This window comes from Clytia hemisphaerica, unplaced genomic scaffold, assembly GCF_902728285.1.
Source record: "Clytia hemisphaerica strain Z4C2 unplaced genomic scaffold, Clytia hemisphaerica genome assembly, whole genome shotgun sequence".
Classification (NCBI taxonomy): Eukaryota; Metazoa; Cnidaria; class Hydrozoa; order Leptothecata; family Clytiidae; genus Clytia; species Clytia hemisphaerica.
In genome coordinates this window covers 1,176,947-1,320,156 of record NW_027103974.1, presented here as the reverse complement: position 1 = coordinate 1,320,156, position 143,210 = coordinate 1,176,947, and the positions used below count along the sequence as shown (strand labels likewise).

Below are 143,210 nucleotides of genomic sequence, written 5' to 3'. Positions count from 1 at the left end.
TGCGACGATTTTTAGCTTCTTATACGCATCAAGGAAAAGAAAAAGTTTCTTAATAAACATTGAGTTTCATGTATGAAATAAAGGTCCGAACCAAACGATTTGAATTCGAAATTTTCTTCAACCGAGGGGGGGGGGGGGGTTTGGATGAAAAGTACGTACTTACCAGGGGGTATAGCCATTTGCGTACGCTTGCGTACAGAGGGGGGAGGGGGTATCCGATTTTCGACATTTTAGTGTGTACGTACTATGTGGACGGCCCCATGGTTTAAATATTGAAAATTGATTTTTTGTCTTTTTTAAAAAAGTAGGGGAAAAGTGCTTTCATAAAACTTAAAATTTGAATATCAAGCTACCTTAAAAATGGAGATCTAGACCCCGAAACATAACAAAACATACCATTTTTGGATACTTCTAGGTCCGGCCTATCCATCCAGCTGTGGGAATGATTTTTCTGAAAATGTTCCCAATAAATGAAAATGCTGACGTTGTCCAAAAATGCCCAAAAAGATTTTTTTGCTATAAAATTAGGAGCACAATAGTAAAAATTTGCCTTGATCTAAGGGGTGCCCCTACAAAAACCTGTTTTAAGGGCTGTTCTGAATCTCGGACACTGGCCTACTTTGTTAAAATACGCAATATCAGCGCTTCTTTGATGCCAGTAAACATTTGAAAAGTTGTTTATTTGATATTTTTAAGTTTTGTTTAAAAATATTTCGATGATAATGCCTTCCCAAAATTCTATTGGGACTTACGTTATTTATTAACAAAGAGATTCGGTTGAGGAATGTATTGTCAGATAGTTGATAATAGAATGTCTTTAGTAGGGAAAAGCCGAAATGCCGTAAAAAGACAAAGACCCTTTATCGATTTTAGATTATACCTCTCTAGATATTCCCTCGTATTCACCATGCCTTGAAGAGTTTGAAAGGTTTGTTCATACATTTTTTAAACCATTTATTTATCTGATGATCGCATAAGCGTGAAGCAATCAGTATGTTTTAATTTTTGAGAAAATAATAATTTGGATATTTGGCCCTATTAATCGGATTAACTTTCGCGAGATTAAATTTCGCGATTTCGCGAATTTTTGCCATTTTCGCGAAATTACAACTCGCAAAATCGCGTGAGATTCCTGACTCGCGAAATTAAGTCCACCAGAAAACTTTTAAAATCGTATTTTCGGCGGAGAAACTAGTTCCAAGTCTCCATTTATGGCAAAAAATGGCTATTTTTCAGCTGTTTTCTGGCTTATTCGCGAAATTAAATCCACACGAAATTTTTCAAAACTCTGACTCGCGAAATTAAATCCAGAAAATTTGCGATTTTTTTAGCACGCGAAATTTAATCCGGTTAAAGTATGTGATAGTTTTGGCTCTTTTATTTCCTTCAGTAAGTGAAAAGATCCCTGAGGAAAAGATGTTCTTTAATAAATGTCGAGGAATCAATTGTATAGCATTTCTTGTAATATAAATGGAATGATTATAGGTAACACAGGCTTGTAAATGATTCAATCTCAAATTTAAGTTCATATCGTTTGGTAAACCCAATGCTCAAAGGCTCATGAAAAATATTCGTCGGCTCATTAACACTCGCTGTTGACTCATACTACTCATAGTAGTAGGGTCAAAATATCGGTAGTCCTTCAAAGAGCCATAGCTTTTGATACAGAAACTTCTATTGCATTTTTGGAATTTATGCGAAATTCTACGTCGATTGGTATGCGGTGATCGTGTTAAGTTAAGTTATTATTGAATTTCACACATATCAGTCAATGGAAATCAAAGTAGGTCGAAATACAACGAACACAAAATATTTCGTCTCTTAAATCGTTTGAAAATCGTTTGTTACTAAACAGAATAAAGCTTAAGACCCCGGGGGGGGGGGGGGGTACTAGGGCAAGATGGGTTACGGGGATGCTCCGCTGGTCAGGGTACCTTTTTTGACCTCCACGAGTCCCAGGTAGGGTCGCAAAAACACCAAAATAGAAAAATCAGTCCCCCGTAGGGTGCCTATTTTTGGAAAATTTGGGGAAAAAGTAGAAAATTTGAGAAAATTTTGGAATTTCAGTCCCATTCAGGGTCACTTTTTTCGCAAATTTCGAGTCCCACGTAGGGTCCATTTTTCGAACGTCAGCGGAGCACCCCCGTCGGTCGACAAGGGTAGTACCCCCCCCCCGGGCTTAAGACCGTGTAAAAGACGCGAAACTTTAAGTTACGTGGCATTCTAGTTTTTTCTTAACTTTCATACGTTTGTTTACTCTTTTTTTTGTGTACGTTTTATAAGAGCATTGCTCAAAATCATCAAAAAGTCGAAAATGACGAAATTAAAGATCAATAATCTCATATTCAGAGGCACTTTCATCACTTTTTATTATACTGATGGACTTGGGATTTCAGGCCAAGTCAGGGCCAAAGTATTGAAAATAGAATATGAAACCTAAAATACCTCAATTATGCTGCCCAAAAAAGAGCGTACACGAGACGTTGTAATTGAGTATAAACCATGTAGCGATTTTTGAAATAAGAAAGTTCCTTATCAAAAGTTTAAGTCGACCAAAAAAACCACCACAATTTTTATTGGATCTTGAACTCTTTATATTTATTATCAAATCTCCTGAATAAAAAATCTACATGATAAAGTGTCTATTAAACATAAATAATAAACATATATGTACGATTAATTCAATGTGTCAATCAATTTATGATAAAATGACAGAATTTCCATCCAATTTTCAGTCTGATATAACGTAGCATCGTCTTTCATGGATTTCAGGCAACAATTTTTCAAAGGTGACAACTTTAAATCAAATGTTTCAGAAACTTCTAATACTTTCTTGTTTTGTCCAAATAAGATACCATAGTCAGCTTCAAGCAAGGCTCCAATGTCAGTAAGGGAATCACCAACATAAATACACTTCTGATGATTCCCTTCGTTTTTCCATTTCATTATCCAACCTCTCTTTTCTTGAGATGTTGACACAGGCCCGAAATCTATTTCTCCATTCATTAAAATGGGAGTAGATGAGCTTATAATTTTTTCTGGCAAGACCCAAGCCTTTAGAGATTCCTCCAACAGGGGTTTAAACCAATTAACTGATAGTATTTTTGTCTCAACATTGTTGTCTTCTTTTAACAGTTGAAGGACCTCTTTAGCATTGTCTTGAAACACAACCTCTTTTACAAGGTTTGAAATGTTCTTTGTGCTAATGTCATCAAGAAGATGTTTATTTGCAATGTCTACTCTAGAGCGTACATTGTATTCATCTAGTGACTTGAGAAAATTTAAAAGTCTATTCTCATTAGAGCTCCCTCTAAATAATTTTAAATTGTCTTCGTATGCTTTAGAATATCCAGCCAAATAATCTTTTGAGCGTTCATTCCAGGCTTCTTTGATTTCTTTTCTCTGTTCTTCGGTGCCTTCATTAACTCTAGTACATGCATGCAACGATAAAAAAGTGGTATCAAATTTGGTCAAAGTTGCATCAAAATCAGAAACAAGAAGAATTTTTCCTGTCATTATTCTTTTCTGTTTACGAAAAATAACATGCATTATCTAATGGAAAACTAAAAAAAATTAACAACAGTCGTCTTTGCATACAATTCTTTAGTATATATACAGTACATGAAATTAGTCCTTGTAAAGAAACTTTTGCTATTATACTTTCTTTCTGTGTATCAAATAAACATTTATTTATCACTATTTATCCCTGCAATGAATCCGCTCATTCCTTAAAAAACTAAAGCATATACATAGTCAAAGAATTACTTATTTTAACAACATTATCCTAGACTGCTAGATTCTGATCTGATGAAGAAAGTCTTTTTCTACAAACTGACTCAGTATCACCCCATTCCCCTCTATTTATAGTCCATTGTAAAAATTCAATAACTAAGTAATAAAATCAAAACAGATTAACCGCAACAAAGCCAACATCTCGGTCTTCTCGAAGCAGGAATATGAATTTGCTGGGCAACTAACACAGTGGGACACAAGGAAAGCACAAAGCACATTTTGACAGATTGACCTTTGGATTTGTTTACGTAGTTTTGAGGCATGGTATTTAACTTTTCGTTATCAAAAACGATATAAAAAATGGAAATTCAAAAACTTTTCACTAAAAATCAAATTTAATATATTTTTCTACCAAAAGATTTTCAATGAAACTCACGTGTAAATTTTAAGTTTAAAATATAGTTCTGATGGGTTTCATAGTCATCCATGACTGATTAAGATTGAAACTATATGTCACCTTTGATCCCGCAAACCGAGAGAGCATCATTGCTCAACTTGCTGATCTGGTCCGCCTTTTCTTTTCTGTTGACAGGTTGAGGTCAGCTGGTCCTTGGACACGTTTGCTGCTGGTACTTGCCCTCACCCCCTGTAGAAATGTCATTCTAAGATCGGTAAGTAATGTTTCTTTCACAGGAGGTGTTTTCCACAACCCTGACGCTTTTTTTGCTAATAGGTCACTGAAATCTGAAATTTTTATTGACACTTTGTTTGAAAGTTTTTGACTTTTATTATATGGATTATAATAATGCAATGATGGGCAGTTCCAGTTGGCTACAGGACAGGCTTGGCTAGTTGGCTAGTTGGCTGAGTGTGGTTAGATTGGCTAGGGTTGGTTTTAGTGAGGCTAGTTGTTGGAAGACTAGTTGGTTGGTGTTACATTTGGTGATGATGTTTTAGTACTCTCAGGTTCCAAATAAACGGGCCCCCCCCCCCGCTTGTTAATTTTTCGAAAATTTTCCAACCCCCCCGGACCTTATTAGGACCCCCCCGTTTATTAATCTCTAAGAATATTTTCAGCTGTCAAAGAGAAGGCCCCTTATTTTGCTCTAAATAGCCTGATTGTAGGCTATTTTTACCTTATTTTTGGGTTTCAGAAGTACAATTCCCAACCCCCCGGCAATTAGGTCCCCCCCGTTTATTAAAATCTAGAAAATTTTCCAACCCCCCCGTTTTCATTCGACCCCCCCCCCCGTTTATTTGGAACCTAAGAGTAGTTGTCTAATTGGTTTTGGCTGTTGTGTTGGCAGGTGTTGCAAGAAGGTGCAAGCCTAAGTGCAGAGGTAGTTTTTGCTGGTTGGCTAGCTCCATTCTAGCATTGTTTAGTTTTATTATATCATTGGTCATAAAGCTTTGTATCATATTTACTGGATGGATGGTACAATCATGAAAAATAAAATACTACTATACTACTACTACCAACTGTTCAAAATATTTCTTGCAGGGATTATTCAATAGTCGCCCTAAGATACTTATACTTACTTATTATATTATTTGGTCATCCTTATACACTTGCCAAATTCCGGACAGTTTTCAAAGGGGGTATAGACAAAACGCTGAACGGCAGAACGACGGAATGCCAGAACCGGAATAGCTGTTCCGGCCGGAATAGCTATTCCGCGGAATAATGATTTTTTTTTATATTTTGTATTCCGCGGAATATGATTTTTTTTATTCCGCTGAATATGATTTTATATTTTCAAGTATTTTTTTCCATAATCACCTCAATCGGCTACCTTTAATACACCTATCCCGGGGTGTTGTTTGGGATTTTATGTTTGAATGTTTCCCTTACATATATAACTAAGATATAATTACATGAAAACGAGGCCTGGCTGTATATGGAGGGCTGTAGGTAGATAGAGGCCTCAAGTGGGACGTTTATACAACTCGTGAACCACTTGGTGCTGACGTACACCTTCAGCCAAGTCTAAAAAAATACTCTGAGGGGTCCCTATTGGAGCTCTGGGCCAAGTCAAGCTAGCGAAGGTATGACATCGCTGAAAAATTTCAGTAAAGAACGGCTAGAAGTTGGTTCAGTGGTTTAAAGCGTTGGTTTCACGCACTAGGATCCCCGGATCGAAGCGGGTCAAAGCCACCTTTAAAATTTTTATCCAGGTTTTGATGTTTCATGTTTTTTTGGGTGTAGATTAGATTCCGAAAAAATAGGTCTGAAGTCCTGAAAAGTTGACGGAAGGGCGCTATGAGACCATAAAGGACCCGTACGGGACCGTGAATGACCCCCTCCCCTAGCGCCGGACTGGGTAGGTCTCACGACTTGAAACCTTTTGGAGACGTCAAGCATATCGAAGGGGAGGAGCATGCCAAATTTCATCACTCCACTGTTACCGGTCGCCGGGCTATGGGCCGCGCAAGGTACGCTGCAGGACGTCCCCGTACGGACAATTGCCGGGTCGTACGGCGTTTTTAGCTGGTCAAATTTTCCGTGACGTATAATTAATCTAGTTCTATCTTAGTTATATCTAAGGGAAACACTCAAAGATAAAATCCCAAACAACACCCCGGGAAAGGTGTATTAGAATGACTTCACAAGCGAGTGCACGAGTGCATTCCTTTATATACGAAAAACAGCCAATGAGGGAATGAGGTAGCCGATTGCTGATTATAGGTGATTATGGGTGGTAATGGGTGATTATGGATGATTGTGTACATAGATATACCCTCAGGGGTGATAAATGAGAAAGATTATTATTATAATAAAAAATCATATTCCGCGGAATAGCTATTACAAAAAATAAAAAAAAATAAAATAAATCATATTCCGCGGAATAGCTATTCCGGCCGGAACAGCTATTCCGGTTCCGGCATTCCGGCATTCCGCTGTTCTGCGTTTTGTCTCCACCCTTTCAAAGGACCCTCCCGGCGCTCCGGAAACTTTTGGAATTTTCCAGAGCAGCTAAAAAAACACTATTTTTATCTCCGGAAAGTTCCAGAGCTCTTCTAGAGCAAGTGATTCTTAACACAGCTCCAGAGTTCCGGTGCAGATCACACCGGAAGTGCTCCGGAATCTTTTTTTTTTTTTGTCTTTGTTAAGTTTCTTTGCTTGTTCGTGCATCTCCTCTATGTTTATTCCGTTCATTGATTGTGAAATCTTCAGTGATACTAATATACCTGAAAGAAACGTTTCTTTCAGGTACCGAATTATGTCATATTTTCTTCTTCCTTATCTGGGCCTGAATATTCGAGAAACCCGTGAACGATGATATTCAGTTTTCTAGAGTCAATTTCTCTCTTTTCACTTTCTTCCTTCCGTTTTTGTTCCTCGGCAGATCTTAAGTCTCCTTTTTGCTTCTTAGTAATTTCTTTAATGTCTCATTATTTCTGCTGTGTGCTTTATTTCCTCCTTTATCATGCTTCTTGTCTTTTCCTCCATTTCTTGTAGTTTTCCTGCCAGAAGAGTTTTGAGATCATTTTTGATGGAATCACGGGTTTAACAGTGTTGGTGTGGACCTTGTTGTTCAGTTTTTGTATGACGTCGTCTTTTTTTCCAAGTTCATTTTGCATCATATATTGAGTGTTTTTTCCCACTGTATTTCTCAGGTTCTTCGTTATTCGGACATAGTTTGAACATAAGTAATGATCGTTATAGGATGTCACGAATATTTGTAGTTGATACAAAGGTAGCTGCGTGCACTCATAATGAACTGATCTTTTACATTTTTTGCATTCTAAGCGATTCAGGTCTTCGTCATTGGTACATCTTGACAGGGTGCAGCTTGAGATGGTGAAGCTGCTTCGAAAGGCTGATTTTTATCCATTTTGATGTTATTTTCATGAATTTCGATGTTTTTATTTGTTTTCAGCCATTTTTTCGAAGAGCATTGCAAAAGCATCTTATCTAAATGACGTCAAATAAAAACTGGTACTTGTCACTTTTCAGCAGTAATCGTGAAACTTTGTGATGCCAGCATCACCTTACTTACCTTTAAGTACCTTTTGGTCTCTATTAGACGCTGCCCTACTTTTCCAGAATTTGGGCTGTTGTGGGTACTAACTGCTGTAAGGGGTGGTGTACTAAAAGATTTCACCTCAATCAAATGCAAGTAATAGGGTACTAACTGTTCAAGGCTGGTCTTATTTAGATCAATAATTTACAGCTTTTTACCATTTAGTAGAGGCTTTTTGAAGCTTTACTGAGGCTTTATCAAATCAGGTCAAATCTTAAATCCCATGTAGTCAAAGATAGCTTGTTTCTGCTTGTTGGACAAACTTTACTTAACATGTTTAGCCCTATAGCTTTTACCATATATGTTGGCTTTTTATATAAGTCAAGTAAAGAAAAATTACCAAGTTCAGTTTCAACCCGAGGGCTGCCTAGGGTATTAACAGGTTTCAAATAGTGCTTAGCTTGAGTGTCGGCCACTTAGTACTACGGGGTACTATTAACAGGGCCCACGCCATTTTTTATTGATTGATAATCGATACAAAATACCAATAGATTAATAATTGATGACATCGATAACTAATTGATTGCATCTATTGGATCGATAACAATTGATAGTTAATCAAGGTAAAAAAATTGTGAATATAGATTCCTTATCGATTATCAATTTTAGTTGATGACTAATGGATCGAATAATATAGATTATTTATTGTTTTAAATCGATGATTTATTTTATCGATTACGTCAGCCTTTGTTCATTCGTTCATCCTTTCATTTGCTTTTCTCAGGATTTCTAGGGATTAGTCCATTATTTCTGATTTTTAGCATAGTGACACAAAATGACAGTACCTAAAAAGTGACGGGGCCCGATTTTCGAGAAAAAAAATTTGAAGTTCCTTATTGACATTATTTACTTTATCCAGTTTTTAATTTAAGGAGTTTGGATTACAAAAATCCCTTTCACCCCTTGAAGCTCCCTTAAGAAAGCTACCCTTGCATTGCTCCACTCAGGGCCAAAATGAATATTTTGTATTCAATTCTCTAATTTTAATAAAAGTTATTTTTTTTATTTTTCAGGATGGAGAACTGCATGAAAGAGTGTCGCGTGCCACTCCTGTGGAATGCCAATGGAAGCATTGAGGTCATCCAACAAGATGATTACTCTGCTGAAGAAGCTGAAAAAATACTGAAGATCCTAGAAGGAGGGTACAGTGATGACAAACCTCTTCCTAAATCATGTGCTCCATCACCCAGTCCATCCATAGATTTAAGCAATGATCGAGACTATCATGAAAGAATGTTATCCTTAGACGAAACTTCAAAGAACCATCATCCTCACAATCACCTTACTTCTTCATTATGTTTGGACGAAATTAACTATCACATCAACAAAAGAAATCTTGTACCAGCAGCAATCACATCTCGTACATTTCGTCAAAATTTTAGTCATTTAAAACAACATGAATCGCGTCGTCTTCCTCAACAACAACAACAACATCAAACACAACAGCATGTTCAAGGCTCTCCTATCGATCGTGTCTACAGCTGTCCCATATGCGCCAAGAAATTTAGTCGAAAATTTAACTTGAATACACATATCAAATGTGTTCACAGCGATGACAAAGATTATATATGTCAATTTTGCCAGCGTGCTTTCAACCACAGCAGTAACCTTAGAAAGCACATAAAAACGGTACACGGGGAAGAAAAAAGGCTTCCATGTCCTGAATGTAAGAAACCATTCAAACACAGTGAAGCCTTGAAGAGTCATCTTAGAGTGATTCATGGGAAAAATTCTTTTTAAAGGACTTTCTTTCTTATTTTTCTACTATGCTACAAATGAAACATAGTAATATGGAATTTAACTACACATATATACAATACGTGATTTTAAATCGGATATATCTTTTTACTAATTTTGATAGCATTTTCTTAAACTATAAAAAGAAAAATTTAGTTTAGTTCTTGTTATACTTTTTTCCGAATTTAACGAAATCAATTATTTTTTTATATGATTTTACTTTTCTATTTTTAGAATTTTTAGGTGATGTATCCCAAATCTTTTTTAACTATTATTTTTTATAATATTATTTACCAACTTATTAAAAAAAACATTAAACAGAAAATGCTAGGTACAAAGTGGGCTTTACCTTGGCCTTTTTGCCTGAAATATTCATCAGTGACTTGATGAATGAACTGATTAAATTCAGACAAGAAGAAAATTAAGAAAGGCTAAGGTAGGGTCCACTAGATTATTATTTACGAAAAAATTATAAATTGAAAAACCAAAAGTGATATTTTAATAGAATTTTTTTGTTGTCATTTTTTACAACAACAATTTTTGAGATTTTAGGTTTTATTATTTTGTAAGGCTCCTTTTTTGGTGCAAAGCATTTAGTTTTTGATTCAGACTACTAAAATAGAAAGAAATTTAGAGGCAATAATGGATTATTCTTTGTTTGTTTGGCACTTTAGATTAACGAAATTTGAAAATATTCTAATTTTTGTTCCCTATTGTTCTCTATCGATTTTTGAGCCGAATAAAAAGCCTTGTTTTTTACAAAATTTGAGAATTAACATTTTTGTGAGCAAAAATCTTGAAAATTTATAAAATGGGTGTACTAACTGGGAGTTATCAGTGTTGTAACATCTGTTCATTTGAGATGCCCAACCCTCTGTCCAAATTTTGCAAAACCTTGCTACATTTTTTTACACCAAAACGCATCAAATCTCGAGTCGCTAATCTGAATGAAATCTGAAGTTACTTAGTCTTTCTTGTGTAAAATGCCTAAATACAACAAATTTACCTTCGCTTGATCCGAGTAATCTTGTTTTGCTTTCTTTTGTATTTCAGCATAATAAACTAAAATATCATTTTTGACATGGGTCAGGAGATTTGGAGTAAGATTTCTTGATTGGAACGATTGAGTATGGAATCCATCCAATAGAGGATGAAATGCATTTCACAGTCAAAGCTGAACAATGTAAGTCCTTGACTTTATCTACTGAAATCTGTGCTATAAAATGGCAGGCTGTACTTTTTTCACCATTACTTTCAATGATATAGATATAATTAAAAATGATAAGTAGTTAGAAAGATAACTTTGATCCAACTGATGTAAGTGTTGAAGAAATTCCAGTTCGAATATACTCCCTTGCAGAAAGATCATGATCCAGTGTGGTTTATTTATTTATTTATTTATCTTTTGGATTGTTAACCATTGCTACGGCGTGGCATCAGTACCAAAAACAAGAAATTTAAAAAAAGATGTGAGAAACAAATCAAATTTAAGGCTTGGTGACACGAGAAGTTTTTTTCGCGTTGGTGCAATGCAACATGCTCCATCCATTTCCTAAGTGGCTGTACTGCAGCACAATCCGAATTTTTGTCATTTTAGCGTATTTGATTGATGAGAGAATCTTTTTTATCATCAACATGAAAATACGAGCAATCTGATTGGCTGAAAATAGGTTCATAAAACCTGTATTTCATATTTTACGCGTAAAAAAAGATACCGTGTTCAAACGAAGGGGTCTGGTAAGCAAAAGATCATATTTAGTACAACTTCAAGTCGACGATAAATCAGTTATCACACTTTGGCAATATTCACTCGTAAAATATTGGATATATTTTTCTCGTTCAGAGTTTTCTATACTCTGTTGTACTTGTTACCATGCAATAATTATTACCTTAAGTTGATTAATTTTCGCGGAGACTGTTTTTTGTGAATCGAAAATTCACCTAATTTCTTTCATTTACCTAGGGGTGTTTGCAAAAGAGCTGATTTTTATTTTTTTTGCAAGAACTGAATTTCTTTAAAGTACTAAATTAATGGGGCCTGGAATTTCCGAGTTATTTTTTCCCGAGTTATTCTGCATGTGACGTGATAACTTCAGTTTTGATGACGTCACCACAAAAATTATAACTCGAGTTTTTTTCGAGCTTTTAACTTTTCGAGTTATTTGACAAATTTTAACTCAGCTTTTTTTCGTGCCTTTAATTTTTCGAGTTATTTGGTATTTTTTAACCTTTTCATTCATGTATAAAACATCAAATTTGGTCAATTTGATCCAAAATTACGAGGTTTTTAAGTTTTGCCTGAAAAGGCTTGTGATGACGTCATCACAAAACTTTCAACCTTCATAACTTTTAATAGGAAGATTTTCAAGGCATGTTTTGTAACTCAATTTTCATCAGCATTTCATGCTCTTTCCGCTGAAACCATCAGATTTTGAATATTTTCAAAAAAACAATTTCTTGCCCAGCCACCTGATAACGTCATCTGGAAGGTGGCCAGGTGGAAAATTTGGTGTTACTGTTTGAAATTAAGTTTAGACCCTCTAAGGATCATCTGTGCCAAATTTGATGCTTTTATCACCATCTGAAGTATTCTTACGTTTTTATGTGCTACCAGACCTCACTAATAATATTTAACACAAATCTGCCCCTTCAGGTAACAAGCTTATATATAAACAAGTCAAATTTTCCATAAATCGAATATCTACTACAAAAATATAATGTAAATAACTCGAAAACTTTGAGGCACGAAATAAACCAGAGTTAGAATTTATAAAATATCTCGAAAAGTTAAAGGCACGAAAAAAAACCCGAGTTAAATTTTTTCAAATGATATACATAAAATTTCAATTAACTTTTTAAGGTGCATATTATAAATACCCACATATTATTCATCAGAAACACACAAAACTATTTCCTTCAAAAATACATCCATATCCATACACCTTATCGGTCCTTCTTACGCCGGCCCTTAAATTGGCGGTATTTTTAGGGTAATAAAGCGTAATTTAGCGTAATAAAGGCCGGCGTTAAAAGGGCCAAAATGTTGCAAATTTTACTTTAAAAGTTGCGTTAATTTTTGACCATTTTCTCTATTTAAAGGATTTTGAGTATATAATTCGAAGACGAAAATTATCCATTGATATACTCCATATCTAAAACTTCGCAAAAATCTGTGATTTTCAATGGAATTTTCAACAGTTTACTACTGAAAAATGATATTTTAATGTAAATTGACGCATAAATAGGCATTCTAACAAATTTTGGCGTTATTTACGGCCCTAATTGGCGTAAGCCCGAAATCAGGCTGTGGCGTAATAAGGGCCGGCGTAAAAAGGGCTGATAAGGTAGATATTTTGCTTCGATTTTCTTTTCAAAAGACACTGATATATTGCTTGAAAAAATGCACTGATATTTTCTTTTTAAAAATTCACAGACATTTCTCATCAAAAATACACAACACTTTGTTCCAAAGAACAAAAATAATATAATACAAAAAAATACGCATTTTCCAAAATCCACAAATATTTTCCTTTAGAAATACACAATACTTTGTATTTTGAAAGCATCCTTTTAGTTCCTGTATGCCAACTTTATTACCCTTGGTGAGCTTGGCTCAATGTTTTTGCAACTTTTTGTTTCGACTGCTGAATCATTTCAGCTCTAAAATACTGTTTTGTATTTTTCTCAGGTTCAAAAAACACGGAATAAACACGCAAGGAGTACATGATCAATAGATGAAGTGCGTTTAAAATGGAAACAACATAAAAGTCAACCAGCGACCGGTGTAGCTTTGTTTTTTGGCCAAAAGAAACAGGAAAACGAACACATACCACAATCACCGTGATGAACAAACAATATGTTGCTGTTTTCGTCTCATTGAACTGTTTCGGTAACTTTCGAGCACGAAACGCTTGGACAGATGCAAAAACAGTAATCAGAAGCACAAAAACGAACACAACCATCATTTGACTCATATTGTCACAGTAAAGTTCTCTAGTAAGTTCTTCATGATACATTTTTGCTATAACTCCAATAGGATTCTCGATTGATGAAATGAATAAAGCAACAGCCAGAATTAAGAGAAAGATAATAATAGTGAAGGCTTCAACACTTTTTGAGACTGTAATCATCCGTTTAGATAGTCGAACTTTCGATTGAAAGGCGATCAACATTTTATGTGTCTTAGTGAGTGTTATTGTGTAGATAATAATCAATAATGTACCAACAGTTATTGGCTGGAAATGACATAAGGTGAGTGTTGGATTAAGGAGATAAAACAAAGGCATCAGAATGGTCAATAAAGCATGACAGATTAATGAAACAATCGAACTTTTCAAATCGGACGACAGAATGATCGGTGTTTCTCTGTATCTGACAAAGGTGTATAAGACGAGCAAAATGTATACTCCCTGGATTGTCAACAATACCAACGATGTGATAATTGCTGGAGAGTTCAATTTGACCCCAATATTTCGGTAAGGATCAATACAGTGTGTTTTATTCAATGACGATTCGGTAAATTCTGGACAGGGATGACACCTGGACGTCGAGTAATTATTCTTATAGTAATTGGTTGGGCATTTTACGCAACGCCAGGCATATATTAATTGATTCGGGCCTTTCTTAAACTCCTCTTTCTTCGGCTCAAATCCTCCTGGACATTTAGAAGGACCACATGGGAATGTTTGATTCAAATCAACCGAAATTCTTTTCAAAACGTTTTCTGACATTTCACGGTACCACACAAAGCTTCGTCGATCAATGTTAAAATGTAACGTTTTCAATAATGCTTCATCAGATATTTGTCCCCTTATATATCCAACTTCGTTAGTGTATATTAGCAGAGCTGGATTAACCAACCAGATCGGTAGCATAACAGCCTCAATCATCTCGTCTAGAAGGGTCTCTTTGTTGTCAAACTCCTCAATCATTTTATCAACATTTGTATAATTTATTTTTGAGAAAAATGCTTGAATCAAAGAGTCGTCTGTAATCTTCTTATAATATTTCTTTCCTGGTCTTTCCAATTGAGTTTGGATATCTGAGTATTTGTACCGAATGTCGTTGTACTTTTGCATAGATAACATAGGGTGTTTTCTGAATAAGTGTTTTTCTATTTGGGATGTATCTTTGGCTTTGACTGTGAAACCAAAGGACATATCAGAATACCAAATCCAAAGACGATGCTTGATGTCCATGACATTATCGATGAGCTGTGAACGAACTTCAGAGCTGCACCATACAATGATTAATTGAATATGTGGGTTACCGACAACGAAATCTCTAATGTGGGTCAAAGTTGTTTCATTAATTTCAGTGATGATTAATTTCTGTACGCAGATATTGTTGTCTTCTCGGATTCTTTTCCAGACTATATCACTGTGTAGCTGTGTTAATTGCTGATTGATGTTGGGTAGAATTAAGAGGAGGATATTTGATGTATTTGTGAGTTCTATTTCTCGTTGAATACTATCTATATCAACAGTTACTTGATCGAAACTCGGAAAATAATACTTCAAAAAGTTTGGATGAGTGTTTGGGTGACTTTCCTCGGTCACGGCAAACAAAGGGATATTATAGCTTGACAATAAATCAGCCACGACTTTGTTGTAGTGGTATGGAAGAAACGAAACGACTGCTAAAGTCCTTGTGGAATCGTATTGGAAACATGTACAAATCTGACACCCGTTGCAATTCTTTCCTTTAGTGATGATCTTTTGCAGCGGGTTAAACGGTTTTTGTTTCAGGAAGATTTCTAGTACCGCACTTACCAATCGATCAAGGCTACCACAAGCATTCACTAACTTAAAACCAATCGTTTTTCTTGAATTTGTTTTTGCCAATTGTTGACCGATGATGTATCTCAGCTTCAAATGAAATCGGACAATGTTTCGATCCAAAGTTGTCTCATTGAAAGACACCAATGAGAATATGTTGACATATTTGACGTAATTGATCTTGTCCACGTGACACTGTGTCACATTCACATTACCAATCTGCCCATGGATACCTTGAAAGCAACAGATAATGGATAGGAATCTAAACAGCTTCCATAATTTCATTTTTCTTCTAGAATTTTTAAATGTCCAGCTTGAAAACAAGTTCACTCTACCTTGTGAAATTTAAACTGTGAAAAATTTTCCAATCAAAATGTGGTCTGAGAAATTGCAGGACTTTTTTATAAGTTTCGATTAAAATTGGAAAAAAATCATGTTTCCATTACATAGTGGTTACCCCCTGCCAATGAGAAATTAATGGCATAGGTTCTTTGATCTCTCTTTTTCCCTACTGAATAATATGCTTAATCTTGGCTTATCATGGATTAGGGCCAACACATCAAGAGTTGATGATTTGATAATGTACACAGTGTTGTGAAAACGCCAGGTGTTTCTAGTTCAAACCAAACAGATATTTGTGATGAAATTTAATTAAAAATTCCCCCAAAAACAAGGCCAATGCTTCATACTGTTTCATAGTTAAATAGATTCCCATTAATTATCAAATCAATGATATATGAACGAGACAAAATATTTCTTTGCTATTTACATAATAAAATGCTTGATACCATTTTAGTTCCAGACATAATATATCATCCCGTACATAGAAGTATTTTTTCAGCTTTTTCTTATCTCACGGCATCAATTTTCCTTTCTTGGTTCGCTTGGTTCTTCTTGGTTGAAACCCTGAAATTGAATCACTATCACCAATTCTTAGCTTTCTAAAACTAAATTTAATCAGCTTTTTTTTCAATTCACATCGTATATAATTTGGCTTGAACTTTTTCCCTATTACTTTTTAGCAGAAGTTTCCGACTAGAAATTGTAATTGGATATTTCTTTTTTAAGCTCTCAAATTAAATTACTGATCATTTCATCTTAGAGTCCCAAAGTAAGATCCATATTTTAAAAGGTTTAAAATTTCATACAGAGCAAAGCATGCGTTACCCTTTTTTCTTTTCATAAGACAATTTTCAAAATTTCAATGAGGCTCATAGAGATAAAAAGCAGAAAATTAAAAACAAAGGTAAACCCGCAATGGCTGAATTTTAGGGCGTACTAGGACCTGGACCGGACCTTTGAAAACCTGGACCACGGACCTTTACGAAAACCCGGACTCCCTCGTAAATTTCGAGAAAACGCAGACAACCCTCAAATTTTTGTGAAAACACAGACCCTCTCAAACTTTCGAGAAAGCACGGACCCCCTCAAATTCCATTTACCTGATGAACGTGTAAGCGTGAAACAGACTGTAGTATGTTTAAATTTTTGAAGAAAACTTTGTGGCTTAAAATGAAAAAAAATCGAAAAATCCGAGCTTTAACCGAAATTCACTGGTTCTAGAAACGCTTGTATTCTCGAAAATTTTTATTCTTCGAAAAATGATATCGTGCGAATTATTGAAGAAAAAAACTCATTTCGCTGAACAAAGAAAACTCGTCTCTCTCGATTCCAGTCGTTTTGGGTAAAATTTGAGTTGTTTAACATCCCTACGACAAATTCTCTTCGCCCAATGATCTGTGTCAGTGACACAGGGTTGTTTCCATGCTTGAGCCAACTAAGGGTGTGGAATATCCGCGTTCAATAAAAAAACGAGTCTTTTGGGATTCGGAAAATCTATTTTCATGAGTTTTGATTAATTTTTTGACTTTAACTCTAACAGTGATGATTGTAGCCTGAGAATCCAAGCTCATAATCTTAGAAAACACAAAAAATCGCTGAAATCGCTCAAAGTTCTGAAATTATAGAGCAGGTAGATTAGTCTGGAACAGAATGTTCGAAACAGTCTGTGTGTGAACCCTTGTTGATCGACCTCATAAACTTTGGAAACCCAGGCAGACATTCATAATCAACTTGCCATAAAAACCCTTTAACAAGCTCTAAAAACTTTGAAAACTGCTAAAAACCACATCAAAACATCAGCTACATAGTAAGGGGCCAAGCCTGGGATTCCGTGACATCTTTTTTACGACCTAGCCATTTTAAGTCTATCCCAAAAAACAGTATATTACAAGATATTTTTGAGAGGGAGGACGCGGATTAGGCCCGGGAAAACTTTTTGTGACCAAAATAGTGACGTCATAGGCAAAACTGCAAGGGAAAGTAAGGGGTAGAGAAATAGCAGATTTCCAAAAGTCAAAATAAACGAAAATGATTGGTACCATCTCATAGAGCATGAAATTCTAAGCAAAAAATTGTATAATAACAACTCTCTGAATAAAATACACAAAGAAATACAGCCGCTTTAAGACCAACTAACTGTCAGTCTCTACTGTGATTTGACGATGTGATTTGAATCTTGTCTTGATCGTGCTGACGTCGGTATGTTTTTGAATTGTTTTGGTCACAAAACGTTTTCCCGTGCCTAATCCGTGTCCTCCCTCTCAAAAATATCTTGTAATATACTGTTCTTTGGAATAGACTAAAAATGGTTAGGTTGTAAAAAAGATGTCACGGAAGCCCAGGCTTGGCCCCCTACTAACATGTATTTTAAACTTCCAGTTAAAAATGAATCTATGTTTTCATTTTCATTTGTTTTCCTTTTTCTGCCGAGTCAGCTTTTTGCCATAAATTATGCGCGCGAAAGTACTGTTAGTAGTACGCCAAAATCAGGCCAATCAAGCCGAATCTCCATTGCAGCCATTGCAGGGAAAAATCTCCCTGCAGGCGAATTAGCTGCGTCAAGCGTTAAACAAGCATCAAAAATATCATAAACTAGACAGTGAACAAAGTATTGTATTGCCTATGATGATTGTAAATATGATTTCAAGATTTACTTTTTGATTATAGATTACTTACTTGTACTTGCTGGTCTAGTCCGTTTGACAATGTTTGCGGCTCGTCTGGGATGAACATGTTCCTTGCGTTTCAGTGCCTCTTTGTTGAAATTGTCTTTCATCAACCCAGTAGATTTCATCACTTTGTCTTCTAGTGTCTCAGCTGGTCCACCAATTCCCGTACGTTTGTTTGTGATGAACAAGAGTCTTTTAGTTAAACATTGGTTTGATTGTCGTGCCAAGTGTGCGAGATAGCTTTATTGTTGTTTTGATATGACAGTTGCCCGTCGATGGTTCGTCATATTTTATCTCGTCTCCGAGATATCGAAAAACTTTAACGTTTTCGATCGGCAGATTCCGAGGTTCAGCAATATATTCAGGGTACACCTCTCTTCTCGGGTGGTTGCAGTTGTACGTATACGATATTTCAGTTTTAGAAAATTTATTTGTGGAGTTAGACATAACATAGTCAATGTATAAATTATATAAAAGCGGGGATTCAGGACCACCTTGACGTTCACCAGATTTCAAATGAGTCATTGGGAGTTTCAGACAAGAGTTGTATTATAGGAGTCAACAGCTTGAAGAACATCAAAAAGTTTGGTTGGTCGATTGGGTTTGAAGCGTTCGGATATTGATTCCAACAACCATTCTCTGATAATGTGGCCTAGCGCTGAGGTCGACAAATAAGACGTATACCGGCTTTCTAATAAAGTCAGTGATTTGTTGGATTCGTTTAGTTATGTAGATACCATCAAATGTTTCTTTCCCCGAACGAAATCCTTGTTGCTGGTCCATTAGCGTTTTATTGTTCCACCACTTGATTCTGTTTATAATCATGATGGTGAGAATCTTGCACAGGACTTAGTCGACTTGTAACGCTCTATAGGTTTTAGGGTCGGATAGCCTTCCCTTTGAGGTTCCTTTTCATAACGCAACTAGTTTGGAGTGTGTCAAAGAATTTGGAATTGCCTGTGATTCCAAAATATCTTTGAGAAGGTAATGGGCTTAGGAGTTCGACAGAGTCTGTGGTGTATTTAAGAAATTCGGAAGGAGCAACTGTTGACGCCGTTCATTTTTTCATCGATTTCAACACTTTCTTCATTTGCTCGAGTGTCGGTAGATTTTGATTGATATCGTCTTCATTGTCCTGAAGCATTTCAATGAAGGATGGGACATAATAGAGTTCATTCGGAGTTTCAGCCTGATCGTTAAGCTTCGTGGTGAAGTGGTCATAAAAATAGTTTCTGAGTTTTTCGGAGTTATTCCTTCGAACATTTTTGAACGAATGACTAACATTTTTCACCTTTCAGAACAGTTCGTCAGTCTCTTTACGAGTTTTGTGCTGGTTTATCGTCTCAGTTTCGCGTCTTAGCTTTTCGTTACGTAGGTATTTCACACGATTCTTTATCTTCCTGGTAGCTTTCTTGAAATCTTGAGTTCCTTTCAAAAAGGTCATTCTGTTTTCAAGAAGTCTATTCAAGTAATCGTCGTCTTTTAAGTCCTCTTTGGATTAATTAAGGAAGGAAAATTAGCTTCTTAAATGCAAGGAGAAGGTTTTGAAATGTATTTGAATCGCAGTTTTTCAAAATATCTAATATAGATATCTTTATCTAACATCTTCGGCTAATATATTTCGAGTCATTCATCGGCCTTTAGCTATAGCGAGGCCCTCCGAGGTAGAGGCTTATTCTATTATCATTCAACAAGGAGAAAAATCAGAGCAACCATCGAAATCCCACTTATATTATAACAGATGCATGTGGAAATATCATTCTTATTTTTCCAGTTTTAATGATAATTCAAGGATTTTTTCTGATGGGACAGCACTTACCTTTTTTAGACAAGAAGAGGAAACTGACTTATCTGAATTTAATGAGTTAATCTCGTACACCATACTTTTCTAGCGCTGATTCCCTAGAGGAAAATACTAAGTTTGACGCAGGCACGACGCAACGGGTACGGCAGGTACGGCGGCCGCCGTACCAGATTTTCACAAAAATACCCGAAGTTTTCCTCTTCGTCGGTAAAATCGCTATAAAATCGCTTAAATTTCCTCCTTCGCCGTACCAGATATAAAAAACTTCCGTCGTGCCTGTGACGGACGATTGTTTAGTACCACCCGATTTTTTAAAATTCATAATCTTTTGGATCAAGAATCGGAACAAACAGCCGAAAATTGAGGAATTTTGGAAACCTTACCGTGATTTTTTCCTGAAGTTTATCTGATTTTGATTTTTTCTTTCAAGTGTAAGCCTTTTATGTCGGTGTTTTTTTTTTAGATTGTACCAAATTGTCTTTTTGGGTAGCTCCAATTTGAGACAACTATTCCGATTTATTGTGAGAAAAGGTGATAGGATGAAATATTACTATATTATTTTTTTTAGTCCGGCTTTAATTGGATGAGTTGAACAGCTACAATTTAAGTAGTCCCTGTCCCTGTCGAAACACGTTACATTTACTTTGCTTTCTTTACAGTGATGGTTTAACCGTCCGTCACCTTGTCATATTCATGATATTCACGACGTAATGTCTTATATGCGGCACTCAAAACTGCCCGTGCATTTGCCACTAGTATTGTTGTTTAACTTCAAAATTACTGGCAAACTTCCGGTCTTTTTTGGGTGCTTCTGAGCGAGCATCACGCCTAAAATCGGGATACTTCATTTCGTTTCTTTGCGTAGAAAAAACGTGGGTGACGTCTAGTATAGACCAGGTGCTACCGTATAAAACATTCCGTCAAAAATAAGCTCAAGGCTATTACGATCCTTAAAAGTGGGGGGCGTACGGTATTTCGGAATAGCGGAAATCGACCTTTTTTTTTCGGAATTTCAGAAATCGGGCAAAAATCCTTCGGTGTTTCGGATTTCTGAAATTGTTTCGGTATCGGAAATCCAAGAATTTTTGCTTCGAAATTTCGGTATTATAAAGCTTTTATTCCCCTTCTCAGAATTCATACATGAAAAATCAAATTTGATGAAAAATTAGTCAAAACGAGGAAAAATACCCAGAAAATCGATATCGGAATTGCAATTATTTTTTCACAGAATTTCGGAAATTTTGGCAAAATGATTCGGTATTTAGGAAATCGCAAACCTCGCACGCCCCTCACTTAAAACGGGAGTATGAGTATGCACCCTTAAGAGCGGCACATACACATACCCCACACATACCCTCTATTTGCCTAACCCCGCCCGAGTCCGACTGACCAATAACTTATGCACAAATCTGGTAATTCGCCAAAGAATAGTAAAGTAAGGATCAAATTCATTTCTCGTCGATTCAAAGGAAAAAATTTCGAATCTTATCTTTGAAGTGAAATAATTCATAGCATACCAAATTATTTTTGGAATGTGAGTGTTCGTGTTAGAGAAGTAAGTTTGCATGATTCACTGAATAAAGTTGCGGTTTTCGTTCAAATTTTCAAGAAATACGAGGATAAGCATTTTTGATGCATTTGCAAAAAAGAAACATAACAACACCATGACAATATTCTATAGTACGTGAGATCAAATGATGCCTTCTAAGCAATTTATAAACGACATTTTTGTTGATTTTCTTAGAATATTGATGATGAGTCGGTTAAGTAAAATCTTTATTTCAGCAAAATCTTAAAAGAAAATTATTGATCTTCTGGTCTTCATTAGTTGTTTGAGATGAGGTTTAGCCTATATCTTCATGCTTGACAATAAGATATAATGTCTTCTACCACGCTGTATAATTTGGTTAATTAAGTTGAATACGATGCTTGATTTATAATCATGATAATTATAATTTTTCATTTCGTTGATTTTCTTTGATGAATTGAGAGCATTGAGAGTGTATTTTTTACTTGTTTCACATTCTTTTCAGTTGACAAAACAGCTCATAAAAGACACACACAAACTCACCAGTGACCTCATACCTTATACGTACATCAGCATCTTTCAAGTAATTATGTCTGTAAGTGACCATGGTACTAAATACAGCTCGAATGGACAAAATTATTCCGATGATGGTAAGTTTCAAGACAATATTTCACATTATATTTGTAGGGTTCGGTATTTAAATAATCGTGACATCTTTCACCAGTCATGGAACACAGTATTCTGTACCAGAGTGTATTTCACGTTTATCGTTTCGTTTCTACGGCAATGAATTTTGAAATTAGCCGTAGATATCGGGTCTGTGCACAGACTAGGAACACACCCACACGAGGGTGTTCTATTCGAAGGTAATACGTATTCTAACTCATTTTAGAGAGCGGTTCAAGAACATCACAACGGCCCCCACAATTTAGCGATTGTTTCAATATTCTTGTCTACTATGCATACCTATGATATCTATTTCAAGGTGGTGACACAGAACTATCAAACCTTTTTGATGATGTTGGACGCAACATACAGCAAATTATTCGAAAGAGTAAGCCCTTAAATGAATAACGGGAATTTTCTTTATCAATCGCGTGAATGATAATACTGCCTTTACTCAAATCAAGACAGAGGCATTGAACAACTGTGAAAGGGTTTTCAAAGGGTTATTTAGCGATCGCAGTGTAGTGTTCGAGCATTTGGCTACGGTGCGCAAGGTTTTGGGTTCAACCCCCAGCTGGGCCATACCAAAGATTCTCATAAAGGTACTTGATACCCTCTGTTTGATTCTCAGCAATTAAGAGAGTGATTAAGAGTAAGTGGATCATCAATCCAGGTAGAGAGAGTGGCGCCCTCCCCTACCTTCTGGTAGATAACTATCGGATAAGGAGCCTTCGGGTCTCTCCCGACTGTGGTCGCAAACTTACTTAATTATCAACCTTTAGATTTTTTCAAATCTATTATTCTTTTCTTTAGCTGGTTTGATGCAGAAACTAATCAATCAAAGAACGACACTTGAAAATGAAACTTTCGAAAGGTTGTAAGTTCTAATTCGAAAAAGGGTATCTCAACTATTATAGGTAAACCTTCCAACGATCTTGTGGCTGGGTAGCTCAGTCGGTAGAACATTCGCCTTTCAATTAAAGAATTGTGGGTTCGATCCCCGGTCACCGCCAACTCTTCGAATGAGTAGCTTAGATTGGATAACCTGATCTATGTGATAAGTTACTGGGAGCTGTTAGTAGGTGTGGCGCTCCACCGCGGAATTCTGACTAGATCTTGCGCAAATAGAAAAGGGAATAGTTTTCCTTACTCCCGGCCCTGCCGCCGACAGTCAGATGGATATAACGATCACTAAACGATCGGCAATGGACTACAACATTTATATCTTTAAATTTTTAGACAAAGCGAGCAAAAAAATGCAAACAAACTGATCAAGGATACTTCTCTTCAATTTCAAATATTGGACAATCTTCAAACTACAGACTTTGAAACCGCGGTAAGTTTATTTATATTAGCTCCTGCTGTGGAACAACTTTTTCACAGTATTTTTTGAAGCTACCTCACTAGCTCTTACCATTTTTCAACGTTTTTCGATTCTTTCTTGTGATGGAACTGACTGAGTGAGCTTAATCGGAACTGTTTTTTTTAAGGGTGATATTTAATACGTATGTACTCTTGCAAAGCAAGTTGTATATAACCTACATATCCTACGATGGAAACAGCATGGAAACAGTTAGCTTTTTCCTGTCTTATATCCTGACTGCTATTCATGTTCTTTTCTTTAGAGACAGAAAAGTATTCAACAAGAAAAATTAAAGCAGAACTTTTCTGACGCATTGAGGAATTTTCAAAAGGTGCAAAAAGTAAGATAGATGCATTACTACTTAATTGTGACAACACCCCTGTTTTGCAGCCCCGGTGGAACTTTTTCCCTCAGTGGGGATAAAAATTTCTATTGAAATCCCAATGGGGATAAAAATTCTTTTGTTCCAATGTTAAAAAACGCAGTGGGGATGGTTTTGGAGTACAATTTTTAAACATGGAATTTCGAGTGGGGATGAAATTCAACGGTATTTCCCCACCGGAGACGAAATTTTTGCTTCATTTTCCAGTGGGGCTGGGGTCCCAGTGGGTCTATGACACAGGGGTGACAGCTTTATTCGAGAAAAAAATCGTTAATACCCATCGTTGTCATAAGGAGTCAAGCTGGAGGTTTGGTTGTTTCAGTGCTCGCCTGTGTTTTTGCCGCTTTAGAATTTTGTGAAAATCCCTGTCTTTGTGCTCGAGTAGGGTCCAATCCACAGGATGGTCGATTGTCACTGGATAACGAAGACAGAAGTGTTTTTAAGGCTGTCTTTTTGGTTTTTGTCTTATCTTTCACCCTCCCGAAAGAACATATTTATTTCCCCTTGTATACAGCTTGTCGCAGAGAAAGAAAAAACAGAAGTACAAAGAGCTCGAGCCTTACCAATCGACGGAAGTCACCATTTAAGGTAATGTCTCACACAACTCAAATGCTAAATTTATCGCGATACTCTCACTTCACGCCAACCCTCGATGAAAAGAAGTGTAAAAAATGTTTCAATCAAGATGTGTTGTTTACTGTTGTTTTAGAATTAAATAAAAATGTGAATTTCAGAGAAGACTCTAATCTGAGGGTATTTTCCCAGCCAAGGAAACCATTATTTTTAAGTTCCAATTACAGAAGGGTTCGAGTTATAAAGCTTGACTTTTATTCTCAAGTCCCGTCAAGAAGAATCAGTCATAATCTAAACCTTTCTGAGGCCTTGACAAATTCAGATTCCCCTCTTCGATTTCGAACCAGGGAATGTCAACTGTATACCTTTCTACCCATCTTTTCAGGATGACAATTCTCGAATGTATGACAACCAACCACAATTACAAAGACAAACAGAAGCTGAACTTAGCCTGGATGAAATTAGGGAACGCGAAGCTGCTATCCAACAGTTAGAGGTGATAGAGATACTTCTCTTTATTGTGAGGAGAGCACAGATATCATATTCTTTTACACATTTAAGCTAACTGTTCACAGATTTCGAAGTCAAAGAGAATATCTACTTGGAATTGTATGAAAAATACCTGTATTGATTTAACTTCCAATGTTTTCCACTTCCCTTAAAATGAAGAATATTGACTTGCCACTGATATCATCGTTATTTTATCTTCTTTCTCTTTCAGTCTGATATTGCAGATGTAAATGAGATTTTCAAAGATTTGACCATCATGGTTCACGAACAAGGAGAAACTCTTGGTAAGGTTTTGTGTACTATAAACGCTCTGTGTATATTGAAAATATGAAGTGCATACATTTCCACTAGTAAGGATATAATATATCCCAAACGGCTAATCCGGTCATGGTAGAAAAGCGAAGCCGGGATGGTTTTTGAGTGCATTTTTTTCCATTTGATTTTTAATTTCCTAATTGGGCTAAAAGTGTTGGGTATTTTTCCCACCGGGGACGTTTTGGCCAGATTTTCATATAGATGGGTATCGCACGGGTTGTTTTTTTACAGATATCTCTGCTTTGACCTATTTTTTATTCAATAATTTAATGGTACATCCACATTTCGGATGAGTCTCAAACCAAATGCCAATCTATCGCTATTTTTCTAGACAGCATCGAAGCAAACGTTGGAACTGCTCTCACACATGTCCAAGATGGAAATGGTATTATAGCAAAAGCTGTTCGATACCAAAACAAAGCTCGGAAAAGGAAACTTATTCTTGCTATAATTCTTTTGATTTTGGTGATTGCATTAATCCTTATCATATACTTGACTGCTAAATGAGCCAGATTTGATGAAAAGATTCGCGGTGGATATGCCAAACATACCGCCAACTTGTTATGCATCAAGACTTTATGAAATAATATAGTTCAACTATCAACTGCTTTGCCGTGATTTTCTAGATCAGCATCCCTGTCAACGTGGCTTTGACTCTTGAAAAATGTTTCTAGGAGCTAGGTTTGTTATATTACCGATTAAATAGCTGAAGAAGTATGGAAGAAAACCAAAAGTAATATTCAAAGAATTCGACAACCACCACGATACTGTTGTCATTACATCTTCACGTATATTTTTTTATGAATTGATTTATGAAACAGTGAAAGCATCAAATTAACAAAAGTATTTATTGTGACCACAAAGCGGAACGAAGGTCATTTTGTGGCATAATTATCTCTTCATTACATCTCATTATGGATATCTCTTCATTTTGCAATAGATTTCATATAAATTGATTAACACAAGTGATTGAGAGTCGATGTTGTGGTGGTGGTTTAACTTGTTGTGCACTGACAAAATATAATATGGACAAATTTAAGTGCTGATGTAATTATAGCGATAATATCTGAATCTCAAACTCTGAGCATTTTACCTCATTGGTATACTGATATAAGTTATGAAACATATACTACACAATGAAAAAAAACTTTTACAAGTTTGAAATGAATTTCGAGTTTACTACTATATTTATCATCGACATTTTATATCATAATTTGTTACTGCGTTCTTATTTTTATTTAGATAAAATATATAAATATTTATCATGGTTGGATTCAATGATCACTAAGTATCTTGTATTTATGTACCCAGTGAGAGAGCGAGTAAGTGGAGCGAATGAATGAGCTAATAGCCCTAATATGGATTAATGGAGAACGAATGAATGATAGAATAAAGAACGAGAGTTAAGAAGTATCTTAAAATTTTAAAAATTTGAGACTTGTGATTCTTATAAAAAGAATTATTCGAATAAGAAAACTGTTCAGGAGAGATTCTTTGATCTTAGGAGGTCATGACTGTGAAGAAATTTCATTAAAATATTTATTCAATATAAAGTTATGATACAAAGTTAATAAGTGATTGACCCCAAAAAACAGCAAAAAACTGCAGAAGACAGCGTTTTTAGACGTCAATCAGCTTATAACTTTGTTTGATATCTTTTGACTGAATGATTATTTTTGAGAATTTCTTTCTCAGTGACAACGTTCGATGATCAAGGACACTTCAGTGAAAATGATAGTTATAGCACTTTTCTACAAGATCTTCATATTTTTCTTCTTCATTTTCATCTTCATTTTTAGAATTTTTTTAAAGATTTTTTTATTTCAAATTGTTCTACTCACTAATATCTTTCCAATGATACCAATTTTTTAAAGATTGAAGAATTCCTTCAAAAGTTATAGGTAAAAGAAAAAAGAGTACACACTTATCGTGAATAGACTTTAATCTCTTCTCTTCTAGATTGTGCTTGATCAACACTTTTCTTCTTTGGTTAGATGACGGATGACTTAAGTAGCAAGGCATGCTTACTCATGGCCACACCTGATGCCAGACTTTGGTCTCCATCTATCCGCACTCCATTAACTTCTCAACTTTCTTTATATTCACTTACCGCTTTCTCTACGCTAAATTTATATTTTTGTTGGTTGTCAATTTGTCTATTTATCGTTTTGGTTTAGTTTTATAAAAAAATTTTCATTCTTCTTGAGTTTGTTTTGTTGCTGTGCTGATTTGTCGGTTTTTGTCTTTGTCACGTTGAGTTGGTGATATGATTTCTTTTTTGGTTTAAATGTTTTTGACTTTTAGCTTAACATGCGTTGTTTATGAATTTTAATTAGCTTTTTCAGATATAATAAGAATCGCTCAAATACGCATATAATTTTGGTGATTTTTGGTGATTTGCTGAGCTTGAAAAAAAAATTCTTTTTCCAGTTCGAATTTTTCTGGATTTCGTTTTTTACAGGCTCAACCGTTTTCGAGCGTTCCAAGACAATGCTTAATTAATTTCAAAAAATCTCCTTGCTTTTTTAAATTAAGAATCATTAAAAATATGTATTCGATTTATGTAATTCTTATACAAATGTAATTCTATGAAAATGTGTATAAGACCATTTTAGGCCAATTTTTCCGGGCGGGAGGAGATTCCATGAGATTTTTCATGGCCCCCGTCACCGGGAGGGGGGCCAGGGGGCCATGCCCCCCCCCCCAATATTTTGCAAAGTAATATTTTTTACTTTAAAAAATCTTATATATACCGTTTAGAGGGATGAAATAAGGGTGAAAAGTCGAAAATTTTCTTTGTCACCCAACCATGGTAGGCGACATATTTTTTTGGCCCCCTCAATTCGATTAGCACCATGTTTTTGATACGATGTTGTTTTTTATATTATTAGGGGCCTTTAGCATCTAGGACGGCAGATTTGAAAAAGTACGACATGATTGAACAAAAAAAAGCCCTTACCATCTTTACTAGGGATTCATATCTGGATCACAACTAGATTCTATTCTTTTCATATCAATTTTCTCATGAGAATAGTGAATTCTAATAGGGTAATTTTAATGGACGTTTTTCAAATCTCAAGATGACTGCATTTAAAATTTTTCCATGTGATATTAAATCTAGATAAAATCGGATAAAATTTGCCATTTGATTTTAAGATTTACTTTACATTCTCATTCAAGTTGCCGTCCTAGATGCCAAAGTTCCATATTATCTTTTCCTTCAATCCAGGGAATAACATATTTATGATTTATAAGATAATATTTTTCTTCTTTCTCGTTACATCTTCATCTTCTCTCTTAATCATCTTCTTTTTTCAATAATGTGCTGCCGTTATCTCCTGTTATTGCTATGGTTACCAAAAATATTGTTTCAATTTTTTTGTGTTTTCTAAATTTTCTTTTGTGTCTTAAAGTTTCTTTATTATTTTGTGCTTTATCGGTTTTTCACAATCTCTCTTTGCGATATACTCTCCCTAGCTATGTTTCTTTTAGTTAAAATATAATATACACAGACACAGAACAGTTATCAATTCTTATGATTCGAAGTTAGACTCAGCTGTACCCTGTAGCTTCCTTTCATCAGATAAATAATGTAAAAAGGGAAGTCTATTTGTATTATACGCTTCTGATGTGTACAGTTTTGATCTCCTTCTTTTCTTCGTACTAACTAACCAGTAGCACAAATAGTTTTTTCAGGGGCGGACCAAAAACTTGTAAACTGAAAAAGGAACCCTAAGGTTTTTAAGTTGTTATAATTATGTTGTTTTTTCTTCTTCTATCAAAGCAAAATTTTTCTTTCAATCTCATAGATTCATTCAAAGAGAGGTTTTGAGGAAGATTTTAAGGCGAAATGGTGGATATGTGTAAAACCAAAGTCCACGATTTTGAGAAAAAATATGTGCACGATGTTTACGATCGCTTATCCGTAGAAGAATCAAGTATCGACAAAAGCAAGTGTAATTTACAGACCAGACGTGGGAAATGCTGGAGAAGAGTAATTCGCTTTTTGCAATCATTCCCGATGGATTCACTTATCGGCGATATTGGTAAGAACAATCAATTTTTCAATGAATTTTCTTAGAAGGGTAACACGCCCAGCTAGCACACAGCATTTTTTCGACGTTTATCTAACGTTTACAACGTCCACATAACGTTAGATGAGCGTTGAAACAACGTTGTGTGTCATCTGGGCGGTAAAGGGAGATTGCTAAAACACAGTTCTGTTTTGGTGTCTCTTTTTTACCATACATGCTTAGACTTTGGTAATATCATAACACCCCTGTGTCACAGATCCGGTAGTACCCCCTATACCAACTGGAAGATTTGGCTACAATTCGTCCCGGCGGGAAAAGTATCCTACAATTTCAGCCTCACTGGAAGATTGACTTTGTTTTTATCCCCATTTGAAATTGAATGGAAGAATTGCACTCTAAAACCATCCCTAATGGATTTTTTGACAAAAACAATAGAATTTCTGTCCCCATCGGGATTTCAGCAGAAATTTTAATCTCAACTGTGGCCAAGGCTGTGAGACAAGGGTATTCATTCTGCGCACATCACGCTCTGGGATTTCGCGAATGTGTCACTCTAACCTGGTTTGGCTGAACGCCAAAACAATCCAAAACCGCGTTGTTTTATATTTAAAATGAGAGTGATTTTGGTCTGATTGATTTGCTTTAGCGCCAATCACTGTGCTCAAAAGTTCATTTGATATTCATCCAAAATCTAGATGAAATAAAAATACAAAAATGCACTGCCAAAGTGGGCAGATTTTCACACGGAACCACGGCCTTTAGAGTGCATACGTGCCATGCACGGGGTCAAGATTTTGATTACTTTTCTGCCCTTTTCTGGTATTGATAAAATTTGAATGGTTAGCACCAAGTCGCACTTTAAGCTGAAAAACATGACGTGTTGGACTAAGTCTGAGTGAGTCTTTTTAACCAGGTAAGGTAATGTGGAAGAGCTAAATGTCTTTTTTTATTGGTTTAAATAATCTCCTTATTAGGGGTTTCGAAATCTATTTTGATAACGGAGTAGAGATAGCGATTCAGTATAAAATTCATTTTCTTACAAATGAGTTTGAGAGTTCCATTTACTTTTGAAAATTTTGCAGAGATGATTTTTTGACAGGTCGTTTCCCCGTCGTTTCAGTGGGGAAAGAATTCGCAACTGGTCCTATGACCCCCTATGACACCAAAAAATGCTATACGACAGAGTAAGAAGTAGAAAACCAAGGTCAATCTGTAACGTTTTCAGAGTTAACTTACCAAAAATATACTTCTTTGTGTAATAAGGTGTTTTATCATTTAGCATTTTAACATTTAGATGTATGGTTGGTTCTTTTAAAATACTTGGTTACAAAAATAGAACTAAACTATCAATGGGCTACACTGTGTAAACTCAATGTTGCAAAATATTTTCGCAGTTCATTGACACAGTAGACCACTGTTCCAATAAAAACTCAAGTGTAGCAAATAAAAGCTATTTTATGGTAAACGTTTTGATTTTCTTCTCTAATTCTTTTCGCAGTATAGGACTACACTTTTTATCTTTTATAAGAACAATGAGGCTTAAAATCGCCAAAAAGTAAGAACCGTTTAAGAAAAATGCTGATCCTGAAGTAGCGCAATTTCAGACAATTTAAGGGTCAAAGTAGTAGAAATTGGGTAAAAAGCCTAAAATACCTCAAATTCACCCCATTGTTAATAAGAACAGGATAAGAACAACTTGAGGCTCAAAGTGTCAAAAAATAAGAACAGCCGAGCCTCAGCAAAATTTTACTGGTTCTTGTAAAAAGAAAAGAGTGATTTTATTTGGTATCTTCAAAATCACGGTTTTTAGATAGAAACATAGATAGAGATAGGTGATAAAATCTTATCTGCTAACTTGCAATAAAATTTCTTCCCTAAAACCTCGTTTTCATTTTATGCTTTTCCCACTTTATTCAGTTTAAAAACTTAAAAGATAGCTTGTTTCGAAATCATTGCAATGTTTATTATCAATTTTGTTCCGTTTTATTATTTTTCATACTTCTCTATATCTATTGCATTCGTCAGAATATATTGGATTCTTGAGGATAAGCATAAGGTGTTTGAATTGTATTCCAAGTAATTTGTATTTTCATTACAGATATCTTATATAAAACACTAGATCAAGCTACTCTGTATTTCCCAAGCAACGGCAGTTGAAGCAAAATAATCCACCATCTTTGCTGAAAGTCATCCATAACAGACCATAATAGGCAATTTGTTCAGTCTACTTATTAAAGATGGTGGATTGTTAGCTTTGGCTAGAGACGAAGAAGCTACATTTAGTGTTTTAAATAAACTATCTGTGATTTTCATCTTTACCTTGATTGAGAATTTATTAAACCCTAAGATAGACTCCCCTGTGAAAAATCCAAATTATTCACCCAAACATAATTTGTCACTTAGTCAGTCGAAGACTTTTTCTTTGGGTTGGCAGGATAAAAACAACACCAGCAAAAGAATTAGAAATTTGATGCTGACTACGAGTCTACTCGTAGTAGAGGGCGCTCAAAATACCATTAGTACATAAAAGGGCTATAACTTTTGATTCAATAACCTTAAAGGCATTTGGAGACAACTGGAGCCCCTGAAAGTCAAACTTTCGATGAAAATCCAAGAGATCAATATTTCAATTTCTGAAAAAGGCTCGGCAGTGAACTTGTATTTGCTCTAAAGGCCATGGTCCCGTTAGGGGATCCGTCCAGGTTAGTGCACCGTTTTGACTTTTTCATCCAGATTTGAGATGAATATTAATTGAGCTTTTAATTTCGGAGATTGGCTAAGCCAAACAAGAACCGCACCAAAATCAAGCGATCATAAGACCATGTTCGCACGTTACAATTCTGTTTCGCTCCGAAACGAAATGAAGCCATCCTATTGGTTAGAGGTGACATAAAACTTGAATGTAACCAATAGAATGGATTCATCTTGTTTCGGAGCGAAACGGAATCGTTACACGTGCGAGCATGGTCTAAGACAGCGTTGGACATTTAAACATTCACGTTTATGTGTCGGGTTGTAGGGGTTTCTTGTAGTCACTTTAGGATTTGATTGATTTTAGATGTGTATTCAAATTCAAATTCTACTAGGCTTTGGAGATGGAAGATTTCTTGACGAATCACAAGCCAACATTTTCGGAATCGAAAGGTGTATCCATTTATGTGAAGAAGCGAAAAAATCTAACGACAATATTGAAACAATAGGCAGTGACGTCACACAGTTACCATTTCGTTCGAATCTTTTTGACGGTTTGATATGCGTCGCTGTTTTGCATCACCTTGCTACTAAGAGACGAAGAATAAACGCGTTCAAAGAATTGGGCCGTGTGATGAGGGTCGGTGGACAGCTTTTGTTTACTGTATGTGCTATGGGTGACTACCAAGATCAGGTATTTTTTAACAAACGAAGTTGTTTGATTGCTTGATATTGTTTTTCGTTTGCGTGAGAAAATTGATGATAAGTCCTCTGCTTTTACTCTTAAACCTTTTAAATTAATCTAAAAGTTTTCTAGATAAGAGGGTTCTAGATAACCACTGGGTCACAAAGATTGCGCCATCCCTACTGGATTTTTTTGACCTGAGAACAATAAAATTCTATCTACATTGGGATGTTTCTATAAAAATTCTCATTCCCTGTGGAAATTTCCACCAGGGCTGTGAGACAGAGGTGTATCCTCAAAGATAAAGTATTTTGAACCATTTGCTCATTTTCCAGTACCGGTTTGTACTAAAGTCTGTCTCTGTCTGAGAAATTATTTAAAAGTAAACCACATAATTTAGCAAGGCCATCAATTGCTTCAAAATGACTTAAACTTTCTTAAATTTTAGTACGGTGGATGTGACGTTTTGATTCCTACTTCTCGAGTTCACCAAGAAGACTGCACCAAAGAAAGTGAAGTCGAATTCGCTTTATTTTTCTTCAATTCACATCTTCTCCTATAAGCTATTACGACGATTCTTTAACAGACTTCTTTCTGGGTTTTATCAGGTCTTATGTCACAGATCTACAGGGACCCCAGCCACATTAGAAAATTTGACAAAAATTTCGTCCCAAGTAGGAAAATACCCTGAGCTTTTGCCCCACTGGGGAAATAGGGATTTCTCTTCCACTTTGTAATTTAAATTCTCTTTTTCACAGCCAACAAAAACAATACATCTCCGAACACAGATGCTATTCTCAAGAAAAATACACCAATAGGATCGCTAATCAGTGAAACAAAAGAAAAACTTTGTTCCAACATCTTCCCAGAAATACAATCATGGTTGAAAAATAGAGGAAAAGATAAAATAACACATAACTTGGGAATTAACCGGAAAACTGACATTGAGGAAGAGCAGAAATATTACCATATTTTTACTCAGAAAGAAATAACGGATATTCTAGAATCAGTTGGAAATCTCGAAGTGACAGAGACACAGCATTATAAAGGTAGCTGGGTTTATATAGTGACTAAAACATCTTAACTCACATTGTTCAGAGTTTTTAAAAGCTCGGTTCATTATACAGTGTGTCTGGAAAACAGAAATTATAATCCATATACTTTATAAATCGGGGATTTCACTCGGGGGGGGGGGCACTGACCTTGACGGCGGACGGGGACGTGCCGCGGGAGTTTGAAAAGTTGGCACTGTCAGATATGAATGTTTGGTAAATTTGGGACCCTGTCGGAAAGAAAATCGAAAAAAAATGACTAAATGTAGACAAAAGATGGAAAAACTTTCTAATTTCCACCCTGAAAATTGTCCAAAATAACCAAAAGACGACCCTGTCAGGTACAAATGTTAAAAATTAGTAAATTTGGGACCCTGTCAGATCCCAGCTGGCACATAACGTTGTTTCAACGTTTATCTAACGTTCACAACGTCCATTTAACGTTATTTAAACGTTAAAACAACGTTGTGTGCCAGCTGGGATATCTTCAGAGCCTAAAAAAGGGGCCCTGACCAGTGGCACGTCACCGTTCCCAATATCGCCCGAGTGCCCCGACCAGGGATTTTCAATACCTAATCATCCAAATTGTTTTTCATAAAGTAATTTCATTAAGTTTGAGAATAGAAAATATATTGATTTTTAAACATAAGGAATTCCATTTTATTTCAACCGTTCTAAGCTCTAGCGATATTACAAGAATTTTAAACCACCCAAAATCTATTTCCGTTTATTTTCTCGACACACTAAAATCCTCCGAACCATGTCCATTGTAGATTTGATTTAAATCCGTATTTGCAATTTTGGAGATAGTAATCTTCATCCATAACGTTGAAACTAAATTATCAGATCAGATTGGTTCTCCTTCAGGTCTTTCTTCTTTAATATTTTGATTTAGGTCGTGTTCAGACCAAGGTTTAAAGCAATTAGGTCTACATGTTTCTTTTATATTCCTTTTGTATTTAACGGCACGCTTCTCATTAGTTAAACCAAAGTTTAAAAAGGAATCACCCTCTGGTTTAAAAAAAAGGTTTTTACGATTTCGTTACAGTTTTCTGAATAGACGAAATCAGAATTCGCTAGTGAAAAACATGCTCCTATTCTAAATGAAGAAAAAAGAACGTGAAATTTATGACTTAGAGACGCTCGGAGCATCTCTAGCAGTAATGACTTCAACGAACACGAATTAGTGTTTTGCAGAGGGATTCCCTGAGATTTTTTTTGTTTCAAAGTATCTCAAGAGAGAAGATGACATGATTTCAAGTTAGGAAAGGAGATTCCTCCAGATCGCCAATCGATGATGACAAAAGAAAAGTGATTATAATTGAATTCCCATATAAAAAAGTATTACTTAAACCTTAGACTTAAACTTTCAGGTCTGAACACGACCTTAGTCATGGACCATTAGAAGGTATTGCTAATTATGCTCACTACTAAATTGTATTATAATTTTTTAACAAAACAATTTGTAAATCAATTTTAATTTTTTAACCAATTTATTGTAACAATGATTTTTTTTAATTGTATTTTTGTACATTAATCGGTAATCACTAGAATTTTTAATATTTTTTAACCCCAATCAGAATAAGCAGTTGTTTTTTTCGATCCCTTCCAAAACTTGAAGATAACCTGGGTAACGATGTGACAGTAAGTTTCGATTTATCCTGAGTATATATTATTTTCAAAATACGATCAACGCTTTCAAAGAAAAAAATAATATGATAATCACATGAAATAAATTCAAAAGATTATAGAAATTTAACAAACAAAAAATATAAGACTATTATAACGTGTGTCCAGTAGCATTTCCAGTTCCAAGGTTTCATTACGTTATCCTTTCGGATTTACCAGTCTTTCGCAACAGCTCTTCTGACACAAACAGAAAATTTGTTGTTGAAATATTGATGTGAAGGACATTGTCTGCAGTAAGCGATTCCATTCGAACATTGAACGTAATATTGCGGTTTGTCATTTCTCAAGCGGAATAAAACGCCGTTTGGCTTCCATTTGCACAAGTAGGAGGGGCCTAGTAGAAATAACGTAATATTTTCGTTATTAACTAAATTGAGAAACTAACTTTGCAAAACAACCCCGTATCATTTTGTAGTAAAACATCTCATTAAGTGAAATATAAAAGACCCTCTACCTCTACTCAACACCAAAGATTATCATGCTGTTGCCATATAAGCAAAAAAGTTCTACTTACAGTGAATATCATGAGGAAGTTGTTCGATTTTCTCAGTTGTTGTGGAGGTGGTCGCAGTAGGGGTCGTTGTCGTCGTTGTCGTGTCTTTGTTGAAATGGTGAACTTCATCTCCATGGTGACCATGCTTGTTAAAGTGTCCGAATTTCTTGCTGCCACGTTGATCTCGGACACAAACATTATGTTGATTGTTAAAGATGGTACCATGTGGACAGTTCAAACAAATAGCGTTGCCATGACTGCATTGTACGAAAACAGGCGCCAATTTATCGCTCAATCTGAAGGTTGCACCGTGTGGTTTCCATTTGCAAAGACTTGATGGACAATCGTTGTAAGGTTCGTAAAATGAGGAGGCTGAACAAACTGAAAAATGAAAACAAATCTCATGCTTAGAAAATTTACATCGAACTGTCTGTACACTTAAGACTGTTTGTACAGTAGCAGATCAAAAGTTTTCTTGCAAGAGGGTAGAAAAATAAAGAAAACAAGTCTTAGAAGGTGTTTTAGATAAAAATCCAGAATTTCTCGAAGAACCACTCACCAGCGAAAAGAGCCATTGTGAGAACAATCATTGTCTTCATTTTGAGTTATTTTTCACTTGTTGAAGTTTGCTTCAGAAGTAACTTTGGATTGTGAATGATTTTCCACTGAATCTACACCAGTATTTATACAGTTTCAATTGATTACGCAATCATTGTGGTACCCAACATAAATAATTAGACGCGGTGAACTTTTAGATTGCTCGCAACACATTGATAAATTATGAAAGTGGGCGCCCGTACTTAATTGGCCTAAAATGCTTCCCAAGCAACAAAGTCATTTAACTTCCTATTGTTTTTTTAATGGTGGTGCTTAACTGTCTTACTGACCCCATACCCAAGATTTTGAATCTCATTAGAGGTCATGGATTTGGTTGTAAATGTCTCTCTACAAGATGACTGGAAACCCCTGCTTTTTGCATTTTTTTAACCTTAGGTTCGTTTCTAGGGGGTATAACGTTGCTTGACGCAATAAACCCCCCTTCTCATAGACACAGTAGGATTTTTTGAGTAAGTAGGGATAAAAAGAACGGAGTGATGAGGATTGATATTCTCATATTTTTTTATGGCTGGGGATTTCAATTCTTTTGTTTCTAAGTCAGAAAATTCATTGGGGATGGGAAAAATATAAATTTTCCACCGGGGGGATGATATTTTGGCCAATTTCTCTAGTGGGAAGGGGTCCCAGAGGGTCTGTGAGAAGGGGGTGTAATAATGCTATGGGAAGATTTTGAACCAGCAAGGTTCACAGTATTGCCTAAAGACAAGAAATTCATTATTTTCTTCCTTATTTTTTCATATCTACTTATTTTTCAAAATTTTCGAAGTTTATTCAAAAGGTGCATTATTTGCCGAGATTATTTGAGAAACAAACAGAAAATTAAAGTTACTGTTATAAATTTCGTTAATTCGAACTCGAAGTCAAACGTGAAGTCCAATCTGTTGAAATTAAAGAGAGATTAGATTTCTAAGAAAATGCTTAAGTGGGTTTCTCTCGACGGGAACTGGGAGTAAGTTTGAAGAATCCGCTATAAGAGCACATTCAATTCGAGTAGTACATGCTTTTTTTAAGAAACACACTTTTAAGAAACCTGAGGCTCAGGATGCTTAAAAACTAAAAAACATCTAAGAAACATGCCGAGGCTGAGAATGAGAAAATAACAAATTTTTTTAATTCGTTTTTTAAGAACCTTCCAATCAAAACTGACTATGGCTGATTATTTCAAAAAGTTTAGAAACATTTAAGGCTCAAAAGGCTGGATTTCTTAAGAAACATTGAGGCTGCTTGGTAAAACTAATTTATCAAAAAGAAAAACGTGTACATTCATCCAATCAACATATTTTTCAATTGAACACGAGGCGAGTAATGCAGAAAAGAACTGGAAAATGTCTTTAAATTGCACACGTGTATTAAATCTGATAATTTATTAGGTTGAATAATCACACTATACAGGTAAATTGTATAAATTAGACCACAAATTACTAACATATGGTGATATATAGGGTGTCATTAAATATTGCATTTCTTCAAACATTACTTCCTTTGGCTGCATCAAAGTCGTAGTCCGGGGTATCAAGCTTTCGGAAGTAAAAGCGCAAACTAAACAAACTAAGTGTAAAATTGTAAAATATTAAGTCTTTAAACTCTTTTCAGTTTTCAATTTTCTTATTGAAATCTTTACCGGTTGAATTACTACTTGAATTAAATAGTTTGGTCCTGTTCGTCCTGCTTCTTAGAAAAAGTAAATCAAGGTCATTGGCAGTTAGTCATTTTTTCATCGTGGAGCAAACTCTACCTTGCTGATAACAAACGCATTAAAGTCATACTTCTTATATTGATGTTGACAGTTTCTTGCATTCATGGTAAATCTCCCGGTGTTTGTGATTTTGATATTGTTGAGATCACTTTTGATCTCGGATGCAATTGGTAAACATACCTTTTGGATAAGAACATCCAAAATTGAATCTAAAGTTTTTGACTTTTTAAATTTTAAGCCTAAAAATATTCTTAAAATGTTCTTATTTTTCATCACCTTGTGGATATTTTTTTTCCATTTTTGTAGAAACGGGCTGTTTTTAACTTATTCTTGATTTTTTGGCAATGGAAGGTATAGTTTTATTTTATAAAAAACGTGCAATTTACAGATGGTTTGTCGTTCGTATTTTCTATAACTGTAGTTCGGTTGTGTTTGTTGAACGTACTGCCATTCTTTCGTTGACTCTTTCTCTCATTTCGAGCATTCTTTGCTCTTGAAAATACTTCTTAGTGTTTAACTTAGGGTACAGTAACATACGGATAGCTTTTTGTCCATAAATCATAAACCAAAAAACCAAAGTATTGATTACAATCGTTAAATTCTGATACAGTTCCTTCTCGACTGGTTGCTGAAAATTTCCAATGGCAAACATTACAATCAGCATAATGATAGATGCAAAGGAAGCATACACCAAAGACATTCCATCGTTCATGACACTCGGTAAATGTCGTCCACGAAACGCTTGAATGAAACAAGCGAACTGTATCACCATGATGAAACCAAGAACAACATTAACATGGAAGCTTGTATCACAAAAATGCATTCTTTCCATCAACACCATGTCTAATTGAGAGGTTAATGGACTTTTCACTACATGACCAACGATAAGCAATGCAACTACAATAAGCGCTGACGACAAAACTGTACAAATTTGTAATGTCACTGTCTTTTTCGCCTCTTTTAAAGTGATAGGGACTTTACTCAAAAATGCTTGTAGCAATTTTTGTGATTTGACAAACATGAAGCTCATGTTAAGAGAATTAATGACGGTCGCCAAAGAAACTCGAATGATGCATATCGCCTCTGATGGAACAAACAATTGAGGAAAAACAGATGAAATAAATGCCATGGCAATTATAATCAAATGGATTGTAGATGTTGTAAAGTCAGAGCTGGCAACGACCGGAGTTTCCTTTTTTTTTATAAATACACCAAGTGTAAACATTGAGGTAATGAACCCAAAAACTGATAAGGCGACTGTCGCTTGAAATAAAACCATATTCATGATTCCGGGATAGACATCTCGATAAGGGTCAATACATTCAGTGCGGTATCCATTATCGATGCTGAACTTCCCACTACATGGTATACATCCATCATCACCAACAGTTGACTTGTAGTGATTGATGGGACATAAAACACATCGATATCCATAACCTCCGGCTACTTCTCCATAATTCTTGTATTTTCCTGGTCCACAATTTACAACAGGGCATTTATTGCCTGGTGATTTAATATCTTCAATTGAGCCATCAACAAAGCGACCGTCATCAGTTCTGTTAAGGCTAAAAGCGCCATTAGAATCTGATCTATCCGATTTGTAGTTGTTGGAAACCTGTTTAAAAACCCCTGATGCGTAAAAAAACATTTGAATTGATTCTGATTTAAATCTAATAAGTAGATTTAAAATACGGTAAAATGCAAAACGATTTAGATAACTTTGCCAAATAGTTTCGTAATATATATAGTCATCTGAATTCATTAGCTCTGTGTTTTTAAATGCCATTTCTGGATCAGAAGCTAAAAGTTCCCAATGGTGTCTCTGCACGTTATTGATAACAATGAAATCGTCCGGTAATTGTTCAATATCCCCGTAAAATTCCAAGTGAGCAAAATAGTTAAAAAAGTCATGTACAAGAATTCTCATCCCAGAAATATTGTTTTGAATACCTTTTAAACACCTTAAGGCTAAATGTGAAATAACATTATCTCCAAATAATATGATGTTTGGATTTTTATGGCCTTGAAAAATAGAAATATTGAAGATATTGACCCCTACAATATCATCTATTTCGATATGAAGGAATCGTACACATTTCTTTTGGCTGGCAAAGAAGTTGATACTTTCCTGGTAGTATGCCCGATACAAGTTCCTTTGTATCTCTTCAAATTTGTAAGTCACTAAAACTAAGAATATCTCTTTTAACTCCAATGTTTCTATAACCTCTGATAGATAATTTGTATATTTGGAAAACATATCTGATGAAAATGCTCCTTGCGGAAGATCATTAAATCCAATATCATGAACATATGTCTTTGTGAATGAAAATGCGTTTTTGACAAATGATGTCATTTGAGGTGATAAAAAGGTATAAATGACAAATACTAAAGATTCATCCAGATGCCGAACAGGAATGAAATAGTCTACTGACTTTGTTGAGTTCACCGATAAGATTAAATCAATAACGGTTGATGTTAGCTGGTCAAAATCATTACATATATCAATCGGTATATATTCAATAGCACCATGTATCTCATTTTCTAGAAAATAAGTAAGGTTGAAAGTTGCCCTATTTTGATATACCATTTCTTCGTAATGTCTTTTTTTTGTTCTTAATAAATCTTGCTCTACCAGCTTCTCCAATACATTGCTATAGCTTTGCGCATCTTGATATCTTTGCAATGTCGTGTTCACCGAACTATCATTTTTGCAAATAGAGAAAATTCCAACTTGGTAGAAATTTATTGCAACTATTTCTATTGGTAAAACTGCAAATAAGACCAACCAAACAAACTGCATATTTTAATCGCTTTTATAAGAGAAATGATTATTTTTCATATATACCAAACCCGTGACCCAGACATTACATGTTTCAATCAAACTTTATTTTCCAATGTGTCACACTAGGTAAAGAAAAGAATTTATTTTCAATTTTTATTACATTAATCTCTCAGTCGAGGGGACTGATAATCGATTCATTTTGGAAATTCTTTCTTTGTGAGCGCCATATTTTGGGTGGTAACTAAGACAAAACCTAAACATAAGCCTATTCCATTTTTATTACCCCGGACTTAGTTTGAACAGATCAACTTTAAAAAACCTCAGGAGGAGCAGCATTGTAAGGGTAGGCTGCTGGCATCCACTAACAGATTCGTGCTCCTTATAGATACTACCTGGGGTTTTGTAGAGGTCTGCGATTTAGACTATTGTAAGGGTTGAAAAATCAGAAAATTAAGTCTCACTTACATTAAGGGTTGGAAAATTAGAAACATTTCAACTTTTGCCCCTAGTACCCCCCTCCCCCCTGGATTCCGATGAAATGAAGGATTCAACCGATGCGTGAGAAGTCAGCCGAGGGATTTTCCACTGGAATAGCCCCTAGGGTTGATATATTGCTGGATCACAGAGGTGATGGTGTTAGATAGCTGAATATTTTTTTCAAAAAGACCCATGTTAGATAACTGACTACTTCTTGTACTCTCCTCCAAATTTAAACGAGTTTAAAACTTTACATTATATTGATAACTGACTACTCTGTACTTTATGACTATTTTTCTCAAAATAATCGTATTTAAATAACTGACTACTTTGTGGATACTCCCTCTAATTTATTCGAAATATCAGCCTTGAGTTGTTTTGATTTAACTTTCAGCGGGTTCCATCAAGATGTCCTAAAGGTTTTGTAGTTATCATTAGGCCATTTATTTGCATGAAAGACTACCATTGACCTTCAAATAATAGTTTATTAAACTTTAATATTGGGCACTGAAAAAGACCTAAGTAGGAATATGTTAATTAAAGTGTAAAATAAGGCGAAATTTTAAAGGCGTCATATAGCCCTAAAGTATAAACAAAATCTAAACAATATCTTCCATCATTTACCCAATAGGAACTTTTCCTAGGATCACATAAACATTTTTTCTAGCACCTGGGGGGAGGGTTAGTAGTACCCCTAGTAGTTTGCGAGGTGACGGGCATGTTCGAGCCTAAGTTCAAAAATGGACCCTTTGAATTTCATAGTTATTGTGAACCTTTGAGAAACTATTTTTCCAATTTTAAGCTCACATTTACCAGATTATATGACACTTTGAGGGATTTGATTTTTGATATTTCGAGACTCATTTGCTAATTTATCGTTTTTGTACCCCTTTGAGAGACTTTCGAGGGTTTAAAAACGGGACCCTTATGGCTCGCACATACACGACACCCATTTCACCCCCTTGTTTCTAGAACACTATTATATTGTAATTAAATCTATTGCGGTCGACCAAAAATTTAAATGTGCAGGATCATTAAAAATTGCAAGACATCGCAATTTGGGGTCATAAATTTTGTTTGGGGTTTACAAGGAAGTCATTTCATTTGGCTCGGTCCATTAAATTGACACCCACTTTTATCAATTGTCCGTATGTTGGATATAATTTTTAAAACCACATCTAATTAAATTCATTAGGGTTCTAAAAGGATTTAAGGCCAATTAAGTACGTGTGTCCACTTTCATAATTTATCAATGTGTTGCGAGCAATCTAAAAGTTCACCGCGTCTAATTATTTATGTTGGGTACCACAATGATTGCGTAATCAATTGAAACTGTATAAATACTGAGGTAAATTCAGTGGAAAATCATTCAAAATCCAAAGTTACTTCTGAAGCAAACTTCAACAAGTGAAAAACAACTCAAAATGAAGACAATGATTGTTCTCACAATGGCCCTTTTCGCTGGCAAGTTTTTCAATTTTTAATTTTAAGTTAAACCTTTGAAACTTGTTCTTCTTTATTTTTTACACTCTTACGAGATAACTTTTAGTCTGCCATTTTACAGTGTTTAGTGTGGATTTTCTATGAATGAGATTTGTTTTCATTTTTCAGTTTGTTCAGCCTCCTCATTTTACGAACCTTACAACGATTGTCCATCAAGTCTTTGCAAATGGAAACCACACGGTGCAACCTTCAGATTGAGCGATAAATTGGCGCCTGTTTTCGTACAATGCAGTCATGGCAACGCTATTTGTTTGAACTGTCCACATGGTACCATCTTTAACAATCAACATAATGTTTGTGTCCGAGATCAACGTGGCAGCAAGAAATTCGGACACTTTAACAAGCATGGTCACCATGGAGATGAAGTTCACCATTTCAACAAAGACACGACAACGATGACAACGACCCCTACTGCGACCACCTCCACAACAACTGAGAAAATCGAACAACTTCCTCACGATATTCACTGTAAGTAGAACGTCTTTCTGTTTATGACCATTGAAGAAACATTAAAGGTTGTGTTTTGAATAATAAGACTGAGCTCATATGCTAACTCATCAATTTTAAATCAAAAATCTTTTTCACATCGAATTGACACGGATGTGGAGCAATACTGGTTGGAAAGAAGGAAATAAAATCAATTTTGTTTATTCAGCAAGAAATCGAACAAATTGTAGCAATAGGAGACACCGGTCTAATATAAAACATGTGCCTGACATGAAACGAAAACATTTTGAGAAAGCATTTCTATAATTTGACTTTATTTCGATTTCTTTGGTTATTTCATATACAAAAATAATCCTTCATCTGATCCGATAGAGTGCAAGCACTGTTTAATCATTGTTTTAAAATGGTTCACATTCTTTTGAAAATATTTCGTCATTTCTACCAGGTCCCTCCTACTTGTGCAAATGGAAGCCAAACGGCGCTTTATTCCGCTTGAGAAATGACAAACCACAATATTACGTTCAATGTTCGAATGGAATCGCTTACTGTAGACAATGTCCTTCACATCAATATTTCAACAACAAATTTTCTGTTTGTGTCAGAAGAACTGTCGCTAAAGACTGGTAAATTGGAAAACACGGAGCTGAAAATGCGACCGGACACATTTCTTTCAACTTTGTACTTTATATTTTTTAAGTTTCCATAGCCTTTTGAATTTATTCATAATTCTTCAACTTCTTTACGTAGACTGTACTTTAATGGTATGAAATAATTATACTATCGCAAACTAAAAGTTAGCACATTAGCAGGTTATTCTTAGTGGGTTTATAATAAAGGGAGGGGGAAACCTAACACAAACATATGCAAAAGAGAGTGCAGGGGGCACTTTCGTCGGTGAAAATTCCTATCCTATAATCGTTTTCTCGCTTAAAAAAAGACGGAATAAGATTGTCTGGGTAAAGTCGTTGAAAAGTTCGGTCGGGGAAACGTTCTTCAGAGATTCGTTTATCGGGGAAATTCAACGGGAAAAAATTCGTCGAAAAACAATCCGGCTGCCAGAAATGTCCCTTTTAGGATACCGAACAGATGCATCTTAAAGAATCGGTTGGTTCCTTGGGTGCAGAAACAGATGGAGGATCAATTTTTCCAAAGTTTTCACAACAATTTTCGAAAACTGTGTCACGTGTAGGATCCAATTTGTAACATTACACTATCTGTAATTGACGCCCTTTTGTGCAAGATTATGGATTCAAGCACTACAAGATAGAAGCGAAGGATCAGTTTGTTCAGTGACCGAAAATGTCACTTTTAAAGGTTTTATTTTTACATAAATGTTCCCGTTTCATATCAGACACATATTTCATATCAGGACCAGTGTCTTCCTATTGTTATACTAGCCATAATTTTCATTAAAGTGCCACCGCAAAAGAACGATCAAATAAGTTGTTGAATTTGGAAAGAAATGTTACTTACTTCTGTTAGAATGGCATCTCATCTGAAGCAAAATTTAGTCTACAAATATTAGCAATTTGTGTCCATCTCATACATATCTTTTTACAGAGATAAAATAATGTTATTTATATCTGTTTTTTTGTCATCTCCTCTTTTATTACCAAAATAATGGTTTGTTTATATCATACTAAACGCTACTTTACTAAACAGCCATTTTACTGTAATAGTCAAACGACAAGTTTTTGAAAGGATAAAAATTTCTAATTTACGTTGCTCAGAGCGGTTAATAACTACTTGTGGTTTAAATAGGGAATTTCCCAACAAAAAAAGGAATTTCCCTTAATTCGACTCCCTGAGGTAATAAAAAATAACATATAGAGCTTTGAAAATGGTTAATCAGATCAAAACAAATCCGGAAAGGTGTTTTTAATGATGATAAAACAATAGAAATACAGTCAAGCTAAGAATGTTACCGGTACACTATTTAACCGGAACTAAAATACTGAAAAACGCGCGCAAAATTATGAGATGTTTGCCCAACTTCCTTATGCGTGAAGCTATGAATGCCATCCTCGGAAGCTTTAGGCTTCCTGCGGTGGCAACTATTACAAGTACCCTGAATTACAAAACTTGTTTCAAAAACATGTCTCTCTTCTTCTGATAATTCTTTGAAAATATTACTTCCAAAAATCTCTTGAAACTCTGTGTCGCTATTTCTTCTCACAAAGGTACCACAATTTTCAATAATCTTAGACCATACCGGTTCCCTAATTTCATCCAGCAGTCGAAAAGCATTACTTTTCATATCGTAATCTTCAAGTGAAATTTCCATTGATCCACTTAATTGAAGCAGCTTAAAAAATCACTTGATTTTTCATATGATACTTTAGCTTTCATTTCTGGAAGAAGCAAGCGGTAACATATTTCAAGAAAGCAATCAACAGCGCAAGAATAGGTACGACTGCCAGTTGTCCTGCTTGAATTTCGGAAATGTGCAACATTCAATGCAGTGTCTAGATTAATCGCAAAGTCTTCCTCTGCCATACTGTGAAAAATCTTCAAATTATTTTAGGAGCAAAAAGCAAAAAATGTAATTACAGTTGACACTGTCTAATTTGACGTTCTACTATTTGATAAGCCCGTTTTGGATAAAATTTGAAGTCACTTTAAAGGTTTTGAAAAACCACTCTCTTATTTTGATTTCTAGTAACAAAAAAAATGCCAGATATTTTGAAATTCAAATGTTCGATTTTGTTGCGTTCAAATTAGAAACTCAAAATTTGACTCCTCAAATATTGCAAATATCAAAGATTTCTTCCAAAAACTTATATAAATTTTCAGCAAGATCTTCGGTTATTGTACTGATTCGACGTTCAAAAACCAATCGCAATAATCAACCTTCGCTTCGCCTTCTTCTTCCCGTGTTACTCTATAATTCAATATTTACTTTAGGGATTTGGGAGACTTTCTCAATATTCAATATGCTGTGGTATTCGATGAGAATCCCTTGAAATTTGAATTAGAGAGTGTCAACTACTGTATATATAGATTTTTGCAAAATGCAAACTTTCCTTTATGGAATTTCCCTTTTATAGGGCGCCTTGTTTTATACTTTAGTTCAGTTTCAAAAATTCTTTTAATTGTCAGCTGTGTGCTGTTCTGTATCAATAGTGTTAGAACGATGATGGAAAAAACTATATAAATAACTGTCAGACTGTTGTTCTGTCAGTCTGTGTTCTGTTTCGCTGGAAAATATAAATCAATCTCAATGTCTAAAAAGGATTCAAATTGTTTAGTTTTCCTTTCAGCAAACTCACACTGGATTGTTGGGTTTATAGAAAAGTAGTGCGATTGGACTACTGGACTGTGCTAATAACTGGAATAAAACAGATTTAAAGAAACAGGGAGAAATTCAAGATGTCTGCCACCATCACATCAGGTCCACCAACTTTCCTTTTTTATCGCTGACATTACCTTATACCTAAAGCCAGAGCCATCGGCTGATCGTTTGAAACATAGTCAATAGAAGAAATACCAGATAATTCAATTGACATTGTTTGAAAGCTCCGACACGATAGGAAGAAACAAACGTCCGCCGCGCAAGCTAAAAAAGAGCTATCCTGTAAAACACGGCTTATCGCTCTTCATTCCGGGAAATCAAATAACCGTTAATTGATAATGTTCCGCTAAGCGGAACTAAAATACTGAAACGCGCGCGCAAAATTATGAGATGTTTTCCCAACTTTCCCTCACGAGTGAAGCTATGAATGCCATCCTCGGAAGCTTTAGGCTTCCTGCGGTGGCAATTATGCTGGTATAAGCAAAAAATGTTTTTCTTTTCCTCTTGCTGACCAATCTAGCTCCACATCTGTGTCAATCTTGTGAATTAAAAGTGACGAGGAAGCAAACGATATCACTCTTATTTAAAAACAAAACCTTTAACAGACATCCTACTGTAAATTTTTAGAAATAATCACAATTCAAAATTAGGTTAAAGCCCAGTTAACTTTTAGAAGCGTGACAATGTTATCTTTGTTGATAACTGTCTCTCATTTTCAATAACAACCAGTAGGAGGGGGGCGTACGGGGGTCGCAGACACCGAAATACCGACGCATATTTCTTGGATTACCGTCAACATCGACAGCAAAATTTGGTAAAATCGTTATTTTCGTCACCACATGGCATGTTTGACACCGAAATACCGTCAATTTTTTCTTCAAACACCGAAACACCGACAGAAAAAAGGGTTAATACAGTCACACAGTCAAACCCGTACGCCCCCCCCCCAGTAGAAATGAATGGACGCCCCCTCTAGGGGAGGGGCGTTTATTAGAAACTTATGACTTTAATACTTCAATATCAGTGTTGATTGGGTTTGAAAAGGAAGATTTTAGTCATTTCTTGTAACCAAAGCAGTTTTCGATGCAATTTTAATCGTTGAACCAAAGAAATTTTGCACTAAAATCCTGATAAAGAACTAAAACAAAGGGTATATTTGTTCTAAATATTCGACTTTAGACTAAAATAATTCAATAAACGCCCCCTTCTTTTAAACGCCCCCTTCGAATAAACGCCCCTCCTAAAATCGAAAAAATTTAATAAACGCCCCGGGCGTTCATTCGAAGTAATACGGTATTGGTAGTCATTCAAAATATTAAAATTGAATAAATGAAGATTTGTACTTCATTTAAAATTTGACAAGGCTATGACAATTGTGACCATTTTTTATTTTTCAGAATTGAGTCGGGAGAATGCAGTAAAAGGAAAATTTTCCACCGGGGTAATATTTTGAATAATTTTTCAAGTGGGAAGGGTTCCAGTAGGTCTGTGAGAAGGGGTGTAGTAAATATTGGAAACAATGTTTTATTTTACAGCTTGAAGTATTGGTAAATATATTTGGGTAAAAGGACATTTTGCTTGATACCTGTTTGGTATGGACGAAATTTGTTATCCCTGTTGAATAATGCAAAAAGTGTCAATATGGAATTTGGTTGGTTGGTCTTATTTGTAATTTTACCAACAGAAATAGTTGCAATAAATTTCTACCAAGTTGGACTTTTCTCTATTTGCAAAAATGATAGTTCGGTGAACACGACATTGCAAAGATATCGAGATGCGCAAAACTAAAGTGATGTATTGCCAAGAATCTTAGAAGATAGTTTATCAGCAGCAAGATTGTCCATGCACAACGATAAAAGAAGTGGTGTTATTGAATATATACTGATTGATGTATGTAATGATTTTGACCAGCTAACATCAACCGTTATTGATTGTATCTTATCCATTAACTACACAAATCATGTTTATGACCCATTACGTGACCAATATTTGAACGAATCTTCTGTTTTTGTCATTTATACTTTTTTACCACCTACAATGACATCTTTTGTCAAGAGCTTTTTTACATTTACCAATATTTATGTAAACTGCATCGAATTTTCTTATCTTCAAAATAACGAATCAATTCACTCGGATATATACTCAGGATACACAAACTACTTATCAAATGTTGTAGATATATTGGAATTGGAGGATCTTTTCTTGGTTTTGACAACAAACAAGACACAGGAAATTCAAAGGAACTTGTATCGCACATACTTCCAGAAAAGCATCAACCTCTTTGCCAGCCAAAAGAAATGTATTCAATTCCTTCATATCAAAATATCAGATTCTAACAGTTATCATTTCAACACCTCTGTGTTTGAAGGGCATGAAAATCTTGCAATTATAATATTTGGCAACAATTATGACACTTACTTAACCTTAAAGAAGTTAAAAGGTATCCAAAAAAGTATTCCTGGTTTAAAAATGCTGGTACACGACTTTAGCGGCAACATTTTTTCTTTGAAAATGTTTGGTGGTTTAGAAGACTTGCCAGGTCAACTGATTGATGTTAACAACGAGCATAGACATCATACGGAATCTTCTTCAGCAGAATATATGAAAGACAATCCCGAAGACAATCTTAGTACAGCCATTGAAAATTTGATTAATCTTGATGATTATATGTACTACAACCTTGTTTGGCTTCATGGTCTAAATATTTTGGCTTTTAAAAGACTTTTAGTAGTACTCTTTTGGAAAGAGACGTCGCAGATGTACATTTTCGAGCTTTTGGAAAAAAGGAATATTTTTGAAAACTATGATTCAGTTAATGGATTGGAAGAATCAAATCGTGTTATTAATTACACGATCACCGCCGACGGTAATTTCATTGATGGTTCTATCAACCATGATGAACATCAAGGCAACAAATGTCCTGTTGTAATTTGCGGACCAGGAAAATACAAGATTTACGGAGAAGTAGCCGGAGGTTATGGATATCGATGTGTTTTATGTCCCATCAATCACTACAAGTCAACTGTTGGTGATGATGGATGTATACCATGTAGTGGGAAGTTCTGCATCGATAATGGATACCGCACTGAATGTATTGACCCTTATCGAGATGTCTATCCCGAAATCATAAATATGGTTTTATTTCAATCGACAGTCGCCTTATCAGTTTTGGGGTTCATTACCTCAATGTTTACACTTGGTGTATTTATTAAAAAAAAGGGAACTCCGGTCGTTGCCAGCTCTGACTTTACAACATCTACAATCCATTTGATTATAATTGCCATAGCATTTATTTCATCTGTTTTTCCTCAATTGTTTGTTCCATCAGTGGCGATATGCATCATTCGAGTTTCTTTGGCGACCGTCATTAATTCTCTTAACATGAGTTTCATGTTTGTCAAATCACAAAAATTGCTACAAGCATTTTTGAGTAAAGTCCCAATCACTTTAAAAGAGGCGAAAAAGACAGTGACATTACAAATTTGTGCAGTTCTGTCGTCTGCGCTTATTGTAGTTGCATTGCTTATCGTTGGTCATGTAGTGAAAAGTCCATTAACCTCTCAATTAAACACGGTCTTGATGGAAAGAATGCATTTTTGTGATACAAGCTTCCATGTTAATGTTGTTCTTGGTTTCATCATGGTGATACAGTTCGCTTGTTTCATTCAAGCGTTTCGTGGACGACATTTACCGAGTGTCATGAACGACGGAATGTCTTTGGTGTATGCTTTCTTTGCATCTATCATTATGCTGATTGTAATGTTTGCCATTGGAAATTTTCAGCAACCAGTCGAGAAGGAACTGTATCAGAATTTAACGATTGTGATCAATACTTTGGTTGTTTGGTTTATGATTTATGGACAAAAAGCTATCCGTATGTTACTGTACCCTAAACTAAACACCAAGAAGTATTTTCAAGAGCAAAGAATGCTTGAAATGAGAGAAAGAGTCAACGAAAGAATGGCAGTACGTTCAACAAACACAACTGAACTGCAGTTATAGAAAATGGCTCAACTAAAGCCTGTCTCAAAAGTGTGGACACTTTAATTTTTGAGCATTTTATCAGCATCTATTTATGCTATATTAGAAAGTTATACACCGTTGGAAAGATATTTCAAAGGAAAATAGTCTAAAGTATAAAAATGTTTTGAAAAAATTGAAAAATTAAGAAGAAAACTGAAGATGAAAAAATGAAGATTCTTTCTACTTGTTCAAAAATCGTGACATCAGGCTAATTAGAAAATTGAAACCTTGCTGATTTTAATTCTGCGTTCAAATTCTTCGTATCCTTCTTAGAAAAGAAGTTATAGCACGCTGAAGTTGCTCATTCTTGCTGTTTATGGTCTTTTTTGCCGTTTTAAGCCTACTTCAAAGGGATGTAACTTTTGAGACAGACTTTAATATAAGGCAATAGTTTAGGAATGGCCAGAGAAATGAAATACCAGCAAACGTCATTTTAAATCTTTATTCATATTGATATCGTTCGTTCAAAAGAAAATTCAAAAGAGGTTGCCGGTTTGAATTTAAGCTGATAATACCAGTGTTTTGAAAAATGCACTTCAGAATATTTTTTCAAAATGGAATGAATTGAAACGAACAAAGATCTACAAGGAAACAGTCAACATCCTCGATATAATTGTGAGGAAATATTAAAATTTCAAAATTAAGAGAACAAAATTTTGAAAAACGATGAAAAAAATAATATTATTTTCTCAGCTCGTTTAGACAGTCAGAGCACCTATCCGAGCTTTTTTTGGATCTGAGGCATTTTCAAACCTTATCAAGAATAACATTACGAATCAATAATCCGGGGGGGGCAGTCGGATTTTGGACTGATGGTATGTGCAGGCTAAAAATTGCGGAGCAAAATCGCACCCTTACAGTGCAGTGGTTTTTCCCGAAAAATACACCCTTACAGTATTTTTCGCCAAGTTGAATACCCTTACAGTGCAGTATAGTTTTTTCCCTGAAGTGATTGAAATGGGTCAAACAAAGATTTCGTTTGTTCAAAATTTTTGTGAATTTAGGTTTGAAAATAGTATTGTATTATATCAATTAATTAAACATCATTCAATGTTACTCATTAGCTTTACAATATTGAAATTATAAAATTGATTGTTAGTGTATTACTATTGGGTAATACTAAAATACGCAATCAGCCACAATCAGCCACAATCAGCCACAACCAGCCACAACCAGCCACAATCAGCCACAACCAGCCACTACCAGCCACAATCAGCCACAATCAGCCACAACCAGCCACAATCAGCCACAACCAGCCACAACCACCCAGAAAAAGGTACAACCACCCACAACCAGCCACAAACACCCAGAAAAAGGTACAACCACCCAGTAAAAAGGTACAACCAGCCACAACCACCCAGAAAAATATACAACCACCCACGAAAAAAGGTACAACCACCCACAACAATCCCCAACCACCCACAACCAGCCAGAAAAATGTACAACCAGCCAGAAAAAGGTACAACCACCCAGGAAAAAAGGTACAACCACCCACAATCAGCCACAACCACCCAAAATCAGCCACAACCAGACATAATCAGCCACAATCAGCCGCAACCAGCCACAACCAGCCACAATTAGCCACAACCACCCACAATCAGCCACAACCAGCCACAACCACCCAGAAAAAGGTACAACCACCAGGGAAAAAGGTACAAGTAGCCACAACCACCCGGAAAAAGATTAAAACACCCACAAAAAATAGTCCATCCACCCACAGCCAGCCACAACCAGCCAGGTGGTTACCCAGAAAAAGGTGTGGTTGTGGCTGGTTGTGGCTGATTGTACCTTTTTTTCTGGCTGGCTGTACCTTTTTCTGGCTGGTTGTGGGTGGTTGTACCTTTCCTGTGGCTGATTGTGGGTAGTTGTGGCTGATTGTGGGTGGTTATGGGTGGTTGTGGCTGATTGTGGCTGGTTGTGGCTGGTTGTGGCTGATTGTGACTGGTTGTGGCTGATTGTGGCTGGTTGTGGGTGGTTGTGGGTGGTTGTGGCTGATTAAGGCTGGTTGTGGCTGGTTGCGGCTGGTTTTGCCTTTTTTCCTGGGAGGTTGTACCTTTTTCTGGGTGGTTGTGGCTGGTTTTGGCTGATTGTGGCTGGTTGTGGCTGATTGTGGCTGGTAGTGGCTGGTTGTGGCTGATTGTGGCTGGTTGTGGCTGGTTGTGGCTGATTGTGGCTGATTGTGGCTGGTTGCGTATTTTAGTATTACCCATTATATTACTATTTGATTAAAACTGAAAAAAATAAACATGGTCAAGGGTAACAATAACTAAAGAAAATCAAAACTTTTTTGGGAAATACCTAGGATGAAAAGGCACTGTCTATTTGTATTTGGTATTCATGATTTTGAATAACGAGTAACTCTGTTTGGTTTGATTTTGATTTTAGAAACTATTAAAATTGGAATTCTTCGAAGTAGTTTCATAAAGAAACGACGACACTCCTATGTTCTAGAAAGTTAGAAAGAAAGAAACTGCCCCATTAAAAACTACACTTCCTCACAGGAAAACCAGGAAAATTTGGCCCCTGTCAGAAAATATGCTAAAGTTTCGCCCCAATGAAAAATTATAAAACTATACTTCAAACAAAAACTAAAATAATTTTTCAAAAAGCTTCCTTCCAAGACTAAAACTTTTTCCCTTTATATGACAAGAAAAATAATTTTAACCAAAAATTTTTTGAAGATTCGAATTAAATAAAAACATTCGAAACATTCCCAAGCATTATAATGCCTTCTTTTTATGGTGTGGAAGCACTGGGAAGCACAATACAGAGATCCAGTGGGAAATAATAATAATACCCCACTGGCCCTTAGATTTCCACTGGTGCACAGAGAAAGGGTTGTTCTGATTATACTGAAATTCTATCAAACTGGCTTAGCTTATGCAAATTAAAACAATAGCTGGTTCCCCATAACATTCAACCATGCATGCTGCCACTCTTATATTATTATCCACGCAATCTCCGCTTTTCTTTCCTTGTAAAATGTCTCGCGTGTCAGCGTTCGTTTCTTTTTCTATCAAGATCAGATTGGCTCCTCCATCGTTTAAGTTTTGACTCAGCTTCTGAATATCCTCGAAGTATTGCGCGGTACTGTATTGCTTTAAAAAGGTTTCGTTTCGCAACGCAAAGAACTCAGAGATCTGCTGAGGAGAGCGAATTGGTCATACTCTTCTCTTCTTCTCTAGCTGGCAAGTTTGCAATGTATGTAGACCTGAAATCGTCGGGTTTTCACTACCGTCAAATTCGAAATTGACGGACTTTCACGTCCAACATCTCCGAAGCGTCTGACGTGTATGCATTGTTAGATCTAAACAATTCGTCAAAGTCTTCAGTGTGGTAAATGTTGATTCTTATCAAAAAAATGCTTATAATAAAGATAAATATGCTCATCTTTTTCGCCATCCTTTGTTTACTTTTTAATAACTAATTACCGAAAGATATATTGCCTTAAATCAAGAGTTATTGAATTGATTCTTATAAAGTAGATGCTTATAATAAAAATAAATATGCTCATCTTTTTCGCCATCCTTTGTTTACTTTGTAAGAACTGATTACCGAAAGGCATATTGCCTTCAATCAAGAGTTATTGATTTTGATTCTTATAAAGTAGATGCTTATAATAAAAATAAATATGCTCATCTTTTTCGCCATCCTTTGTTTACTTTGTAAGAACTATAATAAAAACAAATATGCTCATCTTTTTATCCATCCTTTGTTTACTTTCTAATAACTAATTACCGAAAGGGATATTGCCTTCAATCAAGAGTTATTGATTTGATTCTTATAAAGAATGCTGATAATAAAAATAATATGGCTCATCTTTTTATCCATCCTTTGTTTACTTTCTAATAACTAATTACCGAAAGGGATATTGCCTTCAATCAAGAGTTATTGATTTGATTCTTATAAAGTAGATGCTGATAATAAAAATAAATATGCTCATCTTTTTATCCATCCTTTGTTTACTTTCTAATAACTAATTACCGAAAGGGATATTGCCTTCAATCAAGAGTTATTGATTTGATTCTTATAAAGTAGATGCTTATAATAAAAATGAATATGCTCATCTTTTTTGCCATCCTTTGTTTACTTTGTAAGAACTAATTACCGAAAGGCATATTGCCTTCAATCAAGAGATATTGATTTGATTCTTATAAAGTAAACTTTCATTAGGCGCTAAAACGGGCGTCAGTCAGGGCGTACGGAAGGCGTTTTGACACTGGAAATGGAGAAAGCCCGTTTTAACAAATATTTCCCTTTTGGAAAACGGGAAATATTTAACGAATAAAAAATTGACACGCTGGGTGTGATTCTTCTATACAGTATGTATTTATGTAATTTTGCATCTAAAAAGGGATACAATACGTACTTGATCCAATATTTGAAAAGAATTAGGTAAAGGGGATTGAATCCCTTAAAAAAACTTTGACTGGACAATTTCATTTTTTTCATTTCAGTTTTCCAATCAATTAATAAAATTGAGATTTTTAATTTGAAATTGAAAATTGAAAATCGAATTTGAATAGATTTTTTAATTTTTAATTGAAAATTGAAAAATATCAATCATCAAATTTCAGTTTCAAAAATTGCTTTAAAAATATTTTGGACGCTAGGTACACGGACAAATCTTTCTCTGTAACTTCAAACTACGGGAGCCCATTTTTGATCCATTGGGTTTTCAAAATATCTGAATATTGGTAGTCATTCAAATATTAAAATTGAATAAATGAAGATTTGTACTTTATTTAAAATTTGACAAGGCTGTGACAATTGTGACCATTTTTCAGAATCGAGTCGGGAGAATGCAGTAAAACACCCCCTTTTCAGAGACCCCGTAGCGGGGGTAAAAATTACGGACTGAAACTCGATGGGGATTGATATTCCCATACTTTTATGGCAAGGGATTTTGTTTTCAAGTCAGAAAAGTGGGGACAAAAAATGGAGGAAAATTTTCCACCGGGGATGATATTTTGGATAATTTTTCCAGTGGGAAGGGATTCCAGTAGGTCTGTGAGAAGGGGTGTAGTAAATATAGGAAAACATGTTTTATTTTACAGCTTGAAGTATGGGTATATTTGGGTAAAAGGACATTTTGCTTGATACCTGTTTGGTATGGAAGAAATTTGTTATCCCTGTTGAATAATGCAAAAAGTGTCAATATGGAATTTGGTTGGTTGGTCTTATTTGTAATTTTGCCAACAGAAATAGTTGCAATAAATTTCTACCAAGTTGGGATTTTCTCTATTTGCAAAAATGATAGTTCGGTGAACACAACATTAAAAATATATCGAGATGCGCAAAGCTATAGTGATGTATTGCCAATAATCTTGGAAGATAGTTTATTATTAGCACATTTGTCTTTGGACAACGATAAAAGAAGTGGTGCTATTGAATATATACCGATTGATGTATGTAATGATTTTGACCAACTGGTATCAACCGTTATTGATTGTATCTTATCCATTAACTACACGAATCCTGTTGATGACCCATTACGTGACCAATATTTGAACGAATCTTCTGTTTTCGTCATTTATACTTTTTTACCACCTAAAATGACATCTTTTGTCAAGAGCTTTTTTACATTTACCAATATTCATGTAAACTGCATCGAATTTTCTCATCTTCAAAATAACGTATCAATTCACTCGGATATATACTCAGGATACACAAACTACTTATCAAATGTTGTAGATATATTGGAATTAGAGGATCTTTTCTTGGTTTTGAAAACAAACAAGAGACAGAAAATTCAAAGGAACTTATATCGCACATACTTCCAGAAAAGCATCAACCTCTTTGCCAGCCAAAAGAAATGCATTCAATTCCTTCATATCAAAATATCAGATTCTAACAGTTATCATTTTAACACCTCTATGTTTGAAGGGCATAAAAATCCTGCAATTATAATATTTGGCAACAATTATGACACTTACTTAACCTTAAAGAAGTTAAAAGGTATCCAAAAAAGTATTTCTGGTTTAAAAATACTGGTACACGACTTTACCGACAACATTTTTTCTTTGAAAATGTTTGGTGGTTTAGAAGACTTGCCTGGTCAACTGATTGATGTTAACAACAAGCATAGACATCATACGGAATCATTACGGAAAAACAATTATATTACATCCATTAAAAATTTGAATAATCTTGACGATTATATGTACTACAACCTTGTTTGGCTTCATGGTCTAAATATTTTGGCTTTCAAAAGACTTTTAATAGTACTTTCTTTGAAAGTGACGATACAAATGTACATTTACGAAGTTTTGGAAAAAAGGGATTTTTTTGGAAACTATGATTCAGTTAATGGATTGGAAGAATCAAATCGTGTTATTAATTACATGATCACCTCTGACGGTATTTTCATTGGTGGTACTATCAACAATGATGAACATGAAGGCAACAAATGCCCTGTTGTAAATTGTGGACCAGGTAAATACAACATTTACGGAGAAGTAGAAGGTGGTTATAGATATCGATGTGTTTTATGTCCAATCAATCACTACAAGTCAACTGTTGGTGATGATGGATGTATACCATGTATTGGGAAGTTAAGCATCGATAATGGATACCGCACTAAATGTATTGACCCTTATCGAGATGTCTATCCCGAAATCATGAATATGGTTTTATTTCAAGCGACAATCGCCTTATCATCTTTCGGTTTAATCGTCTCTTTATTTACCCTTGCTGTATTTATAAAGAAAAAGAAAACTCCGGTCGTTGCCAGCTCTGACTTTACAACATCTACAATCCATTTGATTATAATTGCCATAGCATTTATTTCATCTGTTTTTCCTCAATTGTTTCTTCCATCAGAAGCGATATGCATCATTCGAGTTTCTTTGGCGACTGTCATTAATTCTCTTAACATGAGTTTCATGTCTGTCAAATCACAAAAATTGCTACAAGCATTTTTGAGTAAAGTTCCTATCACTTTAAAAGAGGCAAAAAAGACAGTGACATTACAAATTTGTGCAGTTTTGTCGTCTGCGCTTATTGTAGTTGCATTACTTATCGTTGGTCATGTAGTGAAAAGTCCATCAACCTCTCAATTAGACATGGTCTTGATGGAACGAATGCATTTTTGTGATACAAGCTTCCATGTTAATGTTGTTCTTGGTTTCATCATGGTGATACAGTTCGCTTGTTTCATTCAAGCGTTTCGTGGACGACATTTACCGAGTGTCATGAACGATGGAATGTCTTTGGTGTATGCTTCCTTTGCATCTATCATTATGCTGATTGTAATGTTTGCCATTGGAAATTTTCAGCAACCAGTCGAGAAGGAACTGTATCAGAATTTAACGATTGTAATCAATACTTTGGTAGTTTGGTTTATGATTTATGGACAAAAAGCTTTCCGTATGTTACTGTACCCTAAACTAAACACCAAGAAGTATTTTCAAGAGCAAAGAATGCTCGAAATGAGAGAAAGAGTCAACGAAAAAATGGCAGTACATTCAACAAACACAACTGAACTACAGTTATAGAAAATGGCTCAACTAAAGCCTGTCTCAAAAGTGTGGACACTTTAATTTTTGAGCATTTTATCAGCATCTATATATGCTATATTAGAAAGTTATACACCGTTTAAAGATATTTCAAAGGAAAATAGTCTAAAGCATAAAATTTTTTTTGAAAAATGAAGAAAGAAAAATGAAGATAAAAAAATGAAGATTCTTTCTACTTGTTCAAAAATTGTGATCATAGGCTATTTAGAAAATTTAAACCTCGCTGATTTTAATTCTGCGTTCAAATTCTTCGTATCCTTCTTATAAAAGAAAAGTTATAGCACGCTGATGTTGGTCATTCTTGCTGTTTTATGGTCTTTTTTGGCCGTTTTAAGCCTACTTCAAAGGGCTGTAACTTCTGAGACAACAGTTTAGAAATGACCAGAGAAATGAAACGCCAGCAAACGTCATTTAAATCTTTGATCATATTGATATCGTTGGTTCAAAAGAAAATTCAAAAGAGGTTACCGGTTTGAATTTAGGCTGATAATACCAGTGGTTTTGAGAAATGCGTTTCAGAACATTTTTTCAAAATAGAATGAATTGAAAGAACCAAAGATCTACAAGGAAACATTCAACATCCTCGATAGAATTGTGAGGAAATATTAAATTTTCTAAATTAAGAGAACAAAAAGATGAAAGAAATAATATTATCTTCTGAACCTGTTTAGGTAGCCATGATTTTAAGGGGTAACTTTCTCATATAGGAACTGCATTAGCCGACTTAAGTTGCAGGAATACCATCCGCTCATGAACGTGAATGAATCCTAACTATGCGGATATTTTATCCTAAAGAAACGCTGTTTACTATGCTTGAAATGTTTAAACCAAGGAACTTATACCGGTAGACACTTTGGTAAAAGTTTCCGTAAAAACAAGAAAAATTCAATATACTACGAGCAAAAGTCTATAGATAAAGATCAGTTAAATCGCGGCATGTACTTTTAGGAGAAGAAAATATTAGACAATTAACACAGTTGGGTTTGCGTAAATGTCTTTCTACACTAACAGCATGCCAAAAAATAAAATAAAAACGTTGTGATTATATGAAATGGCGATAAAACCCAGATAACCCAAACCACAGTTAATCAAATCAACATTTATTGTGAACGAGTTGTCGTATTTGGTTTAATTGGGAAATTAGTTAGTTCGATTCAGTAGTATTCTTGGCTTTTTTGATAAATAGTGTGAATGGAGAAGTGATGCTTGTGGTAGAATAATAGCAAGTACCCAATAGCGAGGTTAAGCAAGCACTTATTTAGTACGTAAGGTGCCATTCCGCGGCCCTGTACATAATTCTTCCAAATAAAACATGTAAGTAAAATTTTAAGTACAGGGCCACGGAATGGCACCTTACGTACTAAATAAGTGCTTGCTTAACCTTGCTAATAATGACCAGCCATTTCCTGAAGGTGTTTTAATTTGTAAGAATTTGGACTAATTAGTATCTCAAAAACGAGTATAAAAGTCTCAACTTGTCTTTATGTGACCTTGCCAAAGAGTTGACTGCGATGATGACACAAGGCTAGCACCGTTTTTTTCACTAGCTTGCATCGCAAAAAAGACGGTACCATGTACAAAGATATCTTATGGATTATGCACCAGTCTTATTTTAATTGATTTGGATCTAAATTTTCTACACCACTCTGTCTCAATGACGCTAGAATGAGCTGCAAATATTTACTACAAGGGCGGTTTTGAGGCGGTTTCAATGGCGGTAGGGTTCCATCCATTGTTTGACAGAAAGATTGATGATTTGAATAATACTAGTTATACAATCAAATAGGATAAGGGAGAAAAATCACGTTTTAATCGTTTTAATATGAAAATACTTTTTGTCCAAATTTTTCTTTTACTTATAATCTGATTTTTGTAGCTTTAACTTTTTGATATATTTGTCGTTCCATCGAGATCTCTTTCTTGAAAGAAGTATTTTCGATGGAATTGATCGTCATCTTAGTAGATATGTGCTAGACATACAATTGTCTGATGAAGGTAAAAGTAGTTCATATAGTTGCGATCATCAAGCGAGACAACGCAGTTTACTATTCGTCAAAGTATTCGATTTCCCGTAATCGGGGAACATGAAGCTCGAAAAGATGCATTTGCTTTTGAATTTATTCATATAGCTCCGATAATGCTTTGGATATTCCAAGATCTTTTATTTTGGACAGATAACAGATGAAAGATAGTTTTTGTTTGTCAGCCAATGCAATAAAGTTAATGAGTTGTTGATGAGGGTGGGTTGGGACTTTCCACCTACATAATAGAACTGTTACTATAAAGCTTTGTAAATATACTTGAGAAAGAGGAAAATTATACAGTACTGTAAGTTTCGTTTCTTTCTGAGTTATGATAATAAGTAGTGATGATAGCTGCTAGATTGACACGGTCTTTATCCAAGACCCTGGATTATCATGGCTACTTTTGTATTCGGCGAACGCACACTGGATAGAATTGTTGTTTGTCGTCACATTGTCATATTCATATGATACTCGCGGCGGTACAGTTTTCTAGTTTTCTTTACGTCAATTTATATCATTTTGAGAGAAAGTTGTAGTTTTAAAAGCAAATACTATTTTTGCAAAAGCCATTTATGAGCTGGTAAGAGTTTGTCGATGGTTATAAAGGTTTTAGTTTGTGGTAGGAAAGGCTTTGAAACAGAACACGTACTTTGAAACACTTGTCAAGAGGATGGTCACTTCTCGCTTTGTCAATGTATGGAAAAGGTTTTAGGTTTGTGGAATATGGAAATTACACCCCTGTCTCGATGCCCTGTTGTAAATGGTGTTAGAAGCTTACATGCCAATGGTGATGAATTTCACGGATAGTGATTTTGAATTCAGTTGGAATTCTCAAAATAAAAGTGTCTTTCTTCAATGTAGTTTTCAAATAGGCTCAGATTTAAAGACATTTTTTAAAGGTTGGTTATGATTTCTCCACAGTGTTTCTTCAATGATATATTTGGATAAAGAGAAGCCTTGACAATAAAATAACAGTTTAATCTCAACATTGATTTTTTCTTTTTGTTCTTCTCGCAAAAATAATTGGCAATTCTAATTAGGCCCTAATTAATGAGCACTTTCCACTCCTCCATATCAAATATGAGAGCGGTTTCATCTACACATAGTCTATCAATGTCTGATTTGGACGGTTTGTCAAACTTAAGCTTCCCTACACTCACTCGCCGTCTTCCTGCGTCTATTGCTAAAATCTAATTCTTAAACGTTGTAGACGATTAGATTGGTGGCTCTAAATTCGTATATCAAATAAAAACAAATTGCTCTATTTTCTCTGTATGATTTTCTGTCTAGTGATTCGGTAAATTTCAAAACAGAAATTCATTGCAATATGAAAAAAACGACGGTATCAAGATAAACGGTTTAATCAGCAGACATATCAGCTTTGCAAAATTCAATTACTTTCTTTTCGATTTTATTAAATTTTAATAATACCTTACAATGCTTCCTAAATCCTCTTAATCGATATTACCTAACTTTTCTTCGGAGAGAAATAGGAATAGGTATTAGCAAAGCAAACAAAATTACTACATAAATTTTCTCTTGTTTGTGACTGCAATCTGCTGTTTTGAGGGTAGAAACTGGCTTAAAAAGCATATAGAGTAATTTTTTTGCACTGGGTCAGAGTAATGGGTCTATTTCGACAAGTTTCGTTAGATTATTTGATATCAAGAGAATTTCATTGATTACTTCCCGTGGGGGGGGGGGGAGGGTACTAGGTTTACGAGGTGACGGGTATGTCCGAGCCAAAAATCGAAAATCCGCGACGTTTTTGGGACTCTTAGAGAGACTTTTCCCAAAATATTTCTCCAATTTCACTCGTATTTTTGAAAATCACGACCCTTTGAGAGAAGTAATCTCGATTTTGGTGAATTTTGGACCCTTACAGAGACTCAATTAACTTTTTAATGGTTTTTGTACCCCTTTGAGAGACTTTCGAGAGTAATAATAATAAATAATTTACAAACCTGAGCAAAGCGAATTATTAAAGGTCTTGAACTGACCATTTACACCCGACCTCGATCACAGGCCTGGGTTTTGAAGATTATGTTCCTATGTGTAACGTGGAAATAAATCTAAACTAAGTCAGGGACCTAAGTCAGGCATGATACTAGTAATATTAGCTTTTTGTAATTTTTTCTAGAAGAGGTCATTTCAAACATTAATCATCAGATAAATTCCTTTTCGATTAAATCTACCGATATGCCTTCTAGACTGATGAATTCGAAAGATAACCGTAGTAAAGGGTTGTTCTTTATTGACATAAATCAAACCTTCGCTCTAAAAGAGACAATAAAGAATTCGGTAAGAAGTCTGTTCACTATTTCTCTTAATCGCACATGGGTTATTTTTTCTTATTTGGCACGCCCTCAAAGAGAGCAATTAATCGTTAATTGCATCCTGTAGAGAGCAATTAATCGTTAATCACACTCTCCAATGCCGCGCCAATGTTTACAAAATTGATTTTAATGATTTTTCTTACATCTTTTTTGCATCGAACGTTTTAATTGCCTTCGAAATTTATTTTGTGAGAAAGAAAATCAATAAACAACAATAAAATAGAAGAGAAAAATATAAAACTCTCAGTGTAATTTCTGTGATTTACTTTCCTAACTGGGAAAAAGTAGTGAAAGCGATTGTGCGATTAGCCCGTAATCACATAATAACTTGTACAATTCGAAAATTGCACTCGTGATTTTTTTTGTTTCGAATTTTCCTCGTCCTTTCGGACTCGGAAAATTAATAACAAAAAAATCAATCGTGCAATTATATTCGAATTGCACTCGTTATCATGTGATTACATATACTAATTGTGAATCATGAATGATATTTTGTGGCTCAGATGCATTAGAATTTAAATAGATCGCCAGTCAGGGTACTGACGAGTCCCAGGGATGTACAAAAATTCATGAAAATTACATTCAATTATAGTTAAAAAAGAAATTAACTTTTGCTAACAATGGGTGATGCAATTGAGATCAAAACTAATTGGAAAAAGAAATATAGCTTGGATTTAGAAAGCTCTCTTCTTTCTTGGATACAAGGTAAGCTAGTATTATGGAACTTTCAAAACATCAAGTGTGTCACATGTGAATATAACTGTTATGACCTTGTCTTAGTAGGCCATGGCTAGATGTACGGGCTCGAAAACCGCAAACTACCAACTAACCTGAAAAAGATTATTTTCGCCCGACCAGTCTGCTTAGTCTGCGGGGAGGGAGGGGGTGCCAAGGTTGCGACAAGTATGTATTGCGTTGCTCGACTTTTTACCCTCTTCATGAATTTTACGACCCTTATTGAGACTAATTCATGATCTTCTGATTGAAATCTTCCTATTGAAACCGACCCTTAGAGGGACTGAAAATTAATTTTGTGATTTTCCACATCTGTACGATTCATTCACTTTCCTAGGCACCCCTTCCCTGGGCTCAGGCTGAAAGTTAACATAAAAATACAGTTTTCTTCTTCATTTGTTCCTTTTTAGACGTGACTGGTGAAGATTTATCCGAAATCAAAGGCCACGATCAATTCCGTCAAAAATTCAAAACAGGTGTCACACTTTGTCAACTGATGAATAAAATCAATCCAGGATGCATCAAAACTTATAACAAGAATCCGAAATTACCATTTCAACAAATGGAAAATATAGGATTTGTCAACCAAGCTATGAGAGAGTATGGCGTTCAGAGTGAATACATTTTCGTTACCGCTGATTTACACCAAGGCAAGAATCTAGTCACTGTACAATTGGGATTAAGAAATCTTGGTGATAAAGCAACCGCAAATGGATTTCAACCAGCTTTCAAATTATGAAATTGTGAAATTTTCAACAACAATTCCTCATTTGTGATTTTTTTTCTCAATATTTTAGTATCCTTAACATATTTTTAGAATTTAAATGAAATTTTATATTATATTTTACTCATATATTTTTTTCTGCTTTGTAATTGTTGAAACTTTAGAATTTTATAGTAAATTTAACCTTTTGTTTGTGAGGCTGGTAAATAGATGGTGATAATTGAAACTTAAACTAGAATCGGTACCGTTTATTAGGGTTCAATTTTGCACCCTTCTTCATTCGTGGAGCTAAGATACTTTGCATCATCATCATCATCACTGTGCCTAACATTCTGCTAATCGGTAGTCTGATGGTGATCCAGACATCACTTCATTTATTTGAAGATGTTCATTTTTATTCTTCTGTTATATTTATTCTTTTAGATTTGTTTCTCTTACGGACATGAAAGGAGTTTCCCCCCAAAAAAGGGGTAATATCCAGACTCACTAGAGGGTCGAGAGTCTTGACTTCCTGTTGCTTTTATCTCTTAGAGAAACTTGACCCTCGGTCTTTCCACCAAATCTTGTCTAGCTTCCCCAATAGAGGTTTTTCATGTTTTGTTTAAGTCACGCAATTTCCGCCATTGTGGAAGCAAAAGTTCTATTTGCGTAAGATTCGAACGTGTGCTTCCATAATGGCGGAAGTTTCCAACGTTTCACTATTTCCAAGGTAACCAAAAACTAACGAAAACTAAGTAAGTAAGTTATTGCGACCGCAGTCGAGGGCGACCCGAAGGCTCCCTTTTCGTATAGCTGTCTACCCGAAGGTAGGGGAGGGCGCCACTCCTTTCCCTAGATTTCTCCACTTACCCTTGATCCGTCTCTTTAGTTGCTGAGCATCAAGCAGAGAGGCATCAAGTACCATTTTGGGAATCTTTGGTATGACCCGGCTGGGGATCGAACCCACAACCTTGCGCACCGCAGCTGGATGCTCTACCTTTGTGCTACGGTCGCTTTAATGAAAACTAGAAAAGCATCCAAGAGATGGAACGGTAATGTAATGTTCTGCAATGTGAAAACCACGTCAGCATATTTATAGTGCTTCTCTTGAGAGTGGTTTCCATACGATAGCTAATCAGAGTGCACACTTAAAGCGAATCGACTTGAGATGGTTGAAGTACCTGATTTTCTTGTACTCAACTTTTCATCAAGTAGAAGTATGAGAGGGTGGTGTATATCATTTTCCTTAAACAAGGGTCAAAGAAGTTATTATATACTCAAGACAGAGTTTTGTTTGTGGCACCTGCGAGATACTTCTGTTTAAGAAATTGTCTATGAAACATAGTTTCGAACATTCAAACAGTCTAAACTAAAACTCAAAACAAAGAAAACAAAAGTAAATGAAGTCTCCAATAAACAAGGCTCTATTTGAGCATTTCATGTTTCGCCTTCATGCTTCACGGCATATCACAGTGTACCGAACAGTAGAACTGAAACAATAACAAAAGTAATTAAAGAGTAATTAAAAAAGCTTTGAATTTGGGATCAAAATATTAACCGAATATTAAAACACCTAATCAATCCAAGAAGGAAATAAAGATGATAAAAATGAAGAAACTTCTATTGATTTACCACTTGTGGTTTGTTTTCGCACATGCACAGGAGATGAACGCAAAGCTGAACTCATACAATCTGCAAGTCACATCCAATACTGATGGTTCAATGTTCAAATTTATTAGCCCTCAAACTGACGTTCAAAACACGTTATTGAAGGAACCACCGAAGGTTCAAGTTAAGGATCTTAACTTACCCACAGCTTTGGTTATGAAAGACTTAGCATTAACATTGACAGTAAACCCAAGTATGGATGTCGAAGGTGATTTACCAGAGTATAAATATACACCAGCTAAAGAACATCCGAAAATTTATAATGTGGTGAAAGTGTTGCATACTCACCACGATGTTGAGCCTATTGTTAAGGAGTTTGCCAAAAGCTCTGGTGATGACAATGGTAGTGGCTTGAGTGATGAAAACACACATAGTACCAAGAGTGAAATCTCTGGTAAAAAGCAAGTTAATGTTCAGAGTCAAAAGGAAAATGACTTGTTTGATGAAGATCAGGATTCCTCCAGTGGTGAAGAAGAGAGTGATGCTGTTGAAAATTTCCCGCCAAAAGCACCCGAAATCCCAATCGAACTCGGAAACAAAAATAAGAAGGTTCAACAACAAAACAGTCGATTGAATAAAGAAGGCATGTCTACTATAGATGAAAAAAAGAAAAAGCCATGTTCTGAAACCACATGTGTTGAGCAGTCTAAAGGAGGAGGCAGTGATGAAAATCAAAGTGATGACTCGGAGCCTAAACCTGATATACCGATCGAGTTAGGACTCACAGAGAAGGATTCAGAGGAAGATTATAAAACTGTTGATATTGACCAAAAAACTCCTGAAAGCTTTATAATGGTTTTGAATGAAGACGAGTCTGGTAATAAACGTAAAAGGCGGTCTGCTATGGAAGCTTTCCACCAACATCGGCACCGCTCGATTAAACGTAAAACACATCAAAAACGACAACGTAAACGACAATTGAGGAAACGGCAACGGAAGAACGGGAAAAGTAACAGGAAGACTTACGTAAACCGTAATGGATCAAAACGCAGTGAAATAAACATTGTGAAGGGAAAAATGAAGAGTATTGAACATTTCAAACAATCAAATCCGAAACGGAAACATATTATCCCAGTTGAGAAACCGATTCAAATATACGTGAGAACACTAGCAAAAGATGTACAAAACGTCATGGCAGAGGCAAAGAAAGTCTTACAAAATACAAACCAAGTTGAACATGGGTTAAAACGAATCGTAGGTGGAGCCTCTCTTCTATCAAGCGTTGCCACAGATGCTATGAAATATTCTAAATATTTTCATGCTGATACTCGCAATTCAAGTCTGGAATATCTACAAGAGAAGGCTATAGTTGCTCTCATCTCAGCTCAGCAAGCAGCCCAAGAGGCTATTGAATCTGCTCAGCTTGCCAGAGAAGCATCCAATAAAGCAACTGACATTGCCAGACGTATGGATATTGCTAAAACACCAGCGAAAAGTTTGCTTGATACAGCGTTGAAAGAGACAGTTCAAACCGAGAAAGCAGCAAAGTTTGCAGCTTTCCAAAATGAGAAAGTACGAAATATCTCAAAATTCCTGAATACAACATTCAAACGCATGACTGTCATGATGAGAGAGAAGCCAACTATTATTAACAAACAACTACCTCGGCAGAATCAATCATCGTTAGTTTCCAATAACACAGCTCCGGTCAAACCTATAGATTTAGATTACAAAGATTTTGGTGAAGACTCTAAACCTGTTTCTTCATCCATTCATAAAGAGAAACCTTTAGAGACTGTTGCTAAAAAGAAGAAAGATATCCTGAAGCCAATCCATTTGGTACCAGGTCAATTCACTGGATTCAAGAGAAGCCGAATCCATCCAATACCTGTTGCAACAAAGAGTAATGAGGTTTCTGGTGAATCTAAAGGTGGCAACATTCAGAATGCGAGAAGCATAATCGTTAATAAAGTTAATGACAAACGAAATCAGATTAAGAATATTTTATCGAATGTGATACCTCAAGATCTAAGCTCACCAATAATTCAACAAAGTCAGATATCCAACAACAAACGAAGTGAGATTATAAATACACCGATAGAGGAAAACACAATAGCTATCAAACGGTTCAAAAGCATTGGAAGCCAACAGCTTGTCGAAGGAGATTCTGAACCAGAAATAACTCTGGATAACACTGGGGCGTCGATAACCAACAACGGTGGAAATCAAGAACTACTTCGTCAATCACCTAAGTTTACATCAGCACCCAACAACCAAGAGTATATAGAATCTATTAATGATGCACCATTGACATCTGGTTTTAAAGTTGAGGCAACAATCCTTCCTGGAAAACCAGCAATGATGATTCCAAACAGTTCTAACAAAAATATAGAATCTCAACCAATGCAAAACAAATCACCCAGCAAACGCAACTCTACCGCCAGCACCACATTTGACTCCAATGCATCTGGTTCAGGAGCTGATGCCACCGAAGATGACGGTGATGATATTGATTTGAGTAAAATCCTCAAAGCTCCAATCTCAGTAGATGTCCATGTATCATCCATTAAAGACCATGGGAACGTAGAATCGACACCAGATGCAGAATCTGAAAATCAAAATGATCAAGAAGCTGGGAACAACAAAAGTGAAGCTTTAGATCCATTTGGATTCACCAAAGACAATAGTTTAACCACATCAAAACACGAAGAAGTTGTGGATCCGTTCGGATTTAATGACTTCCAAATAAGTGATCGGAAAGTGAATCATAGAGACGAAATTTCTATGGATGATTCAGATGTTAAAATGTCGACTCCTAAAAGAGTGGCTAATTTGCTGGATTGGGATCGCTAAGAGCGTTTCAATAAAGATATTCCAGATATTGTGCTGTTAAAAACAAGGTTGTGTGCAAAGCTGTTTTGTTAGACTCAAACTGATAGCTAGAATAGGCTATGTACTATATTCGTAACTTCTCTACTAAGAAGCTTGTTCACTATTATCGTTCAATGGTAGGAATTGGAAAGTGTCAATATTGTTTTATTGTTGTTGTTGTTGTTGTTGTTATTTGGACAAAACAGAATTGTGAAATGTTATGTAATTGAATTTGAATGATAATCTATTGTCAATTGAACATACCTAGCATAATATATCGTATATACAAAAACAAAGTCTAAAGGTAAATTGGACTAAAATATACTTAAAATTGACCTGCAATTTCTAATTTGTTAATACATTACAAAAATTTATTTATATAATTCTTATTCGAAGAGTAAATATAGTATTATTAGCGAGGAATCAGTAAACGCTATTGAGGAAAGTCATACCTGCGATTGAAAAAAGTGTTTTGGTTGGGGTGTTTTGATTTTTTGCATAGATTGTATTATATGGAAAATTCGCTGATGTCCACAGGTTGGTCAGTGTATCTTCCGTTGACTAATGCGTTTAAGAATGGTCCAACCTAGAATTTAAAATGAGAAAATTTCCACATTAAATTCCACTAGGTAGCTTTACATTTTGGGAATCACAGAAAAAAAATTAAACTTCGGGAGTAACCTTAACCGAAGCCTTCTCTAATCTGTAGAGATAAAAGGTTATACCAAGTCAGAATGAATACTTCTAGCCTGAGTTTCTAGACTCAAAATGAAATAGAAACTACAATCAATGTCATTAAGTGATTTAACTTATATGGTTAAAACTCTGTAATTCGGGTTACCAAAAGTCTGCATCTAAATCTTTAAACCCAGGGTTGACTAATTTTGTTGCGTTGTTGCGTTGTCGAGTGGACGAATTATTCGTACATTGTATTCTGAATTGGTTGCAAGCGCTCTAGGCCCAGGGGGTACAAGGTTTGCAAGGTAACGTGTATGTCCAAGCCAAAGTTCGAAAATCGACCCTTCGGGAGACTGAATATCGAAATATTTTTAGAACTCTTTTATCTCCATGTTCAGCCAAAACTTTCGAAGTTTAATCCAAATAACGAGAATTTATGACCCTGTAAGGTAGTCGATTCATCTTATTTTGTAATTTTTTTCAGAAACTCAATCGCTAATTCGCATTTTTAATTCGAGGTTGTGAAAAAGTCACTCTTTTGGCTCACACATCCCGACAGCCATTTTACCTAAGGGGCTCTAAGTAAACCAGACTGTAAAATGAACTAATAGCATCAGAATTCAAGAAAAGAGTTTGCGGTCTGGGTACCCAAGAAAGAAAATTTGTGTCTATTTAACCCGTTAAATTGTAATTTAGCTAATAACCAACTCAACGCCAAGTCCTGGCGAATAAGCGGCCACCTTCCACCCTTTCTGGCTAAATGTCATTGCTAAGTTTACTAACAGAAACGCAAAAAAAAAGAGCTCACCTCTGATGGATCACCCAGTGCTTCACCTAACATTTTCTCAATATTTCTTGAGACCGTTAACTTCTGCTGCCATTTCAAAGGAAATCTCAAATCACTCAAAGTCATTGATTGGTGCTGAAATATAGTCGGGTAGAATTAAGCCTTGAAAAACCTTTGAAATGTGTCTGAATGAACAATAAAAAGTGCAATCGATTGGAAAAAAAATAGGCCAATTTCGGTGATGCCATTTTTCTGCACAAGGCCCTGAAAAAAAGTTTTCTAAATGTTGATCTATACAATAAAGGGGTATCGTTTGTAAAATTTCATTAGCTAGATCCTAAAGATGCATCTGAGTGGTCAAGAATCTTTTTCATATTTCTTGACAATGTCATCAGTTATCGAATACTTTCTAGCTTTACGATTAAATCTTTCATCCTTATTAGTAGGTATCAAAAGTTTCTTCCAAACATCAGCTAGTTTTGATGATCTCTCATCTACGCTGACCTTTACAAACCATTGACACATTTTTTCGATCCCGGCAAAGCTAAATCTTTGATCTGATATTTTTTGAAAATGGTACCTTAATGGTAGCACTACTGAGTGTGGGTGAAAAAACTTTTAAACGGAAAATTATAAATCGACCAACATCGAGTAGTGCTACCATTAGGGTACCACCTTTCTAAAAACTCCGATCAAAAATAACGGATATAGCTTGGCCCAGGGAATATAAAGGTTAGTGTGAACAACTCATGATTAACTTTCAAAGTTTGGATACGTACCTTATACCAGAAATTGATGGAAGTGGTGATTTGGGAATCCATTGTCGATTCAATATAATGCCACCTGTTTGATAGAAGCAAATATGAAATAATCAATAGTCACTCAAGAACGATTAAGTTCTTGGATGAAGCTAAAGTTTCATATCTATCAGCCCTTAACTGTTCAGTTGGTTTCTAAGGGGACTGGTAATAAGTTTACAAGAAAATGACGTCAAAAATCGAATCCGTTGTCTTTGAGAATGATAATGCAGCGACTTCAGATATTTTGATGTAATCCCTTCCTGGTAGACTCCAACCTCCTCACGCATTGAAGATTGATAGATATATTATTTCATGACGGGCTTCAAACTTGACTTTCGTAACTCGTAAGACTTCTGAAATGACTTTCGACAAACAGCCTCGAGAACTTAGAATCCCTCTTCTTAGAAACGTACATAGTAAGGGACCTAGACTTACCAACACATAGGGATATAGAGAACGTCACCAGGACCAACGACTCCTTCGTATCCAGCCAAATGTTTTGCCAAAGGGAATCTCTCATAATCAGGATTTTCAAAATCTACCTAAATACAAAGAAAGGTTATAAATTAGTCAAAGAAAATCTGAAACAACGAAGTTTAATAAGTAAGTACAAAGACTTTATGGGTTTAAGAGCACGGTCTTCTGTGTAAGACAAACTTCAAAGGTTTTCTTTTTACATAAGTGTTCCCGTTTCATATCAGACACATATTTCATACCAGGACAATGTCTCCCTATTGTTATACTGTGCTGATATATAAACAAAAAATTGATTTTTATTTCCTCTTTCTGACCAATCTTGCTCCACATCCGTGTCAATTCAATGTGAAAAAGCTTGTGAATTAAAATTGATGAGTAAGCAAACGATATCACTCTTATTTAAAAACAAAACCTTTAAATCATAATACCAGGTAATCATTAAAATGGAGTATCAAAAAAAGTTTTTCGGACCTTTAGGCTATTGAGAATTATTACAGAGATTGTTGATTTTATTGTAAGAGATGAAAGAAAATGCTCAATAAGTTTAGACCTCCTCTCCTAGAATTAGGTTAATAGAAGTAAGGTTTTAAATTTGAAACCAAAGATCAAAGAGGACAAAAGAAAACTGAAGAGTAAGAAGAAAGATATTCTCACCTGACTTTGTCGGTCACATGGATGATGAAAGGGGTATGGGTACAAGCATTGAAAGAATTTGGGGTCGAACAATAACACACGTTTATAACCATGAACTTGTGCAAAGAAGTTCTGTTGCTCGTCATAATGAACGGGGGTAACATTCCCTGGTTGACCAATCAATAATAAATTTGACGTCAAATCACCCCAATTAAATCTCTCTTTTTTAGAATTCAACCAACTCCATTTGAAATTACGAAAATCATTATAAATGCATGACCCAACTGTATCAGTGAGTATTTGTTGGAAGTAAATCCGATGTTCACCCGGTTTCCAAGTCCGATATTTTCGGATGAATTCTGTCATTGTCATATTATGCTGTTCGTTAGGTGGGATGAAGTCAGGGTAGACTGCACACCGACTCGCATTATAATACATAAATTTGTGTGTTTTTGAAACGTAAACTGACTTTTCTTCATTTCCTATATTTTCGTGGAGGTACTCCAAATCCCATTTTGTTGCTGAATCAACGAGTCCAAGATTCTCAATGATTACTGGCTCCTGTAAAAAAAGTTTCATGCTAAAATCAAAACATCTCTTTAAGCCCGCAAGTATAAGCTCTTAAAACCACAAAAGCTCGTCACCGCTCATAGATTTTTCAAAAAAAAAAGGTATTCAATTGTAATTTGTGATTCATAACATCTTTTCAGAATTTTAATAACCATAATGCAACAGGATTTTTCATACAACTCAGTATACAGGGTGTTTTACAAAAAATTATACTCAAAAAAGTAAACTAGATTTACAAAAAAAATTAATTCTTAAACTTAAATTTTGGATTAACTGAAGGCACATTTATTAAAGGTTTTGTTTTTAAATAAGAGTGATATCGTTTGCTTACTTATCAATTTTAACTTACAAGCTTTTTCACATGGAATTGAACAAGATTGGGCAGAAAGAGGAAAAAGAAAAACAATTTCTTGTTTATTCAGAACAATAGAACAATAGGGAGGCATTGTCCTGATATGAAACATGTGTCTGATATGTAACGGGAACACTTATGTAAAACTAAAACCTTTAAGCCTTCTACGGTGAGAATTTCATTCCGAAAGCAGTCTTTGCTTTGGAAATATGAAGTTTCAGGTACACCAGGTTGGAGATTAAAATAATTTTCAAAGCAAAAAAATTAATTAAATTTTGATTGACAGTTTTTTTTTGTCACTTTGATGAAATTTTCCATTGTTATGTTCAAACCTTGCAGCTTCTAACCCTTCTAAGTCAAATTTCTCGTTAATGAAAGACTCTTTTCATAACATCATGAAAGTGATTTTTATAATCAATATCATTGAAATTGATAAAAATTAAGAGATTGTGAAGAAGTAAAAATGGTTCCTGGTTATGAGAGTACAAAATGAAACATTATCATTCTACGTATATCTCCAACCATTTGCTTCTACAACAACAATTGAAATAGTAAACACGAAAATATCAAAGAAGAGAAGGGTTTTGATGATGATTTATTACCTGTTTTTTGATGAACCTGTTGATTTCTCTACTATCATAATTCAGCCGTTGTATGGGCTTCGTCTTTATGTCGTCATATCTTCGATATATCCGCCCATCACTATCCGTCATAAATCGTTCGTCGTCCATCATTGTCGGTTAATTGTCGTCAATTGGTTATTTTTCTTACTCAGTGGTCGTCAGGTGCAATAGCTTCCATTTTCAAAAAATTGATTCTTTGTATCAATTTTCGAACTTCTTCTTTTTTCTTTTTTCTTAATTCCCTGAAAATGAAGCACCGTGTGAAATATTAGCATCGAGAATATAGACGACTTCGACTTCGATAAATTCCCCGATCCAATCCACCTAGGAGAAAACACTAGAAGATGCTATTCTGGAAAAAATTTGAATAATTTTAGGAGAAAAACACGAGAAATCTAATTGCACAGAGCACTTTATACTTTATAATACAAAAAAATTCACTTTTATATATACAAACATTTTGAAAGTTGTTGAATATACTGTAATATAAAAATCTTATCGGAATAATATATAGATTTGTAAAATATTTTAAAATTTACTGAAAATACTGTGTTATTTATGATGCCAGTAAGAGAGCTTTTTGTCATTATTCTTCTGTCATGATAGAACTGAAATTCTAAGACAGTCCTGAAGCATAGATTAGTCCATTGACAAAACATTGAGTATAATGTCTCGAAAAGTCAAGAACTACAGCTAAATGATAATTAAACTAGAAATCAAATTGAGATTTGAAAAATAAAATGTACAAAGTATGAACTAACCAGCGTTTTGCATTTTTTGACGAGGACAATAGTCACTTTTACGCAATGACATTTTTTACATGAGACAATCTTAAAAATTTAAAAGAGTTTCTATTTTTGCATACCCTTAAATAAACAAGAATGATAGATTATAGGTTCATGAAAAAAGTCTCTGCACGGGAGGGCTTTTTTTGAGACTTCTATGAAGGGCACACCTCCATTGAGCTCTCAAGCCAGATAAATAAAAATTAATTACCAGGAATTTGTTACCCATACTCAACCTATTTTTGGATTCAAAATATATGCTTGAATCGTAAAACTTTTAAATATATAAGAAAATGATCATTTCAAATTATTCTCTTAAAATGTAAAAGTAAGTTTAAATTTAGCTTTTAAATAATAATATTATTTTGTACACATTTATGACAGATCTAAGATACTACCCTCAAACTAATCACTTGATTGGCTCATTATTGAGTTCTTTTGAACCTAGCGCTGCATTTACAACCCTTCCACATGTGAAAGCTTTCGACAGGACAAAATAATAGGATTAACAAGACTGAACAGAAATTTATCAAAACTATCAAAAAAGAATGCAAAAGCACAATCAAAATACAGAGTGTGTATCCACCATTAACTCAATTACATCTTCTTTTAAAGGTCCATCTACACTACCTTCTCCTCCGAGCGCTGTTACATCATCATTATCATTTTTGTCTCTATTATTCAAAACATTACCATTTTGCCTCGCTGAACCAGTATCATCCTCTGTATTATCCCCATCTTGAGATTGGGTAATCAAGTCTTTAATATGATCAGGCAAGTCATCAGCTTGTTTCAGTTGTAAAACTATGGATTCTGCTCTCGATAACACAAAACTGACATCCATCTGACAACTCAATTTGTTAGTATGCTAAAAACGATATTTGAATTTTATAAGTGACAAAAAAAATGGGGCAATTTGTTGTTTTGATTACCCCAAAGGACAACATATTAAAATAACATTGCATTAGAATTGAAATTTACCACATTCAAAAAATAATCAGATTGGACATATCTGAAAATAGAACTTGGGTTGAGAGGGTCGAGTTTGAATTTGACCTATCTTAAGTGTATACATTTTCGAGTTTTAAGTCAAAATTTCGCGAAATTTAGTAGTACTGGTTAAATTGTTCAAAATCACCAAATCGCGAAATTGAATACATAGGAAAATTTTCAGAATAGGTCGAAATCGCAACATTTTTGAAAATAGAAGAGAGAATGAATTTATTAAGGGATCAGTAATATTTTGTTTCAATTTTGATACTTTTACACCTAATACGTAATGTTTCATGCAAAATCAAAAAGTCTTTTTCTTGTTTTAACCCTTTTCTTAAGAAACATCAAATTTAATGAACCGCAAAATTCCAGAAAGTGGCAATCGCGAAATTTATTACTCGCGAAACACGGTTTTTCAGAAAAATTTCGCGATTGGCGAAAATCTAGTAGCCGAGAAAATATATACACTTCAGGTACCCGATCTATAATTGTGAGAATTTTTTAACTCGTAAGGAATAACATGAAGTAACTAAATACCAATGGAGATAAAAAATCCCTTTTTCCTATGGGTGAGGATTTCAAATGCTATTGTTATCAGCTCAAAAATCCCTTGGGAGGTATGAAAGATTTTTCCAGCGGAGGATGTATTCTAGAACAGTTTTCCAATGGGGGTGGATTTTCTGCGTATTTCGATCACTGAGTATAATCTCAGGGCCGGCTTTTTTGAGTGTGTCCAGGGGTGCACCAGGCCTGGAAACAGGGTACATAAAATAGCTAGATCTGTGTAATTTAGCATTGAATTTTAACTCGTACTTATATTAATGGTAGGTTTTAAAAAAATGCCTCGCCCACCGGATATCAATAAAAGCTGACTCTAGGCCTCTAGGTACTCCCGAGTGGCTTAAGGATATCTGATATCCTACACTGATACAGTTGTATTAAACCAGTCTCCATAAATTGAGTATCTATAGTTCATATATCTACTTAACCTGAACAAGGTCCCTGGTTCCTTTAGTGATTTCAGGTAACTAACCCTTATAAACAACCTTCTATAACTCGAATAACACATATAGCTGCTTTCGTTATAAAAATGTAAGCCCAGCTGGCACACAACGTCGTTTCAACTTTCATCTAACGTTTTATGGACATTGTGAACATTAAATGAACGTTGAAACAACGTTGCGTGCCAGTTGGGAGCCGTTAACCTCGACCATTACACACTAAACATATACTTTCAGGGCCCACGCCATGAAATTGAAATTGGGGGAAATGAATATAGAGTCTAAGGTGGCGCAACCAAAATTTTTTACTATGCCCCCTCCGGTGGTGTGGGCCCTGACTTTCAAACATACCTTTAGAATATCGTTGAAATCGAAATTCTTTTTCATCATTTCGTCTTTTTCATGTTCCAAGATGGCGCAACAGATAAACAACTTGAAGTTCATACTGTATTCTTGTGTCCAAAGTGCCTATGGTTACAAACAAAGTTCCACATCAAAATTCTATAATGGTATAACTTTTATTTTGATGAAAAAACTACTAGATTCTGTAGAAAGTTATAGCCGTTGTTTTGTCTTTTATAATTTCTAAGCGTCCTCAGAAATGGCGGCCAGATACATTTGGGAAATCGAGTTTTTAAACGAATTTCAACATCAAATTCATAACGGTAAAACTTTTATTTTGAAGAAAAACCTGCCAGATTCTGTTTTGACTTATCATTTAATTCTGACTTAAAAAGAGTTTCTACTCTTCACCCAAAAATATTGGTCATGACTCCCAGATAAATCCGAGTTTTGTGTCACTTTACGGCTTCGCAGATTGAAAAAAATTCTTAGGGAATCAGACAAAAAGTTACTGAAAATACGAACAGTTTTAGAAGAAGGTTATATAGACCACACGAGCAAAAAGCAGCAAGTAAAAATTCCCTTTGCAAGGTTGTTTTCTGTTCTTTCTGTTCTGAAAATAGCTCTAAGAGATTTCAAAATTCTCCTCTTTCGCAAACCCATAGTCCATCCACATTTCGAGTAAATTCCATGTAAAAAAATCAACCCTCCCATCCAAAATCAAAGCCTCAACAATGAGGAAATTTTTAGCTCGTATTCAATAAAAAGAGGAAAATTCTACTTGAAAATAGAAATTGGGTGTGTGACAGAGACATGAGACAACAGGTTTATTTCGGTAACTCTGCGTCATGACATTAGCATTTTCCAAAAATATCAAGGAGGGTGTATTTTTTTTATATAGACCAAAAAAAAAGCAGATCCTTAACAGTTACACTTTATTAACCAGGAAAAAATCCCAACTGTCGTTTATATGTTCAGCGTAAAAAAGACATTTCAGCCAAATCAGACAATTTTTAAGTCTCACAATAAAGATTTTAGTCACATTTAGACCCTAACAATTGTCACCAGGCCCCAAATATTAAGAGGTTTAAGAAAAGTATGAACAAATTTTAGGCGTATTGAAATTTTTTTGAAATTTCTAGTCTGCCCTAAAGATTTATTTTTGTTTTTTTATAATAATATCTTCTATAAGAATATATCATCTTATTAGCTTCCAGAAATCTTGAAAGAAAATGTCAAACTAATAACGTGGGTAACACCGTAGAATCTTGAACCCCGTCTGTCTTATGTTCTTCGCTAGAAGTCAACTATAACTTTTTATTTTTTTATGTTTTTTAAGAATTGGTCGGTTGTAAATCAGAATGGATCTATACCTCAAACCCATTAGCCTATTTCATATGATTCTTGTCTTTAGTACATGACTTTTTTCTACGTCACTGCAGTACTGTATTCAACTTTTTATGGTTGAACCCTATTTTGCGGGGGGGGGGGGGTGGGGCTCTTTTACAGTTTTACAAAGATAACAACAATGAAAAAAAGTTATCGACATGAACACTTTCCATTTCTTTGCCACGGTTTTTCTTAAGTTTATCGAAAGTTCGATTTTGAACTAGATTTCATTAAATGGCATTGTTGAGTAATCAAAATATATTTAAAAGATGTTTTACATAATTATACATTTTTCGACTCAAAGTAAACACATGTCACTTATATTTCTGATATTTTTCAGAATATGAAGCTAACTGGATGGTTAACCCTGTGGTTGCTCAAATAGATCGAACCTGTCATTTTTTCCGTGTCAAATTGAATGATGTCGAAAAGCGAATTTTTGAACATGTTGTCTCAAAGGTAAATCTGCACATATTTGTGCATTTGTGTTGAAAGCCTTTAAAACTGATAAACTCAAAACAAGAAAAACAAATGAAGGAACTTACCTCCCAAAGTGTCATTACGTCTTTATACACAAATTCACGTTTAAACGAAATTAATAACCAACGAAAACAAAAGTATAGGTTTTGTGCTTCCTTTTTCTCTAAAAAAATAATTTGAAAAAAATTATTTTTAGAAGATAAAACAAATAGTATGGGAATGGTCTAAAATCTTAGACATAAACAGGGTTAGCCTGGAGATCCATGCTATGATTTCTTATTTTATATACTGATGGCGAAATATATAGCATGGTTAGGGCTGAGAGTTTGAATTTCCCAGATCCTAATGACGGTTGAAAACACAGCCAATCAAATTCTGTTATTCTTTCACTGGTCATACTTTCTTAGAGAAAACGCAACTTCCGAAATTTGGTTTTTATTTTAGTAAGCGAGGACAGCGCTAAATTCGAATTTCACACTATCTGCCTCACAGCTCGTACCCGTCCTGTATACATCAGATTATAAAAATACAGGACGGGTCTCCTGTCTAAAACAGGATTAGAACGTTTTTCGATAATCCTTTTGTATACCAAAACGACCCTATTTTGAGGGGTGGTCATTTTTAGTACACATGAACTAAAATCTTTTAGGACGATTTGATAAACCATTTTTTGTCTTCTAAGAACCAAAAAAAAATGCTTATATTTTAGTATCCCCCCTTCCCCTTGGAGCAGATTGACCGCCATTAGGCTAGATCCTATATATGTATCCAGCAATATATTACACAAATACATTCTAAGGGTCAATGAGTCTTGTTTAAAAAGAAAAAAGGAAATTACACAAAATCAAAGAGTTCCAAGTTAAACATACAGAGAGGCCAGAAAAATGGCGGGTCGACTGTATTTATGAGGTTAACACTTACCTAAGAAAGCCCAGAAATTAGGATATAGGAACTTGATCAGTTTTCCGAGACATTCCAGTTGTGTTTTCATGAGATCTTGTGAAATTTCGAACATTCGTTCTTCCATCTGCATGAGACCAGCGAAACACCAGAAGGTTTCAACTTCATCTTCTACCAGACGCAGTATTGGTGCAAGCAAATCGCTCATTCCTTGAACATACCCTGGAAGAGAGGTCATTATGAACATGTTTTTACTTAGAATATTGCAATTTCAAAGGAAACAACAAGATATAAACGTCGTTACTTTGTATACATAAAGGATAGAAAACTAATAACTCTGCGTAAAATTACGATGCGGGTTTCATCACGAAACAGACATCGCTAATACTTACGGATAACTATCGAAAAGTACGCTCGATAATCAAACGCGCTAAAACCACAAAAATTCGGATAGTGCTACGGTACGGCCGTTCGAAGAGTTGAAATCAAGTTGGTACATAATTTGGAAGGGTTCTGTTAAGAACAGTTTTTATAAGCAACCAGCTTGGTACATATCTCAAATTATTCGGTAATTTTCATTTTTAGCAGAAATGTTTTCATGTTGAGCAAATAGTTATAGGTATACAAGGAAGTTAAGACATGATCTTGATAAGGACATGTTTTTTTTTGACTGTACCAAAATCAGGTTTTCGAAAATTTTAATTATTTCGTCATTCGCATGATGAATTTTCCCAAATTTTTGATGTGTATTGAAATTTGGGAAGGGCTTTAAAATGAGCTATTTGAAATTTCAAAATTTGGAGTATTTCAGGATTAATTAATCATGGAGTGTTTTGGATCATATCTCACTCCATGACTCATTATTCGGTCCTGAGGAGGTTTCTATGCATTCATGAGGTAGCCTAAAATCATAAAATAGCCTGAAGAGTAATTTCTTTAAAGGCCGGAGTGAGGTATGATCAAAACAATCATCACGACTTTTTTAATCATTTTTCACTCATTTTAACAATTCCCGTTTTCTTTAGTTCGTTCCTTTCTTTCAACTAAACAAAAATCTCAAATCACTTCCCCGATAAATAGACTTGTCTAGAATATATATACGATTAGAATTAGCACCTAGATTTCAAAAATGATCAATTTGATCCCATTTTCCTCCGGTTTTTTTCCAAAATAAAGAGGTCGATGTGAAAATTCAATCCTTTAGCTACACCCTGATATAAGTTTCGTATATAAATTGGACACGACAAAAGCCAAATATAGAGCCGACTTTATAAATCCGAAATAGACTATGACTATAGACTATGATTTTTTTCATCCTGAAATACTCCGGATTCAACAAGCGATATCTTAAGTTCCATAAAAGCTATTAAGATCGGACAAAAAGTATCGGACAGAGCTACTAATCTATTTTCTTATTTTTGAATAACGATAAGAAAGGGTTCAGCTGTCTCTGTTAGTGCCGATTTGAACCGGGTTGGTTGAAAATGGGCATTTTGGTACAGTCAAAAAAAAACATGTCCATAAAGGAGAACAAAGATTTGAAGGGAGCTAAAGTAGACTCCCGGTTATTCGAACCTGTACTTACTCGAATAATTCGGTTATTATTACCCAACTCAGGCAAAAACACTTTCGGTTATTCGAGCTTTCAGTCATTTGAAGCGATTTCTTTCCCCTTGGGACCAATTATCGAATTTTCTTACGAAAAATCAGGTTTTAATATTAATGGCTTTACACTCTTCAAGCAATTTATTTATGTTAAGCTCGACTGAACTACAATCAATGCCTCAATTACTTCAGAAAAGTCCATCCCATTAAGTTCAAGTTGAAAATCTGGCGAAAAAACAAATTTTTCAGTCATTCGAACTCCCGGTTATTGGAAGTAAATTCTTGTCCACCTTGGAGCTTGAATACCGGGAGTCTACTGTATCGAATTTCTTTAATACGGTTATTAAAAAAACTCTTCACTTCTGAGTAATTTGGTCGCACGAAAATAATAATGATAATAACATCACGAGGAGACTGGGTTCAAGTTTACCAGAAATGAAGGAATGGCGTCAAAATGCCTAGAGTCGTTGAATTGACATTCTCGAAGTTAAAGAATTTTGACATACGTAATTTCCTTGTAAATTCAAACTAGCTGGCATATACTAAACAAAATCCCTGAAAATCCCGGCTTTTTTTCTACGCAGTAACGTCTAATCCACTTTGCGACTTTTTTGCGAATGCTTTGAGCCCAGTTTTTCGGGTTTTCGGGCTCCAGCATTCGATTTTTTCGACGTCACTTTAAACTTTCGATTCTCTTTGTAATAGTGAAAAAATCGAATTTGTGTCTAAAAACTTCAAAGGCTTTTATTTTTCGAAAATCATCAAAGTGGAACTCCCCAAGAAACGGAATGAAAAATCCTGGCTTTTGGTGAGGTAATTGCTACTTAAAAGCCAACCGGGCTACTAGGGATGGATAAGTGTATTAAAGTGACTTACCAAGATCGAAATTGTACATGCAATAAGTCATTAGAACATTGAACAACTTTTTCACATTTGGATTATCGTCACCGGCAAAATATTCCAATTTTCGATCCGTCCTTGTAACGTCTTTTTCTAATGAAATAACATTAATATCATGTTAGAGCTGGCCATTTTGAAGAAACAGTACATGGTATTCTACTCTATTACTACAACAATAACGTAATAAAAACGAGACAGCTCAGAAAAACTCCCAACTGGTCGTTTCCAAGCGTTGAAAATATTATTTGGATACGGATGGATTTGTTCTGACGGTAAAAATTCTAACTGGAGAATATGGTTGGACCAGAAAATATACAGCATATTGGCCCGTCAACATTTTTTATATGCCTAATTTAAACCGATTCATTCATTCTTGCAGGAATGTCCGACAGGGGATACATACCGACAAGCTGTTTTCGTTGTGAAAATTCTTGAAATTTTTTCTCTTGTTCAACACTTATACTTTCCCATTGCGTTTTCATGCGGTTGTAATCGTCTCTATGAAAAAATGTCCACTTATTTTCGTAGTTTTGAAAGTAATGTGTCATGGATATAAAATTTGAATGCCTATGATGGTCAGTAAAGTCTAACCAGACCAAGTAGATGAACGCGCTCTAAGTAAAGCTCAGATTGTAGATAATAGAACAATAGAAACTCGTTGTATATATCCACTCCCAATCTGGATAAGGCTATCACTGTGACTCACTAACATTCTGCCGATTGGAAGTGTGAAGGTTTCACTCATATATCAATCTCATTCAAACCGACTGATTATCGAAGTATCGATTGATATCAAATAAGCCTTATAAAGACAGTCGAGGAACTAGCTATTGTAAGTCAGAATAGCTTGAGATTCACCATTCGAAAATGTTAGGCCGACCTATATACTTTTCTTACCGTAATTTCTTGCTTCGTACGCCCCTTTCTTCATATGTTGAATCGAATTTATAAAATCCCAACAAATATTTCCATGCTTCACATTTGATATCTTCGTGAACGCCCTAAAGATTCAACACAAAGTTAAAGGACATCATTTATGAGTCGTCTCCTTTCTTTTGCTTACGCAGTATTTTTGAATAAAAGAAAGGGCAACTTTCTCCTCTTTCTGTGCAACGCGAGCACAAACTTTGAAAAAAATGCTTTTCTTTATTCTGCTTTGTCAGCACAGAGGCATCCCTTAATATCATAAAAAAGAATGTCTTTAAAGGTTACTCGCATGATAAGGGCCTTGTCTTTTTTATGATATATAAAGAAGGTGTTAACCCCGTTGATCCTCCGTATAAGGAAAGTTTTGACCATTTTTGCTACCCCCGGACAATTAATCCTCCGATGTACTAATTTTTTCTTGACGAAACAATTAATAGGGTTTCTTCATGTACTCTTAGGTTCCAAATAAACGGGGGGAGGGGTACGAAGAAAGGGGGGGGGGCTGGAAAATTTTAATAAACGGAGGGGGACCTGATTGCCGGGGGGTTGGAAATTTACTTCTGAAAACCCAAAAATAAGGTAAATATAGGCTAAAATCAGGCTATTTAGAGCAAAATAAGGAACCTTCTCTTTGAAAGCTTGGGGCGTTTATTTGGAACCTAAGAGTATTGATTTGTTTCTTACTTACCCCTCGAAATATTCTTTCTTTCAATTTGTGCGCGTGTGTAATAGCACCATCATTGTTGAAGAAAGCACACCATTCTTCTGGTTGTAAAGGATCACCACGTGCTACAGGAATGATCGTACCCAGGTCAATTTCCGGCTGATGAATAAAATTTATTTATGAAAATATTACGACGCCAACACATAATGCTGTTTGGATGTTATTTAGAAGCAGAAATCTAATAATACAAACCGTACGTGGATCACTCATCAATGGGTCTACAAAATTTTGCAGATTTTTCTTTTGATTCAATTCCCCTCAGGTTCAGCGGACCCTCAATTCACGCAATCACACAATTTCTTTAGAAATTCACGCATTCACGCAAGTTTTTCTCGAGTTTCACGCAAACCCGATTTTGAGAAAATCTGAATTTTTTCGGGAAAATCGGGGAAATATTTCAAAAACGGGAAGCTTGCACATAATTGATGGAAAAAAGAGAAAATTCACGTAAGTATTCAAACACAAAATATCGTAGGCTGCTGGCATCCACTAACGGATTCGTGCTCCTTATAGAGGATATACTACTATACTACCTGGGGTTTTGTAGAGGTCTGCGATTCAGACTAAAAATATCGCAGATTCGCGCATTAGTGCGATCAAAAAGTGGATTTTCACGTTAACACAAGTTTTTTTCAATTCCAGCTTTCACGCATTTTTTCATGCATTTTTCACGCAACCGAAAAAGTCCATTCACGCAAACCGCTGATCGCCATATCAGTGAGAAAAAAACTAGAGGCCAGAACCACGATTTTTTCCCACTATCTTTATCGAATGAAATGACGTTGAAAGTAAATAAAACTGACGTCAAATATATTTTCATGCTTTTGATTGAAAAAGAGGTATTGATTTTTGAGAAAGTCAGGTAGGAATTTTCATTCGGAAGAGCAGCTGTGTTTTAATCAGCTCTCGCTATTTGTTTTGTTTAATCACGAGAAATATTATCTCTATCAAAAAAACGAATTTTATTCAATATTCATTTTGTTGACATTGTTCCTGATTGGGAGACAAAATGGATTCTAAAAAAGATGACGTCATACCACGTGCGTGTCCGAAATCGACTCGGGATGTCATCAATAAAACCGATATTTTGGGAAAAGACTCAAACTCATCTAATGGACCTTGCAGTAGCATTACGCAGAAAATTTTGAGCGACTTGAATGATGAATTATCGCAATTTTCAGATCATTTAAATTTCCGTAGTCGTTCAGGTTTGAAACGACCCTATCCGGAAAACTCAATTGACCAAACAAAGTCACTGTTAGCCGAAACAAAGAACACTTTATCACCAAAACCATCTAAAGAAGACCTCTTCCAAGCTTTATTCGACAAACCAGCTCCAAAAGAAATTACATCACCAGCACCAAAATCTGACAACACAGTTCGACCCATCAACCCACTGAAACCATTTTACGACATCTCTTCTTTACATGCGCGTAAACGCCAACATGTGGGTAATAACATCGTTTTTCAGGCATTCTCGCATAAACGGAGACGGCTGACGGATCAACGAAACGCACATCAACAAGCAGGAATTTATTACCAAACCACTCAAAATCCACGATACAATACCACACCACAATACGGCAGTTTTCAAAAACAAACCAAACGGAGTTTCACATCAACTTTGAACCAACCAACAATCAACCAATTTGTTCTTATCGAGCTCACTAGCTCACAACAACCATCTAGTGGTGACCCTGCAACAAATACCAAAACACGTGTCAATCGTAAGCGCACCCGAAAGGATAACGATGTGTCAATGCAACGACATCAATAACTTTTCGAATGTTTTGACTTGATTCTAACGGCTTTTAATGGACTTGAACTTGTTTCACGGACTTAAGATTTATGGATAACGGATTTATAGTTTAGTTCTAATATACATACACTCTCATATAAACAAATATTCGTCTATGTTCTGTTTGAGATTCCACTGAGATCATGTTCATACGTTACCGTTCCGTTTCGTTCCGGTATGATTTTCGTTACGGATCGAGTGTGTTCATATTGGTTTCGGAACGTTTCAGAACAAGAAAACGGAGCAGTTCCGTTCCGATGAAAAAAGTGGAGCGAACGAAACCGTTTCGATCTGTTTTGCTTTGTATAACGTATTCTTTTTTGACGTTTCGAGTTTTGACGTTCACGTTTGTTTCGGATCCATTTCGTTTCGTTTCGGAACGGAACCGTAACATCGGAACATAATCCAATACTCCTTGGCTCCTTATTTAGATAACCCAAGTTTTAGCAAATAAGGCTGCTTTCGAAATCATTCTTTTTGGTGTCTTGGAAATTCAGACTGGTTGGATGAAGTTACGGTGTTAAATTAAAGACATACTCAATTTTCATTGAAATTGAGCCTAGGCCCCAAAGTGTTAAGATTGAAAGCTTTTGATTTTGCCTGTACTTTACTTTACAATTCTCATTATTAAGTTTGGCTTCTATGATTTTCAGGCTTAAAAGTGTATTTAAAATGTCCCTGATAATAATTACTTTCACGTCTTTCGCATTTTTTCAATGAGGCAAGGATTGTTTTGGCAAAAATAATAAGCCTTATGTTCTTATGAATTGTTTTTTTTTAAACAAGTGTTTGAAATAAAATATTTTCACATAAGAAATAAACAAAATTTATAACAGAAGCCAAGGTCAAGCTTAAAGTCACGCAATTTTAGGTCTCGTGAATTTAAGATAATCCAATAGCAATATTATTCTCTACATGTTAATCTTTTATAATGAGACTTGACGTTTCTTCTTAAGACTTTATTAAATCTGACGATCAATACAGCGTCCGAGATAGGATTCAAGTTCCCAATGACGTGAGTTAAGGGAAAATATTCTTTCCAGGATAAAAATAAAACAACAATGGAAGGTGTCCAGAAAAGGAAAAAAGTGATCGTACAACCAAAACAAGCATAAAAAAGTGAGAAATCTTTATTCCGAAAAGTTTGTTTTCGGCGTCGTGTGCTATCATTAGATGTAGTCGTCGTTGCACGATTTAAAGTCGTAACGTTAGAAATCGTTGGAGCTCGGGTTCGTTTCTTCTGCCGTCGGGCGATCCGATAAACTTCAATGTTCAGATATATCATCAACAATATAATTAAAAGTGTTCCAATAGCTTTGATATTTTGAATTAAAGTTCGGTCATCGATTCCAAATAACTCGTATATCATTATTTCGAAAATGAAAAACGATGGACCGGCACTCAACAACCCGATTTGAACAAACCGGTTTAAAATTGGATAAGCATACGGAAAACGGATTGCAATCCAGCGGTCGACACTGAGAGCCGCTAAAGTGATATTAGAACAAACTATGGCGCCCAATACAACGTAATGTCCAAAATGTGCAAAGAACATAAAAATGTGACCAAAAAATATCACCATGTAGGAAAACGAAAGTGCTACAATCAGCTGATTGGCTTTGATTCTTCTTTGCCTCTTATTTCTCAAGATATTTATAAATATGAAAAAGTGAAGTGTAGAAAAGATCAAAGCTAAGGTAAAACTTGCGATGCTGTAATTCGATGTCATTTTTGTGGACAATATGACGGATGGTTGAGGAAGATTTCTTTTTTTCTCGAAAGTTGTCTCGTGAAAAAAATTCAAGGCTTTATTAAACCTGAAGAATACAGCAAAAAAATCTTAAAATCATTAAAAAAGGAAATAACCAATATACGAAATTAAGAACAAAGGATATCTTAATTTATCCTACCGATAATATTTGTTTTAGTGCAAAAATAATTATCAGAAAGATAAATATGAAAGAAATATTTTTAAATAACCAATCAAATTATACTGTTAGGAATTATTTCATTTTTAATTACATTCATTCGAGAAGTGATTTTGAGGTTCCCAGGCTTTCCAATAGTTTGCCTTTTCTAGTTCTTCAATCGATTAGAGGACATGAAATTTGATGTAGTTTTTGATAATTCCGTATAAAGTGCTTTCATTTAAAGACTTGTAAATTTCGCTGTTTTAGAACATTGGTCGATTTACTGCATAATCAGCATAATTGTAAGCTCCACATTTAAGGTTCTACTTTGCAAAAATCGACTTTCATCCTTCTGCAAGAATTCTAGCAACAAATCGTAAATTGCCAATAGCGTAATTCAAGGGAATATATGGATCATAATACGAAACATCTTTTCAAACTATTAACAACGCAATAAAACATGGATCCAAAACAAATTGAATGTTATTGAACAACCAAAGCAAGCATTTTTTCGCCCGATCTCGTCAATCGTGAGTTTCTATCCATTGAAATTTGTTCGGCTTGAATACGCGCTTTTTGTTTGAGAGCTATGCGGTAAACATTAACATTGAGCGTCAGCATTACAAAATTATAAACCAGTCCTTCAAAAATTTTCCTGATAAATGTTTCACTTCCACGAAAGACTTTGTTTAGCAACTCAAAGAATTAAAATAAATCGGACCAGCGCTTATACCGAAATGAACAAATCGATTTAAAGTTGGATATAAGCATATAGAAAACGGATTGCAATCCAAAGATCTGTGCTCAGAGCAGCTAAAACAGTATTCGAGGATGGAGCACCTGTAAAGGCGACGTGACGCAAAGTCCATATATTGTAAAAGAATTTTGTTGTTTGACCTACACATACAATTATATAAGGAATTGAGAGCGATAAAACCAATTGATTTGCTTTCACTTTTGTCTGATCTTTATCCCTGATGATCTCAACGATCATGTATATAAATGCATCAAAGCATAGTTCCAAGCTAATACAGTGCTTGCGATATTTGATGCTATAACAGGATCAATATTAAATCCCAACAAATCCGTCTGCTTCATATTTGTATTAAAAATCTTTTTGCATGAAGAAGGGTGAACGATTTCAAGGCAATTTTTTCTGATACTATAAACATAATGAGGCCATTTTATAACACTGCAATAAAAAGTATTGAGAATTTCATTTCCATTGATATACATATAGCAAAGGCAAATTTTCAAAGAGTAGCCCAGTCAATTGATCGCATATCGCCAGTAATTCACCTTTTAAAAGATAACCACCTAGCAGCTATTTTTTACTTTGCATATTGTAGAGTGTGTTTTCTGTTTCGAAATATTCCGAAAATAAATCTGGAAGTTTTTCACTATAAACGCAAGTAGGATTTACTTTTCAACAATAATATCTTTATTTTAATCGAAATTTAAATCATAGCTATAGGAAATTGAATAAACATAAATATTGCCAAAAATTAATAAATACACTTTTTAGCCTAGCTCTCAAATAAACAGAACTTTGCAGGAAGCTTAGCTAGGGTTGAAAGACGAAACAAAACTTCCAAATGTCATATCTAAGTATTCTGATTCCGAGCGTTATATTTAGTATTTCTTATTCCTTCCGAGGATAGTTTTTTTTCCCGTATCTGTTCGAGTTGTTAGGTATTTTTATATTCATACAAACAGCATATATACATTATATTAACACTCTTCTTGTAAGAAGAACCAATATTTTTGGAGATCAGGGAAATAATGCTAAAAAAATGCAAAGGCACTGCATTGACGCTCAGAGGTTACACGTATTTGACATCATTTGATTCTAGAAAACTCAAACCAATTCAATTTACAGAGTCTTAGGTTATGGTGTTCTAAAATAGGTTGATAAAAAGGGGGCATAAAAATAAAAATAGGTTCCAACTTTTTTGGCGAAAAATGAGCATTTATTGGAATGCAGACTTTAATTAATAATTATTAACTCGACTAACCTCATCAGGATGAAGAAATTCAAATTCGTCATCATTGCCACCATTGGCTGAGCGTTCTGGACGGCGCTCTTGTAAATCTAGCTGTCCCATACCACTCAAAACGTAGTTAGTTACTTTAGAGAAGTTGTTCAATGTATCATAAAATGTATTGTTGAATAATTTCTAAAAAAAGTAATTTAAGAAAATATAAGTAAATTGAAATGTTAGGAATTTTCATCATACCAGTATAAATACTTGAGTAATATCATGTTCGAAAAAGAATTTGTGCCTCCAAAATTGATTTTTTGGTAACATCTTGTCCCAAGAGCACCTTTACCCTCCCTTGTTTTGCTTAGATTGTTGTTTCGGATGGTCTAAGATACTAGGATTGAAGGAAACTCACCGAAATGGCACCAACTGGCTTATCTGTGAACAATTCGAATTGATTGACAGCACTTTGCATTGCGTCATCTCTTTCTTTGACAATGAATAATCTACTGTTCAAAGATGATCTAGAGAAAAGAAAATATCATGTGTAACTATTAACTTCTCTCTGATTACCCTTTTATACTTTAACCTATGTGCTATATAAGAGGGTACAGTGTGGTACTTACTGAAGACACGTACTCTCGTTACCTGAATATATTATAATTTTGGCAAAATCCTGGTTTAAGGAAATTTATCATTTTCATTAAAACCAAGTTAAAAAGTTGTTGTATACATAGTCTGAATCGCAGACCTCTATATATATACTTCCTATATAGATATACTTTCTATAAGAAACTTTTTTTGCTAGAGGATGAGCAGAAGCCTATTGTATACAGTAAATTGCGTAAAAGTAGTTTTGACCTTGTTAACCAGATGTATCTCTGCAAACAAGAAATCATTTCTTGGATGCCCCCATTATGGAAATGCAGTGCTGGTTGAGATCGGTGATCTTTCATGTAAAACAAAACATAAGACCATGCAAGTTTAGGGTCAGATCTTCGTATTGAGTGGATTTGTTCGACATTAAATGTGATTTTGTAAGGAACAGGTGGTGGTTGGTTGGTTTCTTTAGATGAACTGGCAACTGAAAAAAGAATTGACAAGATAATTACCTTGTGAACAAAGTAACCATGAGCACTTTCACGCTACATTCAAATTATGTTGTTTGGAAAGATTTACATTCGATTTGTGAAACGGATGAGTTATGTTTAGCAGTAATTACTTGATAGAGGCTCTTGTGTTGTGACGACACCATATTCAATTGAACCAGAAAAGACAGGATGAACTTCGTATTCTACTGGTGTAAAACCAGTTGATGGCCTCCACTCTACAAATGTTCCTTCACCCTATAGAAAATAAGATGAAGCACATTGCGTAAACTGTATTTTGATAAGAACAAACTACCGGGTACACCAAAAAAAAGTATACAGGTTTGTCGAGATATTGTGAGCTTCAGGATTTAAATTTTTTGTTCATTCTTTTTTAATCGTATAGAGGATGCTCTAACTTGAATTTTGAGCTATTTACATTAAATTTGAAAAAGTAGTTCGAAACTTATTAAAAAAAAACTGACTTTTTTTTAATGTCGAAATTTCACAAAATCATGAAAAACAGTGAGCAAACTTTTCTTTTGACACTTACCTCCTTTACACATGAAAATAGCAAAAAATGCAACTGTATTCATCAAAACTTGTTAAGGAATTTGAAAATATGGTAAAACAAGCTATTCCCATGTGGGATAATATTTTTGGAAAAGCTGAAAAAAACTTTTGGAGAGGTTTTGATGTCATGTGTGTGCTATGTGAGAAAACTTTTGAAAAAATGGATCACCATTCAGCTCGACTAGTTGCTCAAAGAACTTGGGTCTGCATTGAGTTTGCTCGTCTTGGAAATGTTCATGACTTGCAAATAAGATGGAAAAACTGTTGGCAAAATATAAATAAGAAAAAAAAAGAATAAAAAAAACAATAAGATTGTGTTTTTGTCATTTTGTCTTATTTATAGCGTGATTGCTGTTTTTAATGATTTTTTGAAATTTCGACATGGAAAAAAAGTCAGTTTTTTAAAAATAACTTTCGAACTACTTTTTCAAATTTAATGTATGATAGCTTAAAATTTAAGTTAAAGCATCCTCTATACGATAAAAAAGAATGAGCAAAAACTTTAAAGGAATAGTGTATTGCTACGCAAATCAAAATATTATGGTCACGTGTCTGGAATTTGATTGGTCGAGCGCGATAAAAGTTTACAATTTGATTGGTCGAACGGGATTTTCACTTTCGTTTTCGTAATCTAAACAAACCGAAAAATACTTTGCGACATAAAAAAGTTGGGAGGGGAATGAAAAATCTTTCGTGTAATTTCTTCTGTCTTGTATCATACTTATATGAAGGAAATTTTCTATTTTGCTATGCCAAAATTGATTCACAAATGTAAATACTACACAAGAGTTTTTCTATACACAAAGAGATTGCGAAATGAGAAGATATAAACATTTTTTTTTTGTTTTCCTGTGTTCTTTGTGTTTCATCAAGAGCAGATGAACAAAATAAAAAACAATAGTAAATAAAGCATAAAACATTTTTTGAAAAAAATAACATCACATTACAAAATTCCTGTATATACATTTGGATTTTGAAAACTATATAAAGTATTTACAAATTCTTTATGGCTTCACTTTTATCAAGAGTGATGCAAAAGTATTTGAATAATAATATGACCTCCTCTTTGAAATTGCCTTCCAAAATATTTCTTTCCATTCAAAAAAAAATTCTCAATGCGCTCTTCCAGAAAAAATCCGTTCATCGGGGGTGGAGGATATATTATTTTTTTCATGAATTACCCCTGGACATTTTGATTTTTAACCCCCTGGACACGGGTTATACCCCTGGACAAACATCAAATCAACCCCGTGGACATAAAAAATTACCCCTGGACATTGCAATTTTTGGTATTTTTTCAATACCCCTGGACAATTCATCCTCCACCCCCCATGAACGGATTTTTTCTGGAAGAGCCCAATTAAAGCACCCTCAGAATTTTTCACACAGTAGCACTTCATAGGGAAAACTGTTGGTGAAAAAATACTTCCTTTTTTTAGCAGAAAATGTTTTTAATATCTTAAAATTTTATCATTGAGTATATGTATTTATCGTCACTTCATACAACATCAGTCACAATATTCCACATTCACTCTTAACAACGTAAATAAAATATAAATAGTTCTTCTTACAGCAGCATATCCATACCACTGTAAAAAATGCAGCTATGTCCATCCATCACGAAACAAACTGGTAAATGAAAAATACGTTCAACTGTTCCCAAATCATAGCATGTACGAGGACTTTCAAAAAGGGTGCAGAGATATGTAGCTTCAGAGTCGAACCATGCCAGAAGCACAAGAAGACAAAGTCCCTTGATCAATGGTTTGATCTTAATTTTCAATGATAGTCACAGGATTTTAAATTTAATCAAATCAATGTGTCCTACTGCTACTTCCTCAACATTATTTCATAAAATTCCAAATCAGTACAATTTGATGCTCAGAACCAGAGTCTTTCGTTCATCGTAGAGTTACTTTTCACTTCATTTTATTTGGTTCGTGCAAAATCTCATGATACAGTGCTTTTATCGAGAAAATAATATCCACGTTCCATGATTATATCGAAGTATTTTGAAGTTATGTAGACTACAGTCTCCAGAGTTGATTTTTCAAGTCATTGGATGAACAAAAATGTCCCATATTTTGAAGTGCGAACCATGAAAATCTTCTTTGAACAAGGCTTTATTGTCTTGATGAGTTTCATTCACTTCTCAGATCCATATATGCACACTTTCGAGAGATGAACAAGTCTTTCTTGTCTTGTTGATGAGTTTCATTTTACTTCACAGATCCATATGCACACTTTCGAGAGAAAATAGAAATCTCTTTCTCCTCTTGAGTGTTCAAAATTGACTACATTGTTATTTAACTGAAAGAAGCAAGAGAAGAGATTGTTCTGTATAAATTGGTTAGCAAAAGAATTCAACCTTGATATTAAATATCTTCTTGTATCTTCAGCATCATAGAAAAATAAACATTGAAACTTTCCATAATGATAGTTCAAATAATAATATGACCTATTTCAGTTAATATTAACACTGCTCAGCCACAAAATGATCAATGAAGATCTCGTAAAGATTGCAGTTTTTCTCAATAAAAATTTTCCAGTCGCCATTTTCTTCTAGCTCGTTTTTTGAGCAAGACTAGAATCTCGTTCGGTTTTCTCGCGCCCTTGACGGGAAATACTCACTCGGGTAGTTTTACTTTTTGCGGGAAAAACATGAGCGAGTTCTTTGCTGTCGAGTTCAACTGTATCAATACACTATTCCTTTAAATCCTGAAGCTCACAATAACTCGACAAACCTGTATACTTTTTTTTGGTGCACCCGGTATATAAAAACATTAGGCTTTGATGGCCAAAATGTTAAGAACAAATTAAGAACATTTTTTTAAGGCTTTGGGGACAATAAAACACCCAATTTCTTAGAAAAACGCACAAAAATACCCACAAAATGGCGAAAATAAGAACAACATGTTAAAAACATTTTTAGGCTTAAATCTGAAAAAGTTAAGAACATCCAAAGGCTTCAAATTTTGGATGCCCTTATAAAAAAAACGTGAATGTTTAAAGAATTGAAAGTGTTTATGAAATTGAAATATCACAAAAGAAAGAATTGTCGTTTTAAATTTGATTTGGTAACTTACATCACTATAAATAGTAAGAGTTCCTCTGATGATGTCATCATGGAAAGTAGATCCCGGCACAGCTGTATGTACAAACACATCTGATTGTTGATAAACTAACTGAAAAAAAGAAGAAAATGAGACCCATAGTTTGATGTTAACATACCAACTGGCTATTTATAAAAGACATGATAGTGTCCTCAAAGATGTTCTGGAGCAGCTGGTTAGTCAGGAAAAGTGATGTTAAGTTTTTTTTTAAGGGTTTTTTGGAAATTTTGATCACGAGACAACTATGTTTCCCAAATCTTATTTAAAAATCAGAGTCCAGATCTCATCTAGACTAGAATCTACTTCTGGCTGAACTTTGCTTTCTAATAATTTTTGATGAGTCCAGTGAAGTAGACTAGGAGCATTTGATGAGGTTACCATTTTTAAAAAAATGTTTAAAATCCTAATAGCAAAAAAGCTACTTTAAGTTGAAAAATATAATTAAGAATGAGAAAGAAACATCAATAACAGATTTAAAAATCCCTTATTTTCACCTGGCAAAAACAACGAAAATCTGGCGGACTGTTTCGCCTAAGCAAAAACATATTACCAAATACTAATACCAGGCCACTTAATCGCGCCATCCAGTCTATAAAAAAGTGGACCCCAGGCTAGATCTCATCCAGCTCATTAGCGATAGCCATTTGATAAGATGGTCATGGTTGAAAACTATGCTGTTGGTAACCATTTACAATTCAATGTCCAAAGCAAAAAATGACATAACTCTTTAATGAAAGGAGAAAATTAAATAAGGTTCTTTGTCTTTTCTGATAATTTCTTATTATTTTGAAAAAAAAAGATGAATAATTTTTGAGTTTAGAAAAGTAAGTTATAATGGATTAAATCCTTTATTTTGATTTTCTTCTTCACGACTCACGGAAAAACTCATGCAAAAAAAAAAACAGGAACAAAAAAGCCACGGTTGAATTCAGTTGGGAAATATGCAAAAAATATGCATGTTTAAAAAGATTATAAAGCCAACGAAGCCATTTGAAGATGCAAAATTGATACTCATTAAAACAATAAGAGATCAAATTTTATAATTCAATACAGTAAGAAATACTTAACATTATACAAAACATTATAAAAACCATTTCGAAATCTGTTCTTTGAAAGATAAAGCATTTTCTGTTTCAGAGACAGAGTACATATACACCAAACTTTCAAAACACACAAAGTAAAGCTGTTCTTCACCAGGTGGTGGGTTTTGACTGACCAACACATCCATTTTTCTAGAATGACTTTTTTGACAAATTATCTGCTGTTTGTTTACCGGGGAAGAGATCATTGATGAACAGCAGATAGTATTTTTAGATGAAGGATATTACCCTGTGTCACCAGATAATGATTTTTAGATGACGTATTCGATAAACAGCACATGGTATCGTATTTCACAGGAAATTATTGATTCCCTAGCCTAGGGATTGTTCATGTTCAGATGTGGTTTTTTATTCGATCACATTAGTCTAGAATTTTAAGTTCGGGAAAGTAAGGAAACTAGGGAAACCTATTTTCCCATGCTGGAAGTGTATTACCAATGTGTTAGTGAAAACGGATTTCCACACGTGGAAAACTAATATTTTTAACTTTCTAGTTGCCCATTCAGAATTGCATCGGGAAATTAAAAATCCCAAGTTTTTCTAAACTGATTATGGACGAGTCAGGAAAAGAGAGATCACAAGTTTTTAAATTGATTACTCTCTACAAGATATCACGAATTGTGACATTGCTTGATTTATTCTATTCTTTCTTTCCAGATCGGGAAATGTGATTGACGTAAATTTTTTTCTGTGCTGCCATGATCCTGAAAATGCAACAATATGGCGGAAATCAACGAAAATTCTAACAAGGAAATTCAACAATGGATATTGCACACCCAATAACTGTTTAACAAACACCATCATAGCAGATAACGACACCTTACAATGTAGGAGATGTGATAGACTTGTTCATTATGCTTGCTCTGAGCTCCCGGCCTATCAGATTCAGCTTTGTCTGCAATATAAAAGCTGGCGCTTCCTGGCGCTTCGAATGTGGAATTTGTGTTACAATAACCCCACTCTTACTTGAGAGGATTAAAACAAGTAGACAAAAAGCTCGCAGTAACATCACAACGAAGGAAGTAGATAAACATGAACATCATGGATCGAAATTAGGTTTCAACGAGAGAATAACCTCTCTAGAAAAGAAAGTCGAGAAGCTAATGAATAAAAAAGACGTCAACAAAGAACGGAACGACAAACGATCTCAAACACAGCTCAACAACACAGAAACAAAAAAACAATCATATGTAGAAGTCACCAAAGAAGATCTACAAAAACAAGAGGCGACCATAAAAAGTTTCATCAAATCAGTGAACGAAGAGGAGCGTTGGCTCAAATCAACCAAATGCAACATCATGGTGCATGATTTAGATGAAAATAAGTACGAAAACGAAGAAGAGCAACGAGTTGGTGACAAAGATTTTATAGAAAGAACACTGAAACAACAAATGGCTTTCAATGTGACGATAATCAAGGTAGAACGCATAGGTGCTCGTAAAGATGAAATGTATACAAATGAACGATGGAGACCATTAAAAGTTACTCTCGAGAGTGAAGAAGAAAGGATTAGAATACTTGCATCAGCCCACAAACTAGATAAAGATGATTTCAGAGTATCAGACGATTTTTCGAGGAAAGAACGCGAGATAATAAAACAATGGCATCATAAAGCAAAAGAAAAAACATCAAAAGAAAAAGACAAGAGTCATATATGGAAAGTGAGAGGTAGTCCTAGGACTAAACTCTACTTAAAGAAATTTATGACGGAAACAACATGATTGTAAGAAGAGTGGGTTAGAGGCCCAGGTACCTAACTGTAAAACTCTATAACAGAATTGACAAACGAATGGAATGATAAGATCTATAAATTGTAAAGATGTAAGATTGTTTCATAGAGGTCAATAGAGCTGAGAAATACACTTCTATAAATAAGTAAATAGATTAAACGATTAATTAAATCAGAACTTATTTTTCAAACTTTCAAATAAGACAATTCAATCAAAAATTTTAAACTGTCACAAGTTTGAGTCTGAGTTCGGGAAAATTATTTTCAGGTTAGGGTCTCTAGTGCACTAGTTGCACCTTCCCTAGATAGGGATTTGTTAGGGAAAATCCAGATTTCCAGATCTGGAAATATACATTTCCATAGCCTAGGGAGTCAGAAATTTTTTCCTGTGTTTTCTAGCTCAGGCAAAAGGGCAAAAAACTAACAAATAAATTTTCAACAAACTGTTTAGACATAAACTCGCATATCAAAATTACGGGATTTCGAGTACGGGATGATCTTAATTTCGTTTTCAGTGGTTTCATTTTCGATTTCAAGCCAACATCTTAGCAACTGGGTGCTTGCCCACAGTTACAGGGGTTTGTGCAAACAACTAAACATAGAAAATTTTCCAAATCCCCCATTTAAATTAAAGCAATAAAAAATTAAACTTTTTCATGTTTCACTTTTTTGCACCGATTCTTTTCAATGAAAATATGGACCAGCGTCCGAGGTTCAGAAAAGGCCTTAAAAATGGTTTTCGTAGTACCCCTTACAATTTTTTTATATTATGCTCCTAATAGGGTGTAGAATTGACAAAAAAAAATTTGCCCTTCGAATATCCTGCAGTTTTTGCAGTGAATCGATTTTTAGTTAATCGATAGAACTTATCAAGGGGTACTAACGGTCTGAAAATCAAATATCTGAGGCTACCAACGGATTCAGGGGGGGTACCAAGTTGTGGTACTGGACCAGTGCCAAAAAGTTGTACTTTCTTGTTTTTTGAAATTTATCTGAGACCACCACCACTTAGTACCCTGGTACTAAGTTGAATTTACCCCTTAAAATAGGTATACCACCCCTTAGTACCCGGTACATTCTTGATATCACCATTGAGAAATGACACACCACCACTTAGTACCCTGGTACTAAGTTGAATTTACCCCTTAAAATAGGTATACCACCCTTTAATTCTTAGTAATGGTACTTTCAAATTCTGGTACACCTTCCTATAAATTAAATTTTAAAAACTTCCTTTTTTTTAACTTAATCTTTTATGGAAATTTCAAACTCATTTTTTGAGAAACAAATTATTTGATGTAGAAGTGTCATTTTATAAGCGATTTTTGACCAAAATGAGGGGGAAACCACCACTTCTTCATCAAATAACTCCTGTTCAATACAGAAATCAGCCATACTTGCTTAAAAGTCTTCTACATAGTTTTTCAAGAGCTTTCAGATTCTATAATTGGTTTTGAAATTTCCATAAAAAATGAGCTCTTGGGCTTTACCCTAGGTTTTCAATAAATGGATCCAGAAATAAGGGCTACCCTTAAAATTTTTCTGGGTCGCACTTCTAATATCAATCCACAGGGTATTAGGCATGTCTGGTCCAAATTTGGTGCTTTGTTCCAAATTTGCACAATAATTACACCAATCAGGCGCCTACTATGATAACACCTAGGGAAAAACAAAAAACAAAAGTTTAATAAACAAAAAATGTGATAAACATCCTAATAAAATGGTGAGAAATAAACATAGACTGCACCTATAATAAGAAATTGTTTGCGATTTTTCAGGATTTTGAGTACCAGATACTAACTTGATGCCTCATATTTGGTATTGAGACCACCATTTAGTCCCTTGATACAAAGTTGCAAAAATGTTTCAATCAGGACCACCACTTAGTACCATGTATTAAGTTGTTTTTTACTTACCTTATCAGACCACCACCCGGCACTGGCCCCCACAACTTAGTACCGACCCCCCCCCTGTCGGATTCAGGTGAAAAATCAATGTTTTTGGGGTTTCCAATGACGTCAGCATTTTTCTGGGAGCATTTTCAGATAAAATCATTCCCACAGCTGGATAGCCCTGAATTAGTAGTATCCGAAAATGGTATGGTATATTTGTTAAAATAAAATTCAATTGATAAGTGCCATTATTAATTTTGCTAGATCTGACATAATTGATGTTTGTAAGTGCACTTAATACCTAGTTTTGAGTCCCATTGAAGAATCATATTCTGGTTTTCATGTTATTAGATGCTGTTTTAGAGCTAGCCTGTCGAGCAAGGCACTGAAAGGCCACGCCACGGGTGCCAAAAAGAAGGGCCGTGTGAAATGCGGCAAGGGCCGTGTGAAATGCGGCAAGGGCCGTGTGAAATGCGGCAATCTTATAAGTGAGGTCTGTTATCAGAAAAAGCAATGAATTTTGATATAAATTCATGTATAAATCATCAAATTTGGTCAATTTGTTCCAAAATTACAAGGTTTTTAGGTTTTGCCTGGAAAGGCTTAGGATGAGGTCATCACAAAACTTTCAACCTTCATAACTTTTGATAGGAAGATTTTCAAGTCATGTTTTATACCTCGATTTTCATCAGCATTTCATGCTCTTCCCGTTGGAACCATCAGATTTTGAAGATTTTCAAAAGAATAAAATTTTGCCCAGCCACCTGATGACGTCATCTGGCAGGTGGCTGTGTGGCAAAATTTTGTGTTACTGTTTAAAATTAAGTTTTAGACTCTCTAAGGATCATATGTGCCAAATTTTATGCTTTCATCACCATCTGAAGTATTTTTGTGCTGACGTCAGACCTCACTAATCAGATTTTGAACATTTTCAAAAAAATATTTTTTTGCCCAGCCACCTGATGACGTCATCTGGCAGGTGGCCAGGTGGCAAAATTTGGTGTTACTGTTTAAAATTAAGTTTAGACCCTCTAAGGATCATCTGTGCCAAATTTCATGCGTTTATCACCATCTGAAGTATTCTTACGTTTTTATGAGCTAACAGACCTCACTATATTGGTGGAAATCAAATAAAAAGTCACGAAGCAATCAGTAGAAGAAACCACTTTCGTTTTTGTTGCAGATTTCAATATAAACTTCTCACAGGAATTTTTTGTCAATGGGTTGTGTCAGCATTTTATTGTTGCTAAAGTGAAGATAAAAGAGATTTCTATTTCTATTTTTTCTATTTGATTGAGTTGCAGGGAGGCTTTAGAGGCCTATTCTCGCAACTATAGACGCTTACTAATGAGCGTCCCGTCAGCACCTTGAACTGACTACCCAATTCCCCTCACATGGCATGGGTTGACCCAGGCGAAGGAACGTTCACTTGCCAAGTGAACTGCCGTGAGTGGGAATCGAACTCTGGCCTCCTGCACAGAAGCCAAGGTCGACTTCCACTATACCACGGCACCTATAAGAGATAAGACTAGCCTAGGAGTTTATATAGGAATTTAAGCTTAGATTGAAAAAGGGAGCGAGCAAACAATACAGCAGATAAGAGAATGGAGAAGGGTAGAACAGCAGATGATAATAGCAGAGGGTGTGGTAAACTCCTAACCCCTATATTATATTCTAACACCTGCGGCGCACTAGATACTACGCGACGAGCAATTTGTGCATCTCTCTAGCGACATGATATACCAGACTGTTACCGTAAGTTGGTCTAATGTCGACACCCCTCCTCATTTTCATTCATTCCGACACCCTTTTTATCAGCTGAAATTTATAGAAAGGCTGAAACTGTTTTTCTTTGCTTTGGTCAGAGAGGTACTCCATCCTTTTTCAATCAGTGATTCAAACTTTCATATTATTCCTTTCTCTAAAGAAGGTAGTCGGAATTAGACGAGGGATGTCAATATTAAACCAACTTACGGTATAATATACAGGGCACAAAATTTGGGATTTTCGCCTCACATATTTGGCACTTTTTTCAAGTTCAGAATCGCCAAGTTGCCTGGATAAGTTCAGGGCATACTGTGGGTCATTCTTCTTCTCTCACAGTTATAGACTGTGAATATTTAAGATTTTAAGTTTTTCTTTTATTCAATGATTTTTTACGGCACTTTGTCGACAATCTAACTCTTGCATCAAATTCCCGCTTTCTTCAGTAAATTGAAAATGAGAAAAAACCTAAGCCACAGATCACGGATGGATTGAAACAGGGTGGGATTTTACAGCCGCCCGTTCGTGGTGCAAGGCACTGAAAGGCCATGCCAGGTGCCAAAAAGAAGGGCTGTTTGAAATACGGCAACCTCATTGGTGGAAATTTGATAAACAGCTGTGAAGGAGCACTGACACTGGGAAGCAATCAGTAGATAGAAGAGACCACTTTCGTTTTTGTTGCAGATTTCTATAAAAACTTCTGTCAAGGATTACTTGACTTGTCAATAGACCTTTTTCAAAGAGGATGTCCTGTTGAATAATTATGTAGTCCAGCCATAAAAACAATGATAGAGCCATGCATAATTACCACCCTATTTACTGTATCATGCATATTGTAATAATTATGCATGGTTTTATCATTGTTTTTCTGCTGGCGACTACATAATTATTCAACAAGGTGGCCTCTTTGAAAAAAGGTCTATGTACATGGTACACATGTGTTGTGTCAACTTGTCAGTATTGTATTGTTGTAAAGGAAAAGATAAAAGAGTTAAGACTAGGGGTAGCCTAGTTTCTAATCCTGCAAAAATCCCAATGGCAATCAATGACAGCTGTTTTCAAAGTTGAAGAACTAAAGTATAGGGGATAAAACTTAAATATCTGAATATTACCTTATCCATTTGTGATGGTTCTATCCTTTCAAGGTATTTTCAATTTGTTACTTTTGATTTTTCCAACTTGTCAGCCGTCTAGCAGTTTGCAAAATTTTGGCTTGAATTCGAATTTTACAGCTGACTTTTCAAATTTTTGTTTATTTCTGAATGCCCCATCATGCGACTTACCGTAACATTACATCATCGTAAAAATCAATTTTACAGACTAAATAGCTGCCAAAGTTTTCCCAATCCAAATATTTTTTCGATCGGTCCTCAAAATCACGTTTTCGTTTTAAAAATGGTGTATGAAGTTATGTTGAAATTTTACCTATACTATTTTATACTGGCACTTGACTGGTTTTTAACGTTCTCTTTATTTAACTCAAACGGCTGAGGGCTATCACTATCTGTTTTGTCTTTATTTACCTCAGATTTTTATTCTTTCTGCTTTTGCCCATTCTATTAACTGGTTCTTGATATTGCATTGCATTTTGTCAATTCACAATTAATGGGCCATTCCAGAAAAAAAAAATACCCCCTAATGGATGACATCAATTTTTGAAATAAATTTTGGCACGGAATTCCAGGCAAACTTTATAGAGAAAGTATCGGAATTCCATGAATTTTACTTAATTTTGCATTAAAGTATTGGAATTCCATGATTTTTTTAGGTTACAGTAACGGAATTCCACTGTTTTGATAGGTATTTTGTAAATTTGTTACGGAAATTCCGGACTTTCTTGAAAGCAATTTGCTACGGAAATTCCATGTCGTCCATTGGGGGGTAACAAATAAAAACTGGAATGGGCCAATTGGGCTCTTCTAGAAAAAAATTTTACATGGGGGATGGAGGATATTTTGTCCGGGGGGTAGCAAAAAATCATCAAAATTTGCCTTGTCCGGGGGTAAATTTGCTCTGTCCGGGGGTAATTTGGGGTGACCGGGGTCAGCAGATGCTTGTCCGGGGGTCAGCAGATGCTTGTCTGGGGGTCAGCAGATGCTTGTCCGGCTCTCCGGGGGTAAAACCTATTGTAGCAACTCCAGAAGATTTTTCAAATTTTGATTTTTTTTTCAAAATCTATCCTATCTTGTAGAGCTTTGAAAAAGAAAGAAAATGAGGGGTCATAGGCCTCCAGAGGATAAGTGGTTGTAAAGATATTCAAATTTTAGTGTCAAAAATTTGACTAAAAATGTCAAAAAAAAGGTTAGGAAAATAGCTTGGAAAAATTCAAAAAATGTGTCAAAAAAAAAGAAAAAAAAAGAAATTTTCCAGTCATGCTTCTTAAATTTTGCATATCTCTTTTTCTACTGTAGCTAGAGACCTCAAATTTAGAGGGAGAATTCTTTGATGGTGTTAAAATATTATTATATAAAAATATTTGTAAAATATTTAGTATATTTATGAAAATAACAAAGATATCTCTTTTTTGAAAAAAGAAGACATTGCATTGTTTTATTTTTGTTTTGAAGAAAAATAGCTTGGAAAAGGTTGAAATGAGTCAAAAAAGGTGGTAGGACCCATTTTCAAGGGGCCCTGGGCCGCTGGAAAAAAATGGAAACAAAAACTTATGAGTAAAGAATAAGTTTTTCTGAAAGGAGAAACCCCAAATGAAAAGAAAATCCATTTCGGGAGAAAATAAAAACTTTTTTTTGGGACATTCCCATGCTAAAGAAGCAAAAAAGTTAAAAAAACTACATGAAAATGAAAGAACTAGAATTAGCGATTGTGATTTTTGAATTCCTCACCCTTTTTCTGATAAACATACAAAGTTTCAGCCTCCAAATACATTTTCCTCCGTTTCCAGACACATTTATTTTTCGATAGTTGCAAATTTTTTTTCTCCCGTCGGCAAACAATTTTCAAAATGTTGCAAAACGTTCAGCATTTTACCAATTTGCCGTCTAGCCCGTGTCCACAGTGTTATATACCGCTGGAAAGCTAAGATCACGGGCTTTCATTTAGTAAAAACCGGAACGCTTTAGCATACATAGAAACAAAGTTCCAAGGGTTCAAAGTTCACGGAAAAATGAAACATTTGGTTTGAGGTCAACGAAAGTTGCATGACTTCTGGAGTTGCTACCTATTGTCTGGTGGGCCAAAAAAGTCACCCCCTGCCTGTAAGTCAGGAGTTCTATCCTAATTAAGCGTATTTTTTTTCGATCGCACAGCCTTTCTTAATTAGGATTATCCTTTGTTTTTCAATCCTAATTAAGAATATGATTTTTAAAATTCAGATTCTTCACCAACAAACAAAATCCGCAAATTCTAACTATATGACGAGCAATAAGATAGAGCAGGTCAAAGATGATATATTGAGCCAAAAATCAAAACAAAATTTGGGCGGAGGGCTTCAAAGTGAAGCCATAAGTAAAAATCTGCCTAATTAGGCACATTAGTTCTAATTATAATATTAAAGCCCGTGTTACTGTACATGTTTATCTGCTACGGTGTAGGATAGGGCAATACACCCGCGTTTTATAGACCTTTTTTTAAAGAGGCAGCCATGTTGAATAATTATGTACTCCAGCATAAAAACAATGATACAGCCATGCATAATTTTTAAAATATGCATGATACAGTAATTATGCATGGCTGTATCATTGTTTTTATGCTAGAGTACATAATTATTCAATATGGCTGCCTCTTTAAAAAAAGGTCTATACGCGTTTTTGTGGCGGGTAATAGAACATTTTTCTAATTGTCATAACTCAAGACTCCATCCATATTACCCAGTCTGGAAATTGCGGCTTGTGCGCCGGATATCTCCGGCGTAGATTTGAGGTTTGAGATCTGCTGCCCTCAACTTTTCCCAGTTAGGTTGGCGCAGCTCCGGCGTAACATTTCCCTCCTTTCCAGACTGGCATATTACTGTATCAAACTTTCAAAATCTGCTCTACACACTAAATTCTTTCATTGGAGGCTGATAAGAATCTGCGGAAATTTGTATTTTTGGAAAAAAACTGGAAATTCGATATATATTCTTAATTAGGATTGAAAAACAAAGGGATAATCCTAATTAAGAAAGTCCGTGCGATCGAAAAAAATATGCTTAATTAGGATAGAACTCCAACTGCCTGTTCGGGGGGTAAATCACTAAAAATTGTTATATCCTCCACCCCCATGTACAATTTTTTTCTGGAAGAGCCCATTGATGATTTTTCATGATATTTCTTGCAATCTGAATCTTGGCTTCGGGGTGTCAAGATTTTTTCAAGGAGTTACCATCTAGGTTCTGTCTCCTTGTCATCCTGGAAATTTCAGTGTTGTTAGATAAAGTGCTGCTTTTAAACCTTTTCTGTACATGATGATGTCTTTATTTTTCAGATTGAAATAGCTGTGACCAAATAGCATAGGCTAATCCAAAAATTGTAGCTACAGAGGGGTGGTATTGACAAACTTTTTCCGCTAAAAGGGGAGCCTTCCAAACTCAGACTTGCCTAGGAAAACGTCAAATGGACTAAACGACCAGGCAATGTCAACCGCAACCTATCCCAGACCCGATCAATCGAACTTGTCGAACTAATCAAACTCCAGCGCACGATTAAAGAACTCTAAGATTTTTAAAAGACATTGTGAGTGTTTGATTAAGTTCGATCAATGGGTTTTGGTTCGATCAGTTTGATAAACCAATTTTGTTGGACAAGTTTGTGCTGCTCCGCCACCGTACAGTGAGGCTGGAACTTCGATTTTTGAGGATTACGATTTTACCAGCTTTTTATCGATTTTTGCCTCGCTAACACAAATCTCTCAACCTCTTTACCTTAAGGAAGATCGAAAATAGAGTTTTTCAGCAATCCGAAAAAAAAGCATAGCAGAAATTTTTTCATCTTCACAGGATCGATTGTCAACAACAAAATACATTTTGGTCTTTGGGTTTGTTTCTGGCGTTTTTCCTTTAACAAATATCGATCATTTTCCTTTTCCATAGTGGGCAACACCCCTCCAACCCCCACCTGAAAAAGGTCACCCCCGCCTACATAGGGTTACCCCCACCTGAAATCTCATATCAGCCCAACCCCCACCTTTTTCAGCAACCCCCACCTAAATTTGTAAAATCTTCGAACCCCCACCTGAAAATTCAGTTTATCCTTTTTTCCTTTAGGAAACATATGTCATAGGTAATGGATATAAAGAGATGTGCTTTGTTTGAACACTCACTCATTAAAATTAGTCATTTGTTTATATTTTTATCTAGTATAGTATGTGGAAAGTTGAAAAAGACAAAAAAGTACAAAATCAAACGAAGTTAAATACAGAAAACTTGACAACCCCCACCTGAAAAATGTTACCCCCACCTACATAGGGTTACCCCCACCTGAAATTTCTAATCAACCCAACCCCCACCTATTTTTAAAAATCTGAAAATCCTCAACCCCCCCCTGAATCCAGGGGGGGGTGCCCACTATGTTTTCCCCTTGAGCGCGCGAGAAAAAAATGATCTTGAATCGAACATAAATCAGACTAATCGAACTTTACCAGAATTTTTCGGTTTGATGACTGTACGATTTAATTCGGTAATCAAACTCCTATCGTTTGCTCAAGTTCGATTGAGTTTGATTAGTTCAGTGATAGAACAGTTCGATTGACATCACCTGGTTTAGGTGGGTAGGGGTATAATTTGTTGATGTTCTTTCGCGGCAAAGAAATTTTCACGAGAAAAATTTTAGAGAAGTTCATTCCATACCAAATGTTACTTTGTCATGTTTGTTTTTAATCGCTTTGGTTGTTTTAAAAACCATAACAATCGGCCCAATGTTTATGCCTCAGGTTCTCTTTGTTTGACGTTTTTTTTTTAATCAGCTTTTTTGCATTTTGTAAGATTCCTCAAATCTTTGGGTAAGCAATTGAACAATTTTGGTCCCTGCATACGAATGGATGCATAGACTTGGCGTTGAAAGGGACTCTTTATCGGGGGGATGAAACACTTCCTTCCTTGTCTCTCATTGAAATAGCTCATGTTTTTATTGACTGAGAGAATGTAATGTATGTGGAGTAATTTAGCTCGCGATCTCGCTTGGAAGAATAAAAATGAGGCTACTTTTTTGCCGAATTAGCTATTTTACATACCTCGGAAAACAACTCCCATAGGAATTTCAATACCTAACCCAATTGGTTAATTTCGGAACGGCTTCAAGAAAGTCATAATGGCAGATAATTTAAAAGTTTCTGATGAGGAAACGTGTGAAGTTTGTTGATGTTGATGGCTTCTTGATTCTGTAAAGAGAAAAGAAAACAGGTATAGCTTTTTCTAACCAAGAAACATTGTAGTTCTAGCTGCACTGCTGTTAAATGGGAAGAAATTAGGTTCCAATGGTAACAGCAAGGACTTCTCATCATCCTTCACTTTTTAGAATCAATTATTAAATTCTTGATATTCATTATGTAATCTTTTCTTTGATTGACACTCCAAATCAAGACATTTGGCAGCTAATATTCGTGGCAAAACATTTGCATTCTCCAAGGAGAGCTTTTTTTGTCTCAAGAAAGTAACAGCTCCTCTAACCTCTAACAGCTCTGCCGTATTTGAATGATTTTTAAATTGATAAAAATCAACAAAGAACTTGCAGGCAGTAAACACTGTGTAAAATTGTGTATAAGGAACTGTAAGGAAAGCAAACTTAAAAATTTGAGTTTGGACAATCTCCAAGATTGGTGAAAAATCATTTTTTCCCACTTACGGTTTTCCTCTTTGATTTTTTATTGGTTTCTTTATTGATTGCTTGCGTTATCAATTATTACTTGTGAGTCATTTCTTGAAATGGAAACACACAGTTTTTGCCGAGCTGTAAGATAATAAGCGATGTGAATGAAAGTGTTTTCACTTTTTATTGCTTATTTATTCATATTTACTAAAACGTGAAACGGCAGGGAAACGAGAAGAAACAACTTGGAAACGACATGGAAACGACTTGGAAATGACATGGAAACGACTTGGAAATGACATGGAAACAACTTGGAAACGAGGGAAACGAAGGGAAACGGGAGACAAAACTGAAAAGTATTGGAAACTAAGTCATTTTCCGTCTGGAAATCAAAGGGATAGGTTGATTTGTCAATATTGGATAGCTTTTTCAATTTAGAAGATCGTTACTTAAGACAATTACATTCAGCTGGAGGTAGCTTCAGTTATTTTCATTGTTTAACTATTTTTTTAAATTCTGGGTGCAAATTATCCTGCAGGATAACAGGACCACAGCTCCAAATTCATTAATAATTTATCTTTAAAAAAAACTTGAAGTCTGATACTTAGGGTGGGCAATTTATTGATATAGACACACTTGTAGAATGGTCGAAAGACTGGCTATTACTATTCCATCCTGAAAAGTGTCACGTTCTGACGTTAGGAAAGTTTGGAAACATCAAACATGCGCATCCATATTCTCTAGATGGACGCCAATTGGAACACGTCTTTGAAGAAAAAGATCTTGGAATCCTCATTGACTCAGAACTTACATTTGAAGAACACATTGCAAAGCAAGTCAAAAAAGCAAACGCGATACTTGGCATAATCAATCGAGGATTTGTAAACATGAGTACAAGTACATTTAAAACATTGCATTGTACGTAGGCACAACTTTGAGATGATCCCAAACTTTGGAAGCGATGGACTCAGTGGTGTACAAACGAATTCCTTCTTTTATCAAACTATACCAACCTGGAATAAATTGCCAAAAGATGTCGCTGAAGCAAAGACAGTCAAAGTCTCAAAGAAAGACTCAACACTGCATGGAGTAAACACCCGAAAAGATTCAACACAAGACAATTGTAAAATACGTATAGTCACGATCAGTTCCAGAGGCCCTCGTGCGCCTAGAACTTTGTTACATTATAATTATTTCTTAGCTTTAATCACTCCCTGCACTTCATGCTGTATCATACCTTAAAGAAACTTATTTTGGCGGGAACTAATTTTGGCGTTCAGCAAAAATCTTAAAGACTTTTAATTTTGGCGGGAACTTATTTTGACGAGTGAGAAAAATATTTAATTTTGGCGGGAACTAGTTTTGGTAAATTTTGTCTAAATTCGCCAAATCCGCCAAAATTAGTTCCCGCTAAAATAAGTTCCCTTAAGGTACGTTAAAGCATTACGATAGGAAAGAAACGAAGAAGAATTTGTTGGGTACAAAATATTTCATCAACTGTTATTTTTTCAAAGCCACTGATTTGGTTATACTGACGTTGTTACATCGACCACGCAGTAATTTTTACTGTTTCTATCCGTTTCAAATCAAGTAATATAACGGCTTCGCCTCGATCAATTTTGTTTTTTTGCTTGTCTATGGTCAATGGGGTACAGGTACAGAAATATCAGACAACTGACATGCGAGAGTCTCTTCAACCTCTTATTATATTCTAACCGTTTCCCCTAGTTTCCCTGTTGTTTCCTCTCATTTCCGTCTCGTTTCCCTGCGGTTTCCCCTTGTTTCCTGGGCGTTTCACGTTTTAGTACGTTATTTATTATTTCAATTGATACAGGGATATGACATTTTCTATATATTAGATTCAAATAACCAAGCAAAAAAAAATCATTAGTGAAATATATTCACTTACTTCTGCTTCCTTAGTTAATAATAATTTAATTTGAAAATAATAATTATGGTTTGATCGTAACCTTTGTTCTGGGTAATTTTTGAAAGGTAAGTAAAACATAATTACATTTCAATTCAAATTTTTTATGCCTTTGTATAGTATTTATTTCTTAAATTAAAGGTTTATTAAGTTAGGGATTTTTAAATTTTACATTGAAATGGAAACTGTAAGAGACATTCTACATCTCTCCAAAAAATTATCTTGTGTAATTCTTTTAAAAACCTTTTTTAGCTAGCTACCTTACAATGAGTTATGAAGTATTTGTCAATGAAAGACTCAAGTCAAAATCTGTAAGTTTCAAATTCTTACATTGTTTTTACAACTTTTAACAGTAAAACATTGTCTAGCTGTCACCTTTTAAAATTTCTATGTTTCTTATCCAGTTATAAAACACCTTTTTTATACAGTCTTGGAAATACCGTACTCATAAATGTAACATTAAGTCCATATAGTCTACAATTCTAAATTATATTCTTTATAGACTCTAGAATTTTTTTGTATTTTTCAGTACATTCATAAGAATGAGGCGAAGAAGGATATATTGAATGCTCTCAGAGCCTTTGGAGATCTACACCCTGATGAAGATATCTATGGTAATATATTGTCCCCACAAATTTTATATTTAGAAGAAAATACTAATTTTGTGAATTTTCGGATTTTTATATGATACCAAAACAATGATTAACTTTACTTATTAAAACGCATCAGTAAGTAAGGTAAAGTGCAAATTAAGGCTATTTTAACAAAATGGAACAAGGTAACCTCTCGATTTTGCTTTATTATGGAGTATTGTTTGATTGGATCGATTCTGCACGATTCTGTCTCTGAGAACAACATACTCTGTTCCATTGTAAACACTCAAGATACCTTATGGTTATTTTCCTTTTCAGTACACACAGATGGCTCAAGGCGTGATTTGATATGTTTAAAAGGCACAATCCCTGTCAACTATAAAGGTAGGATTATAGATTGTCGAATAAATATATCGCTCTAAACAAACAAACAGCTTGTTTCTATATTTCCGTTGTGTAGTCCCAGTTTAGATTCTTCTTTTGTTTGGTCTATGACCATGATTTGATTTTGATAGATGATAGTTCTTAACACTCTTATATTTTTCATTATAGGCAGCACATACAATATACCTATACAAATTTGGCTTTTGAGTAGTCACCCGTTCAATGCGCCATTGGTCTTCGTTCGACCTACAGCAAACATGCTTATCAAACCAAACAAGCATGTCGATAATTCCGGAAAGGTTTACATGCCATATTTATCTGAATGGAGAGCAGTAAGTCTCAATTTGATTTTATTTAATTTGAAGCTTTGTTGAGTGATGATTTTTGTCATTTTCGCTATTCTTTTTATATATGTGATGTATTAAAGTCTCATTTAGCAGCAGTCTAACCTCTACTTAAACTGCAGTTTTTGTATCTGGGTTTTTCAGCAGCAGAGTCGATTAGCTTCAGCTTTATTTAGATCATTATAAACTGAGGGCAATAGTAAATTAGCACTTTTCTGCACTTTACCGTCCTCGATTTTGAAGTTCAAAACTGCGGGTTATATTCCAAATCGCCCCAATCACTCTTCCGTCCTAAAAAGTGGAAATACATAAACTTACTGATAACTCCACGAAAACGAATTATCTTGTTTCTGTCTTTTCAGCAAAAATCCGACACCTATAGCATGATCAACATGCTGTGCATGATATTTGCTGAATTTTGTCCAGTGTATTCCAAACCAGCCGGCCAAAGAGCACCACCTCAACAACCACGACCATCAGGATATCCACCAGGCTACCCTGCACCATCTGGTGGTGGTGGTCCTCCTGGTTATCCAACACACAACGCTGGTATGCCACAACCTAACTATCCAATGCAAAGACCACCAGCTTATCAACCAGCGAATTTACCATCGTATACTCCGTACCCATCCACCTCGACTCCCTATCCAGCCACTTCCGGCTACCCACAACAGCAGCAGCAACATCACACAACGACCCAAGCTCCTGCTCGTCCACCACCCCCTGCGACCAGGCAGGAGAGTGTCATTAAAGATGAACACTTGAGATTATCGTTGCTATCAACTGCTGAGGATAAATTAAAACGTAGAGTCAAAGAAGTTTTTCAGATGGGGCAGGTAGGAAGCGATTACATTGACTATTTTATAAGAACACAAGGTCTAATCTTCGTGAAAAGACCATAGGAAAAAATTACGATAAGCTTTCTATAATGGTTATGAAAATGCTCATTATAAACTCCTTTCATGCCCTAGAAAATATGTAAAAGCCCAGCATATTTACTGAGAACGTCTTGAAAAAATGGCTGATATCGATAGAGATTTTCGTTATCGAATGGTGGTACGTGGGAAATATAAATGACATAATGGTCCTAGATTGTTAAGTATACAGATAGTTTTCACTATAAATTCACTTTTTGTTATGTGTAGGATGAGTTACAGATTCTGGAAACTAAGAAAAGCGACCTCTCAAAAGGAAACCAAACTTTACAAGATATGGTTAGACGAATGACTGATGAAAAGGTATAGCGAATTTCATTTGAAACTTCTTTTTTTCTTTGCTTTGAGCTTTTCAATTTTGAACGTCTTTGGTGTTTTTTGGTCAGCCTAAGCTGAGCATTCAAATAGGTAAAATTCAGTTCTTCCATCATCATAAGACGACAAAAAAAAAATCCGATTTTCCGATATCACTTTTATTTCTAAACTTTCTTCCGATCGGGTTAATTTTTTGGGTACTTTTAGGCTTTTAGCGTGCGTTGTTTTTACAGATCATAATGTAGTTTCAAGATGGCGGCTCAAGCGATAGTCAGATGTGATAAGTCAGTGTAGTACCAAAGTATTTCCAGTGTAAATCTGTTGCAAGCTTCAATTTCTGTCATTTATTTTTTTAACTCGGCAAATCAAACACATGATTTTCATCAAGGGGATTCTTTTTCTACATTCTTTGAAGGTTTAAAGCTGTTTGCTCAAGTTTTTGTTTATGTTGAATTTTCTGATATATACTTTTTATGCTGCTTTTTGCTTTTTAATAGTTTTTGCAATAAAACATATTTTTCTTGTTTGCCTCTAGGGGATTGACGGTGTTATAATGTTATTGGGATTTGATAAAGTTTACAAAAGTACAGCTACTGTATAAATTTGATATAAGACTGGATGCAATCGTGCTTTTTGGACTTGGACGTGTTTGTGATAAAGTCGAATCGCAAAAAAATGTTTGGTTCCCGTCATTTCTTTAAAAAGTGGGAGTCGTTTCGGCCGGTCAGTCGAAAATACTTTTCTGTTAAGAAGCAGCTATACGTCTTGTTGAAAGGGAATTCGTGTGGACTGATCCGAATTTTAAAATTGAGAAACCGTGGATAAACTGGTGTTTTCGGTTTACTCTCCATTAGCATGCGGCTCTCTACTTCGATTTGAAAACTTTTAAACACAGAGCGTGCAGAGCAGAGGTCGACAGTGGAAATCCAGCAAAGCAGCGGAAAAGCTTTCCGACTCTCCCTCTCTACCTGCTGACCGTAAATCAGATGACGGGAACCAAATGATGACATCACATCTCCTATTATTTGACTTGCAAACTTATGACAAATGGTCTTTGGAATTTGATCATTTATAATTATTAATATTAATATATACAGTTCTTGTTGAAATTGATCAAACTATTTTTCACTTAGTTCCGGACGCAGATTGTGTTTTTCTAACCTTTTTAACCTTGGCACACATTTGACTGAATGATGGAATGAAATGAATGCGATAACAGTTTATAGATATCTCTTATCAGACTTGCCGAAAGGGCGGCTGCCGTCAAGTTACACAACATGCACACTCTCGCCACAACTTGCACAGCCATAACAAACAGATCAATCTGGTCTTCATTTAACATTGTTTTAAAGTTTAAAAAACACTGTCAGTGCTTGGCACAGAAGAGAGGACTCCCAGTTGAAATTAATTCCTACACCGCTACCCTGTTGAATTTATTTATTATGGTTGTGTGTTTATTCCGCCAAGGCGGTAAATTAATCGCCCAAATTCATAGACCAATCAAAAGCGAGTTTAAAGCAAAACGGGGGAAAAATGAGCTTCCCCGCATAGTTATGAATTTTAAGTTTTGCTTTCGATTATCATTTGCGACCAGCAAAGTCTTCAAGATGGTTGTGTGCATGTTGTGTAACTTGACGGTTACTAAACTACAAAATTTATTTACCCAGACTGGAGGGGCCATCCATATAGTATATACGTACACAGTGAAGGGGGGAGAGGGGGTTCAGCAAAAGCGTACATCTATTGTTTAAACAAAGTCATTTCTATTGTTCTCTGCGTACAAGGGGGGAGGGGTGTCAAATATTTGGAAAATCTTTGCGTACGTACTATATGGACAATGCTAAAGAGAAGTATACTTTGAGCTTCTCGTGGGGGGGGGGGGGGTTGGAGGAGCTCTCAGGCTTGTTTTACATAATTTTAAAATCAAGTTATCAAATGTTTCACATTTTGTACATTATTCAACATATTTAGTCTACTCTGTTTCAGTGCATCTCTTACATCTGTTAACCCACTTATTAAAGCGATCTAGCTAAGCTCTATTGGCTGACCTTCCAGCCTCGGCTGGTTTATTCCTATTGAATTTCATCCAATTTCAAGAAAGATTATGGTGTAACATAGTTTGCACCCCCTTTTCAATAGAATGGGATGTCAACTTTTTGGAGGTACCAATATTTGCCAAAAAAAACCTGGGGGGAAATGAAATGTAGGGGGAGGGTCGAATAAGAAAGGGGTGTTTTGAAATCTTTGGTCAATCTTTTAATCCTATATACTAATGGTCACATTGCGACCATTGTGTATATATATTGTGAAATTATTGACTCGTGACTGTATATACTTTGTACACGTTTGTACACGTTTTCATCATTTTGGGGGTACATTGAGAAAGTTTCCTTCGAAATGGATTTTCTATAAAAAGGGGGTAAGATTTCATTACAGAAGGGAGGGATGGGTAAAAGGGGGGGGTAAAACCTTGGGAGGTTCATACCCCTCTGCAAACTATGTGTAATGACTTTCTTTGTCTTGCTTTCAAGATTTACTCTTTTTATTTTAGGGAAACCTAGATTCTAATGTCACAATATTAGAAGAGAAAAATCGTGATTTGGAAAACATGTTGGAAAAATTGGAAAAAGATTCTGAAAATATGAATATTGATGAAGCAGTCATCACAATTGCACCGTTGTATAACCAGTGAGTCTCTTCCTTCTTTTGGATCCATGCCATTTATAGTACTATTGCCATAAAACAGAATCATTGAGAACATAGTACAGGGTGTCTGGAAAAAAAGTATCGAGTCGTACCGCTTCTATAGGAAGAAAGTTCTTGTGTGTTTCACTAAATTTGCAATATTTATCAAAGTTTCTCTCTGTGTCATATTAATTGTCATGAGACATCTTTTATGAACAACTTTTACAAAAAACAATTCTCAATTAACTTTAACGTCATGAAAATTGTAAAGAAAGTTAATTATTTTAATCATACTGACTGATGTAAAACAATCTTTGTGTTGATATAATATTTTCTTACATTTTGTTAAACACACGCAACAACTCAGAATCATGTTCCCTGACCCTGAACAAGATACTAAATTTCTTTTGGGCAAGTTGAGATGTTTGAGATGTTTCCTATACTGTAACGTGGTACTGCGATTCTGGATTACAGAGATCTCACCCTAATTGATCTCTTTGAAATCATGTTTGTTTTTTCGTTAGGATATTGAAACTGTTTGCTGAAGAAAATGCGATTGAAGACACTATGTATTATCTAAGTGATGCATTACGAAGAGGAGTGATCGAAAGCGAAATCTTCTTAAAGGTAGGTATTTAGTAATGAATTCGCTGAACTAAAGGATATTTGCTTTTGATCGTGAACAGTAGGTAAAGAAAACCCCGTTTTGCTGGCTCTCATCTCAATGGGTCACCTTCTAGGGGATTTAACATTCAATTATGCTATGGTATGGAAAATTGTATTTTTGGAATCGGCAAACTACCTCTCCTAAAAATAAAGTTCAAGGTCTTGACCGTGTCTGTAGCTCCTACTTAATTGCTGTGACAACTTTTTCTGCTGGTCGTTTATGGATGGATTAGGAGGTATCTGAGGCTCCTAGACCTTTTATAAAGTCATAACCACGCTTTCTATTTTCTTTCTTCAGACTGTGCGTGATTTATCGAGAAAACAATTCATGTTACGCGCTACTCTCCAGAAAGCGAGAGCTACTGCAGGTCTATCGGGAAATCTACTTGGACATTAGACGAAGTTACGAAAAATGAAATTGTGTATGGATATATTTACTGTGTAGTATATTTATAGAGAATCTACGAACGCTTTCGTTATGTTGTAGGGTGAACTAATATGAGCTCGTCGTCTTTTTGGAGAGGGTCTTTGGTTTTTACAACCTATCCTTCAACTGAGCACATCTTCTTACAGTATTTTCCTTTCTTAAAAAAAAATGTTTTAACTCACTTTTCACAAGTGAATAAGATTTTTTAAATTAATTGTCAATATATGTCAACACCCTTCTTTAATTTTGAAAAAAAAAATTACCCTAAACTATAAAAGATTTTTTTTCTCAGTTTTGTAGCTAAATATTGGTGTAGGTTCAATAGTAGATTTATTCTGACTCTTGCTGAGATTCAGAGTTTAGAATTTCAAAGTATTATTATCATAGCACTGTCATACTGTCAGTGAGACAACTGAATTTTGACTTTTTTTTTAAATCAAAAATATACTTATGTGAAAAAATTTTTATTTTTAATTCTTATCTTTTTAGATTTAGGTACTTTAAAAAATTTGCCTAAATTTAAGCGTTTTTGGTTATTAAAGTATTAGGAAAAGCTCTTCAGTAACCAACTTTCAGGATTTTTCAATGGCAAACAGTTGTTTTTGTACAAATTATCCTTGAACTATTTTTTTCCGATAAGTTCTCTTTTGTCTTTTGGTTTAGAACCATTTATTTTAATTTTTTCATCACTTATTTGTAAAAATTTAAATCTTTGCAGCAACCATTTTAGTATTACCAAAAATAAAAATTAATTATTTACAGAAAATGCCTGTATTGTCGATATTTTTGTTTTTAACCCATCTCAACCCAAATTAATCAAGACTGTGAAGTATTTCTGCGCATTAGACCCCGGAATCGCAAAGAATCTTTTTGTCGGGGTAGAGAAAGTTTAGTAATCCTACGGTACAAAATCACTCTTTCTTTTTTTTCGGTCATGTTCCGGTAGGTATAGACCTAGGAGCATTTTCCCGATCCATCCCTCCCTTTTTTCACTCCGCCAGAATAAAAATCGGGTTCGAGTATAAAAGATTCGATTATTACAATCATGGTCGAAATCTATTGTGAATTAGGCTTATTTCCTCGTTTACAATGTTCCAACCATGTTAACACCTAGGTAGGAAAATAGGCTACGTTTATATACTGTACACTGTTCACGCCAGCCAAAGACCAAATGCTCAGAAAAAACAAATATGTGTGTTTCAATGTGTCTTGAACCTTTCGAGTAAAATTAGTCTACACAATAGACAGCTCCAGGCTTTTAGGCTCGAAAGGTCGGAAGATATGACGTAGCCTAAGTGAAATAAGCATTCTTCTGTGCTTAATTGTAAGGGGGGTCACTTTGCAATCTTTTCGGAAAAAAATCACCCCAATTTTATAATAAAGGGGTTATTATAAAATTGGGGTGATTTTTTTATCTTATGAAATTTTCTGGAAAAAAGTGCCAAAACCTTCATTTTCCTTTGGGAAAATCTCCCCAAAATCAATTAACATTGAGCCGCCCCCATTTTATGTATTTTCTCCCGGAGTACCAACCCTGCTGCTTATCCACCTACAGTTAAGCACTAAAGAGTAGGAGTAGAAATAAAAAGTAACAGAAGAATCGATCTTCAATGAAATTTTTAAAAATTTGCAAGCTAAGTTTTGCGACAGGGTAATTCACAAGCTCAAAATTGGACGACCCGGTGATTATTCAGGATCGGTCTTTAAGGGCCGATAAGTAACTTATTTATTCCAACAGTAGAATCATAAAATGAAGGAAAGGATCGTGATTATTTTTTGGTCAAGATACCTATTTTGGAAGTTGTATGTATTTACAGTAGCTTCTGGTGACATTATTCTCAACTTCAGTTATGAGCTAGAATCTGAGAATGTCTGTCTGTCTGTCTGTCACCTCAAAACTTTGGGGTAGGCTGGAGTCTTCAAATATGGTCGGATTCGGCTGAAATTTTGCACACTTGTCCCTTGGGTGAATATCTGGGGGTGATTTTTTTATTTTTTCAATATTTTGAATTTTGGGGGCGTGGTCATTTTTCTTTTATCAAAAATTTTATTTTTCAATTTTTTTATTTCAATTTTTTTGTGTTTAAAATTGGGCCTACGAGTAATTTAAAAGATACTGAAGTTGAGCCAATGCAGCGCGTTCGACAGTATTGAAATGGTCATTATAAAGAATATGAAAAAATTGGTTATTGATTTTCTGTATTGAAATTATTACCGATGAAAATGATATCTGAAATTCTTATTTAGGAAAAAAATAGAAAAATACAACAATGTCCCTACAAAACACGATATGGTTTAAAATTGACACTCTAAGAACGTGGTTTATTATAATTTTTTGTCCTGTGATGAAGAGGTCTTTCCATATTATACAAAATTACGTCATAAACAACACTTGCCTCGTTTTCGGACTACTTATAGACCTTTCATAAATTATTTCGAGTGCAACCACTGCCTCGTTTTGAAATTATTACCAAGGTGATTATGTTCCTTGGGGCTTAAAGTGCTACTTTTCAAAAAGAGAAGACTTGTTATGAGCTCCTCTGGGATTCAATCACAATAGCAATATTTTGAAAGCGAGGTAAGCGTTGCTCGTGACGTAATTTATGAAAAGGTCTATTCCCAACGGATCAAAGTTTTGCTCTATAATAAGTCAGTAAAACCCCCGAAGTTTTTCCCAATTTGTTTTATGGAAGACCGTCAGAAGTTTCCACATCATCACGAATGTTTGCAGAATTACACAATGAATGTTTACCCTCTAAAAAACTATTTAGATACAGAACGAAAGATAAATATCATGTTAAAAATATAGTTTGCATTATAGAATATCTCATGTTAAAAAGACAAGGAACAAATTCAAAACTCTTTTTGCCCTAGCCTAGGGTGTAGAGCCTACCACCACGCCCAAAACGATTTGAAACTTCTTGGCTTTTAATAAAATTTTATTAGAAGTGTCATATAGGTTGTCCAGATGGGTTTATTGTGAAACATAACATAAACCCGGGGCTGAAATCGTTTAAAACTCAAAATTTATTGGTGAACTAATTATCTAATTATGTTCAAATTTTGACACATGATATTGACTATTCGAATTTAAAAATTATGAAAACTCTTTGAATTAATAATGACATCATCGTCATGTATGTATAAAATCATTAATCTTTGAAAATTTTACTCATTTTCAGCCCCAATCTTTTTGAGTGACAACTTCTGTTGTGACAAACCTATTCTCAATTTGCTGTTAGAAAGCTTCATAATATAATACATCTAGAAAATTCGGGAAAAATTACAATATATAATGTTCTTCATTACTATGTACAATATTGAAAAAAAGAAAATAAAACCGTTAAAAAACATATGAATAATATGAAAAATCGTGCTACCCCACAAGATCACAATAGAGCTACACGAATTCAAAGGTGAACGCCTTTGGAAAATACTAACAAAAATAATTTTGTAGGACGTGAAGAGACTACACTAGGACTTAAGTTCATCGCCTTCAAATTCTCCACGAATTTGCCAGTTGAAAATGGGTAATGTCAAATTAGACATTAAATCTCATTAAACAGGGTTGAGAAGTAACAAAACAACATTAATTAACATCCAGAAATTTCGACGCGAAAGTTACATACTAAACTCGCAGAAAATTCACCAGTAACGAACATCAGATTAATTACCCGGAAATCTGTACGGTTATCTTTTAAGTCCAGTACTAACTTGACTAGCCATTCAATTTCAAACATCTTCCAAAAATTATTAACCAATAAATCCAGACCTAATCGTCAGATACCAAGCAGTCGCGTGCTCTCTTTCATGTCTTGTGGATTTTCTTCGTCAGTATCCGGATTATTGATTGAATCGATTGGAATATAATCTTCACTCGATGGTTGTTTGTCTGTACTCAACTCGAATACTTCGGGAACGGTTTGATCGAGGATGTATCGATTCTTCACCTCCTATAATGATGAAAGTTTAAAAAAATCAAAAAAAAGACTTTGCGTGACGGTCTAAGGAGTAAGAAGAAGTAAGAAATTACCCGGTCCCCAGAACAATTTGTTTTCATTCATCGGGGAATCTTATTTGTTCGAACCACAGAAATGTTAGATTCTAATAGACTGTTTTCATAAATTAAGTCACGAGCAACGCTTAGATCGTTTTCAAAATATTGCTAAAACTCAGAGGAGTTCACATAAGCAGTTGACTCTTTTCATAAAAGCAACACATAAAAGCTCAAGGGACTTAACCACAGTATTATAGAAAGTATTTTACGAGGTTTCTCCATGACGAGAACAGCTTCTTAAACCTCGTCTCAGTTTTAATCGCTAACAAGGTTACAAATACTTTGTATCGTGGTATTATGAAAGTCCGTTCTTACTTGGCCGAATTCACCCTATGGGGCCGTCCACATAGTACGTACGCACTAACGGGGGAGGGGGGGTCTTCTCAAAAGCGTATGCTTGCGTACAGGGGGAGTGGAGGGGTCAAAGGAAAATGTACGTGCGCAGAGAAAATTTTTTCATAGCCCTTTTTGTTTTTTTGTCGACTTTTACGCTTGTTATACGCATTAAGGAAAAGAAAAAGTTTCTTGATAAACATTGAGTTTCATGTATGGAATAAAGGTCCGAACCAAACGATTTGAATTCTAAATTTTCTTCAACCGAGGGGGGGGGGGGTGAATGAAAAACTACGTACTTACCAGAGGGGATATAGCCATTTGCGTACGCTTGCGTACAGGGGGGAGGGGGTACTCGATTTTCGACATTTTAGTGCGTACGTACTATGTGGACGGCCCTACATCCCATCCAGAGAATCCTTACCTCTAGAAATCGTTGTTCTGCCCCTTTCAAGCCGATTGTTTCTTCGACGGTCAAGTAGCGACTGTACGGGAGATATGTTTCGTTAATGTAAAGCCAGAATGCCACCGTAACAATGATGAGCGGCGCTAAAAAGACAGCGGCAAACCAAACCTCCTTGAGCAAGAACACGCCCACCATTAATAATTGAAAGACCAAAACGCATACCATCATTCTATGAAGTAAAGAAGGAAAATCTCTTTTGGTGAAAAAAATACTTCAGGATAAATTTCGATGGGGAAAATCTTAATACTCTTTCATCTCATTAAACTACTACAAAATTAAGATACATATACAGTCAGATCAACAATAAATGAAACCAAACCCCGATAATAATCACAAGAAAAAGGATAGTCCAATAAGAAAGCGATTGTATACTCACCTATTAAAAACGAAAGTCCAGAACCGGCCACCGTGATCATAGTCAGGAATATAGACGTGTAACAGTTGATACATCCATACGACGTATGCGAAGGCGAAATACAAGACGACAAAGGGCACGATGATGGGTGAGAGCACCGAGAAGGAGAGCCCGATTAAGAAGAACAACAATGCTTGTGAATACTTAATGTAAATAAAAGAGAAAATAATACATTTCAAATGACGATTTAGGGACTTTAGTTGTCAGAAAATTGCATCAATATTTTATATAATTTGCAGAACCATGTTAAGAATTTAACATTTCTATCTTAGGAGTAATTTTCGCGCAGACTTTTTCTCGCGAATTGAGAATGTAAAATTTTCGCGTGGATTAAATTTCGCGAAAAGAAACAAAATTTGAGAAAATAATTTAATCTACTTGATGTACAGCATACCATGACTTCATATTCAGCACGCTTCGGTTTCCAGGCTTCCAGCTTTTGGCGTGACGTTTTTGCAAACCTTAAACAGAACAAGAAAAATCATAAAATTGTGTAACTATTTAACACAATGCTTTCCCATCTCTTGTGATATGCACCAAGTACTATGGATATGAAATGAAATTGTAGAAAGAGGGTTTACTGATAGGATTTTCGTTAAGGTACAGTGGACTCGCGCGAACGGGGAATCCTATTTGTTCGAATTATAGAGAGATTTTAATTGTAGAAAGTATTGTAAGAGGGGTTTCTCCCTGACGGAAACTGAGAATAAGTTCGAATTATAGAAAGATTCGAATAATAGAAGTTCCAATAAACGCGAGTCGAACTGAAACGGGGAATCCTATTTGTTCGAATTATAGAGAGATTTTAATTATAGAGAGTATTGTAAGAGAGGTTTCTCACTGATGGAAACTGAGAATAAGTTCGAATTATAGAAAGATTTGAATAATAGAAGCTCGAATAAGAAAGTTTATTGTAGTTTCAAACGGCTGAGTTTTCAATAAGCGTAATATTTCAATCCATTAAAGTTGCTCTGCATTGGTTAGTAGTAGGTTTGCAAGTACCATTTAGGGAATATTTGGTATGACTCAGCTGGGGATCGAACCCACAACCCTGCGTACTGTTGCTGGATACTCTACCTTCATGATACAACCGTGTTATATCTGTATTGGCTAGACCTTTCCGGTAAGCTTAAGTAAGTTTTAAAATACCCTTTCTTACCATTTCAAGGTGACCGAAATGCGAATCAACGGCCATATACGTGTGAGTTCTATGGCTAACCCAACAAACGAGGTTATAGCCAAGTAGTTGACGTAAAATCCTGATTGACTGGGCAGCGATTTAGCTAGCAAGCTAGGTATTTTGAAAGGTTCTTGAACGATTTGCGAGAGGTTTTGGAGAACAGATCCGGATAAGATGTAGATGAAGAAAGTATTGAACGTCTAAAAAACGGAAAATTAGATTCATTAAAAAGTTAAAATAGATTTTACAAGAGATATTATAAGAACTTATTTTTTTATCTATTAGGCGAAACAATTTTTTTTTGTTCCATGGAAAGAGCTTCAGAAAAATATTGGTAGGTCGGTATTATAAAAATAAATTTCCTAAAATCTAGGGTCGGAAGGTCAAAGTCTAAAAAATTTGTGACATTTTGAAGCAGAAAACTTTTAACGTGCGATTTTCGTGTCATTTCCATTGGGCTATTTTAAGTTCATTTAAACATATTTGCGAAAAATCAAAAGCCCATCCTCCAGCTTTGCAAATTCAATATTATTAGCTTTTCAAATTTGGGTGAACCAGGGTCGGTCGGGCCCGTAGAACAATAAATTTATTTGGTCTCATCTTAGGGGCCACAAACAGATCGTACAAATACTAAAGGTTCGTCACCGGCTCGAGGTAAACAGAGCATACACAGTGACGAAGCAAGAGACAATACTACTGTTCAATTTTACAAATATCTTTAGTGGATAAACTTTCGCGAGTAGATGTTTTTGCGAAAATAACTCAATTCTCGCGTGATTTTATTTTTTAACTAATTTCTTTCATTTTCCTAGAGGTTTTGGTAAATAACCTACGGTTTTATATAATCTATAATTTTAATATAACCCTCGCGTATATGATCCACTTAAGGTATGCTCACGAAATCTCAAAGTAAAATCCAATTTGTTTAAAAAAAGCATGTGATTAAATATAATATCTCTATACCTGGAATACAAATAAACATTTGAACACCATTTCAGCACAACGGCTGTTTGAGAATAATCCTTGAATAGTTGCGATGAAGAACAAAATCTAGAAATTGTGAAAAGAAAAAAGCTTTAATAGGACACTATTATTTTAGAGCTAGACCACGAATTAACAACTCTTAAGGTACTGAATAAACGTCTCATTTATTAACTTTCGAAATATTTCCGGTACAATTTCCAACCTCCCCTTTTATTCGGACCCCCTGGGACCCCCTTCCTCCTACTAATCGGGACCTTAGATTATAATTCCAAGCTTGAAAAGTCCTTCTCCTTTTCAATTAATACTGTTTTCTTTTTATGAAAAAAGAAAGTCTTGAAATTGAGACTAGTAAATTACTAAAAAACAAGATGAGATGATAAGACAAGATGATTTTCAGAAACCAGACCCATACTAAACATCAGTCCCGAGATCAAGGCATATTCTAATTTTCAGTTGTTGGTATGCCACTTCACCAAGCAACGTTAGGTAAACTTTGTATATAGTCCGGCATATAGTAACCTACAAGTATATTATGGCAGCGGGGATGTGCCTGACCGTAATACATTCAATCGTAAATCAAAAAGGTTTGTTTTCTGATACATACATAAGGAAGAATAAGATAAAAGACGGCGATGAGAATGACTGGTAATACGCCTTGTAAAAAACTGATGAACATCTTGGATGATCCCGCCAGTACTAAAAAACAAGAAAACAATGAAATTACTTTAGTACATTTTTATACATATGATAGGCTGAATGGATAGCAAGGATTATTTAAATGGTAAATACAAGTATTCTTCAGAATTGTTTGTATTGCTATTTTTGGGACAGTGTGGTATAGTTTTGATAAACAGAATATCAACCATTACAGATCATTGATTTTCTATTGAACGGAACAAGTATGACACTTACTTGAGTCAAGCCATTTGAATTCTTTAGATAAAGACTCCAATTTGGTCAAGGTTGATATGAAAGTGATAGGGACAGCCCAAAATAGCACCAAAGCAAACACTGTAATAAAGCCTACCAGCTCCAACATTTTTCTGTAATGAATGTGATATGGAAAAATTACGTTTAACAGTCAATATTGGTATTAAAAGCCTCCGTTTAAAGCCTTTCAAAACAAGCCAGTAACCATTACTGTACGACAGATGAAGCACTTTCAATGAAAATACATTTTCATGTTGTTGTTAAAACCAAATGCCATGAAAAAGGTTCTTCGAAAATGGTCTCTAGACATTTTAGGATTTTTCGTTGAAAGCTTATGGACAGACGACTTTTTGGCTTGAGACTGTTATTTATGGAGTAAAAATTTGGCTATCACCCCACTATAAATGAGAGCTCTACTACTCAAAACACGTACCTGACAGTATAAGGATACTTCAAAGCTCTCCATTTTATTTCTGAGGACTGTGGTGCAGGGTATTTTGAAAAAGTCATTGACTCTTTGCGCCAAACACTTTTCAGTGCAAGTTCTTTAGTTTTGATGGATTTGAAGACAATAAAAGCGCAATTCAGAACCTCCTTTCCGTCTTTTGATTTTTCAGTGAACAGATCTTCTTGAATAAGCTTTATTAAATAAAAATTCAAACAAATATTTTACAGTGTTTAATGAAGTTAAATTGAACAGGGAAACAGTAAGAAACTGTATAAAATATCCAATAAGCTCATCCTTGGCAAAGCAAAGTTTCAGGGAAAAACAGAGTCTTGTGAACCAAGGCAGACATGAATATGAAAGAAAATTTGTATGGATTTTTATCAAAAAGGGTATGCTCTGTGAGCTGTAATCAGAAGAAAGTTGAGTAGTAAAAATATTGAGTTGTTATCAAAATACCTCGAGTTCTTTCTCATAATAAGTGATTGCATCAACTTTATCGCCACAGCAACTTTTACGAATCCGTCTTCTTGCTTTTCCACTCTCTTCGTAAAACTATAATGAAAACAAATTGCAATATAAATCTGAATGTTTGTACAATGAAAAATCTAACATAGATTTTGTATGGTTTGTGAATTTAGCAAAATTTCTATATCTCATAGCGTGGTCTTTATGACAGTACAGATTTCCCTATCTAAAAGTATAGTATATTTTATGGCATAATATAATGTGTGAGAACATACCTTAGCATTCTCCCAGTTCAAAAGAAATTTATCGTGCTTTTTCACTAAGCTTCTCCAATTATCCAAATCCCTTACGACATGCACACTTGAAATCTAAAAGACAGATTGAAAATTAGTTTAACCTGTTATTTATATAAGGATGTTGTTCAAAATCTTACTATCTAAAATATTAGCAAAATATCAATATTCATATTGGGAGAGTATTAAACTTTTGAAAAAAGGACTGTGTAAACCTCCTCCTCCAAAGCAAGTTATGATGCAAAAAGATGATGGGAGTAGATGTGTTTCTCAAGAGGAAAATGCTGAAGTCTTTCGAAAGCATTTCTCGAATCTGTACAACCGAAAAGAGGTATTCGATAACTCTGTCTTATCCCACATAACACCACATATGGTGAATAACTCTCTCAGTCATACCCCAACTGTTGATGAAATTAAAAACTCAGTCTTACGTCTAAAAAATAAAGCACCAGGAGCCTCTGGTCTAACCGCAGCCATGTTTAAATCACTTGTTGAAGATGAACTCTGTTTCGAATATCTCGTTATGATTATCGTCGATATATGGGAAAAGAACATTTATCCCTCTCAATGGGACCTGGGTAAACTTGTGATCCTACCCAAAAAAGGAGACCTCTCAAAACCAGGAAATTATAGGGGTATAATGCTCCTTGAAACCGCGTATAAAGTCTTAGCAATATTGATACACAGCAGATTACAACCATTTATAGAAAGTCTTGACCACGAATCACAATGTGGTTTTCGACAAGGTAGAGGATGCATGGATGCCGCTTTCTCTGTCAAACTTGCCCTTAAAAAACGTAGAGAACATAACCTTGAAACTTGGGTACTTTTTCTCGACCTCGTTAAAGCGTTCGACCGAGTACCAAGGTCGTTATTATGGGAAGTATTGTCAAAATTTGGACTACCAGAGAAATTGATCTCAATCTTGAAACTTTTACACAAAAACTTTGTAGTAAACTTTGTCGTTGAAACTGTTGATAACACTATGCCGTGTACCATTGGTGTAAAGCAAGGCGACATTCTTGGGCCTGCCTTGTTTGTTATTTACATTGCCGCAATAATGCAAACCTGGAGGAAAATACATAACCGGCCATTGTGTGTTTACCGCACCAAAGATGATTCTGTGTTAACAGGAAGGAGGTATAATACCAAGGGATCTGAGTTCCCTGTTGACGACTCTGAATACGCAGACGATACTGCCGTGCTCTTTGATAGTAGATCCGATGTTGAAACATACTCCCCGCTACTCATCACCCACTTCTTCAAATTTGGAATGGAAATCCATGTTGGTGATATCCGTTGCCCAGATAAAGCTTCAAAATCTGAAGTCCTGTTCGTCTCGAAACCCCCTAAATCATATAATGATCCCACAAGTTATGACAACACTGATCTTTCTCCAATTAAGTTGTCCACGTATACGTACTTCCCCATTTGTGACAAGTTTTGCTACCTTGGCTGTTACATATCCAGGGACTGTAAAGATATAACCGATGTCACCAATCGCATCAAAAAGGCTGGCAACGCTTTTGGCGCTCTAAAAAAGTCAATCTTTTCTTCTCGCTCTATTACCGAAGAAGCTAAAAGCACTGTTTACAAGTCACTGATTCTTCCTATTCTAATCTATGGGGCAGAAACATGGTGCTTAACTGAATACCTGTTACGTCTACTACGCAACTTTCACCATTCTTGTTTACGTTCGATGTGTCGCATCAATCGCTCACATGTATTTTTGTACAGAATAACAACCGATTCACTGTTTGAGAAGCTAAATATTGAGCCAATTGAGTATTATGTTTTCAATCGTCAATTGTCCTGGTTGGGCCATGTGGCACGTATGTCTTTCGATAGAACACCTCGGAAATTGTTGTCTTGTTGGGTGCACAACCGTCGTTTGAAAGGCTCCCCTGAGTTTACATATGGAAGAGGGGTGTATAAATCTCTTAAATGGTTCGATATTAATAGAGCATCTTGGTATAATCTGGTTTTTGATCGTGGTGTATGGAAAAAGTTGATAAATGTTTAATGTTGAAATGCTAGATTTTCTTATAGCTTTTACATCTTTGATAATAGTGTTTTTTTGTTTTTTTCTTATTTGTCCCTAGCGTAGTGATTTCTTAAAATTTATATTTAACATATTTTTTTTAGGCCAGTTCCTCTGATAGGATGGACCACTCTCTCTCTCTCAGAAAAGGAATAAAGGCTAGAGGTCTTGTCTCATTACTGTTTCACTTTTAACAGGACAATAAATAAAGTGAGAATTGTTATTACCTTATTCGGGAACAATTTGTCCATAAACTCATAAAGTGAATGATCTTCGTTCAGCTAAACACAAAATATCTTGAATTTTAAAATCTTGAATCAAAGGTTTTGTTTTGAAATAAGAGTGATATCGTTTGCTAACTCATCAATTTTAATTCACAAGCTTTTTCACATTGGATCGACACGAATGTGGAGAAAGAATGGTCCGAAAGAAGAAAAGAAAAACATTTCTTGCTTATATCAGCATAACATAACAATAGCAAAACACTGTCCTGATATGAAATATGTGTCTGATATGAAACGGAAACACTTATGTAAAAATAAAACCTTTACATAAAGATCCAAGCAATTTGATTTTAAGGTGTTTCTAGAAGAGCCCTGAAGCTTTAAATAATTCCCTGCCCGGCCTCAAATTTTAATAAAAATATTTATTTCTAGAATAGAGTCATAGAGAATCATACAAACCTCATCAGGAATTTCCTGTACAAGAAGAGCAAACTGGTGATGAAGACCCTTCTTCAGATACCGTTGACGATATTGAATATACACTTTCCATTCGCTCCAACAAAAATAACACACAAGTAATGAATAAAACCAGACTGCGACCCAGTGAGCCCATAAATGTTTTGATTCATGCACAATATTTGACATGCTCAATTTATTGAGCCCATCATCTAGTTTATTACCTCCAACAACATTCAACGGTAGCAATACAATTAAACCATATGGCATAGTGCATAGCGCAAATTTAAGCATGAGACGTAAGAATCGAATAAATACTAAAGCATCAAATCCAGCAAAGACATAAATATCTTCATCTTTGGTTTTGAATGACAAAGTCACCCAAGAAAACCATGATTTCTTTGGTAGATTTCCAATACCAAACATCTTATTCTCAATAAGCAATAATCTTGGTGCATAGATTTGGCGAAATTTTGTCCGGACATAAGTGAAGAATGCTACAGCCAAGATAAATATGATTGCACATAGTGCCATAACAAATTTGAATGTTTGTTCTGGCTTGTTCAAATCCACGCCAATTTCAGGGATCTTTGGACGTGTTTTATTGAACATCCCACTTCCATTTCCCACCGACGCCATATTGATTTATATTTCTTTTATATTAATACTTTCATATTGTAATCTTGCAACTGAAAAAAAAATAAATGTGAAGAGTTTTTGCCTTGGTGATTTACCAAATGTTTTGAATGTTCAAGATTTCAAAAAAACAGTACATCTTTATAAAAAAAGATCTTTGAAACCAAATATAATCAAACATTTTCATAAAATGTACAAAATATTATGTTCACACATTTAAGTGAAAAAGCAGGTGTAAAAATCATTACTATTGCATGACTCATAATATTTTGATTTATAAGAAAACAAAAGTCATGAAACATTTCAAATTCAATTTTATCAAAAATGTTTTAAATGAGAGAAACTGAACTGGAAAATATTGTAATTATACAAAGCCTAAATTCTAGATACAAAAAATTAACTTACAAAGTAAAACCTATCATTTACATTGTAATACAAATTGTGATGTTGTGAGAGGAAAAATATATTCCTTACAGCATTAAAAGTACAAAAATGTATGACATCAACAATTTGAACACATTTACCATAATCAAAAGATATTTTTGAGATGATTTATAATTTCATATGGAAGATAGCTTAATTATTGATACACCTTCAGAATTCCAAAACAAAATAAAATCATCTTGATTCATTTACTGTTACTGATAAACCAAGGATAGCAGGGCTAAGTAAGGCCACAAAAATAATAAATAGAAAAATTCTAAAAAGAAAAAATTCCATTCAATTTTCCTTAGGTTCAGCCTTAGCAAGTTTGATTTCTGCTACTCCTTGCTCAATATTGTTGCTAGAACTATTGGTATTGCCGGGACCAATCAAAGCAAACTCATCTTTATTGATAGAATCATCACCAGCTGACTCTTGATGCATAGTTGGACCAGGGTTGCTATTTGGAAATACAATATGCCCGAATTTGGATTTTACTCCTCTGACAATGTCATATCTCGGGAGATCAGATAAGACTTTCTCCAATGATTTCCAATCATGATTTTTAAAGTCTTTTTTCCATCTCAACAGAATTTGATAAGATCTTTCGTAAGTTGTCCTATTGTCAATCTCAATCTGTTCCAAAACATTCTCACCAAGTGCTAATTTCCTACCAAATCGTTTCCAGTCACCAGCAATTTGATCTGCAACATATTCTAACAATTCATTGGGTAATTTCTCAACTTTCTTTGTTTGTTTATTTTGACCTGCTTCATTATTAGGAGTCGGTCTTCCAAGAATGTCATTTGAAATATCTTTCCTATCTATATCATCTAGAACTTCTTCACAAAATTGTTTTATGTTTTCTATTTTACCATTTTGTTTCAAGATTGCGATTAACTGCAAACTAGTTTTTGCTTCTTCCAGTACACCTTCTCCAATGGCTCCTGCATACAGAAACTTGATGGCATCAACATCATCTTTTGTTAATCTTTTAGATATTTGTATGAACAATTTTCTCTCTTCTGTTGCATTATTTGACATTCTAGAACTGACATTTAACAAAGCCTCAATTAAATAAGAGGTTTTACAAAGGCTCAAAACTATAATTATATGTTCTTCTATATGAAAAGAACCAACATTTTGACAATCATATCCATAAACCTATCTCACTTATCATCATCACTATATGAAAACATAACAACCAACATTAGCCAAAGAATCTATTGCTGTGCAATATAGTGACAGAAACTTAGTGGAAAATGATCCAAATTTAGTAAACCAAAATTTGTTTTGTTTTGTATCCTCGCCTACTTTTGCATCTAGTGTCTCTGAAGCATAAATTTTTTTCACAAACTTGCAACAATTTGATGAGGATAGATTTTTATAATGTTCATGAGAGTCTCTAAAGTATAGCTTTTTAAAACAAATCAGTTTCTTTGTGAATTTCTTGAGTGCTCTTAGCATAGGAGGTCAACAGTAATTTTGGGTCATTCAAGATGTTGTGCTTTTAGTTTTTTGTGAAAATCTAACCTATTGCGAGGCATTCTGCGCAATTTTTAAGGTCAAAAGTACAAAATTGGGACGAGACTCATGTGGGTTCTGGTTCGTACAAGGGAAAAAATTAATCTCATTTTGTTGAAAATTGTACCTTTTTGAGCCCTGAAGCCAATTTTGGGTAGAAAGAAAGATGTTTTTAAGGTCAACTTTGTTCATAACTTATAAACTAATGAACTCACATATCTGAAATTTTCAGAAATAGAAGTTTTCAATAAGGAGTTCAGCAGGAAAAAACCATTTTATGTATTTTTACTGCTCTTAGTCTTATTCTCATAGGTAATGAATATTTTCTATGTGGGACTTTCTTCAGTTAGTCACAGTAGGAAATTAAGCTTTCATTAAAATCAACATAAGTCATCTGCAGGATGCATTTGCAACAACAAGGATGAGAGTTACCTAAATCAAGTTCCCAAGATAATTACATTAAAGTTAAAAGCTTGAAACAAAATAAAATGTGCAGCAGCCAGCTAATCAACCAACCAAAATAAGCCATTTAGATTTATGCACATAGTTTCTGAGATTAGTTGTTAGGCCTCAATTACACACTACCGTAAAAATAATTTTGCATGTTTATATCATGTAAATGGGTCAGTGTTTGAGGTTCTTTGGCAAAATTTCCAAGAAATAGCCTATCCGGCGGTGTGTAGATCTGATGGGTGTCTTCTCCCTGTAGATATTTTTCTTTGGAAGTTGTTCTTCAAATTAGTTTTTGAGGTTGACATGGGTCAATTTTTTTCATATATGGCTTAAAATTTAGGTTATTTCTCCTAGTTTTTGAAAATGTTAATTTCATTAAAAGTGCCAGTGTATTTTTTCAGAAATCTCTTTTGAGGTTTACGGTGCATTCTTTGGCTTGTGACTCAAGTAAAGCATAACGCGCTGTCACAGCATTAATCTTTGATAAATATTTTGGCAGGACACTTAGTGTGACTAACTGATAAATCCCTTTAGAAATTTTGCGGCACATTCTTTGGCTTACGAGTCAAGTTAAAAATAAACGGTATAGCCCTAACTCGTTATATAAATATTACAGGAAAACGCATATCAATTGGACTTTGTACCCAATGCTGCATGCAAGCACTTAAGCTAAAGTCCTGCAAAAGCTGGAAAAAATCAGTTTTTCAAGTTTGCAAAAAAAACGCCTCATAGAGGATCTTTCAAATTCAGTATATGAATAGAGTAGTATATTTTCCTCTTTTCTGCAAAATTTCAAGAAGAATCTCCATTTTTCGATATGTTATTCACGCTTTTCGTGACAATATTACTCTCATATAAATCTTATCACCAGCAGGATTGGCAAAGTTTGTGAAGTTGAAGTGCACAAAGAATTGAATTTTTCAATCATCTGCGGTGGAGCTCAAGTTTTTTGAAATTGGAATCGTCTAAGACATGATGTGCAATGAATTGTAACGAACAATGATTGTTGATTTTAAAGTTGTTAAAAGTATGAAGTAATCGTCTTGGGAGTAAATGAACTGAAAATCAATAGATGTTTTGGCGAATGCGACGGTCCTTTGAATAACTAATTACTCCACAGCAGCTACCAAGATACAAGATAATTTATCATGTTTTTATTGGCTGAGGGAAAGTAATGTATGTGGAGTAATTAGTTATTCAAAAGACTGTCGCATTCCCCAAAAACATCTATTAAAACAATGCAACAAAAAACACACACTTAGACAGTGAAGTACTAGTGAAGAACCTATCATCCTTCCCTTTTGTAGTCCAGTACCGTAAACGGCCATAACTTGCAACGAAAAACAGTGTTTTTTGACTAAACGACTATTATCTCTTAACCTAAAGTTATAGCAATGAAACTTTCACAAAATAAGCTTCTACCTTATTCCTTTTTAGATTACCATACATTGATCCAAACAGAAACTTCAATCGAAAATGTCGTTAATCCAAAGATGACCAAAAAATTTTCTTCAAAGTCCACAACTTGCAACGGTGCTAATTTCATAACAACAACAAACTGAACACGCGCTAACTCTGTCAAATAAAAAAAATTTGTTCTTAACAAATTTTTAATAGCATAATTAAAAAATGGCGGAACGATGGAGTGCGGTGTTGTAAACAAAAGACGGATCGATTTGTGAATAACAATAATTTCTCACACATGCAAATTCATAATTGGTTTGGCTTTTTGATGACGATAAGGAACATTTACAAAAACAGCGATAAAAAGATGGGGACATTACTAAGCAAAGAAGCCCCTTAGAGAAAGGTAACGAAGATCTGGAATTTCAAACGTTCGACGAGTTGAATGTTTCCTATACACCCCCACCTCAATTAAACAAAAAAGTCTACTTTAATTGGATCAATTTTTGCGAATTTGTAATTTCCCCTTTTGCAAATGTTTGCCATTCACGAAAATAAAATCTTGCTAAATTGCGAAGGAGATGACTTAGTTGCGAAATTCAATACTCGTAAAAACCTTTTTTTGCCCCGCAAAATCAAATATTGCAAAAATTAATCAGATTATTAAGTAATGATGAGATGAAAACGAAATGAAACATTGAAGAAAAAGTTGGTCTCACGACAGCAGGTTACATTAACAAATCAAGTACCATCATCCGTATCTTATTGTGATTTTACCATCTTCTTACAGGACTGAAAATTAGGAAATAACGTATAGATGGTCCACGGAAATTTCTTTGAGTGAAAAATGTTGCTGGATTCGCCAAGGTTGTAAGGCACAGTCTGGTAAGACAAGAAGTCGTCCCTTGAACAGAAAGTTTTATCGAAATAAAAAGTATGTACTAGATGTTTTTGACTGGAGAGATTCGATCATACTCTTTATTTTCACAATGAATAGAACACTTAAAACTTAAAAACTTTCTCGGTAAGAATCTTTTGTGAATATTGATGGTTATTATTATTTGAGTTTTTCCGTAAAAAGACCGCCTTGTTTTTTCAAATTTTAAGTTTGACGCATTTTTTTGGCGATGATTAACACAAAATGAAGACAGACATTTGAGGAAGATTATAGACTCGGGAAAGTTTATACGTTTAAATAATGATTTAATACATTATTCGTTTTTCGTCTCCTACCGCTTGATTCTCTGATCCTTGTCATTATATGCCGAATTCATTCCTTGTATTTCTATTGAACTTTACTCCCGCGGTGTGAGAGAGGAGAGAGAGTTTTTTCCATCTTACGTATCATATATTTACAGAATCTAATTTTTTTGCATTGAATCGTTGAATGAATACAAACAAATTTGACTTCGGAGCACCCCTCGCATCAGCCCCAATAGAAATTTGACCAAGATCTATTCGTCCCTGTTGAAAGAAATATTCTACTAATTCAGCCCTACTCGGAAATAATTGACTGTATATATTAATTTCATCCCAATTTGAGATCTGATGTAAAATATTGCACTCCAAAACCATCTTCATTGCGTATTTGAAGCTTGGAACAATAGAATTTATATCACCATAAAGATTTTGATAGAAATTTTCAGCCACCCGTTGTGGAAAAAAAATTCACCAGAGTTGTGAGAAAGGTGTTTCAGCATAACCAAATTAACCGTATAGTTATAGGAGATTTCTAAAAATTTGAGAAGAAAACGGAGTTATTTTATTTCCCGTCTACCGTGGGGCCGTTTATTTGGAACCTAAGAGTACGCTTGCTCTGGCCCTCCTTGACGAGATAACGTTTCTTCTGCTCAACGTTCCTGTCTCAGAACTTTCATCTCATGTCCATAATGCTCATTTAACGTTGACTTTGCTCACACCCTTATCTCACAATCTATATCGATTGTCCGAAACGTCCATACAGTGTTATATGTAATTTCTTTTACACCCCTGTCTCTTAACTAATTTCGGAACATGTTTCGCCAATGTTTGAGGGAAAATAATCAATTTTGATTAAAAAAGTTCTTTAAAGAAAAATTCAAAATTAGCGAGTACATTGTTTTTGCTTTTCCAAAGGTCATATCCTTCGTACATTTCTTATACTTTTACAAAGTTGGCTCTGATTTACTCCTCATTCCTGATGCAAACGGTTGCTTTTTTTATCCGTCCTACCTTTTGGTCATTCTTTTTCCGTAACTCCAACGAATTGTAGAACTTATTTCAATTAAATTTTTCTTATAAAAGAAACGCACTTGAAGAATCTTTGACCCCCTGATCGTAAAATTAATGATTACAGTTTAACAACAAATGATTTTATTGATTTCTTTTGAGGCACTTTTATAACACCAGTCTTGTTATTAACATGATTAGTTTTTGTATGGGACATTAGGAAGCAGAACTTCAGCTGAGATCCTTCAGTTACAATGGTTGATTGATTTAACATTTTTGTAAGCATTGGTAATTATCCAATTTATGCATAGAAACGTCTCTTCGTTGTGAAATGTAATCCAGCAACTTCAATCAAAGAATACGGAAGAACGAAAAACTGTACCAGCTGCGGATTTTGAACCAGCAAGGCCTCATCTTTTTTCTTTCAAACTTTCTAAAAATCGCATCGTAAAAGGACGTCAATTGCCCAAGCATGGGAGTTTATTGAAGTGACCTAATTGTTTTAACTTTTACATCTTCATCTTTGCAACAAATTATGCGATCGGGTTTGTTTTGCTTGATAAACGTGTAGTTTATCATTTCGAACATTCCCTGAAAAAATGTAAGAAAATGAAACAATCAACGTGGAGAAAATGTAAATAAACAAAGCTGTTGCAAGTTAAGTCCGTGTTGCAAGTTATGGCCGTGGCGTTTACGGTATGCTGAAGTATTTGAAAAACCAAGTTTATTTCTAAACCTAAAAATCAAACCACAAAGTTAATAAATTTGGTAAAATTTTAATGAAAAGATCGTGTGGAAGGGTTGTGTACCGTGTTGCAAAATCAAAGGTTGAAATTTGTTTTGCTTTTTTCTTGGCATTGGTTCTGTTAAGAAGATGTCCAATAACAGGCAAAAGAATTTTGTACAACCCAGAACTTATTGAAACTAGAAAAGAAACGAGAATTATGATGGAATTGCTCAACATGTTTAAGTATAGGACTTTGAAGAGACCTTTTTTCAAAGAGGCCACCCTGTTGAATAATTATGTAGTCCAGCAGAAAAACAATGATAAAACCATGCATAATTATTACAATATGGATGATACAGTAATTATGCATGGCTCTATCATTGTTTTTATGGCTGGACTACATAATCATTCAACAGGACGTCCTCTTTGAAAAAAGGTCTAGACCATGGAAGAACGGGACAGTGGTTTGGTACTACATGATTTGGAAGCAATGATGAAGCGGCAACCAATAGGATTCTTATGCATTTTAGGAATCCAATGCAATACCGTGAGATTGGGTAACTTGCATCAGTGGAGGCTAACATGCATAGCCCTCAAATCAATGACCCGTCTGGTCATTAAAATACAAAGTTAAATCAAAACAAAAATGGTAGGGTAGAGCTGCGAGCGGAGCTGAATATAGTTTATTTCAATGACCAGCCAGGTCATTCATTTGAGGGCTATGCATGTTAGGTTGCATACCTTTTGATGTTCAAAACCAAAAAACTGAAACTGTTTCACTAAGCTGCAAATGGTTTGGGTTTGTTTACCTAAACAAAGAAGCTGTTACATTGCTAATTCGATTTCTAGGATCTTGCCTGAAGTCACAGCAACGAATTTCAAAATGGTAGCCAAGCGGAAGAAAACATTAAAGCTTAGGTCTTATGCATGCGTGCGCTTAGTGAACCAGCGTAAACAAAATGTAGTGCTTGGTTAGAATAATGGTTTAGCAAAACAAAAAATCAAATGGTGCAGTTTGTTTGCTAAACCCTTGGTTTAGGGAACGAAGAAAACACAGAAAAAAGACGGTTGGCTTTGATCGTCTGTTTAGGTAAACTTTTAAATGAATCAATGCGTTCGCTAAACCCTCTGTTTCACTTTTTTGGGTTTTTGGCTAAATGGTATGCACCCTTAGCCTCCACTGATGCAAGTTATGTTATAATATATTTCATGTTCTTGTTTTTACAGAGTAGCCCATCTGGAGGCTTAGAATATATATATGCAAACATAATAAGATATTTATCAATGGTAGCAGAGTGATGGCTGAGAAGAAGTTGTACAGAGAAGAAAAGTTGATGCCTCCAGTATGGGACTCTAGTCATCAAAACTACAATGACTGGAGATTTTGTGTTGGACTTTGGGATAGTGCATGTGATAGAGCAAAAATTGCAAAAGCTGACAGGAGCTATTTGTTATTTGCAAAGCTGAAAGATATTAAGAGAGATGGATTGGGTGCTAAATTGATAACTGCAGCCCAATTGGGAAAAATTGATGTATTTGGAGACCAAGGAGTTAAACAGATTTTGACGGTATTTGACGAACGATTTAAAGAGGACCAATTAGCACTGAAAAAGAAAGCGTGGCATTCATTCATCAACACCAAACGAAACCAGGAAGAAGAGGTTGATACGTATATTGATAAATACGAGGAGAATGTTGCTGACTTGAGAAAACTCGGTAGAGACTTAGATGATGAGACTTTAGCACTACAACTAATGGAAAATGCTTCCCTATCTGATGAACTTAGTCAACTCGTTTTGAGTGGTATCGATGAAAAGCAAGCAAATATCTTTGATCAAGCGAAGCGATCAATGAGAAAGTATTTGGGTAGCACTAAGACCGGACTGAGTGTTAAAGGTACTTCAATAGTAAAAGAAGAAGCCTTTGATACTTCGCACGTCAATGATGAAGAAGCTATGTATTATGTATAGCGGTAGTCCACGAGGACGAGGAAGAGGAGGTGGTGGTCGAGGTAGATCTTACGCGAGAGGTCGAGGAAACCATCAACGAGGTGGGAACAGCAATTTCCCTCCCCGTCAACGATCAAATGCCCAACAACGAGCTAGATTCAATAGCAATGCGAGAGCACGAGGTGGAGCAAGGAGGAGAGAAACTAATCCACTCGATGATGACGGGTACCCAATGACATGTAACATTTGCGGCTCAATTTTCCATTTTTCAGGCCGTAACGGTACAGGTTGTCCTGAATCTTACGAAAATCAGCAGCAAGTCAACGTTGCTGGAAACGAAAACCCGGAAGTTAAAGAAGCGAACATTTGTGACATTCCGATAAAGCACGAAGAAGTATTTCATATGAGAAGGAGTGAAGAAGCACTGCTAGATAGTTGTTGTTCTGCTAATGTAATGGGAAAACAATGGAAAGACATTTTCATTGATGCTATGTCTGATGAGGACAAAAGTGAAATAAGACATTTCAAAGGTGGTACTGTCTTTCGTTTTGGCGGTGAGCCACCTGTGAGATCAACTGAGAAAATCGAATTCCCGTGCTACGTATTAGGGGAAAGATCTACTATGATTGCTGATGTTGTTGATAGAGATATCCCACTCCTTATCTCAAAACCAGAAATGAAAACTCGAGGTTTCATACTTGACTTTAACAATGAAACTTTGACCGCAAACGGTGTATGTCATGTGTTACAGACAACATCAACAGGACATTTTAAAATCCCATTATGGAAAGATGAAGAAGTGAATGTTTGTATAACTGAAATGGGGATGAACGAACAACGTAAAGTGCTGATCAAATTACATAGACAATTCCGACATAATTCTGCTAAAGCAACCGAAGATTTGTTACGAAACGCAGGTCTTTTGACCAACGATATAAGGAAAATCAACAAGGAAGTTGTTGCGGACTGTGACATTTGTAAACAATACAAGAAAACACCTGCCAGACCAGAAGTCGCATTACCAATTGCCAAGAAATTCAATGACGTAGTGGCAATGGATCTAAAGATTGTGAAGAACGGTGAACTTTATTTCATTCACTTCAGTGATTTATTTACCAGGTTCTCGAAATCAGCAGTTTGGTCAAGAAAGCTTCCAAGTTCTGTCGTGAATGCTTACATTTTAACCTGGATCGAATCAGGTTTCGGAGCTTCCAACAAGGTGATTGTCGATAACGGTGGGGAATTTGACAATCCAGAATTCCTCGATGCTATGGAACAATATAATATCGAGGTTTGTGCAACAGGTGCTGAATCTCCATGGAGCAATGGAGAGTGTGAAAGAAACCACGCTGTTGTAGATTTGATGGTCGAAAAGATGATGTTGGAAGACAAGTCTCTGAGTGTTCGAGAGGCTCTGGCGCATGCAGTTAGTGCTAAGAACTCTTTGCAAAACTACAATGGTTTTGCACCTATCTAACTTGTTACCGGTGCACTTCCTAATTTGCCATCCGTTTTGGTGAATGGGTTGCCTGCACTTGAAGAAGCTGAAGGTGATCGTACAAAGACTCACCTGGAGAGAATGTATTCTGCCAGACGTGCGTTTGTCAAAGCAGAATCGTCGGAAAAGATCAAACGAACATTGAGACATCCTGTACGTTCGTGTGAGACTATCTTTGTAAACGGTGAAAAGGTGTACTACAAGAGAGCTGCTGACAACAAATGGAGAGGACCGGCCAAAGTGATAGGTCACCTCTCTACAAAGGTATTTGTTGTACATGGTTCCAGAGTGTTAAGTTGCTCTTCATCTCGAGTCATCCCTGTGTAAACTCGACGCACACAAAAGGAATTATGAAAGATGATATTTCGTTAGAAGAGAATCAAGCAAATTCATCTGATGACGAGTTATCAATTGCTGCATTCACTCCGCTAGCTGAAAACAGTGTCAATTCTGATGACGAAACACAAGTGGAAAACAATTCAACCCAACGAATTGAGAATGAGCCAGAGGAATTAAGACAATCCGTACGCAACAAACGAGCTCCTGCCAGATACATCCCAGAAGAAGGAGCTTGGGAAACAGAAACGCAAGAAGCAAACGTTGTGTTCATCCCTGTCAGTCGTCACAGTGAACCAGAGGTGATTGCTGCAAGAGAAGCTGAGTTAGAGAATTGGAAAGCAACTGAAGCTGTTGATACCGTTGATGATACAGGTCAGAAACTTATCTCTACGAGATGGGTTGTAACAGAGAAAGAGTTTGCTCCAGGACAGTTTAAGCCGAAAGCAAGGTTAGTCGTCAGATGATTTGAAGAAACCAATGAAGTTCAGGTTGACGCGCCCACAGCAAGTAAAGCAGCTTTGCGAACCGTTCTCGCGATTGCTGTAAACAAACAGTGGGGGCTAGAACACATTGATGTCAAGGCGGCTTTTCTCCAAGGACGTAAGATCGAGCGTAATGTCTACGTCAAACCTCCAGAAGAAGCAGCAACAGATGGGAAGGTGTGGAGATTGAGAAAGGCGGCGTACGGCCTAGTTGATGCAGCACGAAACTGGTATCTATCCTGATCTATCCGTTAAAGATACCCTTCTTCAGCTTGGTTGTGTTCAATCCAACTTAGACAAAGCAGTTTTTCGCTATTACGATAAAGGTGAACTGCTTGGTGCTATTGTGTTGCATGTCGACGATTTCATGTTTGCAGGTACTAAGTTATTTCATGAAAACGTCACTGAGAAAGTTATTACGAAGTTCAAAGTCGGTTTACGCAAGACCGATGTGTTCAAGTATGTTGGATTGAATATTCGTCGAGAAAGTGATGTTATCATTTTATTACAAGATGAATACGTTAAGGAGCTCCAATCGTTTGAAATTGATTCGTCCGAAGACGATAGAGAGCTTTCTTCCGATGAGATGAGATTATTACGAGAAGTCGGTGGTCAATTGTTGTGGATCAGCTCGCAAACGCGTCCCGATCTGAGTTTTGATACACTTGAGATGAGTGTGTCTAAAAACCAGGCATCAATTAAAACCTTGAAACGATGTTTAAAAGTTATCAAGAAAGCAAAAGAGAAATCGTCACGTGTAATGTTCAGACCCATTGGTGAAGACATGAAGTTATTTGTCTTTGCTGATGCTGGTTTTTGCAACCTGCCAGACAAGATGTCTAGCACAGCAGGTTTTGTGATTTTATTGATCGGTGAGAAGGGAAGTTGTATTCTCGATTGGGGATCATCAAAGATCAAACGTAAAGTTTCAAGTACGCTTGAGGCTGAAGTTCTTGCTTTGAAAGAAGCATTGAATAATTCGATTTATCTTGGTTCATTGTCAACTGAATTTGAACACAATGATTTCGTTCAGAATAAGATTCCAATCGTAGCGTTTTCTGATAACAAACCTACAGAACAGAACGTACGATCAACTAAACAAGTTAAAGAGAAACGATTGAGAATTGATATCGGTGAAATTCAACGAATGATGAATGAAAGCGAGATAAGTGATATTCGATGGGTTCCTTCTGAGGAACAAATTGCCGATATCATGACCAAGCGTGACGTTATTTCAAAGATGAAGGTACTTGAAAGTATTGTTAATGGTACCTTTTCATGAAAGCAATATTTTGACTATGTAGTATTTTCAGACGCTATGATAGATTTTCAAATTGGTTACACGGACTTGTGATATATTTATGTGTTGTCTGTGGACATCACTTCTACACCGGACTTGTCGTTAGCAACAGCTGGTCTGTTGTGTTGTATATATTTTATTAGGCTATTTTTATTAGGATATATTTTTAGGATATATTTAGGACTTGACACATAGGGTTGGATTCACCCTATTTTATTTTATAAAGAAACTCGTAGGGATTTGTTATAATATATTTCATGTTCTTGTTTTTACAGAGTAGCCCATCTGGAGGCTTAGAATATATATATGCAAACATAATAAGATATTTATCAAGTTACCCAATCTCACGGTACATAACCAGATGATGTCAATCGAACGGAATCGAACGAAAATTCCAATCGAATAAATCCGAATTGCCGAACGCAATCCAATATCATCAATCAAACGTAAAATTCTGGGTAAAATTTGATTGATAAAATACGTTCGACGGTTGGTCGATTAAATTAGACAGTTAGTCACAGTAGGAAATTAAGCTTTCAGAAAAAACAACATCAGTCATCTACAGGATACATTTCAACAACAAGGATGAGAGTTACCTGAATCAAGTTCGCAAGACAATATTAATTAAAACTTGAAAGTTGGAAACAAAATAAAACGTGCAGCAGCCAAAATCAACCAACCAAAATTTGTCATTCAATTCCCGAGACAGTGCTTCGATTTTTAAGGCCTTGTTTATACGCTAAAGTAAAAACAATTTCGCACATGTAAATGGGTCATTGTTTAAGGTCCGGCAAAATTTCCGGGAGATAGCCTATCCGGCGGTGCGCGGATCTAGGTGGGTTCCGCCTCCCCCGTAGATCTTTTTCTTGAGAAGTTGATCTTCAAATTAGTTTTCAAGGTTGGCTTGGCTCAAATTTTTTCATCTATGGCTCAAATTTTATGCAATTTCTCAAAGTTTTTGAAAATGTTAATTTCATTAAAAAGCGCCGGGTTATTTTTTCATGAATCCCTTTAGAAGTTTCGCGGCGCATTTTTTTGCTTGAGAGTCAAGTAAACGATATAGCGCTTTCTCAGCATTAATCTTTGATAAGCATTTTGGCGGGACGCTAGTGTGACTAACTGTTAGATTTCAATTTACCTCAATTCCTTTCAAGGTGATATGGAAATCCCAAACCGGCCAAACAGCCGTCTTTTCTACGATTCATATCATCTCGTTTAACGCTTCTCAAATGTTGAACGAGAATCAACGTTAATCAACAGAATCAATTAGTCGAACCAGTCAAATGCATAAGCCAATCGAACGTAGTCGAATCAATCAAATTCAATCGAATACATTAGTCAATCGAACGCAATCGAATCAATCGAACACAGTCGAATCAATTGAATCCAGGCACTAATCGAATGCAATTGAATCAATCGAGAAAATCGCGGTAATATTGGATTGGCATTCGAATTTCAATCATTCGATTGATTCTGCGTTCAATTTGTTCGATTGTTCGATTGACATCGTCTGGACATAATGGGGAGAGTTTTCATTTTTTGTCTGATGATAATGATGATGATAATCCAAATGTTTTACACAAGTTTTCGCTTTTTTCTAAACTGGAGTTCAAATCTAGATTAGAAGGCTGATAGGTGTTATTTCCAGAAAATTCTCTAACTATTATACTATATTAATCTAGAAACATAAAGTTTTTACGTACAAATCGTAGCACAAAGTTCTTAATAGATGTGTGTCGTTGTACGTTGATACCAAAAAGTTTGAATACCAAAAAGTGGACTATTTAAATGAATGAAAAAATTACCTCTAGCTATCAGGTGCAAGAGAATTCCATCTCATCGATCGATACAAGAAAGGAAAGAAAGGGACAGACTGACAGAAAAAAGCCCAGAAAAATGGCTATTCTTCAAAACAAACTCACGCCACTTCACTACAGTCGACTACAAATGTAAATTGTTACGCGCATGATTGATTGTATTATGCTTCAAGCCCTCCATTCAAAGCACTGACCTTTATATAATCCTGGACCAAGCAATATCTCGGTTTGTGTAAACCGCAGGTTACAGGTCACAGGTTACAGGTTACAGGTTACAGGTCAACTCTAATCAATGTCACCGCAGAGGAAAATGTTTGGAAAACACAAAGAATTATCAAAAACATAATTCTCAAGCAATTCGTCCATATAAAACCATTTCAAACATCAAAATTTAACCATGTGCTTTTATCGATCTTTCACTTTCTGTCAATATTTTTGTCAAAAATTGTCATTAGATTAAGTCATTAAAATAACAATTGAATGATTAATTAGTTTCATCCTTCTAAAACCACTCTCTTAGGTGGGGGG

General features: G+C 35.2%; 13 protein-coding genes and 1 long non-coding RNA gene across 15 annotated transcripts; 9 read left to right on the top strand and 5 right to left on the bottom strand.

Annotated features, from left to right (window-relative positions):
• The first annotated feature begins 4,268 nt into the window (after positions 1-4,268).
• Positions 4,269-10,137, top strand: LOC136810670 (uncharacterized). The gene is made up of 2 exons (XR_010847138.1): positions 4,269-4,403; positions 8,771-10,137. It is a non-coding gene; the product is annotated as an uncharacterized lncRNA (long non-coding RNA).
• Positions 10,138-13,888: 3,751 nt separating this feature from the next.
• Positions 13,889-24,706, top strand: LOC136810683 (syntaxin-7-like). Its single transcript, XM_067067258.1, has 7 exons — positions 13,889-13,969; positions 22,120-22,264; positions 22,600-22,668; positions 23,094-23,157; positions 23,520-23,616; positions 23,906-23,983; positions 24,540-24,706. The coding sequence occupies exons 2-7, from the start codon at positions 22,204-22,206 to the stop codon at positions 24,615-24,617; spliced, it is 447 nt and encodes a 148-aa protein (XP_066923359.1). The 5' UTR covers positions 13,889-13,969; positions 22,120-22,203; the 3' UTR covers positions 24,618-24,706.
• Positions 24,707-24,965: 259 nt separating this feature from the next.
• LOC136810675 (alkylated DNA repair protein alkB homolog 8-like) lies at positions 24,966-34,262 on the top strand. 2 transcript variants are annotated; one of them, XM_067067248.1, is made up of 7 exons: positions 24,966-25,094; positions 25,320-25,392; positions 25,759-26,104; positions 29,233-29,469; positions 32,544-32,842; positions 33,282-33,345; positions 33,592-34,262. In XM_067067248.1, the coding sequence occupies exons 4-7, from the start codon at positions 29,274-29,276 to the stop codon at positions 33,915-33,917; spliced, it is 885 nt and encodes a 294-aa protein (XP_066923349.1). In that variant the 5' UTR covers positions 24,966-25,094; positions 25,320-25,392; positions 25,759-26,104; positions 29,233-29,273; the 3' UTR covers positions 33,918-34,262. The 2 variants fall into 2 exon arrangements, with proteins under 2 accessions (XP_066923349.1, XP_066923348.1); XM_067067247.1 differs by having other exon boundaries at positions 25,755-26,104.
• Positions 34,263-35,541: 1,279 nt separating this feature from the next.
• Positions 35,542-36,689, bottom strand: LOC136810790 (uncharacterized). The gene is made up of 3 exons (XM_067067387.1): positions 36,627-36,689; positions 36,089-36,448; positions 35,542-35,908 (listed from the first exon to the last, which is right to left on the bottom strand). Exons 1-3 carry the CDS (start codon positions 36,664-36,666, stop codon positions 35,727-35,729), a joined length of 582 nt encoding a protein of 193 aa, XP_066923488.1. The 5' UTR covers positions 36,667-36,689; the 3' UTR covers positions 35,542-35,726.
• Positions 36,690-43,088: 6,399 nt separating this feature from the next.
• Positions 43,089-44,316, top strand: LOC136810768 (uncharacterized). Its single transcript, XM_067067370.1, has 3 exons — positions 43,089-43,104; positions 43,252-43,611; positions 44,036-44,316. The coding sequence occupies exons 1-3, from the start codon at positions 43,089-43,091 to the stop codon at positions 44,215-44,217; spliced, it is 558 nt and encodes a 185-aa protein (XP_066923471.1). The 3' UTR covers positions 44,218-44,316.
• Positions 44,317-49,393: 5,077 nt separating this feature from the next.
• On the top strand, positions 49,394-50,884 carry LOC136810767 (G-protein coupled receptor family C group 6 member A-like). Its single transcript, XM_067067369.1, has one exon. The coding sequence runs from the start codon at positions 49,394-49,396 to the stop codon at positions 50,882-50,884; it is 1,491 nt and encodes a 496-aa protein (XP_066923470.1).
• Positions 50,885-56,934: 6,050 nt separating this feature from the next.
• On the top strand, positions 56,935-58,401 carry LOC136810766 (G-protein coupled receptor family C group 6 member A-like). Its single transcript, XM_067067367.1, has one exon. It carries the CDS (start codon positions 56,935-56,937, stop codon positions 58,399-58,401), a length of 1,467 nt encoding a protein of 488 aa, XP_066923468.1.
• Positions 58,402-63,347: 4,946 nt separating this feature from the next.
• LOC136810789 (myophilin-like) lies at positions 63,348-64,477 on the top strand. The gene is made up of 2 exons (XM_067067386.1): positions 63,348-63,487; positions 63,928-64,477. The coding sequence occupies exons 1-2, from the start codon at positions 63,403-63,405 to the stop codon at positions 64,254-64,256; spliced, it is 414 nt and encodes a 137-aa protein (XP_066923487.1). The 5' UTR covers positions 63,348-63,402; the 3' UTR covers positions 64,257-64,477.
• A 1,351-nt stretch (positions 64,478-65,828) lies between these two features.
• On the top strand, positions 65,829-68,681 carry LOC136810765 (uncharacterized). The gene has a single exon (XM_067067366.1). It carries the CDS (start codon positions 65,829-65,831, stop codon positions 68,679-68,681), a length of 2,853 nt encoding a protein of 950 aa, XP_066923467.1.
• A 244-nt stretch (positions 68,682-68,925) lies between these two features.
• On the bottom strand, positions 68,926-73,863 carry LOC136810669 (hypoxia-inducible factor 1-alpha inhibitor-like). The gene is made up of 6 exons (XM_067067243.1): positions 73,599-73,863; positions 72,096-72,635; positions 71,400-71,506; positions 70,944-71,007; positions 70,186-70,299; positions 68,926-69,285 (listed from the first exon to the last, which is right to left on the bottom strand). The coding sequence occupies exons 1-6, from the start codon at positions 73,728-73,730 to the stop codon at positions 69,208-69,210; spliced, it is 1,035 nt and encodes a 344-aa protein (XP_066923344.1). The 5' UTR covers positions 73,731-73,863; the 3' UTR covers positions 68,926-69,207.
• A 152-nt stretch (positions 73,864-74,015) lies between these two features.
• Positions 74,016-101,828, bottom strand: LOC136810668 (TBC1 domain family member 15-like). The gene is made up of 14 exons (XM_067067242.1): positions 101,727-101,828; positions 94,103-94,201; positions 90,578-90,701; positions 90,217-90,439; positions 89,771-89,879; positions 89,389-89,550; positions 83,630-83,764; positions 82,912-83,015; positions 82,418-82,512; positions 81,991-82,107; positions 79,531-79,731; positions 78,675-78,772; positions 76,750-76,866; positions 74,016-75,272 (listed from the first exon to the last, which is right to left on the bottom strand). Exons 1-14 carry the CDS (start codon positions 101,733-101,735, stop codon positions 74,967-74,969), a joined length of 1,899 nt encoding a protein of 632 aa, XP_066923343.1. The 5' UTR covers positions 101,736-101,828; the 3' UTR covers positions 74,016-74,966.
• Positions 101,829-109,256: 7,428 nt separating this feature from the next.
• LOC136810674 (tumor susceptibility gene 101 protein-like) lies at positions 109,257-116,392 on the top strand. Its single transcript, XM_067067246.1, has 10 exons — positions 109,257-109,349; positions 109,534-109,592; positions 109,811-109,895; positions 110,193-110,258; positions 110,427-110,590; positions 110,965-111,438; positions 111,748-111,840; positions 114,404-114,540; positions 115,062-115,164; positions 115,502-116,392. The coding sequence occupies exons 2-10, from the start codon at positions 109,548-109,550 to the stop codon at positions 115,598-115,600; spliced, it is 1,266 nt and encodes a 421-aa protein (XP_066923347.1). The 5' UTR covers positions 109,257-109,349; positions 109,534-109,547; the 3' UTR covers positions 115,601-116,392.
• Positions 116,393-117,838: 1,446 nt separating this feature from the next.
• LOC136810667 (uncharacterized) lies at positions 117,839-128,607 on the bottom strand. Its single transcript, XM_067067241.1, has 13 exons — positions 127,926-128,607; positions 127,470-127,523; positions 125,184-125,276; positions 124,900-124,995; positions 124,429-124,634; positions 123,978-124,108; positions 123,670-123,761; positions 123,045-123,131; positions 122,061-122,281; positions 121,296-121,362; positions 120,863-121,044; positions 120,445-120,655; positions 117,839-119,583 (listed from the first exon to the last, which is right to left on the bottom strand). Exons 1-13 carry the CDS (start codon positions 128,559-128,561, stop codon positions 119,410-119,412), a joined length of 2,250 nt encoding a protein of 749 aa, XP_066923342.1. The 5' UTR covers positions 128,562-128,607; the 3' UTR covers positions 117,839-119,409.
• Positions 128,608-129,045: 438 nt separating this feature from the next.
• On the bottom strand, positions 129,046-142,695 carry LOC136810666 (FAS-associated death domain protein-like). Its single transcript, XM_067067240.1, has 2 exons — positions 142,671-142,695; positions 129,046-130,032 (listed from the first exon to the last, which is right to left on the bottom strand). The coding sequence occupies exon 2, from the start codon at positions 130,023-130,025 to the stop codon at positions 129,279-129,281; it is 747 nt and encodes a 248-aa protein (XP_066923341.1). The 5' UTR covers positions 130,026-130,032; positions 142,671-142,695; the 3' UTR covers positions 129,046-129,278.
• Positions 142,696-143,210: the final 515 nt, after the last annotated feature.

Coding starts and splice junctions, on each gene's coding strand:
- LOC136810668 (XM_067067242.1), bottom strand. Junction 82,513..82,911: donor GTACGAAGCAAGAAATTACG/GTAAGAAAAGTA, acceptor ATTTTTTCATAG/AGACGATTACAACCGCATGA. Junction 82,108..82,417: donor ACAACGAAAACAGCTTGTCG/GTATGTATCCCC, acceptor TTATTTCATTAG/AAAAAGACGTTACAAGGACG.
- LOC136810683 (XM_067067258.1), top strand. CDS start 22,204: ATGTCTGTAAGTGACCATGGTACTAAATACAGCTCGAATGGACAAAAT. Junction 22,669..23,093: donor ACAGCAAATTATTCGAAAGA/GTAAGCCCTTAA, acceptor TCTTTTCTTTAG/CTGGTTTGATGCAGAAACTA. Junction 23,158..23,519: donor AATGAAACTTTCGAAAGGTT/GTAAGTTCTAAT, acceptor TTAAATTTTTAG/ACAAAGCGAGCAAAAAAATG.
- LOC136810674 (XM_067067246.1), top strand. CDS start 109,548: ATGAGTTATGAAGTATTTGTCAATGAAAGACTCAAGTCAAAATCT. Junction 110,259..110,426: donor AATCCCTGTCAACTATAAAG/GTAGGATTATAG, acceptor TTTTCATTATAG/GCAGCACATACAATATACCT. Junction 111,439..111,747: donor AAGTTTTTCAGATGGGGCAG/GTAGGAAGCGAT, acceptor TGTTATGTGTAG/GATGAGTTACAGATTCTGGA.
- LOC136810667 (XM_067067241.1), bottom strand. CDS start 128,561: ATGGCGTCGGTGGGAAATGGAAGTGGGATGTTCAATAAAACACGTCCA. Junction 121,363..122,060: donor ATTTCGGTCACCTTGAAATG/GTAAGAAAGGGT, acceptor GTTCTGTTTAAG/GTTTGCAAAAACGTCACGCC. Junction 120,656..120,862: donor TGGACTTTCGTTTTTAATAG/GTGAGTATACAA, acceptor TTTACTTCATAG/AATGATGGTATGCGTTTTGG.
- LOC136810675 (XM_067067248.1), top strand. CDS start 29,274: ATGGTGGATATGTGTAAAACCAAAGTCCACGATTTTGAGAAAAAATAT. Junction 29,470..32,543: donor TTCACTTATCGGCGATATTG/GTAAGAACAATC, acceptor AAATTCTACTAG/GCTTTGGAGATGGAAGATTT. Junction 33,346..33,591: donor AGAAGACTGCACCAAAGAAA/GTGAAGTCGAAT, acceptor TCTTTTTCACAG/CCAACAAAAACAATACATCT.
- LOC136810768 (XM_067067370.1), top strand. Junction 43,612..44,035: donor ACTTCCTCACGATATTCACT/GTAAGTAGAACG, acceptor CATTTCTACCAG/GTCCCTCCTACTTGTGCAAA.
- LOC136810789 (XM_067067386.1), top strand. CDS start 63,403: ATGGGTGATGCAATTGAGATCAAAACTAATTGGAAAAAGAAATATAGC. Junction 63,488..63,927: donor TCTTCTTTCTTGGATACAAG/GTAAGCTAGTAT, acceptor GTTCCTTTTTAG/ACGTGACTGGTGAAGATTTA.
- LOC136810666 (XM_067067240.1), bottom strand. CDS start 130,025: ATGTCAAATAATGCAACAGAAGAGAGAAAATTGTTCATACAAATATCT.
- LOC136810765 (XM_067067366.1), top strand. CDS start 65,829: ATGAAGAAACTTCTATTGATTTACCACTTGTGGTTTGTTTTCGCACAT.
- LOC136810767 (XM_067067369.1), top strand. CDS start 49,394: ATGTTTGGTGGTTTAGAAGACTTGCCAGGTCAACTGATTGATGTTAAC.
- LOC136810790 (XM_067067387.1), bottom strand. CDS start 36,666: ATGAAGACAATGATTGTTCTCACAATGGCTCTTTTCGCTG. Junction 36,449..36,626: donor CACAATGGCTCTTTTCGCTG/GTGAGTGGTTCT, acceptor TTCATTTTTCAG/TTTGTTCAGCCTCCTCATTT. Junction 35,909..36,088: donor ACTTCCTCATGATATTCACT/GTAAGTAGAACT, acceptor TATTTCTACTAG/GCCCCTCCTACTTGTGCAAA.
- LOC136810766 (XM_067067367.1), top strand. CDS start 56,935: ATGTTTGGTGGTTTAGAAGACTTGCCTGGTCAACTGATTGATGTTAAC.
- LOC136810669 (XM_067067243.1), bottom strand. CDS start 73,730: ATGATGGACGACGAACGATTTATGACGGATAGTGATGGGCGGATATAT. Junction 72,636..73,598: donor ACAGGTTCATCAAAAAACAG/GTAATAAATCAT, acceptor CTTTTTTTACAG/GAGCCAGTAATCATTGAGAA. Junction 71,008..71,399: donor CTCTATATCCCTATGTGTTG/GTAAGTCTAGGT, acceptor TCTATCAAACAG/GTGGCATTATATTGAATCGA.